Consider the following 137,565-nt stretch of genomic DNA (forward strand, 5'->3'; position numbering starts at 1 on the left):
TGACAGACACAGCAAACCTTTTTGCCACAGCTCGCATTGATGTGCCATCCTGGATGAACTGCACTACCTGAGCCACTTGTGTGGGTTGTAGACTCCGTCTCATGCTACCACTAGAGTGAGAGCACCGCCAGCATTCAAAAGTGACCAAAACATCAGCCAGGAAGCATAGGAACTGAGAAGTGGTCTGTGGTCACCACCTGCAGAATCACTCCTTTTTTGGGGGTGTCTTGCTAATTGCCTATAATTTCCACCTTTTGTCTATTCCATTTGCACAACAGCATGTGAAATTTATTGTCAATCAGTGTTGCTTCCTAAGTGGACAGTTTGATTTCACAGAAGTGTGATTGACTTGGAGTTACATTGTGTTGTTTAAGTGTTCCCTTTATTTTTTTGAGCAGTGTACAATAATAATATATATCATATATGCTATTTAGCAGACGCTTTTATCCAAAGCAACTTACAGTCATGTGTGCATAAATTTTACATGTGGATGGTCCCGAGAACCAAACCCACAACCCTGGCGTTACAAGCGCCATGCTGAGCTACAAAGAACTACAACAGCAATGAACTGACAGGAACGACTACTTGGTCAATTTAATCATATGCGGACCCATACAAGGGATCAAATGTTCTGATAGTATTTGGTAACGTGCCTAGAAAGGGATAGTAGTTTTAACACAAACAATATAAACAGTCAGTGTTCTATGCACCATCAGCTTTTGAAGTAATTAAAGCTTTAATGCACAAAGGTAATTGATTGTGGTTTCAGCATGGCTGTGCTACGGTCATAGGTACAGTATAGCCTATCTATTTACTAGGCTACTTGTCCAATTAAATGAGATGGGGATGATAATTTGTTCCTTCGGGAATATAAATCCATCATGGCCAAAAAAGGTGAGGAATTTATACTGCAATGATTATGAAAATAAAATGATTATGAAAAAGATTCCTATGTCTAATTACACTGAACAAAAATATAAATGCAACATGTAAAGTGATGGTCCAATGTTTCATGAGCTGAAATAAAAGATCCCAGAAATGTTCCATACGCACAAAAAGCTTACTTCTCTCAAATTTTGGGCACAAATGTATTTACATCTCTTTTAGTGAGTGTTTATCCTTTGCCAAGATAATCCATCCCCCTGACAGGTGAGGCATATCAAGAAGCTGATTAAACAGCATGATCATTACACAGGTGCACCTTGTGCTGGGGACAATAAAAGGTCACTTTAAAATGTGCAGTTTTGTCACACAACACAAATGCCACAGATGTCTCAAGTTTTGAGGGAGTGTTCAATTGGCATGCTGACTGCAGGAATATCCACCAAAGCTGTTTCCAAATCATTTAATGTTAATTTCTCTGCCATAAGCCATTGTCATTTTAGAGAATTTGATAGTACGGTTTGCTTATGTCAACGTTGTGAACAGAGTACCCCATTGGGGCAGTGGGGTTATGGTATGGGCAGGCATAAGCTACGGACAACGAACGCAATTGTTTTTTATCCATGGCAGTTTGAACGCACAGAGATACTGTGACGAGATCCTGAGGCACATTGTCGTGCTATTCACCCGGCGCCATCACCTCATGTTTCAGCATGACAATGCACAGCCCATGTCGCAAGGATCTGTACAAAATTTCTGTAAGCTGTAAACGTCCCAGTTCTTCCATGGCCTGAATACTCACCAGACATGTCACCCATTGAGCATGTTTGAGATGCTCTGGATCAACGTGTACGGCACCGTGTTCCAGTTCACGCCAATATCCAGAGACTTTGCACAGCCATGGAAGTGTGACAACATTCCACAGGACACAATCAACAGCCTGATCAACTATGTGAGAGGTGTCGCGCTGCATGAGGCAAATGGTGGTCACACCAGATACTGACAGGTTCTGATCCACGCTCCTTTTCATAAACGTATCCTTGACCAACAGATGCAAAGTTTTACCAGTCATGTGAAAGCCATAGATTAGGGTCTAATGAATTTATTTCAATTAACTGATTTCCATAGGTGACCTGTACAGATTTACAATCTGCTCAGTAATGGCAAATGGCTGCATTATGTTTTCCTGTTAGCTTGTGAATAAGCTTTTCATCAGGTGTCCTGGCTAAATTCCCAATCTGGCCCTCAACCATCACGGTCACCTAATAATCCCCAGTTTACAATTAGCCTATTCATCCCCCTCCTCTCCCCTGTAACTATTCCCCAGGTCGTTGCTGCAAATGAGAACGTGTTCTCAGTCAACTTACCTGGTAAAATAACGGTAAAATAAATAAAAATAAATAAAAATATTCCCGATTTGCACATAATACTTACTTGCCAGCTTGCAATAATATATTTCAACCACTAGGAGATGTGCATATGCATGGTCTAAAGTTTGCAGGGAGGTGAGCACACTCAAATCAAGTGCATTTTTTAAATGAATGCCAACTTTTGCCTGAAACCCCAAAATGTGCATGCGCTGGTTATATTTTGTACTTACACAGGGTTTATTAATGAGGCCCCTGGAGTTACCAAAAAAGGAACGTGAAAGACTGATCATAACGCAAAAGATTATGATTGAATGAAACAAAAATCCAACTCTTTGGCCTGAATGCAAAGCACTATATGTGGAGAAAACCAGGCACAGCTCATTCCCCATCTAACACCATCCCTACCATGATGCATGGTGGTTCAAACAGTAATGACCCCAAGCAGCCAAAGCAACGCTGGAATGGCTTCAGAACAAACATGTGAAAGTTCTTGATCGGCCCAGCCAAAGCCCAGACTTGAAACCCATTGAAAATCTGTGGAATCTTGAAGATTAATGGGGAGCGGCAGGGAACTAATTTAAGAGCTTGGAAAAAAAATTGAAAAAAACCTGCAGGGAAGAACGGGAGAAAATCCCCAAATCCAGATGTGTAAATCTGATACAGATATACCCTAGAGGACTCAAAGCTGTAATCACAGGCAAAGGTGCTACTACAAAGTATTGACTCAGGGGTGTCAGTACTTAAATTAAATGCTGATCTCGGTTTCAATCAATTTGCAAAAATGTCTAAAAAAACATGTTTTCACTTTGTCAATATGGAGTACTGGGTGTAGATGGGCGAGAAATCCATTTTGAATTGAGGCTGTAACAAAATGTGGAATAAGTCAGGGTTAATACTTTCTGAAGGCACTATCATCTTGTGAGTGTCTAGTCAGCTAGTGCTTTCAGTGTCTACAACATACAATCCAACCCATTCAGCCAAGATGTTTTCATTCTTCAAATACTTACTTTAAATTGTTTATATCCGTTTTATTATCACTAATCAAGACCATGTTACATAATTTCCTTCAGTAATGCAGCGTCTTGGAAAAAAAAGAAAAAAGAAATCGTCTGGGTGACCAGATTTTCAACGGTCATCATAATAAAATAAAAAAATGCTCACCACAGATGGATGCCAGATCATATTCAAGTTACAGTAGTACTTACAACTAGAATTTAGAGGCTTGTCCAGTACAAACTATTTATAAAGTGAAAACGGATGAAAGCATTACATTTAAGTACAGAAAAGTCCCCAGTAGAGTTCAATGACACATTATCTAACAGCAACAACCAATCCTAACATTTCAGTTCATCAGATAGTACCAATCAAAACTAGAGGTTATGTGTAGCATCCATGGCCTTGAGCTAGCCAGAAGTTAGCCAGCTAAAAGGTTAAGAAAACACTAGCCTATCATGGCATGCAGTAGCACTTTATAACAAAATCCGCTTCCACTTAGTGTCTAATACAATAAAGTACGTGATTGGCAAATGTTTAACCTTATTCTGCATTAGGGTTTCTCAGAAAAAAAAAAAACATGTATTCTGTCAGATAAGGGTTCAACAAAAAGTGCGCAGGAGTCCAGTTGTCTCTGCAAAACCAAGCTGTCTTCAAAGCAATTTACCATCACGCATTTCACTTATTTTTCAAAGCTTTATGGCATCAGTGGCATGAGTCTTAAACTATGTAACAAGAACTACCAGGTGTGCAGGCAGTTTATACAAAATCAATATCTAGAAATGCTATTCCTCTGAAATGATAAAGCTTTATTTGTTTTACGATATAAAATTGAGTCGTAGCAGCTTTACTGAAAGAATAGATGAAACAAAAAGCCTTGTATAGCTTATACAATTTCAGAGGTTTCTAGGATGCTGTCCGTATCCCGTGTTTTGTTCTTCAATATGCTGAACAGTTGGCAACACTGGCACTGCCATTTTAAAATGTCAGAGTTTTATCTTGTACAGTTCTACGTAACACGTGATAGGTGCAAATAAGGCTTAGTCAAGACAGACTTAGTTGAGTGGCGGTCCAGTCTTCCATCCAGCATAGCTGCTCCACAGAAAACGCTTAGATATGCTCAGAGGTGTGTGCATCAGATGTCCATACATTGGACCAGAGCCGCATCCTTCTGAAGGGCAGCAAAAAAATGTGACAAGCACACAGAATCCAACTGCTCTTCTGTGCTCAAAACACACAATCCTTGAGTACACTCAAGTGTTCCACTGTAGCTCAGTTGGTAAAGGGCACTTTCCAAGGGGTTGGATTCCTGGACCACCCATATGTAAATTATATGCACCCATGACTAAGTCGCTATGGATAAAGCGTCTGCTAAATGGCATGTTATTATATCCGTCCATCATCCCCTCCGTCTCTCATCCCCACGCTGTTTCAAATTATAAACTAAAATATACAAAAAAAGAAAAATGATTTTTTTTTAAAAAGGCTGGGTATTTCAAAATGTTCACAGTTGCAGTAGGTGGGTGACTAAGGGTCGAATTCAAGTTGACAAGTTGACGAGCTCGTGGGCCACAAACTGTTTCAAGCGCTCCAGGTACTGTCCATAGAGCTCGACGTCGTTGTGGCCGGCACCTTCCACCCACAGGGGCTCCACGGGCCTCTGGCAGCGCTCGTACAGCGCCAGGCCATGGGAGAAGTCGATCACCTCGTCTTCCGTCCCGTGGATCACCAGCACCGGAGACGTCACCTTGGAGATCTTGTCAATACTTTGGGAGGCAAGGCGAGGACAGACACACACACACACACACACACAAAAGAGGAAGGGAACAGTTAGGCAAGTATAATTTCCCCCAATGCTGAAACAGATGACATGAATAGGATTTAAAATATCCCAATGGGGTCATTTCAACAGCAGGCAGCTTCCCCTTTTAGCCTTGTCAACAGTGCAATTCTCCATAACCTGGTGGCAACCAAGGACCACCAGATGGGGCTATTGAGTCCAGAGTGACTCAAACATGACTGCTTTTATGATCTGTGTGTGTGACTCTCTCACTTGGGAAAGGCATCAAAGCAGTAGGTTTTCTTGGTGTCTGGGAAGGCCACTCTCATGCCAGAGGTGAGGGGGGAATGCAGTATGACCGCGGCACTCTCGTAGCGTGCCGCCAGGTCCACGGACGGGACTGTACCGATACTCTGACCATACACGATCACGTTCTCTGGCCTAATACCGTACCTGAGGGGAGACACAGAACACCCTCGGGTTAAACATTATCAGCATCAAGGTGGTAAATAACCTAATATATGATAATGTAGGCCTAGTCAAGATGATAATGTAGTCACAGTTAGTCAGTCTCCATTGACATGATTTAGTCACTACTCAGGTCAGAAGTCAATTGGTCAGGCGAAGGGTGGAAGTCAAGGATAGATGTGGGACCATTGACATGTCAATAAGACCAAAGAAATATTAAATACAGAGAAATAATAGAGGTACAGAGATCTATACGTCACTTTGGATAAAAGTGTCTGCTAAACGGCATAAGCGAGAGACAGAATTCCTTAGCTGATTATGGAGAATGTGACCAACACAGCCAGTCAGCTGATGATCCTGGCTCTAAACCGCTGCAGGACTGAGAACAAACATCAGTTCTACCTAACCCAGCATGTACGGTACAACAGCACCTCGATTTTTTAAATCAATATATGAAGTGTCTTAACTGACTTTGCTAAGAAATAGGCCTACTTTGAAGGAAAATGTACTTGATGCGATTGTGGTATTGTCTCACCTAGCCATCTTAAAGATGAATTAACTAATTGTAAGTCACTCTGGAAAAGTGTGTCTACTAAATTACAAAATGTAATCCACTATTCCCTATAAGAAAAATAATTATCATGAAAGAGCGGATTGTTGTTGCCAATGGAACAACCTCATTTTCTGATTATTCAAATGAAATCATTAACATGCAACTAGTAGGTTTTCAAAACACGAGTCAAAGAAGCTCCACAAAAACAGAGCATGGGTGTGTCCATTTGGACATGTAACAGAAAATGTTTTGCAACTGAAATGAAAAAGAGTATCTTCCCATTTGGTGCATGATGAACACAAAGCTTTTGTATTGACGCTTCAGACATCCTCTGCCCCCAGCGACTTGCCAGTGAAATCCAGCCAGGCTGTGAACATTGACCCCAGAGTAGGTCATCCAACTGGTTGGAGCGTGAAAGCACAGGCACGTGATGGGGCGGAGGCTCACAGGAGGTCAAAGCCATCCAATGGACTATGTAGGAGTTTCCCCATTTGACAAGGTCCCATAGGAATTAACCTATATAAAAGAACCAAAATACTCAGATGTGGGTGAGGAATTTAAAACTTCAGCCTGTTCTTTACATGCAACTGTTTTGAGCAGCAGTACCTCAAACGTTAGGCCTGGATTTTATCTTTAGCCTATATCAGATACATCTAATCTAGTTACTGGTATTACTGCCAGGCTATAAAAGGCTGGCCAAAGCATAAAATAGCAAGAGGTTGTCAAAACACGCTGTTGATTATAAATTAATCTAAAACATCTGATATACAATAAAGTCAGGGCTGTAACAGTAGGTCAGGTGATGAGCGTGTGTGTTCTGCCAGGCCAAAAAGGACCAATTTCAGCATGAACTCACTTCACCTCACTGAGCATGCTCCATGGTTACGCAAGCTCTAACACCCCAATGTATTCCCTGAGCCGAGACAAATCCAAACTATAATGCAATAGATCATTTCGCTCGGTCACCTCCACCTCGTATTGTCTAGGGTGGAACTCTACGCCACAACTTCTACTAGTGTCACTACTAGGGCTGACCCCAATTAGTCTACATTGTCTTTTGTTTGGAGCCCTCCGCTACCTTGCCTGCACGCAAACGTAGGCATATAAAATTGCCCATTTGGGGATCTGATAGTATTTCTGATTGGCATAACACACCACCACTAATAACCTGTAGAGCTTCTCAAAGTAATGTTTTCACCTCAAAATAGCAGATTATTTCCTGTCAACCAATATGATTTTTTTTCTGTATAGCACTGTGACAGCAGCGGATGTAAAAAGGGCTTAATAAATAGATGTTATTGATTGATTACAGTGACACCACCAATACAGAGGGAGAGAATTATGTTCATTGAAGAGGGACGTCTTTGAAAAGTCCAGGTAGTCCCTCCCTATTTGTCTGTTTTCATCCGTTTGGTGCCTATTATACAGTGCATTCGGAAAGTATTCAGACCCGAATTGTCCCACATTGTTATATTATAGCATATTTTAAATGGTTTGTCCCCCCCCCCTTTCAATCTACACACAATACCCCATTTCACAGTAAGGTCCACAAAAATACAATTTTATTTCATTTGAATGACAAACCAAACATTTACACAAGTATTCAGTGATTACAGCCTTGAGTCTTCTTGGGTATGACACTACAAGCTTGGCACACCTGTATTTGTGGAGTTTCTCCCATTCTTCTCTGCAGATTCTCTCAAGCTCTGTCAGGTTGGATGGGCAGCGTCTCTGCACAGCTATTTTCAGGTCTCTCCAGAGATGTTAGATCGGGTTCAAGTGCAGGCTCTGGCTATGCCACTCAAGGACATTGCGAGACTAGTCCCGAAGCCACTCTTGCGTTGTCTTGGCTGTGTGCTTAGGGTTGTTGTCTGGTTGGAAGGTGAACCTTCGCCCCAGTCTGAGGTCCTGAGCGCTCTGGAGCAGGTTGTCATCAAGGATCTCTGTACTTTGCTCCGTTCATCTTTCCCTCGATCCTGACTAGTCTCCCTGTCCCTGCCATGTTTCCTCCAGACATGACGGTTGGCACTGTGAAGTAGTGATGTGCGACATAAGCCTAGCTTCTTGAAACGGGTCACATACAGGTTGTGTTCTATATATTGTTATAGTGTTCTTAACTATGAAGTTGTTCATGTTCTTAGCTTTTGAAAATAGACAAAAAGATTCTGGGATTGAGCATGTGCATCTTCAATATGTACCACTGTTCCACTTTAGTGCATTTAACTATGTCACAAGTAAAAGCCTTGGGTAGTGAGTTGACAATTCCAAGTCTGGAAGGTTAAAACCACCCTCAGACTTAATTTTTAAAAAGAGAATATTTTACATCTTCCTAATGAATTTCTATAAATACCGGTTATGACCGAGTATACGTTTTTAAAGAATGCCTTCGGTGGGGTAATTGGTATTACCGAAAATGTGCCATTCTAAGAGGCTTATTCTGCCTGTAAGATTTATGGGAAGATCATTCCATTTAAATAGATCTGCTTTCATATTGTTGAGAATTGAAATAAAGTTCTTTATATATTTGTCACTTAAGCATCCTAAATATCTTATATTGTTTGTGGTCCACTTAAAAGGATTGCGAGTAATTTTTTCTTATTGCCATTGAGTTTTTTCCCATGTTAATTTTATATCCTGTGATTTGAGTATTCTGACAATATTGTTAAGCAAAGGGGGCATTGAACTTTCAATACTGGTCAGGTATAAATCAGAAGATCTCCAAATAAGTTAAGTTTATATTCATGGTTACCAATACCCGTTTTGGGTCCTGTAATTCTTTCTGCAAGCGGTTCAATTGCCAGTGCAAACAGGAGGGTGGACATTCCCGTATTGTGCCCTTTTAAATCAATTTCATCATCAGATAATGTATTGTTTGTGCTTTAGGACATTTATACAATATTTTTATAATCAAAATTGATTATTTCAGATGGAAAATGTAAAGTTTTGAACAGAAAAGGCCATTCAAGACGGTCAAAAGTATTTTCTGCATCAATAGCCATTATTGATCAATCTATATCTTATTTTTGGGGGGCGTATTGTATTAAACTGAAACATGTTTGTGTATTTAAGGATCTCTCCTGTTTGCTATGTATTAAGTCTGGTGAGACTTTTGCCATTCTATTACTTATAACCTGCTATCATTTTATTGTCACAATTTATTCAACTTATGGGCCTCTAGTGAGAAAGGGACTCCAGATTTTCATATAACTGAACATTTTTATACATGGAACTACTGAATTGAGTGATGTGTGTTGTCATGTGTGTAAACAGGGGTCTACTTTGTCCCAAAATACTGAATAGAATTTTAATGGGAAAGGCATCAAATTGTATTTCATGAAAATAATGCAATCTGCGAGAGGGGGGGAGCGAGAGAAGAAAAACAAATTATATCAAGACACCGTTGCCCTAGATCCCACAAGAACTACACCTACCTCGGCCTAAACTGTAACACCACAGGTGACTTCCACAAGGCTGTGAACGACAAGGCAAGAAGGGCCTTCTACCTATGCCATCAAAAGGAACATAAAACATCCCAAAAAGGATTTGGCCCACAAAAAAAACTCAGTTATAGAACCCGTGCGCACTCACAAAACAAGAATTCAAAAAAATATATATATAAATAAATGAATAAAAAAAGGGACAAACACTAGGACTGTGGCAGTCTTGGAATTTGAGGTTAAGGTAATTGGCCAGAATAATGTACGGGGGTGTTACAATTCTGTTCATAAACTTGTTAACATGGATATGGTTCTTAATAAAAACCCATTTGAAACAAGCCATTACACTTCGTTATTATCATGGCATTTCATTATTATTCATGTTATTACATGAATATTAAATCAACAAATTAAGAAATGTCAGGTTGGAGGGGGATATGTCACATTTTTGTATTGACAACATTAACTGAGTCAAAATAAAGATATGCCTACCTTGTCAGTTGGCTTTTCTGCATAAAAAAAAAATTCAATACAGATCCTATTGACACAAAACCATTCAAACGAAGTCTGATGGGTTTTGTCCCACGTTTCCCAAAATATTTGCAAGGAGTACGCTGTAATGAGAAAAATAATGTAGCCTAAGCTACTGAAAATAGGCCTTTTATAAAGATTTTAAAAATCATGACAGGAGCGTTTGATTCTTAAAAGAGTCCAAACAGGCTACTTTAGGAAACCTTCTGGATGGACATATAGACCTAGAGAGAGAATCAGCTTACTCACACAAACCCACTTAAAAGCATGCATCAAAGCCAACAGTGTCAGAAATATTTGCTTTTCTGGGGTTCGGCTCAAGATGGCGACATGAGGGTGTAACTTTTCTAGCTGAGGAACAATTTGAGGGTTCTCTCACAGAGTTTATAGTTTTAGGCTGCAGTTGCAATTTGTTTTTTCACAAAAAATGGTAACAATACAATGTAGCTATTTTGAATCATTTTGTCATTAATCAAACCATTGAAATATATTTGACGATTTCCAACGAACAAGCTAACTATCGAAAAAAATTCAGCGTGTGTAGTTAAGTTAGCCTGCTAACGTCTTCATAGCTAGTAGCATGGAATCAGGACATGACCAAACTGTTGCTGAGATAATGGATGTTGAAACTTCCAAGGAGAGAAGAGGCATTGTTGAAACACACGCATATGCTTGCAGTGTAAAAAAAGGGGGTGAATGTGATTCATACCTGAATACCCCAACCAAGGAGCAACTTCCAAAGAAGCTGAGAAGTGAACCATCAATGAGCCAGCTACAGGACAACATCGTCCGCATCCTCACGGCTAAAATCAAAGAAGGCGCAGATGACATGGATTTGGTGAAAAAGAACACTATCAGTATCGTTAACCTGAAGAAATCGATTGATTTCAATGCTGAGGAAAACTGAACTAACTAATCACAAATTACTGGAGCTATCATTGCAAATGCAGTTAGACTGTATCTACGAGGAAAAGGCCCGGGGAGCATTTGTAAGATCAAGACGAAAATGGATGGAAGAGGGAGAGAAAAATACAAAATATTTATTTAATTTAGGAAAAAGTACAGGCGAAAAGACTTATGTAAATGTATTATTAATAATACTCCAAATGAAAATCCAAAAGAAATCTCAGCATGTTGCCCAGTTTTATCAGAATCTTTATACATCAGCCCAGCCAACATCCAATAGGGGTATTTTCTTAGCAATGTTTGCTACATTGTCTAAGATAAATAATGATTTCAGGGATTTTTGTGATGGGTCATCTGAAATTGAAATAAAATACCGTATTAAAAGCCTTAAGGACAATAGGTCCCCTGGAAGTGGTTTAATAGGCAAGTTTTATAAAGCATTCAATGATAAATTGACTCCTTTCATTCTGTGTTTCAAGAATCAATAGAAAAAAGGGGAGTTACAGGCTTCCTTAAAGCAAGGTGTAATTACTTTGATTCCCAAACCTAATAAGGATCCTCTTTATATAGACAACTGGAGACCCATTAGCCTGTTGAATAATGATGGAAAATTATTTGCCCTTGTATTTGCTAAGAGGTTGAAACAAGGCTTGCATCATATAATTGATGAAGAACAATCTGGTTTTATGCATGGTCGATACATTAGTAATAACATCAGGTTGATCTTAGATATGATTGAATATAATGACCTCATCCTTGATGATAGTTTTCTTACATTTGTTGATTTTTACAAAGCTTTTGACACTGTAGAACATGAGTTTATGTTCAAAGTGTAACAGTACTCTTCTTGCATTGTGTACAATCAATCATCGACAAACTCCAACTTGTAGCACCAGTCATGGAGCTTTATTCTGATAGAAACAGCACGTCATGCAATGCATGACTCACCATCCAACTCTGCACTCACGCACTGTACAAAATATACGAACCCCCCCACCAGACACAGTAAGTTGCTAGCTAGTATTAGCTGCAATTCTCTACAACAAAATGCATAACAAATATGCACCAAAAACCGCTAAATCTTATGTGTGGTGTTCATAACATTTGCAAACAAATGTATATAAATTGTACATTTAAATCATGGGAGTATAAAAATCACTTTTGACGTACAGTGCTTTGCAACCAACAACTTACCGCTGGTTTGGTGCTTGTTCACTGGGACGATTGTAACTGAAACATCCTCCCTCGTAAGCAAGCTACGCAAACCAGCCAATAAGATGCCATGTTGAGTAGGTGAAGGCAAGACAAAACTAAAACCAAAAACCCATTGGCTTAACAATAAAGTGGCAAGGGGAATCACCAATATAACCCTGTTACAAAAGCAATACGTTTTTGGGGGTTTGGTGACTTTTTTGAAAGCAGTCCAAACTTTATATAGTGGTTGTACTAGCTCTGTAAAATCAGCTCACTGAACATCCCAAAGATTTGATATTGGCCGTGGCATTAGGCAGGGCTGCCCAATTAGTCCATGTTAATTGGTTACTCAAATTATGGCTATTCAAATCAAGAAAGGGAATTTAAGGTGTTTCAGCACTTGGCAATGAATTTAAACTATGTCAACTGGCTGATGATACCACCATATTTTTAAGAGACAGGAATGAGGTTTCTAAAAGGAGTTCTCTGTATTGAAGACTTTTCCTTGGTTTCGGGTTTGAAAATAAATATCAGTCTTATTTCCACTCAAGGATTGTGTTTTACAGGAAGTATACGATATCCCAATTAAAGATAAGGTAACTTATCTTGGAATTGTTATGTGCAAGACTAAAAAACAAAGGAGTGAATTGAACTTTAACCCCATTAATGAGAAAACAAAGAAGAAATTGAACCTCTGGTTGATGAGAGATATTTCGTTTTATTATCAAAGCGGTTTGTCTCTCGTTATCACTCGACTTACCCCCTAAAATTGTAAAGGACTTACATAAAATTATAATCTTATTTGGAGGAACAAGCCTCTATCTACAAAAATATATTCTCACTAATACCTAAGAACAAGGAGGTCTTGAAGTTTTAGATTTCAATAGTAAATAATACTTTTAAAATAAATTGGATTCTGAAGTATGTTAAGAACCAGAACAATATTTGGAATGTCTTCCCTAAGTATTTATTTGACTCTGTTGGTGGTTTAGAATTTTTGCTTCAATGTAATTGATGTTGATAAAATCCCAGTAAAGTTGGCCAAATTCCATAAGCAGGCAATTTTTGCTTGGATGTTAGCGTATAAACACAATTTTTCCCTTCACAGATGATTTAAAAATAAAGTATTTTTGTTGTTCCATATAAAGTATTTTTTCAGAACTGGTTTGAGAATAAAAGTATTTTGCTTGGCCAGTTACTGAATGAGGATGGATATCCATGCTCATATGGGGAATTTCTTGATAAGTTTAAAATTCCAATAACCCCAAAAGAAAATGCAATTGTTTTTGATGCGATTCCAAGGGGGGGGGGGTTGTATCTCTTAAATTCCTCTGTGGTTGATGTAAGTAACATAGATTTACATTAAACATATTAATTGGCAATATTAACAAATATAAAATGTATTAATAAACAGATTAGGAATATTGTGATACTACAATTCCCTCAACAAGATTATTTTGGTCAAATATCTATGGTGATATACAATGGGGGAAAGCATGGAAAATTGCTAACAAATATTGTATCAGTAACAAAGTTTCATTTAAAATGTTACATAGAATTTATCCTGTGAAACATGTCTTGGAAAGATTCAAGCTGAATATAACTGATTTCTGTGGTGGAATGGAGAAGGAGACCATTTTGCATTTGTTTTTTGCCTGTATTTATAGTATAATTCTTTGGATTGACATACAGAACTTTGTTACAAAAAAATAGGACCGGTTGTACTATTTAATGGTTTATTTCAGAAATTCTGATAAAGATGTAGTATATTTAATTCAACTGCTAATACTAGGTCAATTTCATATTCACAAATGCAAATGATCTAATTCAAAACCTAACTTTGCTCACTTTATAAATGAGTTTAAACAATATGGCACTACTTTAACTAAAATAAAAACAAAAAAGCAATTAAAACTTGTATTATTAATGAACATGATTTGTATGCATGTGACTATTACTCTTGTTTGTTGATATTTGTTAATATATTTTTACAATCACATTTTTTTTTAAAGGGGAAAAATATATATTTGCTTTACAACATATTAAAAACACCTAGGATTACATTAGCCTACCTTCAGAAAACCTATAAGATACTGAAATTGACAAGGAAATGATGAAGGGGACAGTTATGCTATAGTATGAAGATGAAATTGACAATGATTCAAATACACACAACACGTCCATAGAAACATGGCCATACGCCCATTTATCAGCGACACCGATTAGAGGGGGAGTGTGTTGGAAAGATTTTACAAATACTGTGAGGAACTATGATTTGAATGGATGTATAAAAATAAAAATAAACATTTAAAAAAGGGCTTCATTGACTTACTGTGTGAGGTGAAGGAAAAATAATAATAATAGAAAAATGACTAAAGCCTTGCTAGGTCCTTCCCTACATTTGTGAGAAGCAGGCCAGGTACTTCCATGCGTGTTCCGTCAACATTAAGAGGACATAGAAACAAGACATGTCATTGCTCACATGGAGCACGTAAATGGTATGAAATAAACCAAAACTTGTTGCATATTAACGTCTTCATCCATAACCGTCAATTACACGTTATTCAATTAAAAAGTCACAGCCACGGCCTCCCGGGTGGCGCAGTGGTCTAGGGCACTGCAGCGCTAGCTGTACCACCAGAGACTCTGGGTTCGCACCCAGGCTCTGTCGCAGCCGGGAGGTCCGTAGGGCGACGCACAATTGGCCTAGCATCGTTTGGGTTAGGGAGGGTTTGGCCGGTAGGGATATCCTTGTCTCATCGCGCACCAGCGACTCCTGTGGCGGGCCGGGCGCAGTGCACGCTAACCAAGGTAGGTGCACGGTGTTTCCTCCGACACATTGGTGCGGCTGGCTCCCGGGTTGGAGGCGCGCTGTGTTAAGAAGCAGCGTGGCTTGGTTGGGTTTCGGGGGCGCATGGCTTTCGACCGTCGTCTCTCCGGAGCCCGTACGGGAGTTGTAGCGATGAGACAATATATATATATTTTTTTAAACAAACAAATGTCACAGCCATAACAAAAAACAACCAATTGAGAACCTGCATGCAGAATTCTGCAAAAATATACACAAAACAATGCATGCAGAGCAGAATTAGGACTATCTGGTAGTTCTCAAAATCCAGAAAAGAGCTGTTAAATTCTACATCCACCTAAAAGCAAGCAACACACATTCCACCAAAGTCCTCACCTACAGAGAGAGATGGATGAACTTAGAGATGAGTCTCCTCAGCCAGCTGGTTCTGAGGCACTCTGTTCACAAATACAAATAGACCCCACAGAGCCCCAGGACAGCAACACAATTAGACCCAACCAAATTATGAGAAATAAAAAAGAGAATTATTTGACACTAGAAATAACCATCCCAAAAAAAAGCTAATTGGAATGCTACCTGGACCTAAACAGAGAGTACAGTGGCAGAATACCTGACCACTGTGACTGACCCAGAATTATTGAATATGTACAGACTGTGCAAAGCCTTGCTATTGAGAGAGTCACCTGGCTCGAGAGAACACATGTTATGTGCCCGCATAATTAAGGGGAAACTGATCTGCCCTTCCTAACATCCTGCCAAATGTGTAACCATATTAGAGATACATATTTCCCAGAGACACAAAGAATGTGAAAACAAATCTAACGTTGATAAATCTAACATTTTGAAACCAAGTAGTGCAATATTAACTGCTAAGTTATTTGTTGATGTTGCTTTGTGTCTTCTCACTTATGTGTATTTCACTTGCTCTGGCAACGCAAACATGTTTCCCATGCCAATAAAGCCCCTTTGAATAGAATATTGAGAGAGCGAAAACTAGAGAAAGAGAGGAAGCAGGCTAAGCGAGCAAATGTAAGGGAAGAAAGAAGAAGGGAAGAACAGAACTGACAGGAGAGATCAAGGAGGAGGAAGCAGTCAGGCTATAAGCAAATTCGGTCTTGTGTACTTTGTGTTCTGTACTATTTTTCCACTTAAGAGGACCTGATGCTACATACCCGACTGTACATTAGTAATAGCTGCTCCCAGCAGTGGAGGCTGCTGAGAGGATGGATCATAATAATGTCTGGAATGGTGTCAATAGAATGTTTGATACCATTCCATTGACTCCATTGCAGCCATTATGAGCCGTCCTCCCCTCAGCAGCCTCCACTGGCTCCCAGTCATGTCAATCGGAACTGAAGATTGAGTGGTTACCCTCAGACGGAGGACACTACTGCCATTGTGTGCAGGGCATTGTCGCCCCATACCAAATGACGTTACGAACCACGAGTTAATAAAACCACTTATTGTGCGGGTTGCCCTATGGTGTGTGTGTGTGTGTGTGTGTGTGTGTGTGTGTAATGCTGGAGAAGAGACCTTCATGTTGTCTCCAATCAATAATATGATTGATTAGGAAGTTTGTCGTTTTCACTTCCTGGGGCACAGGTTGTTGCCGGGGTTGCATTGGGTCTCAGTAGAGATCCTATAAAATTCTGTCTGAAACCTCACTGGAGATCTGTTGCTAGGCTACCAGTCAATATTAGACTTAGGAGGATTGACTGCTGGAACACCTCCAAGTCCAAGTGAAAAGAAAATTATACAGCACTATTCTATAGGAGTGGACAGCTCTCCCAACCACAGCAGGCTCACACTGAGAAAACAAAACCCTTTCAGTTCCAGAATCTCACACAAACGGGTGTCAACAACTTCAAAAACAAACTGTGTATACTACACACTGAACATGCCATCCTACTTGCGTACACAACACAATCACACCCTTCTTATGAAAGAAATTTAGATAAAGTGGTCTTATCTAGGACATGGTTCGTTAAACAGGTTGTCCTCTGTCCATCCCATTCCGGATGTCAGCCTACTTCCCTATCGTCTCCCTCTCTCTGTGTGGTGAAGAGAGCAGATGGTGTTACCGACACACCCAGGTATGGGGCCTCAATGCCATAACACGGATACTGGCTGCACGCCCTATACCCGAGGACAATATGCAACAATAAAGAGTGTGTGTGTACACACCGGCAAAGCTGTCTGCTGACGGTGTGGGACACACCTTCTGACTCATGACTGAGTCACCCGACTACTCAGGTAAAAAGAAAGCCGACCTCACCCTGCACCAGAACAAAGAAACATACAGCACACACATTAGGGCTGTCCTCGACTAAATAAGATCTTAGTCGACCAAGAGAGTTGTCTGCTCTTTCGACCAATCGATTGGTCTACATTTAAATACAACTTGTATTTTTCCATATATTGAGCATGTCTGATGCTTTAAGCACACTGTTTGATTAAATAATTAAGACAAATTACTAGAGGGAGTACGACCAGCAATTGATTTGAATGTGCAGGGCTCAGAATTGCTGTGCTAAAAATATAAAAAATAGCGACTGACTAGAACCCATTGTCTCCCTCCTCCAGCGACCACCATAGAACAGCAAAGTGTTCATCCCACGGTCCGTATTCCTGAAACTGCAACATAATTACAGTCATTTGACTGAAAAGCTCTGTACCGAAATCATTAATTTGTTTAGGAAAAACATTCCCTATTCCCTCAACCCTTGCTCACTTCACGTGACACATATGTATCACATGACCAAAGGCCGAGTCGCACAGGACTAGTATTAGAGAACGTTAGTCATGTAATTATTACTCCAGAATGTCTGTTATTCCAGAGGACAATTCAGATGGGATTTGTATAATTTTTTTCCCAAACTGCCCCCTGTAATTCTTATTTTTGTTCAATAAATTGACAGTTATGACGGAAGCCTGGAGGTTTTTATTCTAGGAATGAATATACATTATTTTAACATGTTGAGGGGTTAGGGCCACACTGAACTTGGTTCCCAAGTTTCTAAACCATCTTTGGTTTACTGTCGCCATAATATTTGAAATGAGGAAGTGTGATCATAATTATTAAGATATTTTGGTGATCATTTGGTGATCATGAAGAATGGAATTGAAATGCGTTTTAAGGCTATGGATGAGAAAGTTAAATCATTTAGAAACATTTAGGCCAGTCGTATTCTGCTTTCATAGATATTAACAGCAAGGGTTGAATTAAATAGGCTTAGGATTTTTTACTGATGCATTTGGCAAGATTCAATTCATACGCACAAAACAAACACAAGCATTCAATGTGAAAGTTCATATATGAATGTCCTACATGAAGCCTAAGTTAATGCGCAGCACTTAGTTCAATTTATCGAATCAGTTATTGTTTTCTTGCGAAAACACATGTCAAACGTAAACATTTCTCTCAACACAGGAATGTCTATTTGCACGGGACTAGTATTGAGAGGACCTTGGAGTAGGCCAAAAAAACAAAAAACAGTAGGTTATTCTGGCTGGAATAGTTACTCTCCTGCCATGTCAAAATTACTGACAGGCCTCTCGAGTGGCACAGTGGTCTAAGGCATAGCAGTGTTAGCTGTGCCACTAGAGATCCTGGTTCGAGTCCAGGCTCTGTCACAGCCGGACGTGACCCGGGAGACCCATTGTGCGGTGCACAATTGGCCCAGCATCGTCCGGGTTAGGCCGGCAGGGATGTCCTTGTCCCATCGCGCTCTAGCGTCTCCTGTGGCGGGCCGGGCCCATGCATGCTGGCACGGTCGCCAGGTGTACAGCGTTTCCTCTGACAAATTGATAGTGGCTGGTTTCCGGGTTAAGCGGGCATTTTGTCAAGAATCAGTGTGGCTTGGACGAACAGCTCTTGACCTTCACCTCTCCCGAGTCCGTAAGGGAGTTGCCGCGATGGGACATTTGGATACCACAAAATTGGGGCGGGAAAAAAATATTTACTGTCTGGCAGATTCGGACGGGAGTAAAATTACAGATGTGGTGTTGTGTGCTCATAATTACATTGCCCGACCTCCCCCAGTAAAACTAATCCCATCCGAAGAGAGCACAATAGGGCCTGGAGAAGGTTTATCATCAAGGATCTCTGTACTTTGCGCCGTTCATCTTGACCCTGACTAGTCTCCCTGCCGCTGAAAAACATCCCTACAGCATAATGCTGCCACCACCATGCTTCACTCTTGGCATTCTGGCCAAAGAGTTCAATATCGGTTCCATCAGAACAGAGAATCTTGTTTCTCATGGTCTGAGAGTCCTTTAGGTGCCTTTGGCAAACTCCATGCAGGCTGTCATGCGCCTTTTTACTGAAGAGTGGCTTCAGTTTGCAGAGATGGTTGTCCTTCTGGAAGCTTCTCCCATCTCCACAGAGGAACTCTGTCAGAGTGACCATCGAGTTCTTGGTCACCTCCCTGACCAAGGCCCTTCTCCACTGATTGTGCAGTTTGGCGGGGATGCAAGCTCTAGGAAGAGTCTTGGTGGTTCCAAACTTCATCCATTTAAGAATGGAGGCCACTGTGTTCTTGGGGACCTTCAATACTGCAGACATTCTCCTCAATTTTGTTAGACAATAAGCGAAGGGCTGTTTCATCTCCTCATTCTATTGCTGCCTCCGCCACATTGTTCTCAACATTAATATGAAGTTACCCTTGTTTTTATGCACATAGCAACATGGTCTAGGAAAAGGCGCCAATTCAACAGCGCACTGATGCGTTTCAGAACCGTGAACAGCGACCACTAACCAACTCGGGACAAAGCACATTTATTTTATAACAAAATTATACATTTTTTTTAGTGTGGCACCATTGTTCTTACGTAACCAAGATATAGAATTTCAGTAGCACGTTTTAGACTGATCCCCATGTCCTCCACAGTGGATCAGTCCACTCAGACAGGTGTCTTGTATAGAGGTGGGACGATTAATTAGGGCCGATTTCAAGTTTTCATAACAAATCGGTAATCGGCATTTTTTGGAAGGCGATTATATTGCAATCCACGAGGAGACTGAGTGGCAGGCTGACCACCTGTTACACGAGTGCAGCATCAAAAGGACCTTGTGGCTGCAAGGTGCCAAGGTAAATTGCTAGCTAGCTAGCATTAAAAACTTACCTAATACAAAAAACACGGTTGATGATATTACTAGGTTAACTAGCTTGTCCTGTGTTGCATATAATCAATGCAGTGCCTGTTAATTAATCGTCGAATCACAGCCTACTTCAACTTCGTAAAACGGGTGATGATTTAACAAAAGCGCATTCATGAAAAAAAGTACAATCGTTGCACCAATGTACCTAACCATAAACATCAATGCCTTTCTTAAAATCAATACACAAGTATATTTTTTTTAACCTGCATATTTAGTTAAGAAATTCATGTTAGCAGGCAATATTAACTAGGGAAATTGTGTCACTTCTTGCATTCAGTGCAAGCAGAGTTAGGGTATTTGCAGCAGTTTTGGCAGCCTGGCTCGTTGCGAACTGTGTGAAGATAATTTCTTCCAAACAAAGACCGTAATTCATTTGCCAGAATTTTACATAATTATGACATAACATTGAAGGTTGTACAAAGGACCAGCAATATGTAGACTTCGGGTTGCCACCCGTTTGATAAAATACAAAACAGTTCCGTATTTCACTGAAAGAATAAACGCTTTGTTTTCGAAATGATAGTTTTCAGATTTGACCATATTAATGACCTAAGGCTCGTATTTAGTATAATTAAGTCTATGATTTGATATAGCAGTCTGACTGAGCGGTGGTAGGCCGCAGCAGGCTCGTAAGCATTCATTCAAACAGTACTTTAGTGCGTTTTCCAGCAGCTCTTAGCAATGCTTGATACACAGAGTTGTTCATGACTTCAAGCCTATCAACTCCCGAGATCAGGCTGGCAATACTATATTGCCTATAAGAACATCCAATAGTCAAAGGTATATGAAATACAAATGGTAGAGAGAGAAATAGTCAATGCGTCATAATTCCTATAATAACTACAACCTAAATTCTTAACTGGGTATATTGAAGACTCATGTTAAAAGGAACCACCAGCTTTCATATATTTTCATGTTCTGAGCAAGGAACTTTAGCTTTTTTACATGGCACATATTGCACTTTTATTTTCTCCTCCAACACTGTTTTTTCATTAATTAAACCAAATTGAACATGTTTCATTATTCATTTGAGACTAAATAAAATGTATTAAATTAGTTTTTTTTTTTAAGTGTTCATTGTTCATTCAGTATTGTTGTAATTGCCATTACTACAAATATTTAAAACACATTTAAAATATAAAAAAAGCCAACAAAAAAAGAGGCTGTTTTTGGTCCTCCAATAATCAGTATCAGCGTTAAAAAAAAAAAAAGTCGACCTCTAATAGAGATGCCATTAAATTACTAGAGTATTCTAATTCTATGGTCATCTTTATCATATCTGCATCTAAAACATTTACAAGTTTCCCCACTATCTGAACCCCAGTGAGTTTAGTTGTGTGAAGTTTTGTATTGTTGTGATCAGATGATTGACAGACATGTCTCTGTTAATCCAAACACAGGGCAGTGAAACACACCAAGATTAACCATGTTATTTTAAGGAGGCCAGGCCTCCCTGTAGAACAGAACAATATCACATGCCCTGTGTATACTTGGGGCAGGCAGTGGCATGGAGGCCACAGGGTAAGGAAGGTCCCCATTGCGCTGATCTGAGGTCTGTGTCTTTTTGCCCTGTGTGGTTACAAATAAGACTTATGGGAGAGGTGGGCTTATCTTGTATCTGCCATCAGGGGCATCTTCTACCATGAGGGTGTCAGTCAGTTTGGCAATTACTGACATGGAGCTTTGGATAACCAGTGGATGGGTGGCGTAGTGGGGCAGAACCTGGCATAATTTTGAGGTGGAAAACAATTTGACATTGGAGACAGAAAGCACTGGCCATCTGAAAATGTGCATGGTTTGAAGCACTCGAATCGGGCACAGAGCTAGGCTATACTAAGCCTTGGGCCAAATTAAAAGTAGCACGGCCTCATCTGGCTTGATAGTGGAAATTAGGCTATTGTCAATCAACAAGGACTACAAACCCCACCACCCATGTGGTGCTGTCTCGAGGTTCTCCTCTCCTGAGCAATGGAAGCCCACATTGGTAGATGGACGCCAGTGCTTTCACTGTTGATGCTGCTGCCACCTTCATACTTAACGAGATCTGTTACAGAATTTGCAATGCAAAGGAGCCGTCTGTCCCGCAGACGAGTCCAAACTACTGTAGTCTTCAGTGACTATACTCCTCACTCATGTGGCAGGTAGCCTAGTGGTTAGAGTGTTGGGCCAATAACCAAAAGGTTGCTAGATCGAATCCCAGAGCTGACAAGGTAAAAATCTGTCCTTCTGCCCCTGAACAACCCACTGTTCCTAGGCCGTCATTGTAAATAAAAATGTTCTTAACTGACTTGCCTAGTTAAATTATTTTTTACAAATGTGCAGTTTAGCCTTACACAATGCCAGAGAAAGCTCTGCTTATCTGTGTCACATTACTGGAGCCATGAATCAGATTGTGATGTTCCGTTCAATACCAGCCTCCTGAAAATGTCCTACTCTATATACACTGTAGAAGTAAATTTGGACAGAAAACAAACACATCTGATAGCTTTTTTTTTTTAAATGTTTATAAATAAACATTGTCAGTTTAAGCTAGTATTTTGCATGGGCTGCGTCTCAATCCAAAGCATCCGCCTATGTCGGCCTTCCGCTACGTCGGTGTTTGTCAGACCATGAGACATCCCAAAAATTGGTCTTCTCACAATAACGTCTGTAGCATAAATGTTTTTTTTAATATCCAGAAGGATCCTAAAATTCCAAATCAAATAGCTAAATGATCTATGGTATGATCATCTTAAAACAATTCCACAGGTGCCTGGGTGAAACACCACTTTGCCAGTTCAACACAATCATAATATATTCAAATGTCCTTACTTTCATAATGAATTCATATCATACTGAAATGTAAAAGTAGTAGCAATCAGACAGGTTTCTCAGCCCTAGCTACAGTATTACCTGCTGTATGTAGACTCGTCTCTGTATGATAATATGTTCCTGTTTAACTTGACTCTGACTCCCCCCCCCCCCCCAAGGAGGCCTATTATATGGAGGACCACTTATTCTAGTCAATGTCATTATGCTGGGCAATTTGGCCCTAAGTGGCACTCGGTGTGAGTCACTCTTTTCTCTGTCTTTCTCCATGTGTCTTTGGACGTTCCATCTTTCCTCCAACTCATTTGTTTGTTGCTTTGATTTGCCGTCATGATGCAGGAAATAAATCTGGATTCACTTTTATTCCACCCCCCAAAAAACTGTGCATAAACAAAGCCACAAACAAAATATCCAGCTTAAACATGTCACATGCGAAGACACAGGGAAGCTGTGTGTGTTAGTATAGGACCCCACCTGGGACCGAGAGCTGTCGACAAGACAAAACAGACTGGAGAGGGGATGTCATAGAGGACAAAGGGCGGAAGAGAGTGTTGAGACTAGAGGTTTCATGGGGATCAATTCATCGAGATGGATAAATGGAGGGCCAAAGGGATGGCTTAGAGGAACCAGTGAACAGAAAGCCATTGCCTATGGGGCGAACGGGTAGAGGAGACACCATAGCCTACACATTTTCAATCATCTATCGATGTAATGAACAAGAAAAGCTGTCCCCACCTTGCTTTCCAACCTATGGCGTATAAGCCATGGAGCGAGCTGAAGGTGGAAAGACAGCCAACAACTCTTGGTAGGACACAACAACAACGTCACAGACAGGTACTCCTCCACCATCACCTCCGCCCCCTGGTCACTTTACTTACCGTGTCCTGAGGGAGTGCCAGGCGGCGTCCACGTCGGCGTACAGGTTCTTTTCCGAGGGTTTCCCCGAGCTGGCCCCGTAGCCAGAGTAGTCGTAGGAGAAGACGTTGCAGTTGATGCGTGAGCCCAGGCCGATGTAGAAGCTGCTCATCTGGCCCAGGTCCACGGCGTTGCCGTGCGAGAAGAGGAGCGTGAAGCGGGCACTGGGCGAGCAGCGCACAAACATGCAGGCGATGCGGTTGCCGCGTGAAGTGCGCGTCATGAAGCACTCGATGGCGTCCTTCTCACGCGCCGAGTACTGCCAGTCTGCGCGCTCAGACAGGTGCAGGGTCCAGCGGCTGCCGCTCTCGTCACACAAAAGGGTGTAGGTGGGCTCCGGGGGCAGGAAGGCCAACTTGGAGGTGATCTTGCTGGGGCATGGAGGGCAGCAGAATAGGCAGCACAGCTCACTCAGGGACAGGTGGTTCATCCTCAAACCCTGCTGGGGCAAGGGGGGGGGGGTCATTACCATTTACTGCTCATCATTCACTATTACTAAAAATAGCCATTAAATAGCCAACACTTGCATGATCTCCCCAAGACGGAGGACAAATGAGAGGGTTTAAGGTGCACGCGTGTTTACATGTGGTTAGGTTAATTGTACACCTCATGTCTCTTATCCAGCCCAGTGCACAAGCACACCCCAGTTATTGATGGCCATTTTGAAAGTATGCTCAGACACACAGCTGAGTCTCGACCACTGATGTATTACTCACTCCACAAACAGACCGACAACCGACCATGAGTCACACATTTTAAAGCGTATAACCAGATTTCACCTCTGCTTAAACTCTCTGATAAACAGAAACCCTGTATCTAAAACAAGTTGAGGATAAACATGTATTTTTGGTTCGGCAAACCCTGGGAAGAGTCGACCGCAAGTGTTTAGGCTACTAGGCTGGTGTGCAGGGATTCTCAAAGCTCTCTATCCACCCTGTCTTGTTAAGTGGGAAATGCACATGAACTCCCCTAGGCTTGCCCTCAACAAAGCTGCTTTTACATACATGCAGAAGAGAATCAATAGTGTATGGCCTTCCTTGGCCATGGGATCATTCGACAGCTATAGTACTGATGAGCATTTCTTCTGTCTGCCTCAGTTTCTTGCTACGCTGAGTACATAGAGTAGCTTTAACAATGCCTCCTCGGTCCCAGGCTTGCTTTCAGAAATAACTTATAGTTGGTTTGATAAGAGCCTGTTGGTCAGCGTCTTTGTGATGATCTGTCTGCACTGCCTGTTGTTTCAATGATGTCCTATCAAAATGTGCCCCTGGTGAAATGGCTAGGTGTTTTCAATGTATTCTGTGACCCACACATGCTTTAAGAAAAGATATTGGCGTCATTTGTATTCCCTCTCACTAAGACTAGGAAATGTATGTTTCTCAATCTCCAGTCCTGACTGGTCCATTTAGTCAGTTCTCAAGTGCTCATTTTAATGTATGCCTCCCACTATCCCGTTGCCTAATCACTTTATCCCTACCTATATGTACATATCTACCTCAATTACCTCATTCCACTGCACATCGACTGTACTGGTATCCTGTGTATACAGCCAAGTTGTCATTGCTGTGTATTTATTTCATGTGTTTTTATTTTCTATTATTTACTTTGCATTGATCGGAATGGGCAATAAGTAAGCATTTCACTGTTAATCTAAACCTGCTGTTAAAGCACGTGACAAATACAATTTTATGGTGTGAGTGTGGGTTTTAATATCCAGGTTATAGGTCAGAAATGGGTGGGGGGCAGTCTAGTTCACACATAGGCTTCCATAATCTATTTTCGTTAAAGATGGGGCTGGGGACAGGAATCATGCTCAGATGTTAAGATATGTAGTTATGACGATTCTGAAACCACTTCTCTACATTAAGTTGAGCACTGTCCAACATGAAAATAACCACTTGTCTTGGATGACAAGCTTGGCGGTGACCCCTCCGATAAAAGCAATTCAGATTCTAGGGGACCACAAAAAATAACCTCGTCGACGAGGGTTTGTTTTAGAGACTAACGTTACAGTACCCAAAAGGCCTAGTTACAACGTTAGCTAGCCTAACGTTACTCTATACATGTAACTAGTTAGCTACTCACGTTAACAGTGGAACTTTTTATTTCTGAATCCCTATCGTGTTTGCCAGAATTGCGTCGCATCGATTAGCGAAAACAAATCGTAGGTCTCATTTAAGTGAACAGTCACGCAGTGCTCAGCAAAGAAAAGGTAGCTAGCAGCTAATTTACATGAGTTAGCAAACTAACAAACACCGGCAATATTGTTAAGCTTTGAAAAACTGGCAAACGGCGAAGAGGATCACATACATACATACCTGGTTATTGGTAACGTCACGGGTTGTCGTTAACGTCTGAACAAGCCAGCTGATGAAAAATAGCTAACTGGAAACAAGTACAGGTAGCTAGTTAACCAGGCAGGTTGACTTTAATGTCCATTCGTTCCCCCTCGTCCACTCTCTTATAGGTAGCGTTAAATAGCTATGTATTTTCTTGATACTTGTACGACTACCCAAACCAAGCTCCGACTGCTTACCACTCTAGCTTGTCAACAAGTAGTCCGGATAATGACTTAATTGCATCCACAAGACTTGCGTAAACAAATATGCTATATAAATGTTGACTGTCACCAGTTTCAATCCTTGTAGCTATCTCACTGTCGCTAGATGTCTTCCGTTCAAGGCAAGGAAACCGTCTGAGGAACATATCGAAACCGCAGTGGCGAGATGATGATTGGATTGGTTTATTAGAAAGCCAATTACAAACTACAATGTGCTAACAGAGACCAATCAGATTGCTCAAGGCGGTGTTTTGCAGCGTTGAAAACTACTGACCCACTGGGCGTATTCGATTATGCTGAGCCGCGGGGCACCGAACATAGTCCGTCACGTCATCAGACAAAAGCGCGGAGGGAGGCGCGCCCTTCTGAAATCGAACAGTAGTCTGCGCCGCTCGATCATTTTGTCAACAAGGCAGCATGATGGATGGTCCAGAAGCACACTTTTTTCCCCCCGATAAAATAAATGTTCGATTTTTCTAACTACTATTCATTGGAAGTGCAAATAAAGCGTTTTCATCAAAAGCAATCCCTTTTGCATGGGAAAACACAGAATCCTAGTAATTACTACACGTGCTTAATTACGTCACTTTAGTTTTGAGATGACTTTGCTGTGGCTTTGAAGCGGGCACCTGGCTCACGCCCGGCAGGCAGCCATTCCAAATCGAATGCAATCAACCTTCAACCGATAGAAAACACGCCTAAACGGGCGCCCGGTGTGATTAATCGAACCTCATCACTGGGAACTAATGCCGCCTTCAAAACAACTGGAAACTCGGAAATCTCCGACTTTAGTAGCGTACTTTGAAGACAACGGGGAACTCTGAAAAAACTAGCGCCGACTGGGAAAATCGTTGAACGGTCAACACAGAATTCAAAGTCGGAAACTTAGCCATCTGTCTATAGCTCCGACTTTCCGACCTGAAGATCACTGACGTGACGTGCCGGAGCAGCAGGGTAGCCTAGTGGTTAGAGCGTTGGACTAGTAACCGAAAGGTTGTACGTTCAAATCCCCGAGCTGAAAAGGTACAAATCTGTCGTTCTGCCCCTGAACAGGCAGTTAACCCACTATTCCTAAGCCGTCACTGAAAATAAGAATTTGTTCTTAACTGACTTGCCTAGTTAAATAAAAATAAATGTGACATAGTTTTTGTCTGTTCCCAGTTGTCTTGAAAGCACCATTAGAGCTTCAATGTTGAATGTCATACTTATTTAAATTTTATGCGGACTGGGGATGAGGAAAATGCGTTATCTGAAAGGGAAAGTGTCAATACAATATTTCAATTAGAACAATAACATATTCGCATGTGGATATTTGTAATAAACTACATGACCAAAAGTGTGTGGACACCTGCTCCTGGAACATCTCGTTCCAAAATCATGGGCATTAATATGGAATTGGTCCCCCCCTTTGCTGCTATAACAGCATCCACTCTTCTGGGAAGGCATTCCAGTAGATGTTGGAACAACGCTGCAGGGCCTTGCTTCCATTCAGCCACAAGAGTATTAATGAAGTTGGGCGATTAGGCCTGGCTCGCAGTTGGCGTTCTAATTCATCCCAAAGGTGTTCGATGGGTTTGAGATCAGGGCTCTGTGCAGGCCAGTCAAGTTCTTCCACACCGATCTCGACAAACCATTTCTGTATGGACCTCGCTTTGTGCACGGGGGCATTGTCATGCTGAAACAGGAAAGGGTCTTCTCCAAACTGTTGTCACAAGTTGGAAGCACAGAATTGTCTGGACTTTAATATAATTATATGCTGTAACATTAAGATTTCCCTTCACTGGCACTAAGGGGCCTGGACCGAACCATGAAAAACAGCCCCAGACTTCCTGTTTCCATCACAGCTGTCGTGATTTTTTTGTATATGGTATGCCTTTACTCGAATAAAAACTGTGGATGAAACGTGGTTAGTGACACTTCTCTGAGAGGCTTTTATTTTGAAACGTCAAAAATCCGTGACCCGGAAGGACTTTTCTTGTGTGTTGCTGATGAGTCGCTGGTCCATGTGTTGTGGTAGCTGATATCAACGTTAGAAACCTATGTTTAGATCAAAATGAGTTCTCAAAAGGGCAACGCATCGCGCTCGCGAGGACAAAAGCACCAAAACACGACTGCTTACAAGAACGACAAATATGGAGCAAGTGTTCAAGTAAAGGTAGGGTCTTATGACTGGCTGGCTAACGTACATTTGGAGCCACTCTGGCAAGTCAGCTACAGTATGTTCACCATTTGTATGGATACTGCTGGGCTAATTGTAGCTCTACTCGTTTACTTTTCTCTGTGTGTGTATATCGGATGTTATTATTGCAGATAGCAAACTCGAAGGTCCACGACGGGTTATGTCAAAGCTGCAAGGAAGTTATTGAGTGGAAAGTCAAATACAACAAATACAAATCCCTTTCCCAACCTCGAACATGGTGAGTACACACATGCTATGCTCTATTGTCCTCGTGGACACCTAACATTTCTTTCCATTAAAAATCCTATTTTCCTTCAACCTATTAAACCTATTCCAACCTTAACCAATTCCAACCTTAACCACCTCAAGCTGAACCTCGGCAAGACGGAGCTGCTCTTCCTCCCGGGGAAGGACTGCCCGTTCCATGATCTCGCCATCACGGTTGACAACTCCATTGTGTCCTCCTCCCAGAGTGCTAAGAACCTTGGCGTGATCCTGGACAACACCCTGTCGTTCTCAACTAACATCAAGGCGGTGACCCGTTCCTGTAGGTTCATGCTCTACAACATTCGCCGAGTACGACCCTGCCTCACACAGGAAGCGGCGCAGGTCCTAATCCAGGCACTTGTCATCTCCCGTCTGGATTACTGCAACTCGCTGTTGGCTGGGCTCCCTGCCTGTGCCATTAAACTCCTACAACTCATCCAGAACGCCGCAGCCCGTCTGGTGTTCAACCTTCCCAAGTTCTCTCACGTCACCCCGCTCCTCCGCTCTCTCCACTGGCTTCCCGTTGAAGCTCGCATCCGCTACAAGACCATGGTGCTTGCCTACGGAGCTGTGAGGGGAACGGCACCTCCGTACCTTCAGGCTCTGATCAGGCCCTACACCCAAACAAGGGCACTGCGTTCATCCACCTCTGGCCTGCTCGCCTCCCTTCCTCTGAGGAAGTACAGTTCCCGCTCAGCCCAGTCAAAACTGTTCGCTGCTCTGGCACCCCAATGGTGGAACAAACTCCCTCACGACGCCAGGTCAGCGGAGTCAATCACCACCTTCCGGAGACACCTGAAACCCCACCTCTTTAAGGAATACCTAGGATAGGATAAAGTAACCCTTCTAACCCCCCCCCCCCCTTAAAAGAGTTAGATGCACTATTGTAAAGTGGTTGTTCCACTGGATATCATAAGGTGAATGCACCAATTTGTAAGTCGCTCTGGATAAGAGCGTCTGCTAAATGACTTAAATGTAAATGTAAAAATGTATGGGGAAAAAGTATAAGGTTTTCTCAAACATCTTATGTTATTGTGGATGTATACTTGTCTGTCCATCAATACTTACTTTAACCCATTTGTGATAATGTTATATGTTGGTTCTTTCTTTTGGTTTTAAGAAGAAACACACCAGTACACCAGACATACATCCCAGCTCAAAGTTATACAAGTAACAAAAAAAATGCCAATCAGTGTGTTGCACGCACACAAAAAATATTAGACAGCAAGGCTCTTGATCCAGGATTGTATTCTCTGCTATTACCAAACGTAACTTGGTTTTGCATTTAGCACAATTTAAACAGTTGACTTATAAGATATCTAGCTGACAAACATTTAGTTGTGAATTCCATACTGTAACTAGATCCCCTGGCTGCACAAGTCTCGTCGTTGTGTGCTTGTAAACAAACACCACGTGACTGGGGACTACTGGTAAACTTCATAATTTAAAAATTCTGACAGTTGAAATGAAGAACGCGATCTTTATCTCCTAACATCTTGCACAAGTTGACTGCAGATATTTACTTAAAAAGTAGCTACAAATATACATGTGTATAAAAAATTCCAAGAAATAGTTTCAACGGTATTGAAAAACCATGCCATGGCTATTTCCAAATACCCCGGTATATGGTAGACCGTCCAAGCCTACTACCGGTCGCCCCCGCCTCTCGCTAGCACAGCTAGGGCGACACCGTTTGCTAGGTAGCTTTCTAGTATGTCGGCCCCACCTGCTGTGTACCAGAGTCATCCTTAAAACCTCTCTAGGGTAGGGGGCAGCATTCAGAATTTTGGATGAAAAGCATGCCCAAATTAAACTGCCTGCTTCTCGGGCCCAGAAGATATGATATGCATATAACTGGTAGATTTGGATGACAAACACTCTAAAGTTTCCAAAACTGTTAAAATAGTGTCTGTGAGTATAACAGAACTGATTTGGCAGGCGAAAAGCTGAGAGAAATCCATTCGGGAAGTTTTTTTTTCGTTTTCTATTCAATGCCATTACAGTATCCATTGACTTAGGACTAAAATTGCAGTTCCTATGCCTTCCACTAGATGTCAACAGTCTTTATAAATTGTTTCAGGCTTGTATTCTGAAAAATGAGGAAGTAAGAGCAGTATGAATGAGTGGACCCTAAAGTGTCACAGAGCTTTTTCATGCACGCGACCGAGAGAGTGGCTTTCTTGTTTACCTTTTATATTGACGACGTTATTGTCCGGTTGAAATATTATCGATTATTTAGGCTAAAACAACCTGAGGATTGAATATAAACATCGTTTGACATGTTTCTATGAACTTTACAGATACAATTTGGATTTTGTCTGCCTGTTTTGACTGCGTTTAAGCCTGTGGATTACTGAAGAAAACGCGCGAACAAAACGGAGGTTTTTGGATATAAAGAGAATTTATCGAACAAAAGGAACATTTATTGAGTAAATGAATGTCTGCTGAGTGCAACCATATGAAGATCATCAAAGGTAAGGGATTAATTTTATCTCTATTTCTGACTTGTGTAACTCTTCTACTTGGCTGGTTACTGTTTGTAATGATTTGTCTGCTGGGCTATGTTCTCAAATAATTGTAAGGTATGCTTTCGCATTAACTTCACAAGAAGTTAATCTTTAAACCTATTTAAAATATGTTTTGTTTTCTGAATTTTTATAATGAGTATTTCTGTATTTGAATTTGGCGCCCAGCAGTTTCACTGGCTGTTGAAGAGGTGGGACGCTAATGTCTCACGTACCCAAGAGAGGTTTTAAGACTAGCTGGCTAAGCTAACAAACAGCCCTTGCCGTCGTTAACAGCACTGCGGAAAAGCAATGCCGATATTCGGGGGCGTAGGACACCGCCTACCGGTTATGGCGGCTGGCATCCAACGTTATTGTGCATTGTTGCCACCTACTGTACTGGAGCGTCCCCGCCTCCTTTCTGTCCTAACTTAAGAATTGACCAATAGAGGTATAAAGAGGGGTTCCTGCAATGCTGGCCGCAATTACACCCTTCTCGATATCTAGGGGTATGACTGTTTTTGTGCTTGCCAGTTAGCTAGCAGTTCTCAGCAGTTCGCAGGCAACATTTATTTATTATTTTTTTACTGACGATTCAAAACGGATGAATGACATTTTTTTTGAGTCATTACTGAATTAATGTAACAAATCAAACATGAAACCTCAAACAATTAATTTAGACCCAGCGTTTATTTAAAACATTTGTTTTTTTTCTGAAATGTGCCATTGCCCAGTTAAGACTTGGCAATTTAATTGAAGTTTTACAGTGTATATAATTTTGGTACTTTCAAATTAAATGGCTTTTCCACATCCATTGAATTAGCAGTGGCTGCATCCATATGCACACATCGTGCCATTATTGATAGGTTGACTTACTTAATGTGGGGATATTGATTTTTGTCAATGCACTCCCATTACTCAAAACCCTGAAAGGAGGAGTGCTAAGATGTTGGCACAGTGGCTTTAAATGGTCTTATTGGCCAGATAGAGGCGTCAACTATCCGGTGTATTCACATCATTGCGGTTGAAACCGTGCAAGGAGACTTCTGAAAATGCACAACCAACATGTAAAAACTAATAGAGATATATATCATTAATCCACGCAACATGCGTTGGAATAATTGACACAAGTAGGAGCGCTACATCATTCGCGAGGGACATGTTTTTCTCTATACTTGTTTTAAATGTGGAAGACCGAGGGAAGCTTTTTGGGTATTCAGTGTTTTTGTGTGTTTTAGTGTGAAATGTTCTCAGAAGACGGTGAAGGATGCATATCACGTCATTTGTAAAATCTGTGCCCTGAAGCTGTGCCAAGTGTGGGAAGAAAGAGGACATCGTAATTCCGTGAGTGTTCCTACTTCCTACGCTATTGTGTGTGTGTGTGAGAATGTAAAGCCCACACAATGGGCTAAGCTGGCAGAGGTGTTGCTTGGGAACTGTGTTGTCTGTTTCGGGGGGGTGTTCATAATGCAGCTTGTCAATCAAAGTCCAGAAAACATTCCTATAAGATAAACACAGCGTTTCAAAGACTGCTATCTACTGAAGGGATACAAATATTGAGTGGCTGCGGAGCCAACTTTTCTGGACCTTCCCGAGCACTTACGGTCCCGAAGCTTCAGCGCATTCGCGGGATTCTATACTTCACGCACAGTCTCTACTCTTAGCTACTCGTATAAAACAGGTTACTCTGGCGTATGGTGCTCATTTAACAAAGTTAGATCAAAGCTGAATCAATGTGCAAGATCATATAATGATAGTATTCTACATAGCAGAACTGAATATAATAGTATGCTACTGTAAAACAAAAACACCACCTAGTTTTGCGGATTTAAGGAATATTGTGCAAATGGTCGCATTTTTGTCTCACGTGGCCAAACCTCAACGGTGCGCTACTAGGCAAAATTCGCTCACTGTACATAATTCAAAACAATACTACTTCAAAATAACACTGTATAATTAACTCAAGAAAATCTAAATTCACATCCCAGTGAAACTGACTGAGATCAAATGGTTTGTATAAAGATGCTGTATAGACGTTTCACCGGTAAAACTTGAGAGAATTTTCATTCACGATTGACAGTGAGAAATGTGAAGTGAGGGAGACCACGCATTTTGTTTTGCATAAAGTAGAGGTAAAGAAACGCATGCGCATAACGTGATCCGCACATGTGCAGAAGCTTCGGGACCTTTAGCGCTCGGGAAGAATGGTACAGAAAAGTCATATCCGCAGCCAAAGTGAAACAAATCATCCAAATTTACCTTGTTCATTGTAGACTGGGGTTGGGCAACATCACCCTGTGTCTTATTGTGATTATTTACCCATAAAGCATTGTGTTTTACAGTGCATTCGGAAAGTATTCAGACCCCTTCCCTTTTTACACATTTTGTTACAGCCTTATTCTAAAATGTATTAAATTTAAAAAATCCCTCAATTTACACACAATACCCCATAATGACAGCAAATTTAGAAAACATAGGAAACAAATACCTTATTTACATAAGTATTCAGACCTTTTGCTATGAGACTCAATTGAGCTCAGGTGTATCCTGTTTCCATTGATCATCATTGATGTTTCTACAACTTGGAGTCCACCTGTGGTAAATTCAATTGATTGGACATGATTTGGAAGGTCAAACTGAGTAATCGGTGGGGGGGAATGGCCTTGGTCAGGGAGGTGACCAAGAACCTGATAGTCACACTGACAGAGCTCCAGTGTTCCTCTGTGGAGATCGAGAACCTAACACGACGACAACCATCTCTGCAGCACTAACAATCAGGACTTTATGGTAGAGTGGCCAGGCGGAAGCCACTCGTCAGTAAAAGGCACATGACAGCCCGCTTGGAGTTTGGCAAAAGGCACCTAAAGACTCTCAGATCATGAGAAACAAGATTTTCTGGTCTGATAAAACCAAGATTGAAATCTTTAGCCTGAATGCCAAGCGCCACGTCTGGAGAAGACCTGGCACCATCCCTACGGTAAAGCATGGTGGTGGCAGCATCATGCTGTGGGGATGTTTTTCAGCAGCAGAGATTGGGAGACTAGTCAGGATCGAGGGAAAGATGAACAGAGCAAAGTACAGAGAGATCCTTGATGAAAACCTGCTCCAGAGCACTCAGGACCTGAGACTGGGCGAACGTTCACCTTCCAACAGGACATTGACCCTAAGCACACAGCCAAGACAACACCGCAGTGGCTTCCGGACAAGTCTCTGAATGTCCTTGAGTGGCCCAGCCATAGCCAGGACTTGAACCCGGTAGAACATCTCTAGAGAAACCTTAAAATATCTGTGCAGCGACGCTGCCCATCCAACCTGACAGAGCTTGAGAGGATCGTCAGAGAAGAATGGGAGAAACTCCCCAAATACAGGTGTGCCAAGCTTGTAGTGTCATACCCAAGAAGACTCGAGGCTGTAATCGCTGCCAAAGGTACTTCAACAAAGTACTGAGTAAAGGGTCTGAATACTTATGTAAATGTGATATTTCCGGGGTTAAAAAATAAATACAAATTTGCAATTTCAAAACCTGTTTTTGCTTTGTAATTATGGGTTAGTGTCGATTTTTTTTATTATCCTTTAAACTACTACTACTAGTTTGATGGTTGTAGCCATCAATTATCCCATTAACAATCACCCATATTAGCAAACTTATTTCATTTCAAATTTCTTTAGTTTAGACTACTTATCGCATTGAACGATATCCGAAAAATGCCTGTGATAAGTGGTCGGTATTGATCATTTCCGGTTTATTGTCCCAGCGCTACCACACACCTCTCCAAAGTGTGCACAGTGAGCGTCTTGTCGCAGGAGGTGCTCAAGTTCAGAATGGCCGTCCGTCAAAACCCATACAGAGCCAGAGCTCTGACTTAGCATGTTACTGTACAGCCACGGCGTTCCAATTTAGGCACTTATCAGTGTCAAAATCTGCCATTTTCAACCTGAATACAGGTATGAGTGTAATGGATTTAAAAAATAATCTTTATATTACACCCCAAATACTGTTAATTGACCCCGGGTTCAGTTGTGACATTACGCTCCATGTGTTTGAGACAAAATCATGCATTCTCTGATTGCTTTAAAATTAATTTGTAGCAAACAAATGTAAGTTGTTTGTATCCCATGTTGAACTCTGTAGCTATTAAAAAGCTTGGAGTAACTATCCAAAAGGTAAAAAGTGTTACAACTATCCAGAGTCTTCCCTACTTCTATTTCAATTGGCTTAAGTCTCTGAAGAACCTACAAAAAACCTAGGTCGACATTCCAAAAGTGTGCTGTTGGGCACTAGTAGTTTCAGGCTGTAAAAATCAGTGTTCCATTCCGTTTTTAATTCAAATTCCTCCCAAAGGGTTAACACACAGAAGCAGGGAGAGGAAGAGGAGGAATACACCAATCAAAAGATGACCGGACGTACTCGGAGGAAGGACTTCAATTAGCTTGATGATGACTTTGCTGACTTGGGCAGTGATGATGATGATGACCTTGCCAGTGACTCAGGTCCTGAGAAGGCAGGAAGCGGCAAGGCCCTTGTCCCTAATGTGGCACATGTTAGTTTCAAAGACTGCTAAACCAGGATGACCCTAAATGTACCTCCTATCCATTTGATTAATATACTTATCCTCTCATTATACATACTTTTGCTAAGAAGACTCATCACTAGATTTATTCACTGTAAAATACAATAGCCTACTTGTGTTGGGACGTTAAATGGACAACCCCCACTTTCAATTAACTGTTTTGTAGTAAATCCCATGAGACAGCAATTTTTGTCATGCTTTGATGGGTTTAAGGAAGCATTATTTTGTTTGTGAAGGAATATTCACAAGCACTACTGGATTGAAGTCATTATAGTGCCCCAGCAGCTGTTTTTGAACTTTCCCAGATACATGAATACACACGTATGTACACATATGTCAAAAGATACATTTTGAGAAAATAGTGATTCTTTTTATTTATTCTGACAATGTATTTTGTGTAATATGCATTATTTCAGCTGAATGCTTTCCTCTGTAGGCCATAGTGGAACATCTTCTCTCAGATTTCTCAATTTTTAGAGCTACAAGTGGACCATAATCTTTATGGTGAGTCGCACTAACTTGTTACCATACTATTAACATAATTCATTGATGATCTCAGTGGGTTTTATTTAGTGCCTTTGATAATGACCACATGCCAGTTGTGTTCTGCTTATTCAAACACATGACCTTAGTGCTCCTCCTGACTTAAAGGAGTAGTTTACCCAAATAACAAAACAAAATGTGTTTCCTTACCTTGAAAGCATAGGCTGTCCTCATGCATAGATTGCTTAAAGATACTATAATGATTAGTCTGTAAATGCTGCCTCAAATTTCCAGAGTGCGCGCTTTGCTACTTTCGAAAAATGTTTTAATTATTTAGATGCAGATATCAAAAGTATGCCAAACATATAGGGCTCCCGAGTGGAGCAGCGGTCTAAGGCTCTGAATCTCAGTGCTAGAGGCATCACTACAGACCCTGGTTTGATTCCAGGCTGTATCAAACCCGGCCGTGATTGGGAGTCCCATAAGGCGATGCACAATTGGCCCTGCGTTGTCCGGGTTAGGGTTTGACCGGGGTAGGCCGTCATTGTAAATAAGAATTTGCTCTTAACTGACTTGCCTAGTTAAATTAAATAAAAAATATACCTTTTTCTATTTTAATTTCAGGAAGATCCTAAACATAATAAACTTTGGGCCAAACTCGCATGGAATGCCAACCGGAGATTAAGACAAGTGTATCAATCATATTTCCTTTCTGCGTGAGATGATCTGTGTCTATCAACTGCAACATCTGTGGTTTAGGGCTGAAGCAGCCCCTGTTTGAAATTGTCTGGATTATGACATAGAAGTTGCTTAATACAATTGTCTTCTGGTTTATTTCATTTGAATATGTTAGCTAATTTACTTGGCCTATTGGGACATATATAAAGCACTATTAATCATTAGTATCCTAACTATCTCTTGATAGTTTCAACCATATTTTGAAGCAATACATTAGGCCTATTTTTATTTTATTTTTTACAAACACTGGAGGTAAACAACGATATATTTTAGGTTATGATGTGGTTAGTCATATGAACTAAGCTCATATCCTTCTGAAACTAAGTGGCTACCATTGTGGTGTTTTTCAAATGAAGGAGTATGCCTTTAATTTAAAAAAAATATATACAATTTTCAACAGTATCTTTTTGACCCAAACCATTTGGTGCCCTTACTTATAAGCCATTGGAAAAGCTCCTTGGTGTTTGTGGTATATTAACTCCAAGTATTGCACACAGCTGGAATCCATCATGCAAGTTATTTGTTAAGCAAACTATACTGAACAAAAATATAAACGCAACATGGTTTCATGAGCTGAAATAAAAGATCCCAGAAATGTTTAATACACACAAGCTTATTTCTCATTTTTTGTACAAATCTATTTATATCCCTGTTAGTGATCATTTTCTCCTTTGCTGAGATAATCTATCCACCTGACAGATGTGGCATATCAAGAAGCTGATTAAACAGCATGATCATTACACAGGTGCACCTTGTGCTGAGGACAATAAAAGGTCACTCTAAAATATGCAGTTTTGTCATGCTACACAATGCCACAGATGTCTCATGTTTTGAGGGAGCAGGCAATTGTTATGCTGACTGGAGGAATGTCCACCAGAGCTGTTGCCAGAGAATGTAATGTTAATTTCTCTACCATAAGCCGCCTCCAATGTCGTTTTAGAGAATTTGGCAGTACTTCCAACCGGCCTCACAACTGTAGACCACGTGTAACCACACCAGCCCAGGACCTCCACACCCGGCTTTATCCCCTGCGGGATCGTCTGAGACCAGCCAACTAAACAGTTGATGAAACTTTGTTTGCACAACCAATGTCTGCACAAACTGTCGGAAACCATCTCAGGGAAGCTCATCTGGTCTCGACCTGACTGCAGTTCGGCATCGTAACCAACTTCAGTGGGCAAATGCTCAACTTCGAAGGCCACTGGCACGCTGGAGAAGTGTGTTCTTCACAGGTGAATCCTGGATTCAACTGTACCGGGCAGATGGCAGACTGCATGTATGGTGTCATGTGGGCGAGCAATTTGCTAATGTTGTGAACAGAGTGCCCCATGACGGGGTTATGGTATAGGCAGTCATACGAACGCAATTGCATTTTATCAATGGCAATTTGAACGCACAGAGCTACTGTGACGAGATCCTGAGGCCCATTGTCGTGCCATTCATCCGCCTCCATCACCTCATATTTCAGCATGATCATGCACAGCTCCATGTCGCAATGATCTGTACACAATTCCTGGAAGCTGAATGTCCCAGTTCTTCCATGGCCTGCATACTCACCAGACATGTCACCCATTGAACATGTTTGGGATGCTCTTGATCAACATGTACGACAGTGTGTTCCAGTTTCCGCCAATATCCAGCAACTTCACACAGCCATTGAAGAGTGTGACAATATTCCATAGGCCACAATCAACAACTCTATGCGAAGGAGATGTTGCACAGCATGAGGCAAATGGTGGTCTTACCAGGTACTGACTGGTTTTCTGATCCACACCCCTACCTTTTTTTTTTAAAGGTATCTGTGACCGACCGATGCATATCTGTATTCCCAGTCATGTTTATTTTTTATTTATTTTTTTCACCTTTATTTAACCAGGTAGGCAAGTTGAGAACAAGTTCTCATTTCCAACTGCGACCTGGCCAAGATAAAGCAAAGCAGTTCAACACATAACAACAGAGTTACACATGGAGTAAAACAAACATAGCCAATAATACAGTAGAAAAATAAGTCTATATACACTGTGAGCAAATGAGGTGAGATAAGGGAGGTAAAGGCAAAAATAGGCCATGGTGGTGAAGTATATACAATATAGCAAGTAATACACTGGAATGGTAGATTTTAAAGTAGAACTACTGGGGTGCAAAGGAGCTAAATAAATAAATACAGTAGGGGAAGCATAGTTTGGGCTATTTATAGATGGGCTATGTACAGAGGCAGTGATCTGTGAGCTGCTCTGATAGCTGGTGCTTAAAGCTAGTGAGGGAGACAAGTGTTTCCAGTTTCAGAGATTTTTGTAGTTCGTTCCAGTCATTGGCAGCAGAGAACTGGAAGGAGAGACGGCCAAACGAGGAATTGGCTTTGGGGGTGACAAGTGAGATATACCTGCTGTAACGCGTGCTATGGGTGGGTGCTGCTATGGTGACCAGCGAGCTGAGATAAGGCGGGACTTTACCTAGCAGGGTCTTGTAGATGACCTGGAGCCAGTGGGTTTGGCGACGTATACTACCCACCACTACTACCCAGTGGTGGGTAGTATATGGGGCTTTGGTGACAAAACGGATGGCACTGTGATAGACTGCATCCAATTTGTTGAGTAGGGTGTTGGAGGCTATTTTGTAAATGACATCGCCGAAGTCGAGGATCGGTAAGATGGTCTGTTTTACGAGGGTATGTTTGGCAGCATGGGTGAAGGATGCTTTGTTGCAAAATAGGAAGCCAATTCTAGATTTAACTTTGGATTGGAGATGTTTGATGTGAGTCTGGAAGGAGAGTTTACAGTCTAACCAGACACCTAGGTATTTGTAGTTGTCCACATATTCTAAGTCAGAACCGTCCAGAGTAGTGATGCTGGACGGGCGTGCAGGTGCAGGCAGCGATCGGTTGAAGAGCATGCATTTAGTTTTACTTGCATTTAAGAGCAGTTGGAGGCCACGGAAGGAGAGTTGTATGGCATTGAAGCTCGTCTGGAGGGATGTTAACACAGTGTCCAAAGAAAGCCAGAAGTATACAGAATGGTGTCGTCTGCGTAGAGGTGGATCAGAGACTCACCAGCAGCAAGAGCAACATCATTGATGTATACAGAGAAGAGAGTCAGCCCAAGAATTGAACCCTGTGGCACCCCCATAGAGACTGCCAGAGGCCCGGACAACAGGCCCTCAGATTTGACACACTGAACTCTATCAGAGAAGTAGTTGGTGAACCAGGCGAGGCAATCATTTGAGAAACCAAGGCTGTCGAGTCTGCCGATGAGGATGTGGTGATTGACAGAGTCGAAAGCCTTGGCCAGGTCAATGAATACGGCTGCACAGTATTGTTTCTTATCGATGGCGGTTAAGATATCGTTTATGTGGAATCCATAAATGAGGGCCTAATGAATTTATTTCAATTGACTGATTTCCTTTATATAAAACTGAAATTGTTGCATTTGTTGTTGTTCAGTGTAATTTAACTAATTTAGGCTTTCCACAACAAAGGTGGTGAATATTATTCTAGAAATTTCAATAACGTCCCCCATTTTTATAATTGTTTAAAAATCAACCTGAGTTCTAAGGAGGGATGTGGGTAGGACTATACCCAGGGGAGGATTGGCCATCTAGCAAATGCCAGATAGGCTGGACCATTTTTTAGTTGGCTGGGCTGGTTGAAATTGACCCCCCCAAAATAATGGTTTAAATAATACAACGACATGACATGGCCGGTGGACTATGGGCCTGTTAAGATATTTTGGGGTCGAGTTTTGTACAGTTTTTCTGTTCTACTAATCTATAATGAGCCTTTGGCTGATCAGTGGGCAACGGCTGAGTTGACGTCACGCAAACCCGCATTCAAAGTCAAATGCGGCATCAGCAAAGAGACCTGCTCCGACTGTCATCAGTTAGACAGCCAAGATCATGGATCGTAAAAACGGAAAGGGTGCTTATAAAAGTAGGAAGAGCTCATTCTACATTGTCACCTCACTCAAAACACATTTTTTGGGTGGCTAAAACCATGATTTGGTCAAATAGTTAAGTGCTTTATCCTCATAATTCCTGTAATGAAAGTGTCTGCCCTGTACCTGAGCCCTCGCTGGGGCCTGCTGCTGTGATGAGCGAGCAACTCTTACTTAACCCCCCCATGCACTCATGAAAAAATGCATTCTGATTGTCCTGCATTTGCATTTTATACAATCACTCCCTTGTCCCTGTCAAAGAGAGGGTCTTGGTTTTCTGTAGGTATTTTTATTAATCAACTCTCAATATTCAGCTCAATAGCAACTATTTTACAACCAAGATATTTGAGATATGGAATGGCGCACACTTGAAATCCCCTCCGGCCATTGAAAGGACATAGGGCAAGCCGGCCATGAGATCTATAGGCCTATCTACATGGCCGGACATAGCTACCTACAACTGCTACTTTTTGTAGGACATTAAATGTACTGTTGGATGAATACATAGCTACTAAAAGTGGGTATTTTATTTAGTTAGCGATCTAGTTCATGTGCTTTGAGTTTCCACTTCCGGTATTGAACCCCAAATAATTTTGCCTATGATATTAGTAAGCAGTGTTGTGTTCGAGACCACCTAAAGCGAGACCGAGTCAAGACCAAGCACCGGAGGTGAGACCGAGTCAAGACCGGGAGACAAGAAGGAGACCTAGACCAGAAAAATGTGAATCCAGTTCAAGACCATGATTGTAATTTTGTCAAATCACCACCATAACAGTAAAAAATGTCCAGTATTTCTGTGTTCATATTTCAGAACAACATATGGATTCTTTCTACGTTCTGAATAGTGAAAAAATGGATGTTGAGAAAAAAATAGAACCACTCTACAAATTATTACTAACCAAAACACAGTGGGGCTTCTATGTCTTCAGAGAAGGGCTAAGGATTTATAAAATAATTATTATAATATTATTTTCAATGATGTTCTGATTTTAATCTCGTCAATTTGTGTTGGAAAGGGCTAATAATGAACAGGAAAAAAATCTTTGCTGGCCTCTGGGGAGCTAAATCTAGCTAAGTCAGCCATTGGCTAGGCCATCAGAAGCTACAGTAGATAAAGGCATCTGCCATTCGACTGTAATAGGGCAACATTTTGGAATGACAGTGGAATCAACCAATCACATTTTGTTTTAATGGGTGGGACCGTTTTTTATAAAAACGTATGAAACTTCTGCCTTGAAGGCCAATAGGTCACTGCGCAATAGCGAGCAGTAGTTTTCCCACGGTCTCGCGAGCTAGCTTCTGTTGTTGGGTAATTTCCAGCAGCTGCACCAGGTGTTATCAAATAGGATGTTGTGCTAATTTGTTAGCTTCTCCCTTTTCAAGAATAACTTTCAACAAGAAGTTAAGTTTCAAATTATCATCATCTGGTGAGTGGAACTGTGTTTATTGCTGTGCGCTTCCTGTTGTCAGCCATCTCTCTGAAGATAGCTAATGTTTGGGAAACATTGTTGCATTTAAAGTGGAACTGACAGCATTTTAGTATCATTAAATGTTATTCAAATCTGTTCATTGACACCCCCAGGAAGAATATGTCACTTTAAACATTTAATGACAAGCGGCCTCTTAGATATGGTCATTTTCAGGTTTTCATAAATTCTTAGAACGTTTGGGAGTTGTGAAAATTCTATAGCTGTATAGAGTGGGAATGCGGCGGTGCGTTTGGACAGTTAATAGACATTGCAGTAAATAAAACCGAATAAATACATCTGTCTCGTCTAGGACCGGAGTCTACACAGACCGGTGCGCTATAGCCAATCAGAGCTACAGTAGGCCTTCGCCACACGGACCTGCCATAATTCGCTTTGAACTGGACTGTGTGTTTACAGGCAGTTGCAACAGTGTGACTGTAGATCATTAGAACGCATTTGCCAAAAGCCACAAAATACACCCGAATGGATATCTGCAAATATATAAACACCACAGGGGTCCTCTTACATTTGGGGACTTTACAATCCTATTGATCAAACAACCATGGAAAGCTAGTCTCTCTCCCTCAGTTATGCACATCAACAAGATCAACAACTAATGCTAGCCAGAGCAAGATGAGCTCAAAACGAAGGAACATTTAGATAAACCGTCTCAAACTTTTTTTTAACTAGTTGGCTACTTCCAGACACAACTGAGAGAACACCTCACTCTGACTATTTTACTCGCCGTAGCAGAGCTGGATAGGCTGTTTACATGTTATCTAATGAGTTCTTGACTGACTTTTTTGTGCCTACTTTACTGACACTGGTCATGTTCAGCGGGTGTTGCGCGTTAGTAAATTCATCAGTCGTTCTGCTCTCTGGCACACTCTGTAACGGCTGTCGCTCTCCTCATCCTCGGATGAGGTGAGGAGAGAAGGATCCTCAGACCAAAACGCAGGCTCAGGGAAATAAGCCATCTTTATTATAAATATTGATGGCACACGAAACGAAACAAAACACTTTCCAAACTACAAAATAACAAAACGACGTTGACGCAACCTGAACATAAACTTACATAACTAAACATAAACTTACGTACAGGAAAACAGACGACATCGAAACGAAACGAAACAAACAAACGCTACAGTCCCATGTGGTACGAACAGACATACGGACACAGGAGACAACCACCCACAAACCAACAGTGTGAACAGCTAACCTATATATGGTTCTCAATCAGAAGACAACGTCAAACACCTGTCTCTGATTGAGAACCATATAAGGCTGATTACAATAGACCTACACATAGAAACACAAAACATAGAAATGCCCACCCACATTCACGTCCTGACCAACAAAACATACAAAACTAACAGAAAACAGGTCAGGAACGTGACATAACCCCCCCCTCAAGGTGCGAACTCCGGGCGCACCAGCACAAAGTCTAGGGGAGGGTCTGGGTGGGCATCTGACCACGGTGGTGGCTCAGGCTCTGGACGAGGTCCCCACCCCACCATAATCAATCCCAGCTTACTTCTCCCCTTTACAATGACCACCCCATTATTCCACCCACCTAATATAAGGGGCAACACCAAGATAAGGGACAGCTCCGGGACAAGGTAGCTCAGGACAGCGAGGTAGCTCGGAATAGAGAGATAGCTCAGAATAGAGAGGTAGCTCAGGATAGAGAGGTAGCTCAGGATAGAGGGGCAACTCCGGACTGAAGGGCAGCTCCGGACAGAGAGACAGCTCTGGACTGAGGGGCAGTTCTGGATTACTAGCCGCTTCGGGCTGAGGGGCAGCTCATGGCTGACTGACGGCTCTGGACGCTCATGGCAGGCTGACGGCTCTGGACGCTCATGGCAGGCTGACGGCTCTGGACGCTCATGGCAGGCTGACGGCTCTGGACGCTCATGGCAGGCTGACGGCTCTGGACGCTCATGGCAGGCTGACGGCTCTGGACGCTCATGGCAGGCTGACGGCTCTGGACGCTCATGGCAGGCTGACGGCTCTGGACGCTCATGGCAGGCTGACGGCTCTGGACGCTCATGGCAGGCTGACGGCTCTGGCTGCTCATGGCTCTCTGACGGCTCTGGCTGCTCATGGCTCTCTGACGGCTCTGGCTGCTCATGGCTCTCTGACGGCTCTCGCTGCTCATGGCTCTCTAACGGCTCTGGCTGCTCATGGCTCACTGACGGCTCTGGCTGCTCATGGCTCACTGACGGCTCTGGCTGCTCATGGCTCACTGACGGCTCTGGCTGCTCATGGCTCACTGACGGCTCTGGCTGCTCATGGCTCGCTGGCGGCTCTGGCAGATCCTGTCTGATTGGCGGCTCTGGCAGATCCTGTCTGGTTGGCGGCTCTGGCAGATCCTGTCTGGTTGGCGGCTCTGGCAGATCCTGTCTGGTTGGCGGCTCTGGCAGATCCTGTCTGGCGGGCGGCTCTAGCGGCTCCTGTCTGGCTGACGGCTCTAGCGGCTCCTGTCTGGCGGATGGCTCTGTAGGCTCATGGCAGACGGGCGGCTTTGCAGGCTCATGGCAGACGGGCGGCTTTGCAGGCTCCTGGCAGACGGATGGCTCAGATGGCGCTGGGGAGACGGATGGCTCAGATGGCGCTGGGGAGACGGATGGCTCAGATGGCGCTGGTGAGACGGATGGCTCAGATGGCGCTGGGGAGACGGATGGCTCTGGCCGGATAATACGCACTGTAGACCTGGTGCGTGGTGCCGGAACTGGAGGCACCGGGCTAAGGACACGCACCTTCATACTAGTGCGGGGAGCAGGGACAGGGCACACTGTATTCTCAAAGCCTACTCTATCCCTGATGCGTGGTACCGGCACTGGTGACACCGGGCTGAGGACAAGCACATCAGGATTAGTAGGGGGAGAAGATACAGTGGGTTCAGGGCTCTGGAGACGCACAGGTAGCTTAGTGCGTGGACCCGGAACTGGAGGCACCGGGCTAGATACACGCACTACAGGGAGAGTGCGTGGAGGAGGAACAGGGCTCAGGATACGCACTGGTAGCCTAGTGCGTAGTGTAGACACTGTAAGTACTAGGCTGGGGCGGGGAGGTGGTGCCGGAAATACCGGACCGTGGAGGCGTACTGGCACTCTTGAGCATTGAGCTTGCCCAACCTTACCTGGTTGAATACCCCCGGTTGCCCGACCAGTGCGGGGAGGTGGAATAACCCGCACCGGGCTATGTAGGCGAACCGGGGAAACCATGCGTAAGGCAGGTGCCATGTATGCCGGCCCGAGGAGACGCACTGGAGACCAGACGCGTTGAGCCGGCCTCATGACACCTGGCTCAATACCCAATCTAGCCCTACCAGTGCGGGGAGGTGGAATAACCCGCACTGGGCTATGCACTCGTACAGGAGACACCGTGCGCTCTACTGCGTAACACGGCGCCTGCCCGTACTCCCGCTCTCCACGGTAAGCCTGGGAAGTGGGCGCAGGTCTCCTACCTGCCCTTGGCCCACTATCTCCTAGCCCCCCCCCAAGAAATTTTTGGGAATTACTCACGGGCTTTTTTGGCTTCCGTGCCAGACGCGTTCCCTCATAGCTCCGGTTCCTCTCCTCGGTAGCCTCTGCTCTCCTCAGTGCCTCCACCTGTTCCCATGGCTTTTCGGGCTTCCAGCCACGTCTCCTTGCTGCCTCCTCAAACCACCGCTCCTGGGCTTTAGCTGCCTCCCTCTCTTCCTGGGAACGGCGATTTTCTCCTGCCTTAGCCCAGGGACCTTCTCCATTCATTATCTGCTCCCATGTCCAGAAATCCTTGTTTTTCTCCTGTCCCTTACTCCGTTTATTTTTCCCTTGCCGCTTGGTCTTAGCGTGGTGGGTGATTCTGTAACGGCTGTCGCTCTCCTCATCCTCGGATGAGGTGAGGAGAGAAGGATCCTCAGACCAAAACGCAGGCTCAGGGAAATAAGCCATCTTTATTATAAATATTGATGGCACACGAAACGAAACAAAACACTTTCCAAACTACAAAATAACAAAACGACGTTGACGCAACCTGAACATAAACTTACATAACTAAACATAAACTTACGTACAGGAAAACAGACGACATCGAAACGAAACAAACAAACGCTACAGTCCCATGTGGTACGAACAGACATACGGACACAGGAGACAACCACCCACAAACCAACAGTGTGAACAGCTAACCTATATATGGTTCTCAATCAGAAGACAACGTCAAACACCTGTCTCTGATTGAGAACCATATAAGGCTGATTACAATAGACCTACACATAGAAACACAAAACATAGAAATGCCCACCCACATTCACGTCCTGACCAACAAAACATACAAAACTAACAGAAAACAGGTCAGGAACGTGACACACTCAGACGAGTGCGCTGAAATCGGAGTAGATAGCCAGAGTGAATTTGCAAACGCAAGAGATATGCTAACTGGATAACAGTCGCTCAAGGTCTTGCTAGCTAACCAAATGACACCTGCATCTCTAGCTGTGTATAGCCACCGGAAAACTACACGAAGGGAAAAGTCAGTCACTCACCCACTCCTCCACTGACATGACATCCTCCTAGCAGCTAAATTAGCTAGCTAGCTAGCTAACGTTGGGCTCCGTGTTTTTAGCTTGCTACATAAATAGATACGCTAGCCTATTAGCCACGTTATGACTGACTTGTGATCATTGCCTTTGCTAGTTTGATTGTATTGACATTCCCAGCCTTATTTATATTTGTCTGTTTTTGTCCAGAATGTTGAGGCATTAAAACTGAAACAGTGCATCCCGAATGGAGGCAGCAAACAATGTACCAGGCCATCTGAGATTTACAACCTGATATCAATATTTTTTGGGACTACCAAGAAATGCATTGGAGAATTATATTGAACTGCATCCATCTATTCTGTCAACAATGCCTTAGTGTACGTCTTGGAACGTTGAGTCAAATAGAACCTTTTTTTTATTTTTTTTATTTTACAAAATGTTTTGTAGCAAACTGGGAATTTGATAATTATATCAGTAAAAAATATATGTTTCATATCTGCGAAGTAGTTAAAACACTGTCATTTCCACTTTAAACTAGGTCACTGGTTACTTTTACTTAGTTCGATTGGGAAATGCTTTAATGGTTGTGTTTTTGTGTTCTTGTGATTATGTCCCAGTTTATGGGCTGCTTATCCTTTAACTTCAGGCTGTGTGTGACTGCTGTCTTTCCGTCAGCCCTATGCAGTGGTGTAGTGGTGCCTGGAGGAGGTGTTATAGTCTAATTTTCCAAACCCCTCCAGTGAAGGAAAGGCACTCTGTGTGAAAAGTCCTGTTTTCCTGTAGAATTTTCACTCTCAAAATCACCCTTTTTTTATAGAAAAAATACAAATGTGTTTAAGTCCACAACAATGCTTAAACCACATCAATCTGATTGGGTGGGCCTGGCTCTCCAGTGGGTGGGACTCTGTTCACCCAGGCCCGTGTGTGTATATACGCCCCTGATGCAAACAGCGCATGATGACAATTGTGGTCACAAATAGCCAGTGCTGTTTGTAGACATCTGTTTTGGACTGTTTACCTCTCCTGGCATGAAAAATAATTGCCACTTTTTGCAATGTAAAAATTATAATAAAAACAATAAAAGTTCATTCGAGTTGCCCCTTAGTTAATTCTCCTGGCCTCACAAAAGAAACTGTGGAAAAAGTAGGTTTTCAGCCCGGGTCTAATATTCTAAGAGTTGATTCGGGTTGGGCAGGCCCGGTTTATGGTTTGCGCAACATTGTAACCTATGTTTGAGACCATTTCCTGGCCGTGGCTGTGTGAGAAGCGTGCAAGTATCTCTCTCATAACTACAATGAGATTCACTTTCTATGATCTCTCTACCCTGATAGACATGAGTCTGCAACTCTCATCTCTCCAGTGTTGCACATTTCCTACCCCTGATAAATGTAAATACATTTGCCAAAGTTATAGAATAACCGCTGTCTGTTCAGAAATGCATGAAATCGTTCAGAATAGCCTACTACGCCATGAGAAGGCCTTTAATATAGCCACAGAGGATCAATAGCTTATTAAAAAAAATAGCTTAGCTGTGGATCGTAGCCCAATAACAAGGAATAGCCTATAGTCGGGACGTGTGGCAAATATGTCAGTAAAAAAAACAGCAAACAGACAAAACAGGCTTTTCGCAATATTTCAAATACAGTCGGAGGGAAAACAGGTTGGAAAGCAAATGGGTCCTGCTGAAAACAAAAGACCAACATATTTGATCAACTTCCAAATTATGTTTTACAAAAGAGGGAGAGGGGCTTTTGGCACGAGCCATTGGCCATCACCAGCAAGCTGCTCATCATTGGGTGAGTCAGTGAAACCTGAAAGCATTTTTATTACTATAATTTCCTCCACATATTGTAGTCTGAAATACTGTATGTGTCTCCACACGCCTAGGCTATTGATGGATTCAAGACAAAGCTGTCATCGTATATAAGAGTTTGTTCTTAACTGACTTGCCTAGTTAAATAAAGGTAAAAAATATATATTGATCTTTTGTGAGGTATATTTAAAGATTCTGCCAAAGTCTCCAGTCATGTGAAATTATGTAGAATTGCATGAAATGCGTTTTTAAAAGGACACTTTATTTTCCTGGACCCTAGGCTACACACTTTAAAAAAAACTTTACTGCTCTATGCCACTACGCAAATGCGATGATATGCATGCAATGCTTGTATTTTTTTATCTGTTCAGAACTCCCCAGGTCACCCCCCTCATGCTCACTTTTTGTTACGGCACCTCCCGATTTACAAATTAAGCACTGCAAATAGCCTACTGCCTACTAACCAACACTTCGGACTAAACTTTTCAATACTTGGTTTGCCTACAGTTTGTTTCCTTGATTTAGCATATCATGGTAGATATCATACGGTGAAATGTCTTTCCTAACATACCGGTTACCAATGTGATTATTCTGTGAGCTGCTCCATGCCAAAACCAGTTGAGTGCTGCACACTCTTGCTGCCTGCAGATGATATTCTTTTGAAACTAGGCTGTGTGTGGCGTGCATGTGAATATATTTTGCGATTGTGTAGGCTACTTTGTGCATGATTTCTCTATTGTATTACATAATTAATAAGTCGTACCTCCACTACACTACCTTGATACGCACCAGTAGGGTTTAAGAAGTGACTATATGTAATACCCACTGAAAAACAAGAGGGTATACATAGTATACCTGCCTACTCTCCTACATGAGTGCGCTGGTATTATGGTTGCTGTCCTTTCAGAATCACGAACCTGTACCACACTGAAGGCCTATAGGTTCACCATTGCGCAAACATGTCTATAATAGATATAAAGACTGTTAGGATATTGTTTTAAGAAAGCAGTGTATATATTTGGCCTGGCGAAGAGGTTTTGTGTGCTGACTGAATGGAAACTGATCATTTAGTATTTATTTTACTTGGCTGGTCTCGGGAAGACGGTATGAGTCCTCACTGTCCGAGGCCAAGCCAAGACGGAGTACAAATGTATCCAAGACCGGGAGACACTGTGGTCTCGTACTACAACACTGTTAGTTAGTGCACATAAAGATGTAGGCCTATTCAATTAATCTCTCTTGAACAAATAAAAAAACGGGAAATTCTGGTGTCCAATTTTGACTGTAAAATATAGCAACTATAGTCTAATTGTCAACCAGAAATTCATGACAATCACTGGATTAGGTTGCACATCAAAATCGTTAATCATGCATTCCTTATATTTATTGTTTAACTCCATAGTCTATTATACTTCTTAATAAAGCACTATGAATTACTTTAAGATTATTCATGATTTGGGTCCAACCAAATCATGGGGCTGGTACCAACTGTAAAAGTTAGTGACTCCAGGGGAAAATGTTAGTCTGGAACCCTGTAATAGTAATGAGCACTTATGGTAGGTATTGATTCAGCATAATGCATTTGATGGGCACTAATTTGCAATATAACTTCTAAGTCGTTAGTTTGGGTTTTATAAAGTATAAGGCAGACACAAACAGAGAACAAGAAGCACGGAGTATTGGCAGAGAAGATTATACAACTATTGCTGCTTCTACACAGGCAGCCCAATTCAAATTGGTCAAAAGGCCAATTAGTGAGAAAAAAAGCAATTACAGTAGCTCTGAAAAAGAGATGTGAAAAGATCTGATGTGATTGGTCAAAAATCAGAATTGGGCTGCCTGTGTAAACGCAGCACAACAGGGAGGCAAACAAAATAGCTAGAACAGAGACGTGGTTATAGTGGTGAGTTGTATCGGCAGTGGTGTTACCGCATATTGTATTTGTTTTAAACATGAGCTTGTTAAAAAAAAGGAGGACCATGTCTCGCCAGTCAATGCTTGGTACAGAAACGATTGAGATGCTGTACTGTACTTGCAATGTTGTCAGCACTACTGCCTGTTTCCAGGGGCGGAGCCAGAGGGGTATCCGAGGTGACACTGGAAACCCCTGACATCTGATTGGCCACCCCAAAATGTTATTCGCTGCTGGCAGTTTGATGCTGATTGACATCTCGTTTCACCTCTTGTTGAAATAAGCATTTATTTTTACATTTGGAGGCACATAATTTAAATTGAGGAAGAGAGAAAATGAACGTTGGTTGCGATATACAGAAGAAGAGAGAATATTTCCACAGCTCCACGAGCTCTTTTCGAAAGCATCATATTTAAAGTAAGCTTTAAGGTTTAGCATCGGTTTAGGTTTCCTGAACAACTTTTATGAAAGTTGAGTCGCTGTGTAAGTTAACGTTAGACCTTTGGCTCCATTAACAGACAGTTAATCAGATTAGAGAGATCGGTTCCCAATGTAGCCTAACATTATGTTTACATCTGTGCTAGTAATACACGCATGTACAGTGCAGTGTCGTAAGTTACAGTATGCGAATGTTTAGCTAATGTGGGGTAAGTAGTAGGCTACAGCCGTCAGTGTTGATAAAGATAAAGATAATGATTAAATAATTCCACTCTGAAACCATATAATTGTATGAAATTTATTCGAATCATAAAACTATAATCTGATGATGTGTGTAGTTTTAGTCAGAATTAGAACAAGGACCTTTTGTTCCTTTTTAGTATGTAAGCAGGGTGCAAGTGGGAAACAAATTATAAGAGGAGCTATCAACAAACGAGTTGTACTACTGTGTTCCTTACAGGACATTCTATCTCCACCCGTGGAGGGGAGAAACTGTTAGGCTTGCAGAAAATGATGAAATATGTTGCAGATTAAAGAAACAATGTATCTCTGTAGTGGAAAAACAGACTGTGAGCAAGGCGTAGCTTAAGATTTGAACTTGTTTGTGTGTTATAAAGACTGTGTTTGCGTTCTTGACTTTAGAACGTTTTCTGAATAAACTGTACTAACCTTTTGCATAAGCTGAGTCTTTGCCTAATTATTATTAAACCAATGGTCTTACAAACCTCGGGGATTGGTCAAAGCTATTCATTTTTAGTTATTATCATTGGGATTGAAAATTCTCATGACAAGTGTTCAGCAAGTTAACATTCAGCAAATTTGAAATCCATTAACTCAGTTAGATTTTCGTACTTTAACTCAAAACAAACAATTATTATTATCAATCTGTTAACGTTACTCAAAAGATTACCACAATTTGCATATAGCCTGTTTGCTATCGTAAAGGTGTAAGAAATTATAGCTTGCTAAGTTCCTTACTGCAGAGTAGGGCTAGCCATGATCTAACTAGTAATTTAGGCTGGTAGTTGATTGTAAGGTACAGTTATGATAATGGGGATTTGTAATTAAGATATAGGTTGGACTAAAATGTGGGTAATAGGATGCTTAGATGTAACCATAGACTGTCTGTCTTATTTTTTGCATAGGATCAATTAAACATGAAAAGAAAGGGATAGATATATCAGACTTCTTTTTACAGAAGCACAAACAGGCAGATCAGGTGCAAACAGACCCCAGCCCTTTCATCACCACTGGACCCCAGAGCAGCTCCCTCCCTACCGGAGGCTAGTCAGAGTCAGTGTGGTCAGACTTCACAAGGACCCAGTCTACCACCAGCAGGTCAGAGCATCTACCAGGCAGTCAGTCACATGCCCAGTTCAAAATGTAAGTTTAGCTTCAGCTTGTAATAGATATTTTTGTCAGATTTAAGCTTTACTTTAAAATGTTGGTTGTTGATTCATGTGTGTTCTTGTTTGATGGCTGTGGCATTTTTTTATTGTGATTATACACTAATGGTTCTTGTGTTATTTTAATGTAATAGATGTATCAAGGGATGACACAGAGACCTCTCTGAGCAAGACAGTGAGCCAGAGCTGCCAGGAGAGGTCATCGAGCACCTCCTAACTGCATCAAGCACCAGATATGCTGTTCCAAGAGGACCCAATGGTAGGCCAGGCCTATACTTTAAACTATACTTTTTAGTTAGCAGCTGTTGGTATCTAATCTTGTTGATCCCTTAATTATGTATTTCTATAGAGCTATGACACATTATTTAACGTGTATTTCAGACATTTCAAGATCCAGAGAAGAGGGTCCTGTACAGCCGTGTTTGAAAACATTTCCCTGAACTCAGCATGGTACTATGAAAAGGGCTTTCAACAGCTCCTGGTATAAGGACAATTCATGGCTTGAATATTCTGTAAGTCAAGATTCAACTTATTGTTTTGCCTGTAGGCATTTTTCTCTGCCCAATACACCTGAATCTGCCTTCACAGTCAGGTTTTTGTAACTGGAAAAAGGCGCTGTTTAAAGATTCTGGGTTTAAGCTCCATTCGCAGGCAGAGCATCATATCAATCCTATATATGCTTGGAATCAGCAGAAAAGGGCTATTGACAGCAACTCATCAATGTTAGATGTCATAAATGAGGATCGGAAAAAGAAAGTGGAGGAAACTGTAGTTACATTAAAACAATTGCAGATGTGCTCCTATTAACTCTCTAAATATACCGCAGAGAGGTCATCGAGAGTCTACTGACTCTCACAAGGGTCATTTTTTGACAATCTTAGAATAAATAGCAAAGCATGACCCTCTCATAGAGAAAAGATGAATGCATGTGGCATTGCTAAGTACACAAGCCACCAAATCCAGAACAAAGATCTTGAGGGCTTAGCTGAGGTGGTACAAAGTGAAATAATAAGAGAAGTAAAAGAGATAAGTTTTTAGTGTAATTGCAGATTTTAAAGAAAAAATAACAAATGTCTTTATTTGTGAGGTACTATTACAACAGGGCCGTCCACAAAAGCTTTTATCACTTTCAGTCAGCTGAAAGCTTAGATGCAGCAGGTCTCACAAAAATTATAATTGATTGTCTTGAAAACATGTTCTGGACTACAGAAATAATCTTGTGGGGCAAGGCTATGATGGTGCATCCGTCATGAGCGGAAAGCATTCTGTTGTGTGTGCACGCATTAAAAACAGTGTAAGATTTGCATTTTATGTGCACTAATGCACATTGTTTGAATTTGGTTCTTGTCGATGTTTGAATTTGGTTCTTGTCGATGCTGTAAAATCAGTGCCTGAGGCATTTCACTTTTTTGCTCTCCTGCAGAAGCTTTATAACTTTGAATCTGGTATGTACGTTCATCTCAAGTGGCTTGCAGTTCAGAAAGAGCTGTATCCACCAGCAGTCCAGAGAACTACAGAGACTTACGGATGGAAGGTGGGCATGCAGATGCATGGTATGCTGTAATCTGAGGGACAGGCTTCCACTGAGAGTGCTACAGGATATCACACTTTAAAATTGTTATGATGGAAGGCCCCTTGCCTCCACTGATCTTTCTCAGATTTACAGTTTATAGGGCTTTTGGTTACCTTATGTAAAGTGCTTGGTGATGTTAAATGTCTTTCTGACATGCTCCAATCAAGCTCTCTTGACCTAGCAAGGGCTGTGGATCTAGTAGGTGCCCTTACAGACACATTACAGGACTACAGAAGGGAGGGTTACTTTGGACAACTATGGAAAGAGATTGCAGAGCGCTGCAAAATAAGTGTACAGTTTGTAAAAGACAGCCTAAAACAAGCTTAAGATTTCATGACTCATTGATGATGAGCACTGTAGGACAGAGAAATAGTGACCAAAGTGATGGTGAGAGCTTCCAAATAGCTATCTTTTATCAGGTGCTTGACAGTCTCACAGCTGAGCTGCAGAGGTGTTTTTCAAAGAAGAATTGTGAGATAATGCAAGGGGTCCAGTCTCTCAACCCAAAAGGTACAACGTTCTTGAATGAGGAGCCTCTATTTGCCTTTGCTCAGACCTTTTGAGTCAGATTTAGAGGACCTCAAACATGAGGTTCATCAAACCAAGCGGCTTCTTGATACGAGAGAGAAAAGTGGAAGGGACAGACTGTCTACTCTCCTTGACGTTGTTGTGTTTCTAGAACCTTATAAAGAGGTCTTCCATGAGCTATTTCAAATTTGTAAGATTTCTGTTACACCAGTCAGCAGTGCTTCTTGCGAGAGAAGCTTCTCAGCTTTAAAACTGATTAAAACCCACCTTAGGACAACAATGGTTGATGACAGGTTAAGTCACCTCTGAATTCTCAGCGTTGTGTCAAGGAGGGCACGCTCCTTCAATATGGATGAGTTTGAAACATTTTGCCAGTTCTCACCAGAACTGTATAATTATGCTGTTTTAAATCTACCTAGGATAATTTGGCCCTTTGGCGGTCCCTCTGGTCATGATTAACACCTGCACTGTGTACTAGCTAGTACACTGACATTCTAAAATGATAAATCCAAAGGGTATCATGTCACACAGATTTAATTTGGTCTTGATTAGGCCAATTTTTTAACTTTTATTTGCTGTTAGTTAACATATATATATATAAAAACATATAACTATAAATATATAAGCATAAATATGATACTGTAAGTTTGTAATGTTGATAGGCACCAAAATTATTTTTATAGTTCAAGTCCATTTCTGCTTGATACCTGGTATGTCAAATTGCAGTTTTTTGTTGTTGTAAATTAACTTTTTTGCAAATAAACTATGCAATTTATGTAACACAAATCCTATCTTATCTCCTTGGTGCTTTTATTATTATTATTTTTCTGAAAATAATATTTTGGATGTTATTAAACACTTATAGACCCATATTATATATTAATGAAAACAGTGACCCAAGTCTCTGCAGTATGTGAGTACAGTACTCTGTGTGTGTGTGAAAGACAGTGAGCTGCAGTTCCGAGGTTGAGACATTGACTATTCATAGTATGTTAAAGAATTCTAGTAAAATAACCCTTTGGACCACACTATCTGCCACATTGAAGAACTCCTGGGTAAGTGAATTATCACTTCTACCTCTAATCAGCAATCATAGGATTCATTCATGCTCCTTAGATGCCAGGTTAGGGTTACACAAATGTTCTGTCATGGTCTATGGACCCCCTGAAGTAGCCTTTGCCACCCCCTGGCCACCCCATGTATAAAACTCTAGTTCTGCCTGTGTCTAAGTAGTGAAACCTATCATACGATACGAAAGTGAACAATGCGCCATTGCTGAGCAATGCTTCAAAACCTATTTTTACAACACTGTAGGCTAATAAAGTTTCTGCTATGGCTGTCCCATGCGGGCGCACGCTACGCTTGTGGCCAGTCGCACTGTCGGCAGGTGGAGTCTCTTCTTGGTGCGCACAGATTAACCGCCCACTATCCTTGCCGAGGATATAAATGTGACAAGATTCATTTTCAACATCAAACTGCCAAACCCTGCTGTTGTAACATTCTAGATATGACTAGCTCCAACGAATCCGCTGTGGACATTGCGCACGTCTACAGGGGGACGTTTGTGCACTCCACCGATCACACAGCCGTGGAAATTCTGGAGGATCGGCTTCTGGGAGTGGACACAGAGGGGAAGGTCTGTCAGAATTAAACCGTGAAAGTATATTTCAATATCTATGAACAGCATACATTATGTTATTAATTTAGAAATAATCCTAGCAAAATGTATGTAAAGACTTTAACTTATGATTAGGCTATTTTATATTGCCAAAGTCTCATATACCTAGGCCTAAGTGGAACTTGCATTGTTTTATAGGCCTATGTTTTCCATCTCTTTTATACATTTTTTAAATTGTTGCATTTTATGTATTTGCTGCCCCAATTTCTATACATTTTATAAACCTGCATAGGCTAGGTAAATCTTTTCAAAACACTATAATAGCTAGCTTTGGCCAAAGAAATGCCCCAAGCCAGAATTGGATTCAGCATTTTTGTATGGATACCATTGACCTACACACATTTTCTTCAAAAGAAGATAAACCTGTTTCCTGCAATCATTATAATTGTGTAGTGTGCAACTCCAGTAGAGGCTACAAAGGGCCTGTGGCAGCTGTCACAAAAGTTGTGAAATGTGGTCTGGACTTTGTAATAATAGTTTCATGGAAATTGTTTCTTGCAATTTATATTGCTTTGTCATGCATGTGTTGTTTTTATTACAAAGGTTTCCCAAACTGACTCATGCCACCCAGATCCTAATTATGAGTTTAGGAGGTTATTTCATTTGGTAATTGGATGCATGTTTGTATAGTTTGTTTGTGTGTGTGTGTGTATACCGTGCATTAGGAAAGTATTCAGACCTCTTGACTTTTTCCACATTTTGTTACATTACAGCCTTATTCTAAAATGTATTAAATAACTTTTTTTCCCTGATCAATTTATACACAATACCCCATAATGACAAAGCAAAAACAGGTTTTTATACATTTTTGCAAATGTATAAAATAAAACAACAATTTACATAAGTATTCAGACCCTTTACTCAGTACTTTGTTGAAGCAACTTTGGCAGCAATTACAGCCTTCAGTCATCTTGGGTATGACACTACAGACTTGGCACACCTGTATTTGGGGAGTTTCTCCCATTCTTCTCTGCAGATCCTCTCAAGCTCTGTCAGGTTGGATGGGGAGCGTCACTTCACAGCTATTTTCAGGTCTCTCCAGAGATTTTTGATCGGGTTCAAGTCCGGGCTCTGTCTTGGCCACTCAAGGACATTGAGACTTGTCCCGAAGCCACTCCTATGTTGTCTTGGCTGTGTGCTTAGGGTCGTTGTCCTCTTGGAAAGTGACCCTTCACCCCAGTCTGAGGTCTTGAGTGCTCTGGAACAGGTTTTCATCAAGGATCTCGCTGTACTTTGCTCCGTTCATCTTTCCCTTGATTCTGACTAGTCTCCCAGTCCCTGCTGCTGAAAAACATCCCCACAGCATGTTGTTGCCACCACCATGCTTTACCGTAGGGATGGTGCCAGGTTTCCTCCAGATGTGATGCTTGGCATTCCGGCCAAAGAGTTTAATCTTGGTTTCATCAGACCAGAGAATCTTGTTTCTCATGGTCAGAGTCCTTTAGGTGCATTTTGGCAAACTCAAAGCAGGCTGTCATGTGCCTTTTACTGAGGAGTGGCTTTCGTCTGGCCACCCTACCATAAAGGCCTGATTTGGTGGAATGCTGCAGAGATGGTTGTCCTTCTGGAAGGTTCTCTCATCTTCACAGAGGAGCTCTGTCAGAGTGACCAGCGGGTTCTTAGTCACCTCCCTGACCAAGGCCCTTCTTTTCCGACTGCTCAGTTTGTCTCGGCAGCCAGCTCTAGGAAGAGTCTTGGTGGCTCCAAACTTCTTCCGTTAAGAATGATTGAGGCCACTGTTCTTGGGGACCTTCAATGCTGAAAAACGTTTTTTTGGTACCCTTCTCCAGATCTTTGCCTCGATACAATCCTGTCTTGGAGCTCTACGGAAAATTCCTTCGACCTCATGGTTTATTTCTTTTCTCTGACCTGCACTGTCAACTGTGGGACCCTATATAGACCGGTGTGTGCCTTTTTACAAATCTTGTCCAATCAATTGAAATTACCAGGGGTGGACTCCAATGAAGTTGTAGAAACATTTCAAGGATGATCAATGGAAACAGGATGCACCTCAACTCAATTTAGAGTCGCAAAGTTCCCTTCCCTGGAAGCCTGTGTTTCAGACATAAGGAAGTGGATGGCGGCAAATGTTTTACGTTTAAACTCGGACAAAACAGAGATGCTAGTTCTAGGTCCCAAGAAATAAAGAGATATTCTGTTGGATCTGATAATTAGTCTTGATGGTTGTACAGAGGTCGCAAATAAAACTGCGAAGGACCTAGACCTTACTCTGGACCCTGATCTCTCTTTTGATGAACATATCAAGACTGTTTCAAGGACAGCTTTATTCTATCTACATAGCACATACCCAAATAAAGCACTAAATAACTTCAGTTTGTGCTAAATACAGCTGCTAGGATCTTGACTAGAAAATCATATTACTCCAGTGCTAGCCTCTACCTCTCCTGTTAAGGCGAGGGCTGATTTCCTACCTATCTTTCTGATTTGATCCTGCCGTACGTACCTACACGTAGGCTACGGTCCCAGGACTCCATTTGTATGGAATGGTCTGCCTGTACATGTGAGGGACGCAGACTCGGTCTCGACCTTTAAGTCTTTACTGAAGACTTATCTCTTCACTAGGTCCTGGTCCTATGATTGAGTGCAGTCTGGCCCAGGAGTGTGAAGGTGAACGGAAAGGCACTGGAGCGACAAACCGCCCTTCCTGTCTCTCCCTGGCGGTTCCCCTCTCTCCACTGGGATTCTCTGCCTCAAACCTTATTATGGGGGATGAGTCACTGGCTTACTGGTGCTCTTCCATGCCGTCTCTAGGAGGGGTTCTTCACTTGAATGGGTTCAGGCACTGACGTGATCTTCCTTTCGGGGTTCGTGCCGCGGGGGAGATCTTCGTAGGCTATACACGGCCTTGTCTCAGAGCAGTAAGTTGGTGGTTTGAAGATATCCCTCTAGTGGTGCGGGGACTGTGCTTTGGCAAAATGGGTGGGGTTATATCCTGCCTGGTTGGCCCTGTCTGGTGGTATTGTCGGACGGGGCCACAGTGTCTCCCGACCCCTCCTGTCTCAGCCTCCAGTAATTATGCTGCAATAGTTTATGGCTACAGTCAGTATGTTATATCTGGAGTATTTCTCCTGCCTTATCCGGTGTCCTGTGTGAATTTTAAGTTTTCTCTCTAAGAACCTGAGCCCTAGGACCATGCCTCAGGACTACCTGGCCTGATGACTAGTTGCTGTCCCCAGTCCACCTGGCCGTGCTGCTGCTGCTCCAGTTTCAACTGTTCTGCCTACGGCTATGGAACCCTGACCTGTTCCCCAGACATGCTACCTTGTCCCGGACCTGCTGTTTTCGACTCTCCTTCTCTACCGCACCTGGAGTCTCTGAATGATAGGCTGTGAAAAGCCAACCGACATTTACTCCTGAGGTGCAGACCTGTTGCACCCTCTACAACCACTGTGATTATTATATTTTGACCCTGCTGGTCATCTATGAACGTTTGAACATCTTGGCCATGTACTGTTATAATCTCCACCCGGCACAGCCAGAAGAGGACTGGCCACCCCTCAGAGCCTGGTTCCTCTCTAAGTTTCTTCCTGGGTTCTGGCCTTTCTAGGGAGTTTTTCCACGCCACCGTGCTTTTGCGTTGCTTGCTGTTTGGGGTTTCAGGCTGGGTTTCTGTATAGCACTTTGTGACATCGGGTGATGTGAAAAGGGCTTCATAAATACATTTGATCATAGCAAAGGGTCTGAATACTTATGTACAATGAGGTGTTTCAGTTTTTTTTTTTTTTCACAAACCTGTTTTAGCTTTGTCATTGTGTGTAGATTGATGAGGAAATGTTTTTATTTAATCTATTTTAGAATCAGGCTGTAATGTAACAATGTGGATAGGTCTGAATACTTTCCGAATGTACTGTATGTTGAGGGTGTTTGTGTCATCTGACTGCCTTAATGTGTTACAGTAGATCAATTAACAATGCATGGATAAATTATATTTAAATGAATGAACACCTTGTTGAGTCAGGCTCTGATTGTCTCTCTCTTGCTCTAATCAGCACCTTGTCTTTGGTTGCTTCTCATGTTGACAGATTGCCTTCATTGGGAGTGGGCAGGAAGTCGACAGTCTTTCACAGAAGTGGGGGTTTGAGGCCTTGGCTGTTACACAGCTTGGACAGTAGTGAGTGATGAGTCCATCCTATGAGAGTAACACTAATTCCTAATCTATTTGTGACTGAACACATCCAAGTTATTATCCTAAAGTTCATTTTGTTGTCTGTAGTGAGTTCTTCATGCCAGGGATGGTGGACACCCACATCCACGCGTCTCAGTACAGCTATGCAGGCACAGCCCTGGACCTGCCCCTGCTACAGTGGCTCAACACGTACACCTTCCCAGTGGAGGCCCGCTACAAAGACTTGGAGTTCGCCCGCAACGTCTACACCCATGTCGTGGTGAGCTGTCTGGGCCAAACTAACAAACCTCAGCCTATAGAAGTCATCAGGGTCGTGTTCATCAGACACCAAATGGAAGAAAACTAACTGAAACAGACCTGGACTTGTCTAATAAGAAACACACAATGTTTTAAAATATATGCCTTTGCGCACCCGAATGAATCCGTCCCACTTGCATAGAGGATTATAGACCATTCTTATCCTTATTTCCTATTCTAAATCATCTGTTATACTTATTTAAAGCCTTGTGTTGCAGAGGTTAATATTGCAATGATAATGGACACTCCGGAGCAGAAACTTTGGTTGCCGTCTTTGCTCCCTTGCAGGGATAGGAATTCCAAAGGAGGGCCAATAACAGGCTGCTATGGCCATTTTAATAAAGGTTAAAGAGAGTTTATGTATGTGAAGCTTTAGCTTATTTTAAATGACCTGCAGTGTAGGAAAAACAATAAAAATGTTAACTATTTATGTTGCTTCCTTGGCTACTGTAAGGAAAGCTCACAGAGTGACAGTAGCATAGAAAATCTGATGGAATCTGGATACATTGTAACACAGCAGGCTAGGGCAGGTGAAATTTGCAGTGATGGAGTGGTGTTTATGAACAATAGGGCCTGAATACTAAAACAATCTCTGTCTATTTCAGAAAAGAACCCTGAGAAATGGTACGACTACGGCCTGTTACTTTGCCACCATACACACCGACGCTTCTCTCCTGCTGGGCCAAATCGCAGGTGAGAAAACAGACACATAAATACACAAACCTGCAGACACACTCTACCGCTCACTTGCACAATGGCTTAACATTGAACATAACCCAGATGTTTGTGCGATTTAGTCAGAGTGGTTGTACTTTGACCTGTTCCCAGTGTTCTTCTCGCCTGTTTAACTTTTGTTTATTACATAAGTAATAATGACAGAGGAAGGGAAGGACAAGGCATGCTCTGTGATAAAAGAGCACAGGACGTTATTTGACTGGCTATAAACATTAACCTAAATCACAATGTACAACTGTACCTGGAATACCCACACACACGCCTCCACTGCATAAGTTGTTATGCAACAATGTATCAATCAATCAGTCTTTTTTTTTTTTAAAGGGGGATTGGAACTCCACTCTTTCAAATGTGTTATATTTATTTAGACAGGAAAGTAGGGAGACAGACAGCAGGGGATAGACAGTATTAAAAGTGGCGTTGTGGGGATTATAACCTCGCTGCAGGGGGACACAATACAAGTGGTCTGGAGGCAGCTGTGTTGACTCCTAGGCCAGCCTCCGGCACCCAGTCTCTCGCTATGTAGTTGGGTTATGTTGACAATGTTCAATTTCACAGTGCAAACGTCATTGTGGGAGGAGTCTAGTGTGTGAATGTTTTGTTTACCCTTTGAGTCCCATGCTATAATCGGAAATATGTTTGTGCTTCTATACCAATGACTGTATAGGAATGGACAAAGCCATCGATCACGTGACACCATTCATTCCTATGTGAAGACTCGATAGCGCATTGAAGCCAAATGAAGTCGGTTAAGATAGTATCTCATGGATACATAACATGCGCAGTTTGAGCTAATTCAGGAAGTGGCGTTGCAGGCTAGCTCAGTGCTGCCCCCTCTCAATGAGTAACTCCAGTAGAAGGCTGACCGGGGTACTGCAGGCTGCCATTAGCAACTAAATTGTCCTTTTAACTTCTGTGTGTGATTTTTACAACATTATCGTTTGAAGGACTTGCATATGGTGTATTAGAAGCAATTATTGGTACCATGATTGTCTTCAAATTTTTATTTTATTTACATGAAGATTGACCACAAAGATGGCCATTTTCCCATTCACTGTAATGGGGATCCTGTTTTCTGCAAACAACACCTGCAGTATCGCAGTTGGCCTTGAACTTCTGTGGTTTCAATAAGATGGGTCTGTTGTTCTGTTCCGAACCCTCTTAAACATTCCTCTGTCTTCTGCATCTGCTGATGCCGACGATTAGCCTGTGCGATTGATGGGGGCTGAACTAGAGCGGTGTTTGTGAGACCACGGCTGATCGGGCGGATCCCGAAAACTGTTCTTCTCACAAAAACGTCTGTAAAGTCCAAGCAGTTTGAGCTACAAAACTATTATGACCCCACTATGAAAAGCTGAGACTGTTTTGCTCTGACACTCACGCCGCACAAGACTCGTTAGAAGGTAAGGGTTCTTCTACATAGAAAATCATACACAATTATTGCATTGTGATCGTCCCTGATGTTTTCCTAAGCTTTGCTATATCTCTCAGATCCATTTCAGAATTATCCTGTGGATATTAAAGTTTATTTCACCAAGTTCAATTTCTGCCCTGGACTTTGTGTCTATAATACTGTATGTAATAAGATCACATAGTTGCTGTCACAAAGTCCAAACTCCACGCAGTTGTCACTGACTAGTTGTATAAAGGAAGGAAACAAGGAAACAATTTCTGCAAAAAAACTATTTTTGAGGTTTTTGCTTGCCAGACCTTTTTTTATTGACATTTGGCAATAAAACTTATGAATGTAACTGTTTTATGTTTTGTGTTCTACTTGTTGTCCTGAAAATAAAATGATGAAACACTTCAGTATGAGGTTAAATGAGGGCAGGGATAGCAGGTAATGTAAGTATTGAGTTTCAGGTACAGGGATTGGCTGGGCATGAACATATTAATTTGCTGCATTCCGTCATTATGGTTACCCACTGTAATAAAAATTATTTTTACGAACACCAGCTCAGAACAAGACATGAACATAGGGTTTTGTATGTAGAGGAGTTTGTCACTTTCTCATCTACTTACTGCATGCATGGAATATTTGTCCTTTGATGGTTGCATTACTCCTCCTAAACCGTCTAGAGTTTGTAGTTTGGGAGGACACCAGAATTGTTTCACCACAACCAACAGCGCCCACCGTTTGGTTTATGAGATTTAATGTTAGCTTTAGTTTATTATTTAGGTTATTCCATAATGCTGATGAGCAACATTACAACTGTCCCTTTTGACTCCAGTCAGATACGGTCTCGACAGAGTGCTACTCTATTCACACCAAATGCAGCTCCCCTGATGGGTGATTTCACCAGTTTGGTGACCTTTCCCAATGTTTCTTGTCATTCCAGATGATTTTGGACAGCGTGCCCTTGTGGGCAAGGTGTGTATGGATACAAACAACTTTGTCCCACATTACAGAGAGACGCCAGAGGAGTCCCATGACGAAACCAACAGGTAGGTAATAGACAGAAGAGGGGGAAAAGCTGTATACATAATAAAGAGTTAAATGATTAGAGCAGGTGCTTTGCACAGGAGGGGTTTATGGGCTTTCACAATGGCTTTTCATGCCTCAAGACCGTAAGGTGACATGGAAAATAATTTCCTCGGAGGAGGATAGAGTAATGACTAAGAAAAGCATATTGAGTCATGACTGGCTTGTGCAGCAAGAACCAATGGGAACAGACATGTCATTCTAGACTTTACATGAGTTTATGGGACCTTCCAGCACAGGGGTTCCTATACCTTTTCGTCCCGATCCCATTTTGATATCTGGACCCCAACCATGTGAAAAAAAATTATGGAATTAACAGCGAATGTTTCATTTTTATTTGCGGCTATGGCAGTCAATTGAAAAACATTCTAACAGTATTTCGGATTGCCTTCTCAACTCACCATCGCATGCTTTTAATGTGGGGCTGTGACAGTCAATTGCAAATGAGTCTGACATAATGTATCTTGTCTCATCACCACTAGTGAGATGGGTGTGCTTGATGCATGTCACGTCGGAGCTTCTCAAAGTCAGGGGTTTCAATGCAGATGAGAGCACTGAATCCAGCTTCACACAGACATGAGCTGGCGAAGGATACCATGAGTTTTATGGTGCTTTCAAGACCGGGAACTCTGAAAATACTAGGTCAGTAAGTCGTAGCTTTAGAAATAGGCCTGAGTTCCCGAGTTGGAATTTCGAGTTGTGTAACCGTTCAAAACAATTTTTCGCAGTCGGAGATCGTTTTTTTTTATAGAGTTCCCAGTTGTCTTAAATGCACTGAAGACTGAAGTCGTAGATTTTAGAGTTCCCAGTTGTTTTGAATGCGGCATTAAGAAAAATATGTCCTACTGAATAGAATCCCCCAACATGTATAGCGAACAAAAGTCAATGCATGGGCATCTTGGCCCTAAGAGCTAACGTCCATTTGGAGAGCATATGCTGGGGCGTTTTTGAGTCATTTAGTCAGTTTCCTCTTGATTTCTAGCAATAGTTTACATTCTTAGTTTAAAAGTGTTATCTGGCAAGGGTATTGATGTGAGTTTCTGTGTGTCTGCCTCCCCACACATTGTTTTCACCGTATCAATTGCGGCCGATAATATCAAAGTATCTGCATTAGTGTGTGGTTTCATAGCGGGCCTAGCCATTCACCATGGGAATGATTTCAAATGCAACGGTCAAGTGCAGCCTTTTCCCATGATCTACGGGTGCTTTCTGGTTGAATTTTATAATTTAGATTTGCATTATTTTTATTTTTAAGGTTAACCACAATACAATAATTTTGAGACACAAAGGGATATATTTTATTTTTCTCAGGATTTTGGAAATTCTCGCGCAACCCTATTTTAATATCCAGTCCCAATTTTGAGAACTGCTGCTCTAGCCTCACAATATATCTCACAACATTTGTCATATTTCAACATACATTCCAAGTATGGCATACATTCCAAGCAAATCTGAAAGGAGAAATTAGTGAGGAAATCATTGTCTCTGAGCCAGTTGCTGCAGTCTGAAAAACAGGATTGAGTCCTTCCTAACACTCACATCTTGCCCAACACACATCTGAGGTGTATTAATTGGGAAACAAACAGAAAGAAATGGAATGAAACGGAGAGGGACCTACCTGATAGAAATGTGTTTTCATTGTAAAATGTTTTTTTGTTTAGAGTAAACAGTTTCTGTTTTTCTACGGTATGCAACTAATGATTACACCCCAGCAGTCAACTCCTGAGTCAAGAGTTTTTTGGGGGTTGGTTGTGTCTGGCATTCTTTTAAATAAAAAATAAAAATGTGTTTTGTTTTGTGTTGCTCTAGGTTCATTAGTGAGATGTTGAAGAAGAAGGTAAGACTCCTTAGCCCTGCTAGCATAGGGGGGGTTTCTAAGTCTAATAGAATCTAAGGGAACATGTACAAGTCAGTGGCAATGTAGGGATTGTATTCCCCCCCCCCCCAAAAAAACACATTTGTGATCAGAATCTGTGAAAGGAGCTTTTTAGGATTTTGCTCACTGGGTGTCTCTGTCTTGTTTGGGGCAGTACCCCCTTGTGAGGCCGGTGGTGACCCCGCGCTTCGCCCTGTCTTGCTCTGCTGCCCTGCTGGGTCACCTGGGAGAGATCGCCCAGAATAACAACCTGCACATCCAGGTGAGCCTTGCCAGCCTGTAGCCACAGTAACCAAGTCAAGAGAATCCTATGGGAATGTTGCTTTGAGGATGATAATTTATCTATATTTATCTCCCTTCCATTCTCTATCTCCCTTTAATTCATACACATTGATAATCACCTGAAGATTTAAAAAATACATTGATCGTCTCTGTGATCCCCAGAGTCACATCAGTGAGACGAAGGAGGAGGTGAAGCTGGTGAAGGAACTATTCCCAGACTACGACTCCTACACAGACGTCTACCACAAACACAACCTTCTCACTGACAAGGTTAGCCCAACACACACACACACAGTACAAGGACATTCTATGGATAATGAAGATCATAATATTGCTGATTATAATGATAGCGGTGGTAATGGTAGTAAGTATGCTAATGTTGATGATGATGATTATAATGATAGCGGTGGTAATGGTAGTAAGTATGTTGGTGACGATTATAATGATAGCGGTGGTAATGGTAATAAGTATGCTGATGTTGATGATTATAATGATAGCGGTGGTAATGGTAGTAAGTATGCTGGTGATGATTATAATGATAGCGGTGGTAATGGTAGTAAGTATGCTGGTGATGATTATATGGATAGCGGTGGTAATGGTAGTAAGTATGCTGGTGATGATTATAATGATAGTGGTGGTAATGGTAGTAAGTATGCTGATGTTGATGATTATAATGATAGCGGTGGTAATGGTAGTAAGTATGTTGATGATTATAATGATAGCGGTGGTAATGGTAGTAAGTATGTTGATGATTATAATGATAGCGGTGGTAATGGTAGTAAGTATGTTGATGATTATAATTATAATGATAGCGGTGGTAATGGTAGTAAGTATGCTAATGTTGATGTTGATGATTATAATGATAGCGGTGGTAATGGTAGTAAGTATGTTGATGATTATAATGATATCGCTGGTAATGGTAGTAAGTATGCGGATGTTGTTTGATGATTATAATGATAGCGCTGGTAATGGTAGTAAGTATGTTGATGATTATAATGATAGCGGTGGTAATGGTAGTAAGTATGTTGATGATTATAATGATAGCGGTGGTAATGGTAGTAAGTATGCTGGTGATGATTATAATGATAGCGGTGGTAATGGTAGTAAGTATGTTGATGATTATAATGATAGCGGTGGTAATGGTAGTAAGTATGCTGCTGTTAATGATTATAATGATAGCGGTGGTAATGGTAGTAAGTATGCTGGTGATGATTATAATGATAGCGGTGGTAATGGTAGTAAGTATGCTGGTGATGATTATAATGATAGCGGTGGTAATGGTAGTAAGTATGCTGGTGATGATTATAATGATAGCGGTGGTAATGGTAGTAAGTATGCTGGTGATGATTATAATGATAGCGGTGGTAATGGTAGTAAGTATGCTGATGTTGATGATTATAATGATAGCGGTGGTAATGGTAGTAAGTATGCTGATGTTGATGATGATTATAATGATAGCGGTGGTAATGGTAGTACGTATGTTGATGTTGATGATTATAATGATAGCGGTGGTAATGGTAGTAAGTATGTTGATGATGATGGTGATGGTTCACAGACTGTGATGGCTCACGGTTGTCACCTAACCGATGAAGAGCTGAAGCTGTTCAGAGAGAAAGGGGCGTCCGTCGCTCACTGTCCCAATTCCAACATCTCGTAAGTGTTTCTCATTACCCTACAGTTCACGTTCCCTGACTACGCCTGTGTATTCCCAAGGGTCATTGATGGAAGATGTGAAAGGAAAGACCATGTCTTAGGATTTAGAAATAAATCACGATTCTTATTTTTATATCATACCCTATCCTTTTAAGAACACAGCAGTGATACTAGATATCATATCAGCACTCAAGATAGAACCTGCCCATATTCTCTCTCTCTCCTCTATTTCTCTCCTCTCTCTATTCTCTCTCTCTCTCTCTCATTTCCCCCTCTCTCTCGCTCATTTCCCTCTTCAGGTTGTGCAGTGGTATGCTAGATGCCCGCAGGGTTCTGAACCACAAAGTAAAGCTGGGGCTGGGCACAGGTGAGTCCATGACAACACACTACAAAGCAGATCATCTTCCTTTTACCTGAGCGCACTGTGTTCTGTATCGTTTTTAGCCCATGTGTGCTGTATAAAAAAAAAACGAATGTAATATCCCTGAGTTGTCCATATTTTAAATTTGTAACTAAATCAAGGCAATCGTGATTGAGTTATATAATAATCAATATATTTTTGATCAAATTAAAGTCTAATTAAGTTATTTCAAATGGCACAGATAATATTATTTCTTAGAATAATTATTTTACATTACTGTTTTTTCATTGAGGCCGGCAATAGAGGCAACTTTCTTCTAGGTTCCCTGTCTGGTATCAAACTGGCTTCACACCATAACAACATGAGATTAGCTGATCTGCTAGTTTATTTTAGCACACAGGTGCATGTTATTTCCCGTTAGTTTCGTTTTTAGAAAACCAGTGATTTTTTTGTTGCAATTGGCTCTGTGTTTAACGCATTAATACATTTGTCTGTGTATGCACTTGTGCGTGTGTCTGTGTTTCCGGCCTTGCAGATGTGGCAGGAGGCTACTCTCCCTCTATGCTGGATGCTGTGCGGAGAACGTTGGATACCTCTAAAGCCTTGACCATCCAGGACCCCCAGTACCAAACGCTCACCTTCGAGGAGGTCTTCAGACTGGCCACACTGGGAGGCAGCCAAGGTGGTAGACCTGGCCGGAGGGGTGGGGCATGGGGTGGGAGGGTCATCATCATCACCACTATTATTAAATCAATACATCAATCAGTATGAATGATTTGATACATGATGATTTATGAATTGAGACAGATTCATGTGCTCATGCGTTACTTTTCAAAACGCCTGTGCTGCAGCATCGATACATTGCTCATAGCACAAACTTTCTCATAGAGTGATGCCAAGCCAACAAGTTTATTTGCAATCACCTAAACTGCAATGAAATACATAGGTGACATTTCTGAAATATATTCCACTGACAGTACAGGTATATCCACTTTGCAGCACATGTTTTTGACCTGCACTACAGTCAAAAACCTTTTAATGAACCCAACTGTACATCTGTGTATTTTTTTATTGAGTCCTAAGATTGATGAATAATTGATTGATATTCTGAGCTCTGGATTGATTGTTTAGTTTGTAGCCCTGTCCCTGGATGAGCATACAGGAAACTTTCAGGTGGGGAAAGACTTTGATGCTCTGCGGGTAAACACGGCCATAGAAGGAGGACCCATTGATCTCATCAACCACGGCGAGGGCCCTAAGGTAGGAACCAATCTCCCAATACATAGAGCAGGGATCATCACCTAGATTCAGCTATGGGCCAATTCTTTCTTGAGCGGATGGTCAGGGGGCCGGAACATAATAACAGATAATTTGTAGATTGCAAATTGATCGCAAGAAGCCCAAACAGATATAATCATTTCAGACTTTGCTTTCATTTGTATACGATCACATACCTGTATATCTCTCTGTTATGCGTGGGAATACATTGGAACAGATTTCCAAAATTAAAATCACTTTGAGCTGATTTGCCTGTGTTTTTACTGTCTTATGTCCCAAAGAAATATATACAAATATTTATTTTCTTCTAAAAAAAAACTTGGGCTAAATAAAATGGGAAACCCTGTTACCTGTTGAGTCATTCTGTCTCCCAATACATAACATTCATCTTGGTTCCATTTGATTTCAGGTGCTCCTGGAGAAGTTCTTGAATTTGGGTAAGGGTTTCGTTTCTGTCTCTCTCACACAATAGGTTACATGTTTTCAGACTTTGGTGGATGGGCCCTTTTACGTGCCATGAAAGTATTGTGGTGAATTCACTGATAGCCACGACAGGGACTCAAACCTGGGTCCTTGCAGCTGTCAGCCAAGAGGTCCGAAACTCTCGAGGTCACTAGGTGTTGTGAAATTTTAAGTATTTTCAGGTTCTTTTTTTTCTCCTTCTTTGTTCCCCTTCCTCCTTCAGGGGATGATCGGAACATTGCGGAGGTGTACGTGGCAGGGAAGAGAGTGGTCCCATTCGTAGAAACACCATAGATTTGGGTTTGGTTGCTGGATTGTTGTCATCTTGTTACCATCTGTCTGAACCCTCTACCAGTTTACCTGACTGCTGTTGTGACAGGAGGTGATGAGGAAAATGTATTCAACGAGAGGGATTATTACTGTATATACAGTGTGTGTGTTTTCAATCATCTAGTGTAATTACTTACAGTTAAATTCAATGGGTGATATTGCTGCTCATCGTGAAGTTCAGAGTGAATCCTATGTTGTCATACTTATGTCGTAACCCAAAGAACATCATTGTCTATGTTGTTTTTGTTATTTCAAAGTCGAAGGAAATGTGTGTGTTTTATGAATGTGGGTTTATTCAATTCAAGTAACTTTTATTTCCTGAGTGGGAACTTCATGTATGGTGACGGCTTGATATAAACAAGATATATAACAACACAGCAACATAGAACACGAAAACATGTGCAGTATAATAGATTAGATGCAACCATAGGCTGTATATAAACATAAATAAAAATGTCAAGGGTTGAGGAGTTTGATGGATGATGGTACAAAACTAGAAGCTGCTCTCTTAGACTTTGTATGCCAGAGATCTACGTAAATCTGCGCCAGGAGGGAAAGGGAGTTGTACTGGTCCAAGACTTCTCTAAGTGTGTAAGGTCCAAAGCTATTTGTTCCCCCTATTGTATCTGTAGCTTTGCATTTGTCAGGCTTTTACAGCATCCTTGACTTCGTCTCGGGCCTAACAACACAAGTGCCAATATATCCTCCAAACACCGGTTTCTCGGGCATTATCACTTAATGGTATTTATTATGCAACTGCTGTTCCATGCTACAGTGCTGAGTTTTGCAGAAAAAGCTACAAAGTAAAAGGGACAAATATTCTGTATCTGCATGATTTTAAGTGAAAATGTGTCTCTTTTGTTTGTAACATTTTTCGAGAGTATTCACGCCTGGAGGCAAAGGTTTTAACACATTATTGATAGTGGTTCCAGGATAAAGCGTAAGGTTATATGAAAATATAGAGGCTGAACACTGCAAACAGCATAGCTTTAAAATTATTTTGTTAAAGCAAACGTTCCTCCAAGCCAGATATTTTCCCTGTCTCACTCACACTTATCTCCTGCACTGTAGACCCATCTGTGTGTGACAGATGAAAAGCTAGAAGTGACCATATCCATTTGACAGCCTACCATAGCACAATGTGGGAAATCTGTCATAGACAGGTCCACTATAAAGACTACAGAGATTCGAGTTTGTGGTCCACAGCAAACACATCCCAAAACAATGGATGATCCAATTCCATTAGATTATTTGTTATAGTTGTCAGCAGTTTTTAATTTGAGCCGGATACTGCTGGAACAGGAGTGTTACCTTCTTCTTCAAGAGGTCACCAATGAACCTAGAGCAACACAAAACAGTTTTGGACTGTTTCGTTCTGGAACCTATTAGGCTGGATCGCAATAATTAAAATATAATAGTGTCAAAGTAGCATGTCATTACGATCATTTATGCGGTATTAAAACAGATTCTGCCAAAGTCTCTAGTTGTGTAAAATGACTGAGGTAAAGACAGTTTCAGGTTCGATATTCAACAGATATTCGCGCTTTCAAACCTCAATAGCTTTCAAACCACTTGAGCCACAGATTCCAAATAAGTGTCACGATGTTGGAAAAATTGCACACAACATTGCACAGGTCTTATTGTCATGATTTGGACATTTTAATTTGCTTTCCAAAGCTTAAAAACATGTGGAAATGTGAGCAGCATTTTGTATTCCTAGTTGAATTAGTTAGGGAGTGTAAACATTTTACATTCGAATGTCAATAGCTCCTTGGTCATGTGACCTACTTGACTCAAACAAGGTTCAGATTGTCCACTGACTACCCTTCTATATTGCACACCCTTTGGTTTGTTCATTTTCATCTCACACGTTTTACATTCATTTTTCAAACTTTAACATTTCAATAGCTCCTTGATCATGTGACCTACTGACTTCAAACAAGTTTCAGAATGTACACTCAGTGGGCCTACACATTGCACACCCTTTAGTTTGTCCATTTATCTCACTCGATTTTACATGAATTTTTCAGAATTTAAAACTTCAATAGCTCCTTGGTCATGTGACCTACTGGACTGAAACGAACTTCAGAATGTCCACGGACTAGCCTTGTATATTGCACACTCTTGTTTTTGTACTGTAAAATCACGTAGTGTAATGTACATTTTTCATAGTTTTAAATTTCATTAGCTCCTTGGTCATGTCAATTACACACATAAGAAGCGTGCAGTGGATATACACCCATATTGCATAACCTTTATCATGTATCTTCTATATTGTTGTAAATTAATATTAGTTTGACAATTAGGGGGTTAAATCCAGTGTTGTGTTTACCCTTTTCTTTAATATTTATCTATAATAATTGGTAGTTCTAAGTACTTATTTTCCCTGTTTTTTTTTTTATTTTGCCACAGTATTTAAGTGGTACACAATAGGAGAGAGACCGATAATATCTCCTTTCATCGTTAATATCAACCATAAAGTAAAATGGCAAAGTACGAGAGTCATTGTCCAAAGCAGGGATGGAGAGTGAGCTAGTAAGGTAGGCTGCAGTGGGTTTGCTGGGCAATACATATACTGAACATGTAACCAGAGTGATGGTGGCCAGAAAATCAATGAATAAAAATGTTATATTGACAAATTAAACAAATTGTAGATCTTTAATCTTTTCCAACATGTCAACAGACACTTTACTTCACATAAGTACAAAACATTTCACAGTGTTAACTTTCTCTTTATCCCTGGTTGATGTACACGTCAGAGCCTCTTCAGTGTGGATGGGGTATAGCATACATTTCAACAACAAAGACTGCACTTCCAGTTTGTGTTCTTTACTCTGTTGAACTCTTAGTAACTCTTAGTTACTAGTTGTCTTCATTCCTAGTTACAGCACATGGAACCACCGTTGGCATGCAAAACATTCAATCCAAAACAAAGCGTAACACGTTATAAATAATATCAAATATCAATGCAGTATGACGAATTAGCCATCCATTGTGTTATATCATAAATTGTCTTACATGCCGTCACTGTTGTCAAAAGATTAGAAACATGTTAAATAAAGTTACTAACCCAGTCTTTGGGTCACATCCAGGTTTTTTAAATACATTTTTTATTTCACCTTTATTTTACCAGGTAGGCCAGTTGAGAACAAGTTCTCATTTACAACTGTGATCTGGCCAAGATAAAGCAAAGCAGTGTGACAAAAACAACAGCACAGTTACACATGGGATAAACAAACGTACAGTCAATAACACAATAGAAAAAGTCTAAATACAGTGAAGGTTCTTTATCAGTGGCACACATGAAGCAGTTGTTGGCTTTGTTGAACTCTGAAATCATAGGCATGAACTGAACATATGGCTGTCCCACACAACTACATAAAAATAAAGATTTACTTTTACTTTTAACTAAATGTCATTACATACCAGACATTTTTAGTATATCCTCAGCCATTTCTTTTCGCACTTGCTCCATGTGTTTTTGTGAAGGTTCTATATCAATTTGGGAGGGGATGTTGGGGGAAGTTCTGTGCAACTTCCTTGGCCATCTACACCAAAAAATAAAATAGAGTTTTTGACCTAATTGTCATATAACAGCTAAGCGTTCATTATTGAAAATCTAACTATCAAACCTGCATTACAAAGACCCCGCAGCTGAAGGTGTTCTGCTGCATGGTGTGAGTTATTTCCCCTCCTTTCCACTTGATGTCCGCCCAGTCGTCTTTTCCATGGCAGGATCTTCTCATTTTGAAGTTTTCTCTTTTTTTAATGTAAACATAATGGAATTCTGATTAGTTATAGGCAAATGAATACACAGGCCAAAACCGTATGCTGATTTCCTTATCACTATAATCTAGTGTAGGTCATTTATTTTATGCCCCATTCTACACACAGCCTAAATTAAAGGCACAGAACCATTTACAGGACAATAATAAAAGTAGCATATAGGATCCAATCACAGAGTGAATAAATGTAGAGCGTTTATAGACTTTAAGAAAAAAATATTAAGTGACAGTTTCATCAGTACGTGCTTAAAGAAAGTCATATCATAAAGATTACAAATGACAGTGCCCATCAAGTTTATGAAAATAGATAATTAATTGTAAGCACCAAAGTGTGTTAGTGTGTTTGTCAAAATAATATCTGAAAATGTCAGTTGTTGAACATAATACTTGTATTTGCAATAGAAATTTATGATATTTGCAGTTGAGGAACATTCCATGTACCAACACTACATGTAGGACGGACATTCCCACATACAATATACAAATACATAGAGGAATTCTTCAGCTATGATTTTACCACTCAGAATCCAGAATTGATATGACAATGTGGCCAGCACAGGATGTAATACACCCTTACAACAATCTACTTTTTGATCTTTATGACTTCTTATCTGGTAAACTGCTGTTGTGTGTCAAGAAAAGAGCCCCAATTAGGGATTAGTGTACTCCAGTAAAAAAGGGCTGGTTTAGATTTAAAACTATTGCCCTGTGTCCCTGTTCATAGGGGCATGAGAGACTAGTCAGTGGTAGAATTGAGTTGGCACTTTATTGGCTCAAACACCCACAGACCCACAAGGTTGAGGTTACTCATGGACAGTAATTAGTAAAAAAAAAAAAAAAAAAGTTTTTTGCATTGTGTCTTCTAACTGTCCAAGAATAGGATCCTAAGTGTTAGGAAATATTTGTTCCAATACATACGAAGGAGGATGTCTCTCCTCATACCTCTGGCACTTTAGTCAGACTGTGTAAAAACGTTATGATGGGGCCGGCAACGGAGTTCCCATTGACTAAGCACCACGGAGACCAATCAGGAGAAAATACATACAGGTCAAGGGTGCCAATTGAAAGTCAAGGGGTGTGTCTGTGCCTTTTGGATTACTCTCTCTTTACAGAGAACCCCTGTGGTTCAAGTCAATCGCTACCCTTCCCCGTTCAGTCTGCTCTGTGCATATCTGAAAGTGACCGAGCCAGCAGCCAAGAGAGTTTTTCATGTAAAAAAATGTACATGTATGAATGGATGTAAAATGTTAATATATATTAGATCCAGTACAATGGAATAACTATGGTCCACTTACTATATAAGGGTAGTCAGTGGACATTCTGAACCTTGTTTAAAGTCAGGTCACATGACCAAGGAGCTATTGAAATGTGAAATTTTGAAAAATGTAGGTAAAAGCGTGTGAAATGAAAATGGACAAACTAAAGGGTGTGCAATGTGTAGGCCCACTGAGTGTACATTCTGAACCTTGTTTGAAGTCAGTATGTCATATGACCAAGGAGCTATTGAAATGTGAACGTTTGTAAAATACATGTAAAATCATGTCAGATAAATGGTTAAACTAAAGGGTGTGCAATATAAACTCAGTAAAAAAAGAAACGTCCCTTTTTCAGGACCCTGTCTTTCAAAGATAATTCGTAAAAATCCAAATAACTTCACAATCTTCATTGTAAAGGGTATAAACACTGTTTCCCAAGCTTGTTCAATGAACCATAAACAATGAATGAACATGCACCTGTGGAATGGTAATTAAGACACTAACAGCTTACAGACGGTAGGCAATTAAGGTCATAGTTAGGAAATCTAGAACACTAAAGAGGCCTTTCTACTGACTGAAAAACCCAGGGTTCCTGCTCATCTGCGTGAACGTGCCTTGGGCATGCTGCAAGGAGGCATGAGGACTGCAGATGTGGCCAGGGCAATAAATTGCAATGTCCGTACTGTGAGACGCCTAAGACAGCGCTATAGGGAGACAGGACGGACAGCTGATCGTCCTCGCAGTGGCAGACCACGTGTAACAACACCTGCACAGGATCGGTACATCAGAACATCACACCTACGGAACAGGTACAGGATGGCAACAACAACTGCCCGAGTTACACCAAGAATGCACAATCCCTCCATCAGTGCTCAGACTGTCCGCAATAGGCTGAGCGAGGCTGGGCTGAGGGCTTGTAGGCCTGTTGTAAGGCAGGTCCTCACCAGACATCACCGGCAACAACGTTGCCTATGAGCACAAACCCACCGTTGCTGGACCAGACAGGACTGGCAAAAAGTCCTTTTCACTGACGAGTCATGGTTTTGTCTCACCAGGGGTGATGGTCGGATTCACGTTTATCGACGAAGGAATGAACGTTACATCGAGGCCTGTACTCTGGAGCGGGATCGATTTGGAGGTGGAGGGTCACAGCATCATCGGACTGAGCTTGATGTCATTGCAGGCAATCTCAATGCTGTGCGTTACAGGGAAGACATCCTCCTCCCTCATGTGGTACCCTTCCTGCAGACTCATCCTGACATGACCCTCCAGCATGACAATGCCATCAGCCATACTGCTCGTTCTGCGTGTGATATCCTGCAAGACAGGAATATTAGAGTTCTGCCATGGCCAGCGAAGAGCCCGGATCTCAATCCCATTGAGCACGTCTGGGACCTGTTGGATCGGAGGGTGAGGGCTAGGGCCATTCCCCCCAGAAGTGTCCGGGAACTTGCAGGTGCCTTGGTGGAAGAGTGGGGTAACATTTCACAGCAAGAACTGTCAAATCTGGTGCAGTCCATGAGGAGGAAATGAACTGCAGTACTTAATGCAGCTGGTGGCCACACCAGATACTGACTGTTACTTTTGATTTGGACCCCCCCCCCCCCCCCCCTTTTGTTCAGGGACACATTATTCCATTTCTGTTAGTCACATGTCTGTGGAACTTGTTCAGTTTATGTCTCAGTTGTTGAATCTTATGTTCATACAGATATATACACATGTTAAGTTTGCTGAAAATAAACACAGTTGACAGTGAGAGGACGTTTCTTTTTTTGCTGAGTATAGAAGGGTAGTCATTGGACATTCGGAACCTTGTTTGTAGTCAGTAGGTCACATGGCCAAGGAGCTATTGAAATTATAATGTTTGTTTGAAAAATCCATGTAAAAACGTGTGAGATGAAAATGGACAAACTGGGAGGGTGTGCAATGTGTAGGCCTACTGAGTGTACATTCTGAACCTTGTTGAAGTCAGTAGGTCATATGACCAAAGAGCTATTGAAATTCAAAAATGTAAATAAATAATTTTAAATAGTGCGAGACAAAAAAAAGTGTGTGCAATGTGTGTCTATGCCATCGGGTTATCTAGAACCCGTTTTGAAAGTTTTAGGAGTAATGGTTAAAGAGCTATTGAAATTTGAAAAATTTGATTTGTCACTATGTTGACGGTCCCTAACTGCTGTTGGTGGACGTAAGGAAAACTACAGGCGAATATCCGTCGAATATCCAACCTGAAACTGGTTTTACCTCGGTTGTAAAATTACGTATAATTGCATGGAATGCGTTTATAAAAGGCCACATTTTTCCCGGACCCCTAGGCTACTAAAAAATGTTACCCATGTATGCAAGTTTTGTAAGTGCCTCTACTGCTCTATGCCACTACGTAAATGCGATGATATGCATGCAATGTTTAAAAATATATATAATGTATGCCTTGCCTACGAGTACCTCAGCTCCCCAGGTCACACCCCTTTCGCGCTCACTTTTTGTTCCGTCGCCTCCCGATTTGCACATTTAAGCACTAATTGTCAGTGTATGTACTTTACCTGTAGGTAGGCTTTATGTGACAGATAACATTTACAGCATATGTTCCAAAATAAAATATATAACGTTTAAACGGAGTTAAAGCTTCAAATGTCACGGATGGAGCCGTCCAATTGATACCTTTTGGGTGGCTCAACCCTTTGGAAAGTTGTCAAGGAGGGCTGTCACGATATGTTCTTAACTCCGTTACACATGGCAGTTTTATTTGATTTTTTACAAGTTGGCACATATGCTGTACATGTTACCAGTGCGAAGCAGAGGATCACTGGTTGAGACCAGTATGGGGCAGTCGTACAGTGGAGGTTAACTTGAAGAAGAATGGCGCCGAAGGAGATGGCTGCCGGTTTACGATCCCGTAACCAATTGTGCTATTGTGTTTTTGTAAGCATTTCACTGTAAAGTCGGTATTCGGCGCATGTGACAAATAACATTTGATTTGAACCCAACCCCCTTTACACATGATACCGCTCCGTTCTGCTGATCGAGGGACTGAGCTCATTGATCCAGAGAGGAAATCAAGCGCATAACATTTTGATTACAATTGCTGGGACTAGTTTGATTATTCCAATGTAAATATAATCTCCTGTAGGCCTACATACAGCATTTTAAAATACACATTGAGTTTTTAACATCCTAATACCTATCAACATTGGATGTTATACCATTTATATTTAAATTATTTTATACCAATTCCTCAAGATAAAGAGTACTAGTACTTAGAACTAGGATAAATGTAGCCTCTATACCTATTTGTGTGTACAATAACAAATAAACATAGGACGTCACTATGAATATATTTTCATTTTATGCAACATACAAATGTATTTATATGTGTGATAGATTATAGACTGAGCTAGACGCATCAACATCCGTTTTAAACACTAACGGTTGGGGTTCTTGAACATTCCCCATAATTCCTCACCCGATGTCAACGCCCCGGACCCGAACACCTACAGTCGGATTCTAACACCAGGAAGTAAATCGGAAAGAATATTGTAAAATATTGTATTGCCTGTTTTCAGCTAAGTTTTATATTGCGAGTTAAGCTGTTGTCTAAGTAAACAATAACGTTGATCTGACAGTGTTGCATCCAATTTCGCACCCACAAATAAACTGTTATTGGCGATAGTACGTTTGGTCTATGTTGTGTTCATGTGCTGTTTGTTGGCAACGATACCCCTAAATCAAAGGTTGTTATTTTAAGGTACAGCTGATAAACCTTTTACGGTAAATTCAACAGTAGGTCCGACCTACTTGGTACTTTCAACAATACGGATTCGCCTCCCTCTGGCTCAAGGGTTGCTGAGAAAAATGTATGTCAGCCGAACTCGTAAGTTTTATTATATTTCAAATATGTGAAAAATTGTATTTTTGTAATTAACCTTTATTTTACCTGTGTGTGAACTGTAGCTTTATTACAATGTTATTGCTCTCTTTATTGCAATGTTATTACTCTCTTTAATACAATGTTATTGCTCTCTTTATTGCAATGTTATTACTCTCTTTAATACAATGTAATTGCTCTCTTTATTACAATGTTATTATTCTCTGCCCTTCAGCTGCATATATTTTCCATACCTGCAAGGACACAATGGTGGCAGTATTGTAGACTACATTCATCCTTGAACCAGCGAGACGCCAGCTGAGAGTTGGAGATGCCTCTATTCCGTGCCATGATGGAGCCCAGGGCTGAGAAACGGGTAGTGAGAAAGAGGAAGATTAGAGGACGAGGAAGATGGGAGGAGGATGATGATCACCCTCCCCGACTGACCCAGCTTTGTCTGCGGAACTTGGCGGAGAACATGAAGGAAGTGTGGGTCAAAGACTACGCTGACAATTACATGGATCAGTACTTCTTCAGATATGTCATGGGCCCCTTCACCCTGCTGCGTGAGTCTGTCATAGGAACTGGAAGGGATTGTGTATGTATATGATGCCATTTCTGGTCATTTGTAAATGTGCACATGATTAGTCCACTAGTTACTGGTAAAAGTGTGTATGTGTCTGTGTGTCCCCTCTGTCTGTTTCTTTCTCTAGCGGCTGAGCTGGTGGAGGAGCTCCTGTCTGTCCTGTCCTCCAGGCGTGAGTTGTCCCGTGCGGCGCTACACCTCCTGTTGATCCCTCAGCTCAGAACCCTATCTCTTGGGGGCTACTCTGCCCTGGTCACCCCCAGCCTCTGCACCCTCATCGGGATTCGCTGCCAGGTTAGGACAGGCTTTGGTCCCCCTTATAATTTATAGTATGTGTTACAGTGAGCTCCTAAAGTATGGGGACAGTGACACATTTTTTGATTTGTTTTGGCTCTGTACTCCAGCATTTTGGATTTGAAATTATACAATGACGGAGGTTAAAGTGCAGACTGCCAACTTTGTGGGGGGTATTTTCATCAATATCGGGTGAACCGTTTAGAAACGACAGCACTTTGTACATAGTCCACCAATTTTAGGGGACCAAAAGTATTGGGACAAAAGTTTAGTATTTGGTCCCATATTCCTAGCACGCAATGATTACGTCAAGCTTGTGACTCTGCAAACTTGTTGGATGCATTTGCTGTTTGTTTTGGTTGTGCTTCAGATTATTTTGTAAATGAATTGTAAATAATCTATTGAGTCATTTTGGAGTCACTTTTATTGTAAATAAGAATAGAATATGTAGCAACAATTCTACATTAATTTGGATGCTACCATAATTACGCATAATCCTGAGTGAATCGTAAATAATGATGAGAGAAAGTTAGACGCACAAATATCATAACCCTAAGACATGCTGCTAACCTCTCACCATGACAATAGCAGGGGAGGTTAGCGTTTCTGGGGGAGTATGAAATGTATCCCTCTAACTTTCTCACTCATCGTCACTCAGTGCTGGAGTACAGAGCCAAAACAACAATAAATACTTTTGGAGCTCACTGTATGTATGGGTTCTCACTATCTCCCTCAGAGCCTGCATTCCATGGACCTCTCTGGAGCCCAGCAGGTGTCTGCCCATGTCCAGTGTGACCTGCTGGGTTGTCTGCCTTCCCTGCGCTCCCTCTCTCTGGCTGGCACCCCTTGTGACAGACAGGTTGTGGAGGTGGTTGCCCGCCACTGCCCCGCGCTGCGCCACCTCGACGTGTCCCGCTGCCACTTCCTTCCCCCCGCAGGCCTGCTCTGCCTGAGGGGTTCCTCCTGCGCCTCCCCACCCCCCCTCAGCAGCCTGCTGGCTCTGGATGTGGGTTTTGGGGAGGGGGACGGGGACGGGGACGGGGTGGCTGCCGTGGCCTTCCTCCTGCTCTCCCTGCCGTGGCTGGAGAGAGTGGCAATGGAGGGCCTGGGGGAGGCCTGTGGCCTCATACAGAGCAGGGAGTTCGGAGGGACTGAGGAGCTCATGACCAGAGAGGGGCTGCCCAGTCTCTGGGAGGTGTGGAGGGAGAGGAGGCCGAGTGGGAGGGCCACAGACACAGGAGAGATATCAGGAGCAGATGAGGAGGAAATTGAAGAGGAGGAAAATGACAACCGTTTCTCGTGGGCGAGTGAGAGTGAGGATGAGGGTACAGGTGAGGAGACAAGGGGAGTTGGAGGTGGAAGAGGTGACGCACAGATGAGAACAAGGAAGGAAATAGAAGAAGACAGTGTTGAGAAAGGAAGAGAAGAGGGAGTGGGGGGGGCAGGGGGTGAAGGCTTTACCTTACGTCTAAGGGAGGCGCAGGGCATGACTGGTGGGACTCTGGAGGCTGTAAGTCAGCTTTGCCCCGAGCTGCGCTCTATATCACTTGACTGTGAGGAGGGTGGGCCTAGCCAGGGGTCTTGTCTGGCTGCAGGCCTGGCCAGGTGGGCGGGCCAGCTGAGGGGACTCTCTGTGCGCTTCCCGGGGCCCCTGGATGAGCTGCTGCCTGCCCTGCGTGCTATGAAGGGCTCCCTGGTTTCTCTCACCCTGGAAGGGGTCAGAACCAGCTCTCACACACCCATGCTGGAGCTCCTCCATGCCTGTCCCAGGCTGAGGAGCCTCATCGTCCATGCTGAGCCTCCTTTAGCCCCCCAGGAGGAAGAGGAGGAGGAGGATGAGGACAGGGATCTACCCTGTCTACCCCAACTGTGCTCTCTCTCCCTAAAGTAGGTCAACTGCTACACAAATAGGGTTAACTCGCTATGCTCTCTCTGTAGGGCGTCATATCACTGTCAAGAGGTAGGACTCAAAGGGTCACATGCCAAATGGGAATCCCCAGTAATTTTCTCCGCAGGTCCTGTCTTGGTGAGTGGGTCATGCGATCCCCTGTACCCTCTGGATATCTGTATTTAGTGTTGACTTCACCAGGATGTAAGCACCCCCCTCCCCCCCGCTATGGTGTTGACTGCACCATTGTTTAAGCTTCTGTATATCCCTTCCCATTGAAGTTGTGATATCCTGTTCAGTGCTCATCTGTCTCTCTCTCCTCCAGCTTCTCCTATGACCAGCGCCAGATGAAGACCGTCATGTCCTGGAGGTCTCTGGGGGGGGCGTTGTGGCGCGTACTATCCGGCTCTCCCCTCCTGGAGAGGGTCTCTCTGGTGGCAGTGCCCTGTCCGCTGGAGCCTGTGTTCCAGAAGCTTCTGAAGTGCCCCGCCACCCGACCCCACAGCCCTCCACTACAACAACTATGCCACCTCAGCCTTGTTCGCAGTGACGTTTCCATGGAGACTGCGTCGGGCCTGATGTCCATTAACAGGCGTCTGAGCAGCCTGGACCTGAGAGGCTGCTGGGCAGTGAGCTTGGACAACATGAGGCAGTTACAGAGGACAGCCACCAGGAGGCAACGTTGTATCACTATCACCTGGACATGATGTGCTTTACATCTGACAACAGGCTGCCAGGCAGGGGCATCCTCATTCACACATACTGTATGTTTGGGGCAAATCCAACACATCACTGAGTACCACTCTTGATATTTTCAAACATGGTGGTGGCTGCATCATGTTATGTGTATGCTTGTCATCAGCAAAAACTAGGACGTTTTTTAGGAAAAAAATAAACTGAATAGAGCCAAGCACAGGCAAAATCCTAGAGGATAACCTGGTTCAGTCTGCTTTCCAACAGACACTGGGAGACTAATTCACCTTTAAGCAGGACAATTACCTAAAACATAAGGCCAAATATACACTGGAGTGGCCTAGTTAGAGTTTTGATTTAAATCATCTTGACAATGGCTGTCTAGCAATGATCAACAACTAACTTGACAGAGCTTGAAGATTTTTTTTCAAGAAGAATGTGCAAATATTGTGCAAAGCTTCTAGAGACCTAACCGCTGTTAATCGCTGCCAAAGATGATTCTAACATGAGTTGACTCAGGGGTGTGCACACCTATGTAAATGAGAGTTCTGAATTGAATTTTCAATACATTTGCAAACATTTCTAAAAACATTTACTTTTTCATTATAGGGTATTGTGTGTAGAAGGGTGAGATTTAAAAAAAAAAAAAAAATCCATTTTGAATTCAGGCTGTAACATAACAAAATGTGGAATAAGTCAAGGAGTATGAATACTTTCTGAAGGCACTGTATGTGATCGTGTCTCAATGTAATCAAAGTATGAAATTATTTATTTTCAAATACAATCTTTTTGGGCTTAGTTGGGGTCAATTTGCAGTGTACAAATTATTATAATTATGTTCCCTCCGAACATCCACTCCCACAAGGATCGGCCTGTGGCTGAATCTAGTTGCCTACCCCTGTTGTAGAATTAAGCAATAAGGCCCGAGGGGGTGTGGTATACGGCCAAATACCATGGCTAAGGGCTGTTCTTCTGCACGATGCAACGCAGATTACTAGGACACAGCCCTTAGCCGTGGTATATTGGCCATATATCACAAACCCCCAAGGTGCCTTATTGCTATTATAAACTAGTTACCAACATAGTTAGAGCAGTAAAAAATACATGTTTTGTCATACCCATGGTATACAGTCTGATATACCATGGCTTTCAGCCAATTAGCATTCAGGGCTCGAACCACCCACTTTATAATATATATTATCAAGATAAGAGCGTCTGCTAAATGACTTAAATGTAAATGTAATAGAAGACAAAAACCATATTCTTATAACAAGAATAATTTGTCATAGCTTTTTAATGACTTTTGTATTGTATAAAATGACATTATAAAATGATACTGCACTCAATAGATCCATCTTTACAATATATTCGAAAATATATTCTTCACCTACAAAGTTGCCGACTTTGTGGTTTACCTGACTCTGGCTGCTGCGTTGACTCCAAGAATTCCTGGAATGCCTAAAGTGTCCCCGGGCAGGTCCTTTGTCACAATATCCTCTAATGCTTGTCTCCAGCAGGTGGTTAGCAGTTTCAAACACAGTCATGTAAAACTAGGTCAAGACAAATAACACGTTTGCTTTGTCCCAATCACTCAAAAGATGTGACCTCTGGACCTATGATTGGCCTTAGTCATGTTAATGAAACACTTGACTTTCACAATAAGTTACTTTTCCCCATCCCTGATCACTCACTCCTCTATCACTAATCAACTGACTCACCTACACCCGCTATCAATCTTCCCCCTTTTCTCCCACTACCCCTCCCCTGTTCCATTTCAATGATTCAAATCTCAGTGATTCAAAGGAGCTTCCTTGGTGGCTACTGACACTTAATCTTAAACCTAGAACAAGGGCAAGCCTGCGAACCTGTCTCCCCCTCTCTCATTTTCTCTTTATCCATTTAGTCTGGGCAAAAGAGAGGAACACATGTCAGAAGGTAGATAAGGATGGAGAAGAGAACAGGTCAAAAGGAATGGAAAAGGTTTCTGTATTTCTAGTGTTTAGAGTGTTCTGTATGGTAAGGGAGTGTCTCTGATCGTTGGGACTGGGCTCAGACTGGTCTAATCTGGTTACGCTCCGAGAGCTTAGTGACGCTACCTCGGGTCACCCCTTCATAATCTCAAGCCTGTCCATTTCCCATGTTCACTGTGAACTCGCCCTGACCTCTCAAAACACTCCCACTTTCCCCTATGGCCCTACTTGTGAGCGTGCTCTCGTTCCCTGAATCCAAAACCAACCCCAAGCCCCTCCTGTACGGCTGGGGGGATATGTTGTCAATCTAAAGGAAAGAAGCTATTACCATAACACTGATCCAATCCTCTCAGATCTACATCAGTGGCTCGGGTGTAGGGGCCAGAGGTCGATTTGGAATTCAGAAACAATCTCCTTAGTTCCCCTAGCTCAGTGTTCCTTCCCAACTCCCCACAGCAGAGGTGCATTCATGTCATATCCACATCTGTCACTGTGATGTCAAACACTGAATCAGCTTTCCAGATATACACACACATACAAATGGCAAGTGAAACACAGACAACCATAAGAGATTAAGGGTCTGTCCGCTAGGGGGTAGGAATGTGCCTGTTCCAACCCCTAGTGAGAGGCTACAGGACCTCCCCAGCTGTTCATCGGTCAGGTTGAACAGAACACGTTGGTTCTCTGAGCCCCCGGCACATGTTCCACAACAGCCGTTCTTTTTTCCTCCATGCACAGAGGCAGGGAGGGATGGCATTGAGGTACCGGGGGAGTAGGACCGAGTAGTCATCTTTGCAGTCTTCCTTTCGTGCACTCTCCCGGAGCAGCTGCCAGCATGACTCCTGCCGACGCAATCCCCCCCCAAGCCTGTGACAGGTGTGTGAAAAAACACCAGGTTTGAAAACAGTGTGCTTCCAAACAGTCTGACTGGACCATATATTTACTCCTATAATGTAAACAACCAGGCCTTGTAATGTCTCTGTACACAGTCTTTATTTACATGATACAATTATGCTGTAATGCTGGGTAGCAAGATTATGTCATTCATAAATATCAGTTTGTTTGTTTTTTGTACAAATTTGCATAACTAACAAAGGAAAAAACTGAAATGGATACCTTTCTTTTAAAAAGTAAAAACCTCATCCCTACGGGAGAAAAAAGATCTACTCAGGACACACTCTTGTATCAATGTTTCACACAGCCAAGGAAAGTCTCACACACACACACTGCTGCTCTAGATCAGTCACACAGACCAATAGCGGAAAGAAAGCTGAAAAGATCCGTTGGAATCCAACTCTGGAATCTAGTTTTCAAAACCTCAGTTCTGCCATGCTCCTGTAGCCTTGGAAACATGTGCAGAGCTACTGGATATATTGCTTCACAAAATGAGGTGCACACAATCTGACACCCATGTGTTCACTCAAACTCACTGAACACGCACACCAAAATCAACACAAAGCAAAGCTGTCTCATATACCCTAACTTCACAACTGCACTGAATACATGTGCTAATATCAGTACCATCTTCATGTATATAAAAAAACAGGGATTAAACATGTCTCTCAGCAGATACAATAATGACCTAGCAATTCATTCAGATATTTTACATGATTTAAGATATTACTGCATGGGGTTGCTCTCCCATTCATTCATTTAGCCAATAAAACAGATGGGTAGTGCCCAAGCCTCACCCAGAGAACTGCACCAGGGAACCCTCTGCCGAGACCACAGTTGGGAGATTCTGACCTTAGATTAGTCTAGGACCTACTTGACTAAAAGTCCTGTCCCACATGATAGTTGGTAAAAATGTGTTTTTGTCCTTATTCTCACACCTCTTACAATGACCATAAAGACAGGCCGCGGCGTTCGGGTGATCAACCAGAAATGGTGCCTAAGGACTGCTTTAAAAATGTCAGAGGTAACCCCTTCCTCTGGAAATAATGAAGTGATTGTAAGAGGAGATGATTAGGAAAAAGCTTCACCTGGACAATGTGATGAGGAGAAACATGACCTGCTGCTGCGAGGTAGGCAGGTCACAGTCGGGGGGAAAAAAGCCCACCTGCATTCTGGGAGAGCGTTGCAGTTCTCGAGTGGTCTTACCTATCGGACAACTGACCCGACTGACACTAATGGGAACGGAACGTAGAAATGGAGATTCAACTGAACTCGTTGGGATACTGCATGTGCACACAACTTTAGAAAAAAATAGCTGTCGGCTATTTGGCAACAAAGTGGCCAGCAACAAGTATTCAGTTGTGATAGAACGTCCAGATAGATTTGGGTTCTGCAGAACAGATACGTCTCTCCTGGAAAGTTACCCTGGGCTGCTCTTTTAAAATATATCTATAATTTTTTTTTTACAGAATATCAGCAAAGACAAAAAAACAACAAAATAAAAGTAACAAAAAAAGTGACCGTTCATGCATCTCCCCCACGGGCAGGATCTCTGTCCTTTCTCAAGGTTGTGACTTTAAAAATGACATCCTTTTGCCACTCGTGCCAGTGTTCATGTCAAGGGTTCGACATCATACTCTAGTCTCTGTGTGGATGGTTCTTAACCCTATATTCTCCGGATCTTGTCAGCGACCACAACAGGGTTCTCCTTGCGGATCTTGGCAGCTGCCTCAGCCTTGTAGTCGTAAGGACAGTTGTGCTTGTCGGAGTACCGATGGACACCGCAGAACAGGTTCCCACAGCGACAGTCGAACCCTGGAGTAGAGTTCAAAAGGTCAGAGATTAGAGGGGAACCACAGCATGAACCAAACACCAACTCAATAAGAATTAACCTCTGATAATAAGACCAAACGCACAGGAAGACTAGGGTTACATTCCAAACCACCTACGTTGCAGCCGCGTTGCGCAGATGATCAGATAAATAAGTGATATTGATGGGGGTTCCTGCATGTTACACACTATTTATGCATAGTAGAGATCTGAGGCCAATCACAAATGCGGAAGTAGTTTGCGGAAGTCGGACTATTTGTGCAACTGCAGTGTAGGTGGCCTGGAACATGGCCAACCTCTTTCGCAAGAACGGCATGACGTCGTATGCATTGCTCAATCCTGTCATCCCACTTCAATGGAGAAGCACCACGTCCTGCTATGGCATGCTCACCTGTGAGGCCCACCCTCTTGCGGCACATGAAGCACTTATTCTTCTTGGGCTTGGGGGTGTCTTCCTTGGCCTCATCACCGCTGGCAGTGACGGGGCTAGACGCAGTAGGCTGAATCACAACTGAAGGAGAAAACAGAGGAGAAAAGCACTTAAATATGCACTTCTTTCAGTCTTAGGATTCAAATAGAACTGTTCCTGTGTTTTTTCTGAGGCAGTTTTAGCACTCACATACAAGGGTATTTTTAAACTGGTTTATTTTAGGCAGCCTCTGTGTTTTGGAGGCTGTATGTAAAACCACAGTTGGGTGGAAAGTATACAAGTCAGGGTGCATCGAAATAGCCAATGCTAAAGTGTGTCGAACAGAGCAATGTTTCCCTCTAGAAGTGTGTTTTACCAGGCTCTAGGGAATCTGGGCTATCCTCTCTTGAGATGCTCATCTCGGTCATTTGTTGAGTCACTGGAAGAGAGCCTTGAATAGTTCTGCAGAGGGGGCGAAAGAAAATAAAATTATAAGTTACAGATATGAGAGCGCATAAAGCAATAAGACATCCATTGTAGCACATGTGGACAAACAAGCACACCTTACCTAGCCATGTCTGCAGCAGAGCCAGATGAAGGGTCTACTTTGGCGAGACTGGCCTCTAGCCTCTGGATGGCTGAGGCCTCAGAGGTAGGACTACCGACTGCTCCTGTGACACAGCAAAAGCAAAACATCAACCTCAGATGGGAGACGAGACTCAATTTTGGTTCAACGGTTTCCGCTCAAGAGTGCAGCTGGTCCATAACGTGTATGCAAATTAGCGTTATCACGATAGCAGTATCGCAATACTCCGAGGTATCTTGGCAAGGAAACAAAACATGAAGCGGGCTAAATTTCCTGAGAAAAACAGTCCTATTGTTGGAAACAAGCAGCCTTATGTTGTCACCCAGAATCACATGCTTCCTTTCCAAGCAATAGCACACAATATGTATCATACAGTAGGTTTTTTAAAGAACCAAATAGTATCTTAGTATCGCAATACTGGTATCGTGACAACCCTAATGCAAATAGTGATTTTTAAGGGGTGGAGGGGGACGCACTATTTGAAGTAGATTTGTGTGGTCAGTAAGAGAGAGGGTGGAGGGGGAACTTACCCATTGGGCTAAGTTGGCTCAAGCTGCAGTCACTACTCTGCTGTCGGTTCAGATGCTCCTTGTAGCAGACCGAGCACATGCCGTTGTTTCTGGGGTTGCCATAGAAACCACAGCCAGTGGCACAAAGCACAGGCGTCAGGCTCGGGTTCGTCTCTTGGGCCATCGCTGTCGACAAATGGGAGCAAGGTGCCTTGTTAGTGTGGGAGTATGTGTGCTGGTGTCTGCATGCGTAGCAGTGCGTCTTCGGTGACCAAATGTAGGTGTGGTGGTTAGGCACATACATTTGAAAATAACATACCTGGAAGGAACATTAAAAATAATGAAGAAACAGGAGAGAAAAATGTACTATAAAAAAGACATCCACTGAAGCAAGGATTCTAAGGATTCTATTACCAAAGTTAGAGGGTTGAAATTCCTCATTGTGCACAAGAAAACAGAACGAACGGCGAGACGAATTAGGCCTAAGACTTTCAGCTCCCCTCCTTGGCAGGAGGAGCTGTTCACATCAACAGGAGTCAGGACTAGGATGTGTCAAAGAGTCATTACCATAAATGACTAGGCCTATAATGGTGTCAGCTGTTCCTCCTCCAGCTTGTCACAATTAAAGCACATGTTGATGGATATTTATTTACACTGTGGAACAAGGACAGAATAGTGCCAATATGGGGAGAATAGACTGAGGAGTCACATTTGCTGATCAGTTTCCGTCAAACAATGTTCCGCGTTGGATTGTCATTAACCCTCGAAGGTGCTGTAGCAAGACACTTAGAGATTCTCCGGAACATTTATATACCTTTTAGCCAGTAGTTGTCAAAGTAGTGCTCATGAGCCAAAAGTGATTGCAGAAAATTGTTTACCATGTCACATACAGTGCATTTGGAAAGTATTCCGAACCCTTGACTTTTTCCTAATTTTGATACGTTACAGCCTTATTCTAAAATTGATTGAATTACATTTTTTCCTCATCAATCTACACACAATACCCCATAATGACAAAGCTATAAACAGGTTTTTATAAATGTTTGCAAATTCTTTCACACAAAAAAAACACTGAAATATCACATTTACATAAGTATACAGACCCTTACTCAGTACTTTGTTGCAGAACCTTGGCAGCATTACAGCCTTGAGTCTTGGGTATGACGCTACAAGCTTGGCACACCTGTATTTGGGGAGTTTCTCCCATTCTTCTCTGCAGAGCCTCTCAAGCTCTGTCAGGTTGGATGGGGAGCGTCGCTGCACAGCTATTTTCAGGTCTCTCCAGAAATGTTTAATTGGGTTCAAGTCCAGGCTCTGGTCGGGTCACTCAAGGACATTGAGACTTGTCCCAAAGCCACTCCTGTGTTGTCTTAGCTGTCTGCTTAAGGTTGTTGTCCTGTTGGAAGGTGAACCTTCACCCCAGTCTGAGGTCCTGAGCGTTCTGGAGCAGGATTTCAACAAGGATCTCTCTGTACTTTGCTCTGTTCATCTTTGCCTCGATACTGACTAGTCTCCCAGTCCCTGCTGCTGAAAAACAACCCCACAGCATGTTGCTGCCACCACCATGCTTCACCGTAGAGATGGTGCCAGGTTTCCTCCAGATGTGATGCTTGGCATTCAGGCCAAAGAGTAGAATCTTGGTTTCATCATACCAGAGAATCTTGTTTCTCATGGTCAGAGTCTAGGTGCCAAGCGGGCTGCCATGTGCTTTTTACTGAGGAGTGGCTTCTGTCTAGCCACTACCATAAAGATCTGATTGGTGGAGTGCTGCAGAGATGGTTGTCCTTCTGGAAGGTTCTCCCATCTCCACAGAGGAACTCTGGAGTGACCATCGGGTTCTTGGTCAGTTTGGCCGGGGGGCCAGCTCTAGGAAGAGTCTTAGTGGTTCCAAACTTCTCCATTTAAGAATGATGGAGGCCACTGTGTTCTTGGGGACCTTCAATGCTGCAGAAATGTTTTGGTACCCTTCCTCATATCTGTACCTCAACACAATCCTCTCTGAGCTCTACGGACAATTCCTTCGACCTTATGACTTGGTTTTTACTCTGACATGCGCTGTCAACTGTGGAACCTTATATAGACAAGTGTTAACCTTTCCAAATCATGTCCAATCAATTTAATTTACCACAGGTGGACTCTAATCAAGTTGTAGAAACATCTCAAGGATGATCAATGGAAACAGGATGCACCTGAGCTCAATTTCAAGTCTCATAGCAAAGGGTCAGAATACTTATGTAAACAAGGTATTGTTTTTAAAATAAATTAGCAAAGATTTCTACATTTGTCATTCCGGACTATTGTGTGTAGATTGTTGAGAGAGAAAAAAAAAAAAAAATGTTTAGAATAACGCTGTAGCGTAACAAAATGTGGGAAGAGTCTAGGGGTCTGAATACTTTGCGAATGCACTGGATGTGCAGATTTGTGCACCCACCTCATTGCCATCTCGCTCGCTCTGCTGTGTGTGCATGATGTGCCTCTTGCTTGGTGTCACTCAAATGCTGAGGGGCTGAAACTCATTGGTTGAACTTGAATTGCTAGGGAGCTGGCCCATGTTTTCAAATTTGGGATTACGTAGCTAATTAAGGTAAAACAGTAATTCTGCTCATAGATTATGCATGTACGAACTACACATTGACACATCCAGCCCAAAGTGGGAGGTTAAAAAAATACTTAGGCGCCAAAGATCAGGAGCATGTCTTTAAGTTCCAGGTAATGAACAACGGGTAACTTTGCAAGAGAAATAAACAGATTTATATTATAGATCATGACGATAACATTAAAAAAAATCTGCCATGAAGGGGCCACAGCAGCCTGCTCAGAACATTCAGAGATGTCAGTGTTATGGCCCTGCGAGGAAGCGAAGGACAAACATACAATTCTGACAGCCCTTTGCACTCTCCAACCACATAGCTAGTCCCCAACCCCCACCATGGTGGCCTGTCACGCAAGGATTTCCTTAGAAAAGCCTCTTCGACTGTATCACGTGTCTGCCTGCTGACTGCAAAGCCCCCTGCAAGCACCACAATTGTTGACGTTGCCTAGTTTACACTAGTTACCACAGCCACAAAGTCTATATTTATTTATTTTTTTCACCAAAAGCGAAATTGTATAAACCGGTGGTGTTTTTATGACTTTGTGGTGAAGACCATGTTGCCTGGGCCAAAATGTTCGATTGTCACGGGCGGTACTTGGATGATCGTGGCCTGCTAGATGCCCGACAACCTGTTTGCCACCTGGGTATGCATGGAACACAAATGCTCTCACACATCGCTTTCTCAAAGAGAAATAAATAGCATTTGCAAGCAATCATCCATTTTCCTGGAAACACAAAATAGTGAGTATTTTTGTTTCACTGTCATTGACATCTGTCGGAGAGCAGCAGGGTCTATGAGCCCACTTCAATCAATGTGCTCCACATGCGTCCACCACTCCAGAGCCTGTAGTGACTATTAGCTAGGCTAATTTGTTTAAACTAATTAATGCAATCAACACGAAACAAAACACGCATTAATGTGTCTGACTGTAGCCCAAGCACACCCTGGGGGGGGGGGGGGGCTTATTAATTGGCACAATGTGGTTATTCACGACAGATTTGCCTAGATTATACCATAAATGTAAAGAAATTACTCTAAAGCTAGCCTACAGATGGACTAAATGGCCAAAATTACGTGGACACCTGCTCGTTGAACATCTCATTCTAAAATCATTGGCATTAATATAGAGTTGGTCCCCCCTTTTAATAGCCTCCACTCTTCTGGGAAGGCTTTCCACTAACGTTAGACGTTGGAACATTGCTGCGGGGAGTCCTAGTTACTATATATGGTCATGGTTAGACAAAGAACAAAATTAAACAGATTGATATGGCCCAAAACCACTGAGTCACGCTACAGCTAAAAAGTGCTAAGTACGAGACAAGAGTTAGCCAGCTAACTAACGTAGATTAGCATGACAAGGAACATAGTCGAGAGCAAAGGCAATAATAGTACTTTGTCGCACACTCGTCTGGAACAAATTAACACAACTATTTAGCTAACAATGTCCTGTAACTAGATTAGTGAATTAGATATAAGCCATGTTTTGACCCTTGTTCTTTTGTGCCTTCTTTGTCTGCCAACCATCTCTTCCTGTTTGGACGTTTTTGATAACGTTAGCGCCTCCATACTAAAATGAATCTTTGCACATAGGCTGGCACCCTATTCCCTATTTGTGCATGTCCGAATTCAATGTTAACATTTCCTTAAGCGTTAAAATGAAACTAATTGAAATCAACCAGCATCAACTAACATGATATCAATTCTCAAAAATTGGTTAGCAATTGCAACTAGCTGTTAACTAGTATCGTTTTAAATGATTTTTCAGATAAAGTACAAGCACAGAGAATTAGCTTATATATCGCTATTTTACCCTTAAGTCTCGAAAACCGATACTATAGTATAGATGGCTAGCTAGCGACCCTCCCTGGCTTGTTTTTTTCCAGGCCCAGCCAGACTGGTCACGTTCGAAGGCTTGTGATATTTTCAGTGAGGTGGTGGTGACAGCATTTGCTCGCTATACCTTGTTTACCAGAGGCTAACGACCAAGGATAAATATGACCTTCCCTCCACAAGACAACACATATTTCTAGTTCATTGATGTTCTGATAAAAATGTTTCCTTACGAAATTCCATATTAAGTTGATGTTGATCCAATTTTCGGTGTCCTTTTTCTGTCTTCAACCATACACCACGACAACCCAACCGTTTCAAATGTCGATTCTCACCTGCACAATTTGATCAAAAGCACACACGATGTATGGTCTGGTTGAGTACTGTCCACCAAATGTCTTTTCTCGCTGTTTTCTCTGACCGAGGCTGTGAGAGGTGTAAATGTCTTCTCTTTCTCTACCCCCCCGCCTCTGCTCTGTCGAGCGGTGTTTGTTTCCTACTTTAGTAAGAGGAGTGGCAGATGATGTCACGGTGAAAATACCGTACAGTGATTCGCTACCCTAGAAGCCCCGGAGCGCGTGTAATAGCATGGGGAGGTGTGGTGAGTATACCGTATTTATTGCACAATCATTTGTCATCCATCCACACACAGTTTGAATATCGAGCCATACCATGATTCTTAATGAGTCAATGTGTCTAAATGAGTCTTTCAAATAACACTGACAGGCTTGTGGTAACATATGTGTGTTTATTCTGTGTGAATATCAGATTTGTATCCACAGACAGGTGTGTGGGTGTTGCAATACGAGATCAATAAAAACAAAACATAAAAACAAAACAAAAATATTTAAATTAAATGGTTTTCCATTGCATTTTCAACTCGACTGATGTTTTTTTCCCACAAAATGTTGCGTTATATAGTGAATGTTCCCACTCTGATCTTTGCATATGCTTTCTAGTCAACAGCTAGCATATTAGCCAACATGATGAGATTATTATTCATCAAGATAATTTGTATTTGTCAAACGGCAGCCAAGCATCGATCCTCATGTCACCATAATAAGACCATATTTATTGGAAAGGAGCATCAAGCTCATCACCATTAACTTTGTTCACCCTGTGAAGTTCCTCATAACTTTTTTAATCCGTAGCCTAATAAACTGCATGCTTTCTCGAGTCGTAGTGGGAGGACCACACAACATATCGTCGCGTGACTGCAAGTTTACTTCGATATGATGGTTTATATGTGAATAAGTCAAAGTTCATTGGATGCGCACACAGTTTATCAGATGTTATAGCAGGTGCAGGGAAATGTGTATGTAACTAGTTCCTAACAATGCAGTAAAATGTAAATAATAACAATAAAAAATAAGATCAAATGTCGGAACGAATGTAATTAAAAACCCAAATAGCAGTCAGTGATCCAAATGTAGTCTATATGTACGTATACGTTCACTGGGTGAATTTACTCAAGATACTGATAATGATGTGTACAGCATAGATATATTAGAGTGAGCTATGTATCTAACTACAGAAACGATTTCAGAACAAAAAATATTATGTAAACATAATTCGAGTGACCAGTGTTCAATGACTCTATGTACATAGGGCAGCAGTCTCTAAGATGCAGTCTCTAAGGTAGAGTACCGGGTGGTAGCCGGCTAGTAACAGTCTCAACTTGTCTAGCGTATTTTGTTTTGTTGATTGGAAAGTTTACAGACAAATTTGCTATTTCCTTCAGGCCTGTTGTGACATTTTTTATCTGACATGTACTTTACTCACATAAAAATGTTGGATGGAAGCCTGGTTATTGACAGTCACTCAATTTGCCCAGGTTATTGACAGTCACTCAATTTGCTCAGCAGTGCTTTGCCTTTATGCAGAGGGGTCCCCGATACGCAGAGGGGCCTATTCGCAGAGTGGGGCACCTAAACCAAATCTCGCTTAGGGCCCCACATGGGCTAGAGGCAGCACTGGGTGACATACCTATCAGACACACACCTACTGTTTGTCAAGAGGTACTGACTGCTCTGCTCTTTCATGAGAAACTTGACCGGCAGGTGTTGTTGTAACAGAAACATCTTTGTGGAGTGAGATAATGTTGCCAAGGAGGTCGAGATCCTATAGTCTGCAAACTCTAAAAATAAATTGTAGACCATTATACACCAAAAACAGCACTACACCCTCAAATATCTTCACACATTGACACATTAAATGTGCCACTTGGCACCCTATGTTGAAAACATGTTTGTGATTTCAGTGGGTGTGTATTTGAACATGGGGAATAAACACTGAACATTCAGTGTGTTTGCCCTGTGGGTATACATAAAAGTCCCTACACGCTCCCCTCAACCATACCATTGGTGGTAAGTTGAGCGTGTTCCCCCAAGACGTGAATCACAATGAGGAAGTGGGAGGTGTTATTGTAGGGTGGGATAGACAACCTGTTTATTCTAGTTCAAATATGTACCGAACTGTTATCTGGCTGGTTGCCTATCTCATGTTGGTACTCCCCGTGACCATAATTATATCCTACTGCTTCCTGCTTGCAAGCAAAAACTGAAACAAAAAGTACCAGCGCTCAATATGGAAATGGTCTGATGGGGGGGGTTCTACTAATCAAACATATGGAAATGTTTTAAGATGGTCATACCAAGCATCATTTAGCTATTTTATTTTGAATTTTAGGACCCCTTTTGGTATCCCCCAAAATATTAAAACATTATTTGATGAAAACATTGAATTGCTATTAGCCAATAGAAACACATCTGTCCTATATCTGAGTGATATAAGAAAGATCAGGAAATGATTGTATTTTTTTTTAACCCTTTTTTGGCGCTAACTACTTCTATATATACAGTACATTAAAAAAGTATTCAGACTCCTTGACTTTTTCCAAATTTTGTTAAATTACAGCCTTATTCTAAAATAGATTAAATTGTTGTTTTCTTCTCATCAATCTACACACAATTCCCAATAATGAAAAATCAAAAACTGGAAATATCACATTTACATAAGTATTCAGACCCTTTACTCACTGATTTGTTGAAGCGCCTTTGGCAGCGATTACAGCCTCGAGTCTTCTTGGGTATGACGCTACAAGCCTGGCACACCTGTATTTGGGGAGTTTCTCCCATTCTTCTCTGTAGATCCTCTCAAGCTCTGTCAGGTTGGATGGGGAGCGTCGCTGCATAGCTATTTTCAGGTCCCTCCAGAGATGTTCGATCGGGTTCAAGTATGGGCTCTGGCTGGGCCACTCAAGGACATTCAGAGACTTGTCCAGAAGCCACTCCTGCATTGTCTTGGCTGTCTGCTTAGGGTCGTTGTCCTTTTGGAAGGTGTACGTTTGCCAAAGTCTGAGGCCCTAAGCGCTCTGTAGCAGGTTTTCATGAAGGAGGAACATTTTGCTCCGTTCTTCTTTCCCTAGATCCTGACTAGTCTTCCAGTCCCTGTTGCTGAAAAACATCCTCACAGCATGATGCTGACACCACCATGCTTCACCGTAGGGATTTTGCCAGGTTTCCTCCAGACGTGACGCTTGGCATTCAGGCCAAAGACTTCAATCTTGGTTTCATCAGAACAGAGAATCTTGTTTCTCATGGTGCCTTTTCTCATGGTGCCTTTTCTCTTTAGGTGCCTTTTGGCAAACCAAGTGTGCTGTCATCTGTCTTTTACAGAGGAGTTGCAGACATTTTCTGCAGATATGTTTTGGTACCCTTCCCCAGATCTGTGCCTCGATACAATTCTGTCTTGGCGCTCTACGGACAATTCCTTCAACCTCATGGCTTGGTTTTTGCTCTGACATGCACTGTCAACTGTGGGACCTAATATAGAGAGGTGTGCCTTTCCAAATCATGTCCAATCAACTGAATTTACCACAGGTGGACTCCAATCAAGTTGTAGAAACATCTCAAAGATGATCAATGGGAACAGGATGCACCTGAGCTCAATTTCGAGTCTCATAGCAAAAGGTCTGAATACTTATGTAAATAAGGTATTTCTGTTGCTAAAATGTCTAAAAACCTGTTTTCGTTTTGTCATTATAGGTTATTGTGTGTAAATTGATGAGGAAAAAATAGAATTTAATCAATTTTAGAATAAAGCTGTAATTTAAAATGTGGAAAAAGTCAAGGGGTCTGAATACTTTCCAAATGCACTATAGTTACATTCATTTTTTAAACTGGTAAACCGGCAACCTTCAGATGAGCTTGTGGGCATCTTAGAGCAAAGCCTTTCCATACCCCCAAGAACGCTAACCTCTCACCATTACATTAACATGTGAGGTTAGCATTTTGGGGTGGGGGAGGGTATGATATGCCTCTGTAATTTACTCACTCATCATTATTCACTATTCTTTCAGGATTATCCGTAATCATGGTAGCATCCACATTAATGTAAAAGTGTTTATAAACATATGATATTCTTATTTACAATAAAACTTACTCCACAATGACACAATCAATTATTTACAATTAATTTCTATTGGGCACAAAATAATCTGAAAGACAACCAGCAAATGCATCCAAATAGTTTGTATAGTCACAAGCTTGACGTAATCATTGTGTGCTAGGAATATGGGACTAAATACTAAATTTTTGACTACTTTAATACACAAGTGAATTTGTCCCAATACTTTTGGTCCCCTAAAATGGGGGACTATGTACAAAAATTGCTGTAATTTCTAAACGGGTTCACCCGATATGGATGAAAATACTATCAAATGAAAGCCGACAGTCATGATATCATTCCAAATCCAAAGTGCTGGAGTAAACCACAAAACCAATGGAGCTCACTGTAGAATAAAACTCTGGCGGTCTATTTGTTTCACCAATGTAATCTTGTTAGAAGGCCACATAGCCTGCCTCTATTTCGCCGCGGTTTCCTCTTTCGAGCCTCGGAGATTAGGGCTTGGAGCCTCGGAGAGCAGGACGTCTAGAGCTGCTGAATCGTTAAAGTAGAAATCTTCATCCAAATCAAGGTTAGTCATCGCTGTTCTGATGTTCAAAAGCCCCTTTTGGTCAAAGCAAATGAGGGCGGAGACATCACAGTTTCAAGAAAAAGTATGTGAACCCTTTGGAATTACCCGGATTTCTGCATAAATTGCCAGTCTAATTTGATCTGATCTTCATCTAAGTTAAACAATAGACAAACATAGTGTGCTTAAACTAATAACACACAAATTATTGTATTTTTCTTGTCTATATTGAATACATAATTTAAACATTCAGTGTAGGTTGGAAAAAGTATGTGAACCCCTAGGCTAATGACTTCTACAAAAGCTAATTGGAGTCAGGAGTCAGCTAACCTGGAGTCCAATCAATGAGATGAGATTGGAGATGTTGGTTAGAGCTCCTTGCCCTATAAAAAACACTCACAAAATTTGAGTTTGCTATTCACAAGAAGCATTTCCTTGATGTGAACCATGCCTCGAACAAAAGACATCTCAGAAGACCTAAGAATTGTTGACTTGCATGAGGCTAACAAGGGTTACAAAAGTATCTCTAAAAGTGTTGACGTTCATCAGTCCACAGTAAAACAAATTGTCCATAAATGGAGAAAGTTCAGCACTGTTGGTACTCTCCCTAGGAGAGGCCGTCCTGCAAAGATGTCAGCTAAAGACTTACAGAAATATCTGGAACATGCTAACATCTCTCTTGACAAGTCTACGATACGTAAAACACTAAACAAGAATGGTGTTCATGGGAGGACACCACGGAAGAAGCCACTGCTGTCCAAAAAAACATAGCTGTTTATTAAAGTGCACCTGGATGTTCCACAGAGCTACTGGCAAAATGCATACTGATGCCACTACACACACACACACACACACACACACACCCACATACAGTGTCTTCAGAAAGTATTCACACCCCTTGAATTGTTACACATTTATTTTGTTGTGTTACAGCCTGAATTTAAAGTGGATTAAATTGAGAATTTGTGTCACTGGGCTATACACAATACCCATAATGTCAAAGTGGAATTATGTTTTTTCAGACAATTTTACAAATGAATTAACAATGGTAAAAGCTAAAATGCCTTGAGTCAATATATCACGCCCTGACCTTAGAAAGCTTTTTATGTCTCTATTTTGGGTTTGGTCAGGGTGTGATTTGGGTGGGCATTCTATGTTCTATTTTCTATGTTTTTGTATTTCTTTGTTTTGGCCGGGTATGGTTCTCAATCAGGGACAGCTGTCTATCGTTGTCTCTGATTGGGAACCATACTTAGGTATCCCTTTTCCCTCCTTTCTGTGTGGGAAGTTGTCTTTGTTTGTGGCACTATAGCCCTTAAGCTTCACGGTTGTTTTTGTATTGTTTTTGTCGGCGTCATCTTAATAAAAGGAATATGTACGCTCACCACGCTGCGCTTTGGTCCAGTTCTTTCGACGGCAGTGACACAATAAGTATTTAACCCCTTTGTTATGGCAAGCCTAAATAAGTTCAGGAGTAAAAATGTGCAATAATAGTGTTTAACATTATTTTTGAATGACTACCTCATCTCTACCCTACACGTACAATTATCTGTAAGGTCTCTCAGTAAAGTAGTGAATTTCAAACACAGATTCAACCACAAAGACCAGGGAGGTTTTCCAATGCCTCACAAAGAAGGGCACCTATTGGTAGATGGGTACAAAAAAAAAAAAAAGCAGACATTGAATATCCTTTGAGTATGTTGACGTTATTAATTACACTTTAGTTTAATGGTGTAACGGACCGTAGTTGATCCGTACAGATCACCTCCTACGTTTTGGCGCGCATGTGAACCGCTGATTAATTGCACATTTTAACCATCATAGTGTGAAATGTAGTTTTACTGCCGCTGTTACTTTTTAAAGTAATAATTCCCTAAATCTCGATGCAGAGTTGCAGTGAAAAGATAAAGACAAGACAGATGCTGTGTTTTACTCTGAAGCCTGAAGGTTGATTTTGATTATTTAAAAAAAACAGTTGTGTGTACTGTTCACGTGAACCAGGCATGTTGAATCCCAAGGAATCAGTCCTGGATGCTCGCGTTGCAAAAAGCAAAGAAGGAAAAAGAGCAGTGACAGCCATGGCTAGCGGAGGAGCTGAAGAACTGGAAAAGCCTCCTGCTTCATTTAGGTCTCATGTTTGGGAGCATTTTGGCTTCCCTGTCAAATATGATGACGGAAGAAGGGGGGTGGACACCACCACCATTACGGTGTGTAGGCATTGTGAACACAAGAAAGCCATATGATCATGGAAAAACATAGAGCATGGCCACACATTTAAAGCGTCATCACCTTGGTGTGTCAGTAACGGGAGGCAACTCAGCCAAGAGACAACAACTTCTCACCGCGGCATTTAAGCAGCCCTTTGCTGCAGAATCAGACCGGGCTAAAGCCATCACCAAATCTATTGGGATGTTTATCGCTGCAGACATGAGGCCATACTCTGTTGTGGAAAACAAAGGGTTTAAAAATATGATGAAAGTGCTTGAGCCACGCTAGGAAATCCCCTGGCGCATTGAGCACTGAGCACTGAAACTGCACCGTCTGTGTCCATGATCCTACCTCTGAAAACAAGGATTCTACAATCCATGGCCCCGAGTGAGGAAGACGGCACCATCGCTAGAGATGTCAAGGCTGCCATTAGAGAGAACCTGAACCCCAGATACCCTCCTAATGTACAGGACTATCTTCATAGATCTACTGCACTGGATCCAAGGTTAAAGTCCCTGTCTCACCTAGACCCTGCCCCACGCCAGAGGATTGTGGCCACTGAAGAGGTCCAAAAATAAGAGTGAATTACTTAAATAATAAATATATTGCAGTATAATCTTAGTCTATGCTATTGCTATGAGAATCATCCATTTTTTATTTGGAATAATAATGGCTTTTTTAAAATGTTGTTGCCACAAATATAGTTCTATGAAATATGAACATAAATCATTTGTTTAATAGATCAAGTAATTTTTTCTGCAGGGTCAAGAGACAGAGCCGACAGGAGCAGACTCAGAGGCATCTCCTCCACAAAATAATTCGGCCATGAAGGAGCTTTTCGGGGAGACCTTTGCGAGCAAGGACACAGGCAAGACGTTTGCCAACACCATCAAAGAGGAGGTGGCATCCTACAAGGCAGCAAGCGGCATTCCAGTGGATGGTGATCCACTAACATGGTGGAAAAGCAATGAGTGTAAATACCCTCACATTGCCATGATGGCAAGATGCTACCTGGCTGAGCCTGGCACTTCAGTTCCTAGCAAGAGGGTGTTCTCCACGACAGGGGACATAGTGATTGCAAAGAGGTCTACCCTCTCCCCAGACAATGTAGACATCCTCATCTTTTTGAAAAATAATTTGAAGTTATAAGCACAGGTCTGCTTTGCTTTCTTTCTTAACTTTTTTTTGATGATGTTGACACAGGCAATTTTTTCATTCACTATTGTTCATATTGCACTTTAATTTAACAATTGAGTATTGAATATTTTATTTTAAGATTTTATTTAAACATTGAAAAGTTCCTTGCTTTGTGTTCTTTAAGTAATAAATGGAAAGCAAAGTTATTTTTGTCTCCCTTTTTTTTGTTGCTGATCCGAAAAATGATCCAAACCACGACTCAAAACCGTGAACCGATCCGAACTGTGAGTTTTTTGATTCGTTGCACCACTACTTTAGATGGTGTATGAATACACCCAGTTACGTTTGCAATTGCAACAAATCTGCTCAGATCCCAATCAAGGAGCATCAAAAGCTGTGCTATAAATTCTATATTCCTAGATGCCCTTCACTCCACCTACCCAAGGACATCAGAGTACAAAATATACCCTAGATGCCCTAGATGCAGTCGCACCCCTAAAAACAAAAAACGTTTGTCATAAGAAACTAGCTCCCTGGTATACAGAAAATACCCAAGCCCTGAAGCAAGCTTCCAGAAAATTTGAACGGAAATGGCGCTACACCAAACTGGAAGTCTTCCGACTAGCTTGGAAAGACAGTACCGCGCAGTATCGAAGAGCCCTCACTGCTGCTCGATCATCCTATTTTTACAACTTAATTGAAGAGAATAAGAACAATCCGAAATGTATTTTTGATAGTGTCGCAAAGCTAACTAAAAAGCAGCATTCCCCAAGAGAGGATGGCTTTCACTTCAGCAGTGATAAATTCATGAACTTCTTTGACGAAAACATCATGATCATTAGAAAGCAAATTACGGACTCCTCTTTAAATCTGCTTATTTCTCCAAAGCTCAGTTGTCCTGAGTCTGCACAACACTGCCAGGACCTAGGATCAAGGAAAACACTCACGTTTTTTAATACTATATCTCTTGACACATTGATGAAAATAGTCATGGCCTCTAAAACCTTCAAGCTGCATACTGTACCCTATTCCAACTAAACTACTGAAAGAGCTGCTTCCTGTGCTTGGCCGTCCTATGTTGAACATAATAAATGCCTCCCTATCCACCAGATGTGTACCAAACTCACTAAAAGTGGCAGTAATAAAGCCTCTCTTGAAACAGCCAAACCTTGACCCAGAAAAAAAAAAAAAATATCGGCCTAAATCGAATCTCCCGTTCCTCTCAAAAAACATTTTAAAAGCCGTTGCCCAGCAACACACTGCCTTCCTGAAGACAAACAATGGATACGAAACGCTTCAGTCTGGTTTTAGACCCCATCATAGCACTGAGACTGCACTCGTGAAGGTGGTAAATTACCTTTTAATGGCATCAGACCAAGGCTCTGCATCTGTCCTCGTGCTCCTAGATCTTAGTGCTGCTTTTGATACCATCGATCACCGCATTCTTTTGGAGAGATTGGAAACCCAAATTGGTCTACACGGACAAGTTCTGGCCTGGTTTATATCTTATCTGTCGGAAAGATATCAGTTTGTCTCTGTGGATGGTTTGTCCTCTGACAAATCAACTGTAAATTTCGGTGTTCCTCAAGGTTCCATTTTAGGACAACTATTGTTTTTTCTATATATTTTACCTCTTGGTAATGTCATTCGGAAACATAATGTTAACTTTCACTGCTATGTGGACGATACACAGCTGTACATTTCAATGAAACATGGTGAAGCCCGAAAATTGCCCTCCCTGGAAGCCTGTATTTCAGACATAAGGAAGTGGATGGCGGCAAATGTTTTACTTTTAAACTCGGGACAAAACAGAGATGCTAGTTCTATGTCCCAAGAAACAAAGAGATCTGCTGTTGGATCTGACAATTAATCTTGATGGTTGTACAGTAGTCTCAAATAAAACTGTGACGGACCTCTGCGTTTCTCTGGACCCTGATCTCTCTTTTGACGAACATATCAAGACTGTTTCAAGGACAGCTTTTTTCCATCTACGTAACATTGCAAAAATCAGAAACTTTCTGTCCAAAAATTATGCTGAAAAATGTATCCATGCTTTTGTCACTTCTATATTAGACTACTGCAATGCTCTACTTTCCGGCTACCCAGATAAAGCACTAAATAAACTTCAGTTAGTGCTAAGCACGGCTGCTAGAATCTTGACTAGAACTGTAATATGGACTTGGTCGTTTACCAAATAGGGCTATCTTCTGTTTCCCACCCCTACCTTGTCAAAACACACTGATTGGCTCAAACGCATTAAGTAGGAAAGACATTCCATAAATTAACTTTTAAGAAGGCACACCTGTTAATTGAAATGCATTCCAGGGGACTACCTCATGAAGCTGGTTGAGAGAATGCCAAGAGTGTTCAAAGCTGTCATCAAGGGAACGGGTGGCCATTTGAAGAATCTCAAATATAAAATATATTTTGATTTGTTTAACACTTTTTTGGTTTCTACATGATTCCATATGTGTTATTTAATAGTTTTGATGTCTTCACTATTATTCTACAATGTAGAAAACATTAAAAATAAAGAAAAACCTTGAATGAGTAGGTGTTCTAAAACTTTTGACCAGTAGTGTATGTAATCAAGATATATTTGTCACGTTCCTGACCTTATTTCCTTTGTTTAGTCTTTGTTTAGTTGGTCAGGACGTGAGCTGGGTGGGTGTAGTCTATGTTATGTGTTTCTATGTGTAGGTTTGTCAATTGGCCTGATATGGTTCTCAATCAGAGGCAGGTGTTTTGCATTGTCTCTGATTGGGAACCATATTAATGTAGCCTGTTTGCACTGTTTGTTTGTGGGTGATTGTTCCTGTTCGTGTGTGCATGTATTTTTGTGTTCCCATGTTCAGGACTGTAGCTTCTTTGGTTTTCGTTTGTTTATTGTTTTTTTGTTCGTGTTGAAAATATTCCAATAAATATGGAAACGTACCACGCTGCGCTTTGGTCCTCCTCTCCTTCCAACGACGAATGCCGTTACAATATTAGTGTTTTATTTTTATTAAATTTTTTATTTCTTTTTTTACAAATGTTAGAATTTGGCTTCCACTTTGACATGAAAGTATTTTGTGTAGGTCATTGACAAAAAAAAGACAATTGAATCGATTTAATCCCACATTGTAACACAAGAAAAATCGGGAAAAAGTCAAGGGTGTGAATACATTCTGAAGGCACTGTACGCTGCTGCTACTGTCTTATCTATCCTTTTGCCTACTCATTTATCTAAGCCCTACCTATATGTACATACACTGAACACTAATATAAATACAACATGCAACAATTTCAAAGATTTTGCTGAGTTACAGTTCATATAAGGAAATCAGTCAATTTAAATAAATAAATTAGGCCCTAATCTATGGATTTCACATGACTGGGAATACAGATATGTATATGTTGGTCACAGATACCTTTAAAAAAGGTAGGGGCGTGGATCAGAAAACCAGTCAGTATCTGTTGTGACCACCATTTGCCTCATGCAGCGCGACACATGTCCTTCACATAGAGTTGATCAGGCTGTTGATTGTGGCCTCTTCAATGGCTGTGCGAAGTTGCAGGAACTGGAACACGCTGTTGTACACGTCGATCCAGAGCATCCCAAACATGCTCAATGGGTGACAAGTCTGGTGATATATGCAGGCCATGGAAGCACTGGGACATTTTCAGCTTCCAGGAATTGTCTACAAATCCTTGCGACATGGGGCCGTGTATTATCATGCTGAAACATGAATTGATGGCAGCGGATGAATGGCACAACTGTGGGCCTCAGGATCTCGCCACGGTATCACTGTGCATTCAGATTGCCATAAATAAAATGCAATTGTGTTCATTGTCCGTAGCTTACACCTGCCTATACCATAACCCCACCGCCACCATGGGGCACTGTTCACAACATTAACATCAGAAAACTGCTCGCCCACATGACACCATCTGCCCGGTACAGTTGAAACCGGGATTCATCTGTGAAGAGCACACTTCTCCAGCATGACAGTGGCCATTTGCCCACTGAAGTCGGTTATGACGCCAAACTGCAGTCAGGTCAAGACCCTGGTGAGGACGATGAGCATGCAGATGAGCTTCCCTGGCTGGTCTCAGATGATCCCTCAGGTGAAGAAGACAGATGTGGAGGTGATGGGCTGGCGTGGTTACGTGTGGTCTGCGGTTGTGAGGCTGGTTGGATGTACTGCCTCTAAAATGATGTTGGAGGCCGCTTCTGGTATAGAAATTAACATTCAGTTGTCTGGCAACAGCACTGATGGACATTCCTGCAGTCAGCATGCCAATTGCATGCTCCCTCAACTCCCTCATCTGGGGCATTGTGTTGTGTGAAAAAACTGCACATTTTAGAGTGGCCTTTTATTGTCCGCAGCACAGGGTGCACCTATGTAATGATCATGCTTTTTAATCAGCTTCTTAATATGCCACACCCGTCAGGTGGATGGATTATCTTGGCAAAGGAGAAATGCACAATATGCATATGTATCTTTTATTTCAGCTCATGAAACATTGGACCAACACTTTACACATTGTGTTTATATTCTTGTTCAGTATATGTATATATATTTTTTATCTGTAACTGCATTGTTGGAAAAGGACCTGTAAGCATTTCACTGTTAGTCTACACCTGTTGTTTACAAAGCATGTGACAAATAAAATGTGATTTTGATTTGTAGGCGTCCTGCTTGCTTGTACCCATGGTTCTGTGAACACGGACTATAGTGCTGATAAAGGAATTTATATGTTTAAAGTAATGACTAAAGGATTCCACCCTGAAATCATATAATTGTATGAAATGTGTTAGAGTAATAATTCCATAATGCGTGTGACTAGACCATTGTGTTACTATTTCGCAATATGAGCTGGGTAGATTTGAGACATTCAAGGCCAACTGAACTGTCGACTTGTGATAACTCTGAAACAAAATAACAGGAAAGAGGCCTCCCCAACTTAGGTAGGGGGAGTAACTGTTAGGAAAGGCTTGTAGAAGATAATGAGAAATTATGTGTTAGTATTGTGAAAAAATACAGCCCACCTAAAGGGAGATGGAGTTTCTACTGATGTGTGTGTGTGTGTGTGTGTGTGTGTGTGTTTGTGAGTGTGTGTGTGTGGGTATGTGTGTGTGGGAGTTATAGAATTACTGTGTTCTCATTTTTGACTTCAGAGTACTCTCTGATAAAAGGATTGATCTATTGCAGACTGGGGGCTTTGTCTAATTCTTCATTAACCAGGATCTTACAAACTTCTGGAAATTGGTCAAAGCTATAGTGATAGTTGAGTTCAACCATTGGGATAAAAATTCTCGTGACAAGTGCGAAGGGTATCTCTCTCTCAAAATTGGGTTTGTTTTCGAAATCTTTGTGGATCTGTGTAATCTGAGGGAAATATGTGTCTCTAATATGGTCAGACATTTGTCAGGAGGTTAGAAAGTGCAGCTCAGTTTCCACCTCATTTTTATGGGCAGTGAGCCTGTCTTCTCTTGAGAGCCAGGTCTGCCTACGGCGGCCTTTCTCATTAGCAAGGCAATGTTCACTGAGTCTGTACATAGTCAAAGCTTTCCTTAAGTTTGTGTCAGTCACAGTGGTCAGGTATTTTGCCACTGTGTACTCTCTGTTTAGGGCTAAAATAGCATTCTAGTTTGCTCAGTTTTTTTGTTAATTCTTTCCAACGTATCAAGTAATACTTTTTTGGTTTTCTCATGATTTGGTTGGGTCTAATTGTGTTGCTGTCCTGGGGCTCTGTGGGGTCTGTTTGTGTTTGTGAACAGAGCCCCAGGACCAGCTTGCTTAGGGGACTCTTCTCCAGGTTAATCTCTCTGTAGGTGATGGCTTTGTTATGGAAGGTGGATGTAGAATTGAACAGCTCTTTTCTGGATTTTGATAATTAGCGAGTGTGTTATTTGGTGTTTTACGTTGTACACAGAGGATATTTTTGCCGAATTCTGCATGCAGTCTCAATTGGGTGTTTGTCCCATTTTGTGAATTTTTGGTTGGTGGATCCCAGACCTCACAACCATAAAGGCCAATGGGTTCTATAACTGTCAAATTTTATGTTCCTTTTGATGGCCCTTCTTGCCTTGTCTCTCAGCTCGTTCCCAGCTTTGTGGAAGTTACCTGTGGTGCTGATGTTTAGGCCGAGGTATGTATTGTTTTTGTGTGCTCTAGGGCAACGGTGTCTAGATGGAATTTGTATTTGTGGTCCTGGCGACTGGACCTTTTTTGGAACACCATTATTTTTGTCTTACTGAGATTTACTGTCAGGGCCCAGGTCTGACAGAATCTGTGCAGAAACTCTAGGTGCTGCTGTAGGCCCTCCTTTGTTGGTTAGAGAAGCACCAGATCATCAGCAAACAGTGGACATTTGACTTCAGATTCTAGTAGGGTGAGGCCGGGTGCTGCATACTGTTCTAGTGCCCTCGCCAATTTGTTGATATATATGTTGAAGAGGTTGGGGCTTAAGCTGCATCCTTGCCTCACCCCACGGCCCTGTGGAAATAAATGTGTTTTTTTGCCAATTTTAACCACACACTTGTTGTTTTTGTACATGGATTTTATAATGTCATAGGTTTTTCCCCCACACCACTTTCCATCAATTTGTATAGCAGACCCTCATGCCAAATTGAGTCAAAAGCTTTTTTTTCAATCAGCAAATCATGAAAAGACTTTGCCTTTGTTTTGATTTGTTTATTTGTCAATTAGGGTGTGCAGGGTAAATACTGTATGTGGTCTGTCGTATGGTAATTTGGTAAAAAGCAAATTTTACATTTGCTCAGGACATTGTTTTTACTGAGGAAATGAACTAGTCTGCTGTTAATGATAATGCAGAGGTTGCTGTTGACGCATATCCCACTGTATTTATTGGGGTCAAATTTGTCTCCACTTTTGTGGATTGGGGTGATCAGTCCTTGGTTCCAAATATTGGGGAAGATGCCAGAGCTAAGGAGGATGTTAAAGTATAGCCAATTGGAATTTGTGGTCTGTATATTTTACTATTTCATTGAGCATACCATCAATACCACAGGCCTTTTTTGGGTTGGAGGGTTGGTATTTTGTCCTGTAGATCATTCAATGTAATTGGACAATCCAGTGGGTTCTGGTAGTCTTTAATAGTTGATTCTAAGATTTATATTTGATCATGTATATGTTTTTGCTGTTTGTTCTTTGTTATAGAGCCAAAAAGATTGGAGAAGGTGTTTACCCATACATTTCCATTTTAGATGGATAACTCTTTGTGTTGTTGTTTGTTTAGTATTTTCCAATTGTCCCAGAAGTGGTTATAGTCTATGGATTCTTCAGTTACATTGAGCTGATTTCTGACATGCTGTTCCTTCTTTTACCGTAGTGTATTTCTGTATTGTTTTAGTGATTCACCACAGTGAAGTCGTAGGCTCAGGTTTTCTGTGTCTCTATGTTTATGGTTGGATAGGTTTCTCAATTTCTTTCTTAGGTTTTTGCATCCTTCATCAAACCATTTGTCATTTTTGTTAATTTTCTTTGGTTTTCTGTTTGAAATGTTTAGATTTGATAGGGAAGCTGAGAGTTCAAATATATTGTTTAGGTTTTCTACAGTCAAGTTTACACCTTCACTATTACATTGAAACGTTTTGTCCAGGAAGTTGTCTAAAAGGGATTGAATTTGTTGTTGCCTAATTCTTTTTGGGTACGTTTCCACACTACTTTCCTTCCATATATAGCATTTCCTAATATTATTCAGTTCCTTTGGCTTTGATGCCTCATGATTGAGTATTGCTCTGTTCAAGTAGACTGTGATTTTGCTGTGATCTGATTGGGGTGTCAGTGGGCTGACTGTGAACGCTCTGAGAGACTCTAGGTTGAGGTCGGTGATAAAATAGTCTACAGTACTACTGCCAAGAGATGAGCTATAGGTGTACCTACCATAGGAGTTCCCTTGAAGCCTACCATTGACTATGTACATACCCAGCGTGGGATAGAGCTGCAGGACTTGTGACCCGTTTTTGTTGTTTATGTTGTCGTACTTGTGCCTAGGGGGGCATATGGGGGAGGGAATGCTGTCACCTCCAGGTAGGTGTTTGTCCCCCTGTGTGCTGAGGGTGTCAGGTTCTTGTCCAGTTCTGGCATTTAGGTTGCCACAGACTAGTACATGTCCCTGGGCCTGGAAATGATTGCTTTCCCCCTCCAGGATGAAGAAGCTGTCTTCATTAAAGAATGGGGATCCTAGTGGGGAAATACTGTAGGTAGCACACAGGAGGACATTTTTCTCTGTTGAGATAATTTCCTTTGAATTTCTAGCCAAATGTAAAATGTTCCTGTTTTGATTAATTTAATAGAGTGAGTTAAGTCTGCTCTATACCAAATTAGCATACCCCCTGAGTCACTTGCCTGTTTCACACCTGGTAGTTTGGTGAATGGGACTACCAGCTCTCTGTAACCTAGGGGGCAACCAGTGGGACCATCTCCTCTATACCATGTTTCTTGTAGGATGACAATGTCTGATTTCTTTGATGAAGTCCAGGTTCCTGCTCTTTAGGCCAAAGGCAGATGACCTCAGGCCTTGGATATTCCAGCATGAAATCGAAGGCTTTGTGTTCCATAAAGTGTCCAATGTTGTTAGTCGTGTGGTTTGGCCTCAGACCAGTAAGTGTGAGCATAGCCTTCTGAGCATCTGGTACATGCCATTGTCTTGGGCTAGTGTAAGAGTGGGGGTTAAGCCTGTTTGCCTGCTCACGGCCTGGGCATATGTGTGGCTTTCATGTCGAGGCCCTCTTTGCGGGAGTGGGGGGCATGGGGTGGGCAGGAGGGGCATAGGTCTGATCTGAGGGGGCCTAAATGGGGTGTGGGCATGGTTGACTTGGGGGGGTGTTGCATTGTTGGGTTGGGGGTGGGGGTGTGGATGTGGCTGGTGGTGTTGTGGTCTGGATGTAGGTCCTCTCGGCGTGGGTCTTCTATGTGTAGGTCCGGGGGGGCTGTGTGAAGTGTGTGAAGTGTTGGGGCTGCCTTTGAGGGCAATGTCCTTTAGGGTCCGGGCGAAGGTGGGCACTGCTGCCTTGTATAGGTGGACCTGATCGTAAAGGCTGTTCAAGTCCAGAGTGGAGTGTTGGGCCAGGTAAACATTTGGTTTTGAGGAACAGTCACGGGAAATACTTGCGTTTACCCGCTGTATGGTAGCAGGGTGGAAGTATTTTCGTGGTAGCAGGGTGGAGATAACCACTTGTGCGTTGGGGAAAGTAGCTTTTTCAATCACTCCTTTGAGTGCTGTGGCCACCCTTTCCTGCTGTGCTCTCAGGTCATTTGTGCCTGTGTGTATTATTATGTGGCTGGGGGACCCTAGTTGGTCCTCATATAGAAGGTCTAGGGCGCGCTGGGTGTTTGGACACCAGAGTTTAGACACTGTGTGTTTGGAAAAAAGTTAATTTTCTTGTATATATTTCCCGTTTGAGTCCCTAAGGAGTACAATCTGTGGCTTGTGTATGTCCTCAGTGGGTGTGGGGGGGTTGTCAGGAGGGCTATCAGGGTGGCTGACAGGGGGGGTACTCAGAGGGGGTGGGAACCCCTGGGCTTGGGGTTCTTCATTTGTCTGTCCTGCTGTGATATCGAGGCTATGGTTTGTGGTGGACTGTTCTGCTGTGGTATCAAGACTTTGGTAGGGGTCTGAGGTGGGCTGTTCTGCTGGCTTCTCTGCGGGGGTGGCCAGCTCTCTAATGGGTTGTTCTCTGTCACACGCCATCCCCCTCACCCTCTCCTCCAGCAGTCTGATCCTCTCCTCTAGTGCTCTGTTCTTCTCCTGCTCCTGCTCTTTCTCCTGTTGATGTTGTCTCACCATAGTCCAGAGCTCAGATAAACTCAGAAAAAAAAGAAACGTCCTCTCATTGTCAACTGCGTTTATTTTCAGCAAACTTAACATGTGTAAATTGTTGTATGAACATAACAAGATTCAACAACTGAGACATAAACTGAACAAGTTTCACAGACATGTGACTTACAGAAATGGAATAATGTGTCCCTGAACAAAGGGGGGGTCAAAAGCAAAAGTAAGTCAGTATGTGGTGTGGCCACCAGCTGCATTAAGTACTGCAGTGCATCTCCTCCTCATGGACTGCACCAGATTTGCCAGTTCTTGCTGTGAGATGTTACCCCACTCTTCCACCAAGGCACCTGCAAGTTCCTGGACATTTCTGGGGGGAATGGTCCTAGCCCTCACCCTCCGATCCAACAGGTCCCAAACATGCTCAATGGGATTGAGATCCAGGCTCTTCGCTGGCCATGGCAGAACACTGACATTCCTGTCCTGCAGGAAATCACACACAGAACGAGCAGTATGGCTGGTGGCATTGTCATGCTGGAGGGTCATGTCAGGATGAGCCTGCAGGAAGGGTACCACATGAGGGAAGAGGATGTCTTCCCTGTAACGCACAGTGTTGAGATTGCCTGCAATGACAACAAGCTCAGTCCGATGATGCTGTTACACACCGCCCCAGACCATGACGGACCATCCACCTCCAAATCGATCCCGCTCCAGAGTACAGGCCTCGATGTAACGCTCATTCCTTCGACAATAAACGCGAATCCGACCATCACCCCTGGTGAGACAAAACCGCGACTCGTCAGAGAAGAGCACTTTTTGCCAGTCCTGTCTGGTCCAGCAACGGTGGGTTTGTGCCCATAGTCAACGTTGCCGGTGATGTCTGGTGAGGACCTGCCTTACAACAGGCCTACAAGCCCTGAGTCCAGCCTCACTCAGCCTATTGCGGACAGTCTGAGCACTGATGGAGGGATTGTGCGTTCATGGTGTAACTCGGGAAGTTGTTGTTGCCATCCTGTACCTGTCCCGCAGGTGTGATGTTCGGATGTACCGATCCTGTGCAGGTGTTGTTACACGTGGTCTGCCACTGCGAGGATGATCAGCTGTCCGTCCTGTCTCCCTGTAGTGCTGTCATAGGCGTCTCACATTGCAATTTATTGACCTGGCCACATCTGCAGTCCTCATGCCTCCTTGCAGCGTGCTTAACTTCTCACGAGTCACCAACCCTGATCCGGTAGCACCCCCCACCCCCCCCCCCCCACTGAGTAGCATAGCTAGCATAGCGTCACAAGTAACTTGTAGCATCTAAATATCATTAAATCACAAGTCCAAGACACCAGATGAAAGATACAGGTCTTGTGAATAAAGCCACCATTTCAGATTTTTAAAATGTTTTACAGGGAAGACACAATATGTAAATCTATTAGCTAACCACGTTAGCAAAGGACACGATTTTTTTACTCCCAATAGTTTTTTCCTGCGTCAGTAGCTATCACTAATTCGACTAAATAAAAATATATATAGCCACTAACCAAGAAACAACTTCATAAGATGACAGTCTTATAACATATTTATGGTATAGCATAGTTTTTTTTTTGAAAAATGTGCATTTTTCAGGTATAAATCACAGTTCTACATTGCAGCTGCAATCTGAAATAGTGCTGACCCAGCCAGAACAATTACAGAGACCAACGTCATATAACGAATTACTCATCTTAAAACATTTCAGAAAAATACACAGCGTACAGATATTGAAAGCCCAACATCTGGTGAATCCAAACAATATTTCAGATTTATTAAATGTTTTATAACGAAAACAAAATGTAGCGCTAAATTAGCATAGCTATACCAGGCAGATTCGGCTAGGCGCCCACGGCCAGTTCACATGCACAACAGATATGATATAACATCGTAAATTGGGTCTTACTATGGCTGATCTTTCATCAGAATGTTGATCAAAGTGTCCTTTGTCAAGATGAGTCGTTGGTTCCGTTCAGAATTGTTCCTTTCCCACTCCATTTAGCACAGGTACTGGTCGAGTGGCACGGATCTCTCAAACGTAAATAAAATCAGACAACGGAACACCACAAAACTCCCGAAAAAATTCAAATAATCTGATTAAACTATATTGAAAAAACATACATTACGATGATCTGGTCACATGTATCAAACAAACTTCGAGACGGAGATAGTTTTCATCCATAATGGCCGCACAACAGAAGACAATCGCAGCTACAAGTCGCACGATTTAGAGAACCGGAAGTTGTCGGTCACGCCAAAGAATTAGCTCTCATTTCACGTCAGTCCCAGATAAACAAGATATTTTTCCTCTGACGTCCTCTTGACACCCAGAGGAAGGCCAAGGAGGTGTGTTTCGGGTCATAGGGGGCACGACCATATATAGGCAGAGCGTTGAAGCTGGCATACACATCTTGCTTTTTTCTTCTTGGTCATGGAAAGTGCTGTCAAATGACTTCTGTATCACTCAGAGACAAAATTGAAACGGTTTTAGAAACTAGAGATTGTTTTCTTTCCAATGGTATTATTTATATGCATATAGTAAGAGCAATAATTGAATAAGAGGCAGTTTAATCTGTAGAGCAAATTATGCTAATGGGAAAATAGCACCCCCTGTATTCTCAAGAAATTAACAGAGGGGTATTGTGTTAATAATATAGCACTGCGCCATGCAAGGGGATGGTCTGTGTGGAAGATTAAGTTGCTTATGTTCCCATTTTTATAATAGTCAGCAAAAAGTGTCTCTGGATTTTCCATAAGGACCTTCTTTTTGTACTCTTTTCATGCCTTATAATTTTTTTTACATCCAGGGGGTACTGTATTGTAATTACCTCTGAACTACAGGAGGGGGCTTCAAAGACCTCTGCATTTGGGTTGGATAGGCTTTGAGACTCTCCTGCCATTGGCTAACAGTGGGGCTCAAGTGCTTTGTTGTGCTCAAGGGCTTTGACACCTGTCACTTCACACGTCAGTGCTAATTGAAGTTGGATCTCTTCTGTCCTAGCAAGTTTGGTAGCCTTAACTTAGCATTCAGTCCTTATAAAGTAAAGTAAAAATCCTCACAATATAATTTTTTACTTGGCTTTAACATCGTTTCGGACTAAACATTACTCACTCAGTTCCAGGTTGGATGGTGTTTTCAGGTTTCTGTTGTTTGTTTGCCAGAGCATTTGCTGTATCTCTTGGAAATAATAATCTTTGGTTGTAGGAATCCTTCCAGCTAATTTTGTCCGAAATCAGGTTGTAGGTTTGGAGTTTTGATTTGGAGTGAAGGTTATGTTGTGGAGCGTAGTATCCTGTATGACCTATCCTGTATATGTCAGAGTTTATCTAACTCTAAATCTATCATCTGCTCATGACCTCTCTCTCTGGGAAGCAAAAATAATGATTGAAACTGTGCCACTCAAGCTTTTGGCACAACATAGCCTTTCAGGGGCCACTGAGTCCAATACGGAGACTGATAATGTGCTTTTATCATACGAATATGGTGTTGTGTGCCATACACAGTCTCCCATTCCTTGACAATGAAACAAAATATGTTCATGCTTAACCCTTGTCTTAAGGGTCAAAAAGTATCCGCCACTATGTTTAACAGCAGAGAACCCCCCCTAAATGATCCCTTTTCAACTTAAAATTTGATGACTTTTCCTAGATTGACCCCAAATTTAGAAAAAGTGAAACATCGCCTCTGTTCATATTTCCATGAAAGCTGTACACCACCAGGGTACAAAGATTGTGTTGGGATCATTTTTGTCCTGGCAGTTATAACATTTATACACCACAAAAACCACAAAGACACACACACACAATGAGAAATTGAGATTATGTGTGCTACTGATTGAACTCAGCTAGCAGCTCCTGAAGAGGAAGATCACCATGGTTGGCACAATTAGAAAGAACAAGCCTGAGCTCCCCCCTGCGCTCCTCGCAACAAGGGGGAGGGAGGCCTTCTCATCAAAGTTTGCATTCACCCCCACCACCACTCTAGTTTCTTACCTCCCGAAGAGGAACAAGAATGTGGTCCTCCTGAGCACACTGCACAAAACGGCCGAGAACAATGATCATGAGGACAGGAAGCCAGCCATCATCCTGGACTACAACCACATCAAAGGAGGCGTGGACAACCTGGACAAGGTGATTGGAATATACAGAAGCAGGAGCATGACCGCGCGCTGGCCCCTGGTCATCTTTCATCACATCATTGATGTGTCCTCATACAATGGCTTCATGATATTTTTTTATTTTATTTTTTATTTTACCGTTATTTTACCAGGTAAGTTGACTGAGAACACGTTCTCATTTGCAGCAACGACCTGGGGAATAGTTACAGGGGAGAGGAGGGGGATGAATGAGCCAATTGTAAACTGGGGATTATTAGGTGACCGTGATGGTTGAGGGCTAGATTGGGAATTTAGCCAGGACACCGGGGTTAACACCCCTACTCTTACGATAAGTGCCATGGGATCTTTAATGACCTCAGAGAGTCAGGACACCCGTTTAACGTCCCATCCGAAAGACGGCACCCTACACAGAGCAGTGTCCCCAATCACTGCCCTGGGGCATTGGGATCTTTGTTTAGACCAGAGGAAAGAGTGCCTCCTACTGGCCCTCCAACACCACTTCCAGCAGCACCTGGTCTCCCATCCAGGGACTGACCAGGACCAACCCTGCTTAGCTTCAGAAGCAAGCCAGCAGTGGTATGCAGGGTGGTATGCTGCTGGCATATGGAACAAGATCAACCCTACTTGGATGCCTGATAAGCAGAACAAGAGGAGGGTGTTCCTGGAGCAGCTGCGAAAGGCACTTGTAACCCCACACATTCAAATAAGGGAGCAACTCCCCTGCACAGCAGCCTCTGCAGCACTTGTGAAAGCTGTTCATGGGGCTGAATCTTGTCCTGATCCACCTGAGACTGCAGCTGGGGCAGGCAAGAGGAGGAGATTCCAATTATGCCCCCTAAAGAAGGACTGCAAAACAAATAATATGTGCTGCACATGTGAGTAATTACATCTGAAAAGTCCATGCACACACACTTGCATACTGTACTACATGTGCTAATTAGAGTTGATTGATTTATGTTCTTCACATTTTTGTTTTGTATCTATTATCTTATTTTGTTCTTATTTATTGTTGTTGTTTATACAACTTGTGGGTGGGGGCAATGGTTAAAAAAATGGGAGAAGACTAGTATTTTGTAGTTGAATTTCTCATTGTACAGTATATAAGAATATATCACTATGTTGCCCAAAAAGTTCAAGACTGTTATTGTTTCCCTTCAATAAAATGCATTCAAAACTACTTTCTGCACATTTTTGCTACTTTCTTAATCTATAGAAGTGCTATCTCTTGCTAAAAATGTTATGTTTACACCTATGCAGTACCTTTAGCAATAATAATAATAATAAACCTCTATTTTAGTAAATAAACAATTATGACAGGTGTGTTGTAATAAAAATGAGTGGTGTACACTGATTAAATGCAGTATTTCTGCATTGTTCAGAGGGAAAACACAGATATTCACAAAGTGTGTGATGAATGACAGGTTGTTTCTTTCATGCAAAATAGATTTGGGATTTAAAAATCACTTAAGCGGGTCATTTTTGACCCTTAGGACAAGGGGAGTATACAGAATGTTAAGACTACACAAGGGTTAAGCCCTGTTTATGTGTGTGCCTGGGACATACGTGTGAGAGGGCAGAAGCAGGAACATTCTCGGCCTCAGAAGTGATTTATAAGGGATTTTGTTTGTGAAGGTTCATGGGTAAGGTATATAATATATCCTACCCCATCCCCCAACTGTCATGTGTAGCATCCCCTATACTGTATGTGAGAATCTGTGGGGTATACAGTAGGTGACAATGTTGCCATGACAACAGCAACATACAGTGTGTGTTTCTGTATGCATATCTGGAACTGCCTGCCTGTACAGCCCCTGAGCTAAGATAGGCACACACACAGATGGAGAGAAAGGGAGAGACACAGGGCAGTGGTCAGTTATGAGTGAGCGTGTCAACATCCTCTGTTTATGTATATAGTGTGCTAGACCTGCTGCTTTTGATGTGTATGATGTTCAAAAACACGTTCGGGTTCTATTCTATTCACACACACAAAGGGGGAGAGAGAGAGAGAGACACGTCTAGAGGAAGACACACACAGCGTGTCTGTCTACAGTCAGTGTAGTAACACTGTTGGTAGTGTTGGTGAAGAATTTATTTACAATTGATGTGTACTTAATGTTTGTATCATGAGGTATATTTCATTGAAATATAATATAAGTAATGAAATTAAGTGTTAGTATTATAGTGTCTTTTTTGGTGCCTGGTATTGTGCACAATATGAGTGTGTGTGTGTGTGTGTGTGTGTGTGTGTGTGTGTGTGTGTGTGTGTGTGTGTGTGTGTGTGTGTGTGTGTGTGTGTGTGTGTGTGTGTGTGTGTGTGTGTGTGTGTGTGTGTGTGTGTGTGTGTGTGTGTACACGTGTGCATCTGTGAGGGCAGCAGATGTCCTCTGTTCTCCAGACTGTCTGGTCTTTGTTGCTGCTCCCTCATGCAGACGGGGCTGGCCACGTGCATCTGTGTCTGCTGAGTGCTGCTCCGCCTCCATCGGTGTGTGAGCTGTCAATCAGAGCGCTCAATCTCCACCCCTAATCCCACCCTCTTACTATCTTGTTACCTCTCTCGCGCTCGCACACACACACACACACACACACACACACACACACACACACACACACACACACACACACACACACACACACACACACACACACACACACACACACACACACACACACACACTGACCAGTTGGACTTACAATCACATGCTCACACAAAGCCTCTCTCTCTTCTGCAGGCCTTCCCTTCCCCCTTCTCTAGCTCTCTGTAAACACAGCCCTCTGTCTTAGGGGACCTGTCATGATGTTTCATAGTTCTCTAGTGAAACATAGTAGTCTCTGCTCCCACTAAGTTCCCCCCTGCTCTTCCAGACTGCAAACTTCTATTATGCACATGTCTACCAAGAAGAGAAAGCTTAGAATAATTTGCACCCATTCTCTCTCTCTCGCTCTCTCCAGTCAATCATAACTACAGGGTCGTTCCACCTCAAAAAGCACAAGAAAGAGGATTTTGACTCCCAACATGTCAGATTGTTCTGAAATCGTTAATGTTGTTAGAAACATAAGATTAATATTCATGCAACACTATTTTGTTGAAATATAATTTGATCTGAGAAATTAAGCTAATTGATTGCATCAAAATGTGCCATTTTAATGTATGGGATTCATATAATATCAAATAAATATAGTACCTGACATTTTGGACCAAACTGTTTTCTAACAATAAGTTAGACATGAGGAATTCAAAGGAATGATGAAAAGGCACCCATGGACCCCCCACACCCCACACCCCATGCCAATCCAACCCCAACAACAAGTGTATAGTATCAGTTCTAGTAGTATCAAATCAAATCAAATTGTATTAGTCACATGTGCCGAATACAACAGGTGTAGACCTTACAGTGAAATGCTTACTTACGAGCCCCTAACCAACAATGCTGTTTAAAAAATGACGGATAAGAAGAAGAAATAAAAGAAACAAGTCATTAAAGAGCAGCAGTAAAATAACAATAGCGAGACTATATACAGGGGGGTACCGGTACAGAGTCAATGTACGGGGGCACCGGTTAGTTGAGGTAACTATGGTGTTGAACACTGAGCTGTAGTCAATGAATAGCATTCTCACATAGGTGTTCCTTTTGTCCAGGTGTGAAAGGGCAGTGTGGAGTGCAATAGCGATAGCATCATCTGTGGATCTGTTGGGGCTCTATGCAAATTGGAGTGGGTCTATGGTTTCTGGAATAATGGTGTTGGTGTGAGCCATGACCAGCCTTTCAAAGCACTTCATGGCTACAGACGTGAGTGCACGGGTCGGTAGTCATTTATGCAGGTTACCTTAGTGTTCTTGGGCACAGGCACTATGGTGGTCTGCTTAAAACATGTTGGTATTACAGACCCCGGACAGGGAGATGTTGAAAATGTTAGTGAAGACACTTGCCAGTTGGTCAGCTCATGCTCACAGTACACATCCTGGTAATCCGTCTGGCCCTGCGGCCTTGTGAATGTTGACCTGTTTAAAGGTCTTACTCACATCGGCTGAGGAGAGCGTGATCACACAGTCTTCCAGAACAGCTGGTGCTCTAATGCATGTTTCAGTGTTATTTGCCTCGAAGCGAGCATAGAAGTGATTTTTGCTCGTCTGGTAGAATCATGTCACTGGGCAGCTCGCGGCTGTGCTTCCCTTTGTAGTCTGTAATGGTTTGCAAGCCCTGCCACATCCGACGAGCATCAGAACCGGTGTAGTACGATTTTATCTTAGTCCTGTATTGACGTTTTGCCTGTTTGATGGTTCGTCAGAGGGCATAGCGGGATTTCTTATAAGCTTCCGGGTTAGAGTCCCGCTCCTTGAAAGCTCTAGCTCAGTGCGGATGTTGCCTGTAATCCATGGCTTCTGGTTGGGGTATGTGCGTACGGTCACTGTGGAGACGACGTCATCAATGCACTTATTGATGAAGCCAATGGCTGATGTGGTGTACTCCTCAATGCCATCGGAGGAATCCCGGAACATATTCCAGTCTGTGCTAGCAAAACAGTCCTGTAGCTTAGCATCTGCTTCATCTGACCACTTTCTTTTATTGATCAGGTCACTAGTGCTTCCTGCTTTAATTTTTGCTTGTAAGCAGGATTCAGGAGGAAAGAATTATCATCAGATTTTCCAAATGGAGTGCGAGGGAGAGCTTTGTATGCGTCTCTGTGTGTGGAGTAAAGGTTGCACATTTAACATGCTGATAGAAATTTGGTAAAACGGATTTAAGTGTCCCTGCATTAAAGTCCCCGGCTACTAGGAGCGCCGCCTCTGGGTGAGCATTTTCTTGTTTGCTTATGGCGGACTACAGCTCATTCAATGCTGTCTTTGTGCCAGCCTCTGACTGTGGTGGCTACGAAAAATACAAATGAAAACTCTCTAGGTAGATAGTGTGGTCTACAGCTTATCATGGGATACTCTACCTCAGGCGAGCAATAGCTCAAAGACTTCCTTATATACCGTGCACCAGCTGTTATTTACAAAAATACATAGTCCGCCACCCCTTGTCTTACCAGACGCCGCTTTTCTATTCTGCCGGTGCATTACATAACCAGCCAGCTGTATGTTGATAGTGTTGTCATTCAGCCACGACTCGGTGAAGCATGAGATATTACAGTTTTGAATGTCCCGTTGGTAGTTTAATCTTTCGTGTAGGTCATCTCTTTTATTGTCCAAAGATTGCACGTTTGCTATCAGAATGGAAGGAAGTGGGGGTTTATTCGATCGCCTATGAATTCTCTGAAGGCAGCCCGCCCTCCGGCCCCTCCTCTTCACGCAAATCACGGGGATCTGCGCCTGTTCCCGAGAAAGCAGTATATTGTTCGCGTCGGGCTCGTCAGACTCGTTAAACGTTAAAAAGGATTCTGCCAGTCCGTGATGAGTAATCGCAGTCCTGATGTCTAGAAGTTATTTTCGGTCATAAGAGACGGTAGCGGCAACATTATGTACATAATAAGTAACAAAAATTAGTTGCAATCAAAAAAACACAATCGGTTGGGGGCACGTAAAACGTCTGCCTTCTTCTCTGGCGCCATTTTATCAAGAGTATGGAGCTGCAGCTCAGAGTATTGTTTCTTCATCCTGTGTGATGTATTCCCAGTGAATACATCACACATGAACATAGCATGTTCATAGGTACCATTACACTTGCATTGGATTTGTGCCACAAAAGTTAGCATTTGAAACAGTGGCCAGGTAAACAAAACCAAAGCGTGGGTTGTTGTCATTCCTTATCTATAGACTGCTTACAGGGTAAAGAAACCAATGTAATTTTGTAATTGAGCATCACCGCAGTACAAAAAGTGGGCTCCCACTTTCAAACAATCACCGCACATTTACCACATTTACCAACTTCTTCCCTTGTTAGTGATTTCTATGTCAAATTGGACAAAATCATTGCTTAGTCCCATGCAAAATGTGAGAATTGCAGCAGCACAGTCAAGCATTTTCCCCCGTAAATATCACCAAACATCCCGGTGAAATCCTGGAGAGACTGAAATACCAAAACAACTGCGCTACTAAGTTATCATTAACAATAGACATTAGAACTTACTGGAAGCCACCGTTAATATCTGTATGTATTCACTGCACAATTGGCCCAGAGTTGTCCGGGTTTGGCCGGGGTAGGCCGTCATTGTAAATAATAATTTGTTCTTTACTGACTTGCCTAGTTAAATAAAGGTGAAATAAAATAAAAATGAAATAAAAATGTATTGCCAAGCCCATAATAGCCACAATGACTCTTTGCAACTGTCTGTAGAGGAAAATAAATTATGTCATGCTGAAACAACACATCAATTGTTCTGACTTCTTACAAGAGCAGTATGTGTGGAGCCCTGGGGAAAAATGTGCGCCATGCCTGAAACTCAACCCTCACCCAAACCCCTTCCCCCACCTGAGACACCTCTACCGTTCACTGAACTTGTCTCTCCCAAAACAAACAGCAGAGTTTGTTTTCCCCCGGGCTGAAACCCTCCATGCTTCTTCATGTTTAGTGTCAACAACTCTTCAGCACTATTGCACAGTAAAAGGTCACTGGTTATGAGCTCCCTACACACAAAGAAACACAGGCAGACACACAGACCCACACATGCATGTACACAGAAACAGACATAAGTGCAATCCTTCATTTACATTTCATCCCAACAGCAGCCCCACCACTTTGCTGTAAAGGCGACAAACGGAAGAAAATGGACTGAAACATCTGAAAATATCCAAAAGATGCTCATTTTCGTTTTCATTGGCAAAATGTTTCCAAAGCTTTCCATTGTGTGCCCTAATGAATGCAACACAGTTTTCTTGCAATCTGTGTACACCACACACACCTCCCTTTTCTGTTGACGTTTATTCAACCCACATCAAAGAGAAAGTCAGTAAGATAGTTCTAAGGTCTGCACATGGGAACATTTTCTTCCCCCCACAATGGAATCGATATGACTTTTTCAGAAAAACTAGACTGGTTGTTCAACCAAGAGCTTCCTCTGTAAGATTCATCTCCTCAACAAACACTTAAATATCTACAGGGCAAATTGTTCCCTATAACAGATCTATACCCGGTTTTCCACAAGCATCTTAAGGCTAAGTTCATCGTTAGAACCAATGAGCTCAATAGATCTAACAATGAAAAAAGGAAAAAAGGAAAAATCCACCCAAAACCCCTAATTGCTATAATTTACAGTGTTAAATAACACTAATATGAGAGAACAATATTTTTTGTGAACAAATGTTTCATTTTGTCGTTTTAATAAATTTGGTATCAACATGTGGAAATCTGTTGCAGCTCAAGTCGACTACAAAACCCACAATGCAATGCTCGCTCTATGGGCTGGCTGGCAAGCAAGCAAGCAAGAAATAATACGGAAGTCAATATCAGCATGTGAAGTAGCTTGTTAGCTGTAAAATCTCCCAAAAGAAACTGCACTATCAATTTAGGACTCTACAATCTCACCAGATCGATGTGCCTTGCAGAGCACCCTGGACTGAAGAGGTAGACAAGAGGCAGGAGATAAACGATATCCTAACCGCCATCGATAAAAGACAGTACTGTGCAGCCATCTTCATCGACCTGGCCAAGGCTTTCGACTCTGTCAATCACCGTATTCTTATCATCAGACTCAATAGCCTTGGTTTCTCAAATGACTGCCTCGCCTGGTTCACCAACTACTTCTCAGATAGAGTTCAGTGTGTCAAATCGGAGGGCTTGTTGTCCGGACCTCTGGCAGTCTCTATGGGGGTACCGCAGGGTTCAATTCTCGGGCCGACTCTTTTCTCTGTATATATCAATGATGTCGCTCTTGCTGCGGGCAATTCCCTGATCCACCTTTACGCAGGCGACACCATTCTGTATACATCTGGCCCTTCTTTGGACACTGTGTTAACTAACCTCCAAACGAGCTTCAATGCCATACAACACTCCTTCCATGATCTCCAACTGCTCTTAAACGCTAGTAAAACCAAATGCATGCTTTTCAACCGTTCGCTGCCCGCACCCGCCCGCCTGACTAGTGTAACGGATGTGAAATGGCTAGCTAGTTAGCGGGTACGCGCTACTAGCGTTTCAATCAGTTACGTCACTTGCTCTGAAACCTAGAGCATAAAGTTAAACTGTTACATTGGTGCCGTGACCCGGATCACTGGTTGCTGCGGAAAAGGAGGAGGTTGAAAGGGGGGTGAGTGTAACGGATGTGAAATGGCTAGCTAGTTAGCGGGTACGCGCTACTAGCGTTTCAATCAGTTACGTCACTTGCTCTGAAACCTAGAAGTAGTGTTGCCCCTTGCTCTGCAAGGGCCGTGGCCTTTGTGGAGCGATGGGTAACGATGCTTCGTGGGTGTCAGTTGTTGATGTGTGCAGAGGGTCCCTGGTTCGCGCCCGTGTCGGGGCGAGGATGGCATAAAGTTAAACTGTTACACTAGCATCACTACCCTGGACGGTTCTGACCTAGAATATGTGGACAACTACAAATACCTAGGTGTCTGGCTAGACTGTAAACTCTCCTTCCAGACTCATATTAAACATCTCCAATCCAAAATCAAATCTAGAATATACCTACCTCATCCCCATATTGTTTTTATTTACTTTTCTGCTCTTTTGCACACCAGTATCTCTACTTGCAACATCATCTGCTCATTTATTACTCCAGTGTTAATCTGCTAAACTGTAATTACTTCGCTACTATGGCCTATTTATTGCCTACCTCCTCACGTCATTTGCACACACTGTATATAGACTTTATTTTTTTCTATTGTGTTATTGACTGTACGCTTGTTTATTCCATGTGTAACTCTGTGTTGTTGTTTGTGTCGCACTGCTTTGCTTTATCTTGGCCAGATCGCAGTTGTAAATGAGAACTTGTTCTCAACTAGCTTACCTGGCTAAGTAAAGGTAAAATAAATAAAAATGAAACATAAAAAAAATGCAATGTGGTGGACCCTATGTTAAATTACAAGTTTCTCTAGCTAGGAATATCGCAAAAAATATGATCAATTGCTCATTCGAGAGAAGACAACCTCCCAAGTTATGACACCGGCCAGTATTGAAATCTGACATGTATGATAGACGTTTTCGCGATCTAAAAGAAGTACAGAAACGATTAAAAAGACAATTGGCAGTTTGGGTGTGTGCAACAGGCTATGGAATGCTTGAATGGAATGGCAAACTAACAGAAATACAAAGAAAAACCCATCACTTGCTTCAAAAGCTAAATAAGTTACTTTAAAATGAGTCGGTAGTCCAGTTGTCACTCCTTCACAATACCTCTCTCCTCTCCATCCCCACCACTCATGTACAAGAATCTAACAGAGGAACTCTACAGAACAACCAAAGGCAAGTGTACTCCTAGAGGGGTTTCATGATCAACAACATCTTTCCAGAGAAGAAGAAGAAGAAGGAGGTAAGGTAAAAAAGAGGTGAGATGGTAAGACGAGAGAGAGGAAGAAAAGGAGGGAAGATATACAAACACATGTTTTTTTTAATGATCAAATCAAATTTGATTGGTCACATCCACATTTAGCAGATGTTATTGCGGGTGTAGCGAAATGCTTGTGTTCCTAGCTCCAACGTTGCAGTAGTATCTAACAATTCACAACAATAATACGCACAAATCTAAACGTTTAAAGAATGGAATTAAGAAATATATAAATGCATTGACTAAAATACAGTAGAATAGAATACAGTATATACATATGAAATGAGTAAAGCAGTATGTAAACATTATTAAAGTGACTAGTGTTCCATTACTAAAGTGACTAGTGATTCCATGTCTATGGGGCAGCAGCCTCTAAGGTGCATTGTTGAGTAACCAGGTGGTAGCCGACTAGTGATGGTTATTTAACAGTCTGATGGCCTTGAGATAGAAGCTATTTTTCAGTCTCTGTCCCAGCTTTGATGCACCTGTACTGACCTCGCCTTCTGGATGATAAGGGCTGTGGCTTGGGTGTTTTTAAAAATGGGATTTTAATTAACTAGGTAAGTCAGTTATTAAGGACAAATTCATATTTACAATGACAGCCTAGGAACAGTGGGTTAACTGCCTTGTTCAGGGGCAGAACAACCAATTTTTTTACTTTGTCAGCTCAGTGATTCGATCTGGCAACCTTTTGTTACTGGCCCAAAGCTCTAACCACTAGGCTACCTGCCGCCCACAAGGCTACCTGCCGGTTGATGTCCTTGATGATCTTTTTGACCTTCCTGTGACATCGGGTGCTGTAGGTGTCCTGAAGGGCAGGCAGTGTGTCCCCATTGATGCGTTGGGCAGACCGCACCATCCTCTGGAGAGCCCTGCGGTTGCGGACGGTACAGCTGCTGTACCAGACTGTGAAACAGCCCGACAGGATGCTCTCAATTGTGCATCTGTAAAAGTTTGTGAGGGTCTTAGGGGCCAAGCTGAAATCCTTCAGCCTCCTGAGGTTGAAGAAGCGCTTTTGTGCCCTCTTCACCACCCTGTCTGTGTGGGTGGACCATTTCAGATTGTCAGTGATGTGTACGCTGAGGAACTTGAAGCTTTTCACCTTCTCCACTGCAGTCCCGTAGATGTGGATAGGGCCATGCTCCCTCTGCTGTTTCCTGAAATCCACGATCAGCTCCTCGGTTTTGTTGACGATGAGGGGCAGGTTATTTTCCTGGCACCACTCCGCCAGGGCCCTCACCTCCTTCCTGTAGGCTGTCTCGTCATTGTTGGTAATCAGGCCTACTACTGTTGTGTTGTCTGCAAACTTGATGATTGAGTTGGAGGCATGCATGGCTGCGAAGTCATGTCATGGGAGAACAGGGAGTACAGGAGGGGGCTGAGCATGCACCCTTGTGGGGCCCCTGTTTTGAGGATCATCAAAGTGGCGGTGTTGTTACCTGCCTTCACCACCTGGACCCAGTTCCTGACCACCTGTCAGGAGGTCCAGGACCCAGTTGCACAGGGCGGGGTTCAGACCCAGGGACCCAAGCTTATTGATGAGCTTGGAGGGTACTGTGGTGTTGAAGGCTGAGCTATAGTCAATGAACAGTATTCCTCTTGTCCAGATGGGATAGGGTAGTGTGCGATGGCGATTGCATCGTCTGACGATCTATTTGGGTGGTATGCAAATTGAAGTGGGTCTAAGGTGTCGGGTAAGGTAGAGGTGATATGATCCTTAACTAGCCTCTCAAAGCACTTCATGATGACAGAAGTGAGTGCTATGGGGCGATAGTCATTTAGTTATTTTACCTTTGCTTTATTGGGTACAGGAACAATGGTGGACATCTTGAAGCATGTGGGGACATCCGACTGGGATAGGGAGAGATTGAATATGTCTGTAAACACTCCAGCCAGCTGGTCTGCGCTACTCTGAGGACGCGGCTAGGGATGCCATCTGGGCCGAGAGCCTTGTGAAGGTTAACACGGTTATATGACTTACTCACGTCGGTCATGGAGAACCAGAGCCCACAGACCTTGGTCAGCGCCACTGTTTGATCCTCAAAACGGGCGAAGAAGGTGTTTAGCTTGTCCGGGAGCAAGACGTCGGTGTCCGCGACATGGATGGTTTTCCCTTAGTAATCCGTGATTATCTGTAGACCCTGCCACATACGTCTCGTGTCTGAGCCATTGAATTGTGTCTCCATTTTGTCTCAGTCGACGTGTCCGTGTATAGGTCAATGTTATTCTCAGAGGCTAACCGGAACATATCTCAGTCCGCGTGATCAAAACAATCTTGAAGAATGGATTCCAATTGGTCAGACCATGTGGTTTCCAGTTTGCACAACGTCCAGTGTAGTTCCTTGAGGGCCGTCGTGGTATCGGCTTGAGGGGGAATATACATGGCTGTGACTATAACCGAAGATAATTCACTTTGGAGGTAATACGGTCGGCATTTGATTGTGAGGTATTCTAGGTAGGGTGAACAAAAGGACTTGAGTTTCTGTATGTTATCACAATCACACCATGAGTAGTTAATCATGAAACATACACCACCACCTTTCTTCTTCCAGGAGAGTTCTTTATTCTTGTCTGCGCGAAGTACTGAGAACTCAGCTGGCTGTTTGGATGGGGAAAGTATATCTGGAGAGAGCTATAATTCCGTGAAACAGAGTATGTTACAGTCCCCGATGTCTCTCTGGAAGGAGATCCTCGCTCTGATCTCGTCTACTTTATTGTCCAGACACTGAACATTAGCGAGTAATATACTCGGAAGCGCCTCCTGAGACGGACTAGAAGTCCACTCTGAATAGCTCTTCTCCACAGGAGGCGTCTTGGAGCATTCTCTGGGATAAGTTAAATTGCACTGGGGGGTACGAACAAGGGATCCAATTCGGTGCTTTGAATCATTGTTCTTCCTCTGTCAACCATGGTTACTTGCAAGGAAACACGTGCCGTCATCATTGCTTTGCACAAAAAGGGCTTAACAGGCAAGGATATTGCTGTCAGTAAGATTGCACCTAAATCAACCATTTATCGGATCATCAAGAACTTCAAGGAGAGCGGTTCAATTGTTGTGAAGAAAGCTTCAGGGAGCCCAAGAAAGTCCAGCAAGCGCCAGGACCGTCTCCTAAAGTTGATTCAGCTGTGGGATTGGGGCACCACCAGTACAGAGCTTGCCTAGGAATGGCAGCAGGCAGGTGTGAGGGCATCTGCACGCACAGTGAGGCAAAGACTTTTGGAGGATGGCCTGGTGTCAAGAAGGGCAGCAAAGAACCCACTTCTCTCCAGGAAAAACATCAGGGACAGACTGATATTCTGCCAAAGGTACAGGGATTGGACTGCTGAGGACTGGGGTAAGGTCATTTTCTCTGATGAATCCCCTTTCCGAGTGTTTGGTGCATCCAGAAAAAAGCTTGTCCGGAAAAGACAAAGTGAGCGCTACCAACAGTCCCGTGTCATGCCAACAGTAAAGCATCCTGAGACCATTCATGTGTGGGGTTGCTTCTCAGCCAAGGGAGTGGGCTCACTCACAATTTTGCCTAAGAACACAGCCATGAATAAAGAATGGTACCAACACATCCTCCGAGAGAAACTTCTCCCAATCATCCAGGAACAGTTTGGTGACGAACAATGCCTTTTCCAGCATGATGGAGCACCTTGCCATAAGGCAAAAGTGATAACTAAGTGGCTCGGGGAACAAAACATTGATATTTTGGGTCCATGGCCAGGAAACTCCCCAGACCTTAATCCCATTGAGAACTTGTGGTCAATCCTCAAGAGGCTGGTGGACAAACAAAACCCCACAAATTCTGACAAACTCCAAGCATTGATTATGCAAGAATGGGCTGCCATCAGTCAGAATGTGGCCCAGAAGTTAATTGACAGCATGCCAGGGCGGATTGCAGAGGTCTTGAAAAAGAAAGGTCAACATTGCAAATATTGACTCTTTGCATCAACTTCATGTAATTGTCAATAAAAGCATTTGACACTTATGAAATGCTTGTAATTATACTTCAGTATTCCATAGTAACATCTGACAAAAATATCTAAAGACACTGAAGCAGCAAACTTTGTGGAAATTGATATTTGTGTCATTCTCAAAACCTTTGGCCACGACTGTATATATATGAATACACTTTTTAAAGTGATTCAAGTATAAATTACCAAAGTTCTCATAGATTGCCATATATTACCTGTTAATTACCAAAATTACTGAAGATTCTTTAAACTTTAGTAAATTACCGTTAGCTTTGCAACCTTTTTCATGCTACTTTTAGCTCTTTAAACTATCACTCTGCTTTCTACTGGACACGTCTAGTTACTACTTCTACACTGTCAGTGACCACTGAACAAAAATATAAACGCAACATGCAACAATTTCATTTTCTTTTACTGAGTTACAGTGCATATAAGGAAATCAGTCAATTGAAATAACTTAATTAGGCCCTAATCTATGGATTTCATATGACTGGGAATACAGATATGCATCTGTTGGTCAAAGATACCTTGTAAAAAATGTAGGGGTGTGGATCAGAAAACCAGTCAGTATCTGTGATCTGTGTGACCACCACGTCTCCTTTGCATGGAGTTGATCAGGCTTTTGATTGTGGTCTGTGGGCTGTTGTCCTACTCCTCATTAATGGCTGTGTGAAGTTGCTGGATATTGGCGTGAACTGGAACACGCTGTCATACACGTTGATCCAGAGCATCCTAAACATGCTCAATGGGTAACATGTCTGGTGAGTATGCAGGCCATGGAAGAACTGAGACCTTTTCAGCTTACAGGAATTTTGTACTGACCCTTGTGAAACATGAGGTGATGGCGGTGGATGAATGGCACGGCAATGGGCCTTCATGTGCATTCAAATTGCCATCCATAAAATACAATTGGGTTTGTTGTCTGTAGCTTATGCCTGCCCATACCATAACCACACTGCCACCATGTGGCATTCTTTTCGCAACGTGTCACACCCTGATCTATTCCACCTGTCCTCGTTATTGTCTCCACCCCCTCCAGGTGTCGCTTGTTTTCCCCAGTGTATTTATCCCTGTGTTTCCTGTCTCTCTGTGCCAGTATGTCCAAGCCTACCAGCAGTTTTTCCTGTTTTCCTGCTTTGCCTTTTCACCTTTTTCTAGTTCTCCCAGTTTTGTCCCTTGCCTGTTCTGGACTCTGTACCCACCTGCCTGACTATTCTGCCTGCCCTGACCTCGAGCCTGCCTGCCACTCTGTACCTCCTGGACTCTGATCTGGTTATGACCTTTTGCCTGTCCACGACCATTCTCTTGCCTATTCCTTTTGGATTTATTAAACATCTTAAACTCCAACCATCTGCCTCCTGTGTCTGCATTTGGGTCTCGCCTAGTGTCATAATACAACGTTGACATCAGCAAACCGCTCGCCCACACAAAGCCATACACACTGTCTGCCAACTGCCCGGTACAGTTGAAACCGGAATTCATCCATGAAGAGCACACTTTTCCAGCATGCCAGTGGCCATCAAACGTGAGCATCTGCCCACTGAAGTCGGTTACGAAACCGAACTGCAGTCGCGTCAAGTGTCCCTGTTGAGCACGACAAGCATGCAGATGAGCTTCTCTGAGACAGGTTGTGGACGTATTGCCAAATTCTTTGGCAGTACATCCACAACCGCAGCCCACGTGTAACCTTACTAGCCCAGGACCCCCACATCCGGCTTCTTCATCTGCGGGATTGTCTGAGACCAGCCATCCAGACATCTGATGAAACTGTGGGTTTGTACAACTGAAGAATTTATGCACAAACTGTCTCAGGGAAGCTCATCTGTATGCTCGTCGTCCTCACCAGGGTCTTGACCCGACTGCAGTTCGGTTTCGTAACCGACTTCAGTGGGCAGATGCTCACCTTATGGTGGAGAACTTAACATTCAATTCTCTGGCAATGGCTCTGGTGGACAGTTCTGTCGTCAGCATGGCAATTGCACGCTCCCTCAACTTGAGACATCTGTGGCATTGTGTTGTGTGACAAAACTGCACATTTTAGTGCAGCCTTTTATTGTCCCCAGTAGAAGGTGCACCTGTGTAATGATCATGCTGTTTAATCAGCTTCTTGATATGCCACACTTGTCAAGTGGATGGATTATCTTGACAAAGGAGAAATGCTCACTAACAGGGATGTAAACAAATTTGTGTGGAATTGAGAAATTTGAAAGAAATACGCTATTTGTGCATATGGAACATTTCTGGGATCTTTTATTTCAGCTCATGAAACATGGGACCAACACTTTACATGTTGCATTTATATTTTTGTTCAGTATAATACAATATAAAAAAATATAGAGCCTGCCTATCAATTTTAAGTTCAAGCATTTTTTTGACACTTCTCAATAAAATAAATGATCACATGCCTGTACTGCAGTCAATTTAACATAATTAACCTTTGGTTTTCAGATGTAACAACGTTTTTTAAAACCTCCCCACCTTAGTTACATTGACATATCTGGCTTGTAGTGCCTTTCACCTCTCTAAATCCACCCTGAATCCACGCTTCCAAAGGAATCAAGATTATCCAGATTTTCGGCATCAGAACTTTCCTAATCACTACCCTTGAGTTTTGAAAAAACATTTAACCTCATTTAAAGGTCAAATTTGAATACCAAACCGAATCCCAATACGGGTGATCAGATTTTCTTGTTTCAGATTTGAAATACCCAATTATAAGATTGAATTCAATCCGATTGCCGAAACCCGAGCAGAAAAGTTTTGAAAAACTGAGTCCAGGTTAACCCGTTTCACACATGTTGTATATTTTAACATATGCTGTGCCTGAGAGAGAACCATGTATTACAGAGGTGATTGTGAATTGATATACTAAGGAGCAACATGAAACCCAAACATTTGATTTCTTCATGTTATTTTTGATGAACACTGCTTAGAAAAGCATAAAATGGCCAGTTAGAGGTAAAAATGGTAAATAGCAGGTTGCGCTGTGTTCTAAAAAGTACGTTTCACTCTCATGGATTTCTATTCCTTTGCTACTACTGGTAAAGTATGTATTTGACATCTGGTGAGAGTTGCAGGTGGAAATGTTACATGTAACTCATTTGATAATACATGTTCAGAGGGAACAAAATAGGGAAAATACTGTCACGCGGATTTTCGGACAGATCTATGAATTTGGCTGCGTTTGAGAATGGAGCAGAGCAATGCATAATGGAATCTGTGACTCCCATCAACACGTCCCACAGTGTTCCATCGGCAACCCTTTTTAAAGCATCTCCCTTCTCCTTCCCTGTATAAAGGCAGTCATAACTCATGTATGAATTATTCACAGGTAGTGAAATTGCGTGGCTCTAGGGTTTCGGGCCTTGTATTGTCCCCGCATTGGGTTGCTGAGTGGCGGGGGAAAAGTGAACTCCTCATGCGAGATGCCTTATCATGCCCCCCCCTCCCCGCCTCCCCCCTCCTCTTCCTCACTCCCCTCCCAGTTTGGGTTGGGTCAGGGTGGGCAGGGATGGGGTGGCTGCTCTTCTCCCCCTCTGAGGAACCAGCAGGTAGGTGTAGAGAGGTACATGTGGGACACACACTAAGCTACAGTCGTACTAGACCACTAAGGAGGAGGAGGAGGAGGAAGAGGAGAAAAAAAGAGGATGCCACGGGAGAGTCTAATCACCTCAGAGAGTGACAGTAAGATTTCCCGATTTTGTTTCTGTTCATATCTTTCAGACTGCATGTTACCTGGACCCAGGGGACATTTGTAATGATATGTACTGTTTCCGAGCTTACTCAAATGGTAAAATGTTAAGGAGATTTATATGCTTAACAACGTGGGTCCATTTGCTATTGCGTTTGTGGAATATGTTGTCTATAATGATGCCTATGGCCCTATATTGTTGAATGTCAGTATAATGTTATTGTTAAAAAAATAATTAACTTAGATTTTACAATGAAAACCAGCTCATATTATCAGAGCCCGTTTTATGATCATTTGCGCGATCGCATCGAGTCATGAGCAATAAAAAAACAATGAATTCAGTCCTCAGAATGTGATCACCTTTTGCAGTAAGCTGAAGACTAGAAGAGGATCAGAGGCTTATCCTCACACACACACACACACACACACACACACACACACACACACACACACACACACACACACACACACACACACACACACACACACACACACACACACACACACACACACACACACACACACACACACACACACACACACAGAGGTGATGAGGCTGAATTTAGGGCAGGTGGCGTAATGCCCCCTGACCCCTAGTTGCTCCCCTTCTCTCCTGGACTGCTTTTGCTGCAGGCCATGCATCATTAGGCTTCATTGGGTCCTTTGTGTGTATGTGCTCTGTATGTCTGTAATGACCCCTGTATCGCTCGCCACTCCGGTTACTCCGCGGACACACATACAAACGAAATAAAGCCTGTCCAGTGACATCTGTTCACCCTGTCAGAGGTCCCCCTTTATCTATCCCCCAGAACAATACAGTACAGGACAATGACCACGCAAACAATCCACATTTAATGCTAAAATCCGTAACTGTTTTGGTTAAAAGATGAGGGATGGGCCTGGAGAAATGTAACCACTCTCAAATGAATGTACCGCTATGGATGCAGTGACTGACTATCCATGATATCACAATTATATTTTTAACCATGTTTTGAGGCTATACAGTGTTTGTTTACATTTACTTTGTTTACAAACATTGGAGTTAAACAAGCTTATATTTTGGGTTCTGATGGGTTAAGACAGTTGAACTAAGCTCATGAGACATTTATAAGTTATATTCTTTAAGAATCAATGGGTAAATCTAATACATTTATGAGTCCAAAAAGAATGTAGCAATTAAGGATTCTAGCTTTGATACTTGACTATGTTTTATTTTGTATACCTTCGACCAAAGGAACTTTGAACACTAACAGCTTATATGAATTCAGACACATGATATGAATTTTGAAATCCCAATGTGGCTCTCGAGCCTCGATGTTGCCCACCCCTTCAGTCAATTATTCTAACATTACGTATACCTCTGGTAAGGTGGGAAGTTATCTTCAGGGGTGGAAGACCATACACCTCTCTGCCCATGATCGACTCAGTGGGCTTTTAAGTCAGATATTTAGCTCCTCTTTTAAGTCAGTCATGAGGATCCTGGAGGGTCTCTCTGCAGGGGGACAGTCACTCTGCAGAAACACACCTCAGCCTGGAGGGTGACAGACACTCTCTGCAGTAACACATCTCAGCCTGGAGGGTGACAGGCACTCTGCAGTAACACACCTCAGCCTGGAGGGTGACAGGCACTCTCTGCAGTAACACACCTCAGCCTGGAGGGGAACAGGCACTCTCTGCAGTAACACGTCAGCCTGGAGGGTGACAGGCACTCTCTGCAGTAACACATCTCAGCCTGGAGGGTGACAGGCACTCTGCAGTAACACACCTCAGCCTGGAGGGTGACAGGCACTCTGCAGTAACACACCTCAGCCTGGAGGGGAACAGGCACTCTCTGCAGTAACACGTCAGCCTGGAGGGTGACAGGCACTCTCTGCAGTAACACGTCAGCCTGGAGGGTGACAGGCACTCTCTGCAGTAACACACCTCAGCCTGGAGGGGGACAGGCACTCTCTGCAATAACACACGTCAGCCTGGAGGGTGACAGGCACTCTCTGCAATAACACACGTCAGCCTGGAGGGTGACAGGCACTCTCTGCAATAACACACCTCAGCCTGGAGGGGGACAGGCACTCTCTGCAATAACACACCTCAGCCTGGAGGGGGACAGGCACTCTCTGCAATAACACACCTCAGCCTGGAGGGGGACAGGCACTCTCTGCAATAACACACGTCAGCCTGTAGGGGGACAGGCACTCTCTGCAATAACACACGTCAGCCTGGAGGGGGACAGGCACTCTCTGCAATAACACACCTCAGCCTGGAGGGGGACAGGCACTCTCTGCAATAACACACGTCAGCCTGTAGGGGGACAGGCACTCTCTGCAATAACACACGTCAGCCTGTAGGGGGACAGGCACTCTCTGCAATAACACACGTCAGCCTGTAGGGGGACAGGCAGTCTGAATCCCGTCGAACGTCAGCAGCTTTCTCGTCTGACCCAGACTCTCCTGGGCCCATATTCACAACATGTTTCAGAGTAAGAGTGCTGATTAAGGATCAGGTCCTCCCTGTTCTTATAATCTTACAACTGATCCTAGATAAGCACTCCTATGCCCCGAGACGCTTTATGAATACAGGCTTGAGCCCTCTCCTCCAGTTGACTGCCTTTGAGGTCCTCATATTGTCACGTCCCGCATCACTTTACCTGTCCCTTATTGAGGTCATTAATAAGTGGTAGGTAAAATGATACAGTGGGAGCACTGCACTGCGAATGTTTGCAATGGATTCAGTTGTTTAGATATCCTCATCTTTGTCATCTCCACCATGTCCAGGAATATAACATATGAGATACACAACTGTTTTGAATGACTGTTTCTCTTCAACCCACAGTCAGCATTGGCTTGGAGGATGCAGGTGAGTAGATCCTTGGGCTGGGTGATTGTTGATACCTTCCTTCAACTGTCAATCACATGCAGCAGCATACCTTTACTCTCTGCTTCAGCAAGTACAGTAAAATGATGTAATAGCTTTCACTTCACCAAGGCTGGAGGAGAATAAACAAATTGCATTTTCAAGCCTACAAAATGTTAACTTGGCGTACCTGCCCTGTACAACTGTTGAATTCGAATGACAAATTGAAAAAGTTTGGCGAGATGTCACAGACAGGATGCAATACGCAGCAGTGTGCACAGAGATTTGTTGGTCTTAATGGAAATGCTTTACGGTTGAATTCCACCCAGTCTCTCCTCTTCTGCCCCAGTGAAGGTCACCTGATTTGGCAAGACATGTCAATCCCTCTGGTTTACACACACTTCTAGTCATTCTATTTCTATGTAAAGTATACCAGCTTTCACAGTATCTTATCAGGGGCTGGGTTGGCTGGGGAATACTAGAGAGGGGCTGCTGGAGGTGTTGACATGTGGCATTGTGTCCAAGTCAGGAAACACTCCTTCTCTGCTCCCCACTCTTACTGCCTAAATCCTCGTCACACGACCCTGTGCACTCCTCAGTCCCCCTCTCACGACCTGTGTCCCCAATTACCACCGGATTAATAGGGCTCTCTGACAACAGCCTGCATCGGAGGGAGGGAGGGAGGGAGGGAGGGAGGGAGGGAGGGAGGGAGGGAGGGCAAAAAGGATGGGAGAGAGCAGAGTGGGTGGTATGTTAAGGAATAGAGTAAATGGACAGGAGTCACAGTTGATAATGTACAGTATCTTGTGTATGAAACGTGGCTGAAATGCTACCTCTGGAAAGCCAGTATGAAGGTCTGTGCTCGGGCTAGGACTGAATGGGGGCCGGTGTGTGAGGGAAAAAATATCTGTGGAGTTCTGTAGGTACTTGCACTCAAACCATAAAAAGGAAAAAAAAACAAGACGATGCAAAAATATACTTAAATTGAATTCCCTGCCCGAAATAATACAAAAGGTAACATTGCAAAGTGCTAAAAAGGCTGAACAAAAAAATGAGCCGGTTTTATGGTTTGATTGAGTGCGAGTACCTACTAAACTGAAATGCTGCCTGTGCCTGTCCCTCAAAAAATCACAAAACAATCTTCCATTTCAGAAGTGACTCTTGTGCCCAATCCCCAGTCAAGACCCTACCTCTATGAAATTGTGTGGAGATCTGAGAGGATTTGACAGGTAAAAGCCTTATGGTGAAAATTACACCTAGCCTATCAGAGGACAAGGTGGAGCTAATATAAAATGAACATCTAAATTCCACTCAGATCTCACAGGGCTAGGGGTCCTTTTGGGGTTGGTTATCTGTCACCTACTGGCATGTCTATCTCTTTTCCCTCTCTTTCATCTTATTCTAGCAGTGAATGTGTTTTCAAAGAAACTTTAGGTGGCAGGAGATACCCCTTCATTTGTTTCCTGTTTCGTATTTTTTAATTCTAATATTATTGTTTGGTTAAAATATTAGTATGACGACTGCCATGTCTCTGTTTTGTGTTTTTACTGCAGATGAAGAGGACACAGTTATTGACTCTGATGGGAGGCAGGAGAGGGCAAAAGAGAAGGAGAGAAAGAAAGATAGGCACAGAAAGAGAAGAAGAAATGTAGCAAGAAGAGCTTCCAGTGCAAGAAAAGAAGGAAAGGAATTGGAGGACAGACCAGAAAGAGAGGAGAGGAGAGGACGAAAAAAGAGGGATAAGGAGGGGAAAGGGAAAGGGAAAGGGGGAGAGGATGAGAGGCAGGAAGAAGTAAAGAATGACACGGTTGCTAAAATTCAAAAGAATTTCAGCAATGAAAACACCAGAAAACTGGAGCAAAAAGAGATAGAGGTTGTAGGAGAGGAGGATGGGGATACCGAGGGGAAGAGGAAAAATGGACACTCAAAAAAAGATGAGAAAAAGGAGGACAATGGAAGAGGAGAGAAAGTTGAGAAGAAACAGAAGAAAAGAAGGGTTGAGACAAGGTAAGGTCCTGTGCGTACAATCTGGCATTGCATTTTACATTTCAAAACATTGTGGCTAACATTTTGTATGAGCAAAGGGCAGTGAAGTTTTTTTATTTAACCAGGCAATTCAGTTAAGAACAAATT

At 42.4% G+C, this 137,565-nt stretch overlaps 5 protein-coding genes across 8 annotated transcripts; 3 read left to right on the forward strand and 2 right to left on the reverse strand.

Annotated features, from left to right (window-relative positions):
* Positions 1-3,265: 3,265 nt before the first annotated feature.
* Positions 3,266-26,688, reverse strand: abhd17b (abhydrolase domain containing 17B, depalmitoylase). 2 transcript variants are annotated; one of them, XM_071353647.1, is made up of 4 exons: positions 26,126-26,688; positions 23,771-24,249; positions 5,299-5,478; positions 3,266-5,011 (listed from the first exon to the last, which is right to left on the reverse strand). In XM_071353647.1, exons 2-4 carry the CDS (start codon positions 24,235-24,237, stop codon positions 4,786-4,788), a joined length of 873 nt encoding a protein of 290 aa, XP_071209748.1. In that variant the 5' UTR covers positions 24,238-24,249; positions 26,126-26,688; the 3' UTR covers positions 3,266-4,785. The 2 variants fall into 2 exon arrangements, with proteins under 2 accessions (XP_071209748.1, XP_071209747.1); XM_071353646.1 differs by having other exon boundaries at positions 23,771-24,246; positions 26,126-26,687.
* A 1,659-nt stretch (positions 26,689-28,347) lies between these two features.
* On the forward strand, positions 28,348-37,715 carry c19h9orf85 (chromosome 19 C9orf85 homolog). The gene is given in 5 exon segments (XM_071353659.1): positions 28,348-28,522; positions 28,678-28,784; positions 32,556-32,621; positions 32,623-32,661; positions 35,660-37,715. Coding segments are annotated over 5 exon segments (402 nt in total). The 5' UTR covers positions 28,348-28,420; the 3' UTR covers positions 35,748-37,715.
* Positions 37,716-56,169: 18,454 nt separating this feature from the next.
* On the forward strand, positions 56,170-72,934 carry gda (guanine deaminase). Its single transcript, XM_071353655.1, has 14 exons — positions 56,170-56,341; positions 60,427-60,515; positions 60,618-60,789; positions 61,433-61,520; positions 63,902-64,007; positions 65,854-65,881; positions 66,075-66,182; positions 66,365-66,472; positions 67,758-67,855; positions 68,155-68,222; positions 68,752-68,898; positions 69,355-69,476; positions 69,904-69,931; positions 70,180-72,934. The coding sequence occupies exons 1-14, from the start codon at positions 56,213-56,215 to the stop codon at positions 70,248-70,250; spliced, it is 1,362 nt and encodes a 453-aa protein (XP_071209756.1). The 5' UTR covers positions 56,170-56,212; the 3' UTR covers positions 70,251-72,934.
* Positions 72,935-76,961: 4,027 nt separating this feature from the next.
* On the forward strand, positions 76,962-86,146 carry LOC139545662 (uncharacterized). Of its 2 annotated transcripts, XM_071353653.1 has the most exons (6): positions 76,962-78,844; positions 79,073-79,198; positions 79,428-79,758; positions 79,906-80,072; positions 80,809-81,959; positions 82,286-86,146. In XM_071353653.1, the coding sequence occupies exons 3-6, from the start codon at positions 79,524-79,526 to the stop codon at positions 82,665-82,667; spliced, it is 1,935 nt and encodes a 644-aa protein (XP_071209754.1). In that variant the 5' UTR covers positions 76,962-78,844; positions 79,073-79,198; positions 79,428-79,523; the 3' UTR covers positions 82,668-86,146. The 2 variants fall into 2 exon arrangements, with proteins under 2 accessions (XP_071209754.1, XP_071209755.1); XM_071353654.1 differs by having other exon boundaries at positions 76,962-79,181.
* LOC139545666 (AN1-type zinc finger protein 5-like) lies at positions 85,598-93,795 on the reverse strand. Of its 2 annotated transcripts, none has more exons than XM_071353658.1 (6): positions 93,611-93,795; positions 88,873-89,037; positions 88,325-88,427; positions 88,133-88,218; positions 87,739-87,858; positions 85,598-87,332 (listed from the first exon to the last, which is right to left on the reverse strand). In XM_071353658.1, exons 2-6 carry the CDS (start codon positions 89,033-89,035, stop codon positions 87,184-87,186), a joined length of 621 nt encoding a protein of 206 aa, XP_071209759.1. In that variant the 5' UTR covers positions 89,036-89,037; positions 93,611-93,795; the 3' UTR covers positions 85,598-87,183. The 2 variants fall into 2 exon arrangements, with proteins under 2 accessions (XP_071209759.1, XP_071209758.1); XM_071353657.1 differs by having other exon boundaries at positions 93,509-93,788.
* Between the last annotated feature and the right edge of the window lie 43,770 nt (positions 93,796-137,565).

This window comes from Salvelinus alpinus, chromosome 19 (genome assembly GCF_045679555.1).
Source record: "Salvelinus alpinus chromosome 19, SLU_Salpinus.1, whole genome shotgun sequence".
NCBI lineage: Eukaryota > Metazoa > Chordata > Actinopteri > Salmoniformes > Salmonidae > Salvelinus > Salvelinus alpinus.

Excerpts from the sequence above, each read along its gene's own strand:
- abhd17b (XM_071353647.1), bottom strand. The coding sequence starts at position 24,237 with ATGAACCACCTGTCCCTGAGTGAGCTGTGCTGCCTATTCTGCTGCCCT. Across the intron at positions 5,479-23,770 it reads TGGCACTCCCTCAGGACACG|GTACGGTATTAGGCCAGAGA; the intron begins GTAAGTAAAGTG and ends GTCTCCCCTCAG. Across the intron at positions 5,012-5,298 it reads TGCTTTGATGCCTTTCCCAA|TATTGACAAGATCTCCAAGG; the intron begins GTGAGAGAGTCA and ends TGCCTCCCAAAG.
- gda (XM_071353655.1), top strand. The coding sequence starts at position 56,213 with ATGACTAGCTCCAACGAATCCGCTGTGGACATTGCGCACGTCTACAGG. Across the intron at positions 56,342-60,426 it reads GAGTGGACACAGAGGGGAAG|ATTGCCTTCATTGGGAGTGG; the intron begins GTCTGTCAGAAT and ends TCATGTTGACAG. Across the intron at positions 65,882-66,074 it reads GTGAGATGTTGAAGAAGAAG|TACCCCCTTGTGAGGCCGGT; the intron begins GTAAGACTCCTT and ends TGTTTGGGGCAG.
- LOC139545662 (XM_071353654.1), top strand. The coding sequence starts at position 79,524 with ATGCCTCTATTCCGTGCCATGATGGAGCCCAGGGCTGAGAAACGGGTA. Across the intron at positions 80,073-80,808 it reads TCATCGGGATTCGCTGCCAG|AGCCTGCATTCCATGGACCT; the intron begins GTTAGGACAGGC and ends TATCTCCCTCAG. Across the intron at positions 81,960-82,285 it reads CTGTGCTCTCTCTCCCTAAA|CTTCTCCTATGACCAGCGCC; the intron begins GTAGGTCAACTG and ends TCTCTCCTCCAG.
- LOC139545666 (XM_071353657.1), bottom strand. Across the intron at positions 87,859-88,132 it reads CCCAGATTCCCTAGAGCCTG|TTGTGATTCAGCCTACTGCG; the intron begins GTAAAACACACT and ends TTTCTCCTTCAG. Across the intron at positions 87,333-87,738 it reads CAAGAGGGTGGGCCTCACAG|GGTTCGACTGTCGCTGTGGG; the intron begins GTGAGCATGCCA and ends ACTCTACTCCAG.